The following is a 121,896-nucleotide window of genomic DNA, read 5'->3' on the forward strand; positions in this document are numbered from 1 at the left end:
AGAGGTGCGAATGTTGGGAGCATAGGAAGCAATACCCAAACCCCAATTTTGGCTGAAAATGGCGGCACCGTAAAATCCCCAAACCAAATAAAATAAACCCTTCTGTAGTAGACTCAAACAATCATCTGGGCTTTGTGTGTTCTACTTGTTTGTATTTCGAAACATCTGATTTCCTTGTGAATGGTTGAAAGTTGAAAGCAGTGATTAAGTACTTGCTTGCTGTGGTTGTGAAGATGGGGAACGGAAATAGGAGTGTTGTCGCAGATGGTACGGAGAAAGCCAAAGCAGCAGCAAAACAGTGCGATGTTGGGTTGGGTTTAAGGACGCAAAGCACCGAACCGTTCCCTAGTACCGGTATGAGGATGATGATGCCTCATTATTCTCAGAGTATGGGGGTTGTTGGTGCTGGTGTTGATGGTGGTGGTGCTGGTGCTGGTGGTCCCATTTATTGCAACCAGGTTCCATGCTTTACCGATTCCTACGATGTTTTCGGTTCTTCTAGTTCTTCTTTCAAATCCTCAGGTCAAGCTCCCTCTATCTCTCTCTCTCTCTCCGAATGTCAAATACTTATTTTTATCTACTGTTTGTTCATTTCAAGATTAGAGGATAGAGATTGAAGTACTCAGTATTAAGTATTTTTGAAGGATTGGTGGGTATTTGGTTGCAGGAGGGGACATGGCAGCAGCTGCTGCAAAAGTTACTTTTACAGAGACTCAGTGGCAAGAGCTTGTGAGGCAGACCACCATCTACAAGTACATGATGGCTTCTTTACCTGTTCCTCCACAGCTCCTCATTCCCACTCCCAAACCCCCATCTCCACTTTCTTCTGCTCCTCAATGTACTGTATTAGTAATTAGCTCTTCATCTCTTTTCTTTTCTTTTTTCTTTTTGGCTTTTTTTTGTTCAAACACTCAATCTATTATTACCTTGTTTCTGTTGTCTATTTTACCTCTTGCTTTTTGACCCATTGGTGTGTGCTTCTTCTTTAACTTCACCCATCTCTCTCACCCATCTTCTCTTTGGTCCAAAGGAAATTTTCCTGTCTCACCCCTCAAAGGGTTTGTTACCAGCTCTAACAAATTTCCAACTTTTTCCCAAAACCCCATAAATTTTAACCACTTTTACTTTATTGGGTTTCTGTTCTGAGCAACTCAACTTTAACACTCAAAACTCCGGACACAACTCCGTCGGTTGTTCGATACATATGGATCGAACAGCTTCCGAAAAAGTTAGTGTCTGAATTTGTGTTTGTAGACTTTTTTATTTTGATGTTTGTCTTGAATTTTATTATTATTATTTTTTGCTTTAGTGGTTAGAAAAGTGTGATATGATGTTACAGTAATGTCTTTCCAGTGTCTGGTTTCTCGAGAAACTCGGATCCAGAGCCATGGAGGTGTCGAAGGACAGATGGGAAGAAGTGGCGGTGCACGAGAGACGTGGCTCCAAACCAGAAGTACTGCGAGCGGCACTGCCACAAAACCAAACCCCGTTCAAGAAAGCCTGTGGAATTACCTTCCCAGTCCCACAACAATACCCACTCCCACACCACCACCACCACCACCAGCTCCAAAACCAACATCACAAACAACAACTTGAACACCCACGGATCACTTGCTAACACCACTGCCCAGAAGCCCACCTTCCACATTCCAACCATGGTGTCTGGCCCAACATATGCCCAGCCCAGGTATGTTTAGGGACACCAGTTTTCTATATTGAATCATATATTATTGAACCCAAGCTGTAAATACTCTTATCTGATAGTCCTTTACTCCTTATCTGATGTTATTTACTCTTTCCTTGTTCTTATCCTTATACGTGATGTGCATTTACTGCTGGTCCCATACAAGCCAACAAATTTGTTGTCACATTTGGTAAATGGAGGTAGCTTGTTATTGAATGAGAGTCGTTTAGCTACAAGAATATGGGAAAAATTTTCAGTGCCGGGTGGGTACCACGTGGTGCCCGCTCGGCGCATCCGAGTTGTCCATTGCGTTTTTGGACGGCTCGAATTTGGAGAGAGAGAAAAAAGAGAGAGAAAGTGTTGGGGTGAGAGGAGATAGAGTTTCAATCTGAATCGTCTAAAAGTGTATTGGATGGCCCGAATGTGCCAAGCGGGTACTCACCAGGAACTGAAAAATTTCTCCTAGAAAATGACATGACACAGGGACCACATTGGTTTGTTTAATGGTTCATGGGTGTATTTTTTTTTTCCTTTTAAGTGTGTGTGTGTGTGATTTTGATTTATGGCATTTGTGATCCATGAAGGTGCACAGAGTGGCTCATGAAAGGGGACTCCGTACCCGGGTCCACTTTGGACCAGCAATGGCAGCAGCAGTTGATACAATCATCCTCAAGAGAAGGATTGAAGAGGTACAATGAGGAGAATTACAGGAATTGGTCTGTTTTTCAACAACATTATGATGAACAACAACAATCAATTAACACGAACTTGAACTCGTATTTTGACTTGGACGATGGCCAAAGATCAAAAAATCATCAGCAGCGCAAAATGGCCTGTCTACAAGGAGGTTTTAATACTGACCAAACTCAGACGACTAGGCGTTTCATCGATGCTTGGTCATCGGAAGAGAGGGAGGCAATGGATGGAATAAGCAACAAGTTCTCTGTTTCTTCCAAGGGGAAGCTGCCGTTATCATCCGGCCTCAGTCTCTCAATGTCCCGCAACGATGGAATTGATGAAGAAAGTCGAAATGCTCATTTGGGTCTTGGGATGATGGATCCAGAAAGTGAAAGGGGTGGTGGGTGTTTCAAATCGCAATGGCTTGATCCTGTTTCGTGGATGGGTTCACCTCCGGGGGGACCATTGGGCGAGGCCTTGTGTCTCGGCATTGCTAGTACTACTTCAAAGGAGGCATATAACGTACCTTCTCCTCACTGCTATAGCAACAGCTCCACCACCAGCAGTTGCAGCAAAAGCTCGTGTGAAGATGCCGGCCATGGGCTGCTGCATTTTCACTAATGACAAGCACTATAGTTGAGCTCAGCTCCAGTTTTTTTTTCTTTCTTCAATTCCACAAACAAATGTTCCCTTAGATTTCTGGTTTATTTGGTTCATTTGCTACCTGAAGAGATGCTGTGGATATTGCTTTTCATTATTTAGCTACCTGGTTGTGCATATATGACATAAGACTGTCTGCATGGTAGGGGGACATGGAAGAACAAGTAGCCATAATATAAGATCCTTCTGCTGTGTTTGGAAGATAGGGAAAATGGGAGGAAAGAAAGAGGAAATAGAAGGAAAAGTCTACTATTCCCAAGACATAAAGTTATTTTCTTCTTTTTTGTCTCGCCGAACCAAACAATGAAGAGGAAAATTTGTTTTGTTTTTCTTTCCTTAGATTCCAAACAAAGCATAAAATTGGGTAGCCCTCGTATAATCTTGCAAGTGGTTTGAGTGGGTAGTTATGAAATTGGCTAGTAGTGCTATTAAATTCGTCACTGTGCTGTGAAATAGACCGTGGCCATCTACGACACTGACCGGTCATCAACACGCAGCAGCAGCATTTAACTCGTGAAGTATTTTTCCTTTTTCAAAGAAAAATTGGTGTACATAACATTGGGAGTGATGAAGAACAAAATGCGCCACCCAAGTTGTACCATTTAGGCTCCGTTTCGGAAACGAAAAAAAAATCCTTATTTTTTAAGAAGATAATTTCAAACTCAAAAATTATGGACTTATTGAAATTTAAAAATATGCAATATGGATCTTGTTTGAAAGATCTCGATATCTTTTATACGATGTAAAAAACATTGAAAATTTATTTTTCATTTATATTATTTTTGAGTTTGAAAATGTGAAGTACGCTGCTTATTTTTTTAAGAAGATTTCTGAAATGGAGCTTTAAGAGTTTCTACTATACACTTTGTGTCATGTCACGTCAGGTCCCGTTCCGTTAAGATTTTTATTTTATATAAATATGAGTACTTATTTTATGTTTTACGAGAAAAGTTATTCTTTCAAAATACATTACCTTTAATAAACTTGAAAAGGAAAAAATATATTTTCTTGCCCTTAATTGCACTTCAAAGCCTCCGTCCCATTTTTTTATGTCTGTTTTTTTTGGACGTTTCAAAAAATTATCTATATTTTATTATATACAGTAGAATGTTTTATATATTTAATATGGATCTTGTTTGATAGATCTCAATTAATTTTATTAAATAAAGTTTTTAAAATCGTAAAAAAAATATTATAAATTATGAGATATAAGCAATTTTCGTGACATGTCAAAAAGGAAGCAGATGCAACAAACTGGGACGGAGACTACAGTATTTGATAGAAGAAAAGAGTTCATATTGCAGAAAGTTTTTTCTTTTCCCTTGACCCAATGGCTAACATTGGAAACTCCAACTCCAGGCCAACCCAAATCAAAAACTACTCATCTTCCAAAAGAGAGATACTTATTTACGGTGTAGCCGAAAACAAGTGTTTTGCAACAGCTGAAAAACCCTAGCTCGTCTGGGTATATAAAGATTTGCTATTTTTCGAACTTTTTCAATATCACCAACAAATGATATATCAACCCAATCAATTATTGGAAAGCAATAAACATAAGAATACCAGATATACGTGAAAAATCCTAAACAGAAAAAACTACGGGAATGAATCAAAAACACTACATACAATGTGTAGTTACAAGCAAACTTACCAACGATTATGAATCCTCACCAATCGCCCTAAATTCTACTTGCCGAATCTTCGTTCACCACATCCAGTGCTTTGACCGCCACTGCCTTGAATCCACAAGCCTTCCGTTTGCATTCCGGAATCCACGAAGGACTTTGTACTGCCTAAAAATCCTCCTTAGGCTTCTCTGAAACTTGTAGTTGTTGATGAAATAACTCTTGGAGATATATTAATGCTCAATAATACATAAATCGTATCTGTACTCCAAGGACAATTGAAAAAACACTCTCTAATAACCCTAGACATGTTTCTAGGTCTTTTTCACCATAGGGAGAGGGAAAACGACGCCTCTAATATTCAAGAACTAACTTATGTGTATTTATAGAGATGCTGGAAATATTTTGTTTGAGCAAAATCCCTGCCTTTTAGATTTTGCTTGAGCGAAATGTACATCTTCAATTATTTTATTTCCTTACTCTCACTTTCCTTTTCTCCATGATTTTAGTCTTTCCAAATCACAATCTGTCCATGTTTCTTTCTAAATCATAATCTCTCCATATCTCCTTCCTAAACCAAAAAATTGCTTGACTAATGTCTACCGCACTCAAACGCAATACAAATCAAATTGATTCCTTTCCACAAACTAAACAGACTCTCTCAAAAGAGAAATAAAATAAATTACAACTCAATAACGGGATACATGAAACTATGTGTTTTGTCAATGGAATTGCCAACACAAAAAGCTCGGCTTTTTGGAGCTTACAACAGCAACCAATCGTGACCGTTTAAAAGTTTTTTGGATGGTCCGAATAACTTTTTCCGGGGAAAAGTTTAACTCTTCTTCGGAAAAGTTTCATTAATATCTGAACCGTTCAAAACACTTTTTGACGGCGGAGATTGGGTGCTGTAAATAACTCTTCATGGAACAGCCGCAAAAAAAGTTATTCTCTTTCCTCAGTCTATTAACCTAACCCAAGAACGTAAACACTTTTCACTAGAGGTTTTTAAAAAATAAGTACTTATTGTATTTGTAATTTTCAAGCTTAAAAATAAATTTACTAAAATAATTTTTGTACAATATGAATTTTGGTTGATAGATCTCATCGAAATCTTTTGAACGATACAAAAAAAATTAAAAATTTATTTTCATAACTATATTATTTTTAAGTTTGAAAATTACAAATAACTATAGTTATTTTTTTTTAAAACCTTTATAGCGAAACAGGGCAAACCCAACATGCTCCTCATCACGTGACTTTGAAGTAGATAAGGATCTCCATCTCCCAGGGGCGGTGCTTCGTCTAGTCCTTTCCGTGTCCACCCGCTAATTCGCGAATTCCTAAATCCTTACGAGCCAGCCAGCCGCCCCATCTTTAAATTCCTACTCATCTTCCATTTCATGACCCTAAAACACCCGCCCCCGTTCATCTCCGGCGTCAACCTCTGCTCGATCGGCTCTCTCTTTTGATTCCGACTCCGACTATAGGTAACTATCCTGAATCATCTCTCTCTTTCTCTCTTCACGTTGATTTCTGCTAATTACGCTTATCTACATACTTTCTGGTTATGCATGTCTTCTTCGTGAAGTACTCTAGCAATAAAATCTGTGGACAGAGCCCCTTAAATCTCAGGTTTGGCCTGCCCCTTTTTTTGTTAACACGGTAGTGGTACTTTTCTTTTGAAACTTCTTATCTGGTTCCTTACTCTGATACGAAGAAAACATGAAACAAAGTTTGAAAAGCCTTTTGACTTGCTTTAGCTCGACCAATTTATTCTACATGAGTTCATTTTCACAACATAATGTCTTGCCTAGTCACTCCTTGAAGTATGTATCTTGTTTTCTCATTAGTGTTCATCGTGGTATGCGAACTATACGGAATTTAAGGAAAGAATTACTGCGTTAGATATTGGGAAAAGCCTCCATAGGTTCGGACCACGTGTTCAAGCAATTACTAGATGTTGCAATTTGTGTCATGTTCTAAATTAACAGTTTCTAATTGTCATTAGTCTCTTGTTTCCCCAAGTTCTTGCACAAGCACATGTGATTGAGCAATAATGTTACTTTTCATGTCCATTTTGATTCAGTTTCACGGCTATAAATTTTGGAGATTTGGTGACGAGGTGTTGGCCCATGATGGACTCTCGAAAGATATGTACTGTTCGAAGTTCGTACTCCTACTAGACATCAAGCCACCTTCAGTTTGATGAGTGAAAGGATTTTATCAACGGATGAATTTCTCTGCTCTTCCCACCATTTCTCCTTTTCTTTGCTTGTTGTTTCAAGTTTTCAACACGGTTGTTGTCATGCTCTCCGTAGTTTCACCCTTGCTGTCTCTTCATTGGGGTCAACTAAGGTTGTGCAAAAAATTAGGTGAACCATGAAACCGGTCCGGACCGAACCGATCTGTATCTTTTGGATTTTATCCGTGGATTAATGGTCCGGACACTGATTGAAAATTAAAAAATCTTGACTCACGGTTCGGTCTACGAGATATTTATTCTATATAAATAATAAATAAAAAAATGTATATGTATATCTTAAATTTTTTTTTATTACCAATTTTAGTATTTTACCTTAATATTGGGATACGGTTGCCAGTTGTCGTGCCTTGCATTTTGATGGAAGATCTTCTTTTGTGCTTATTTGTTTTCCCATTTTGATGTTTACTGTGGTTTTTTTGTTTGGTTTTATATAATCCAATACTTTATCTGGTGGTGTTAGTTTTGATGTAATCAAATATTTTATTGTGCTTTAATGGAAGATATTTTTGTTCGGTGTTGTCCAACTGATTGTAAAGGATCAAACTTTTCAATCAAAACAATGGAGGTTGTCATAGTTTCTTGTGGTTTAAAGTCGAGTTTCGTGAAGGTACAGTGATTTTGAAATTAGTGGAGAGGAATGACAACAGACAAGGAGAAGGAGAATGGTGGAAAGAGTGGAGAAGTGCTTCCGAATGGTGGTGGTTACTTATGATTGCCAACAATAGCTTATTGCATTCATGTCATTACGGTCTCGGAGGACACTCTTTCCTTTTGGCTAGATGTAAATGGAGGTTAAGAAGCTTGAGGTATTCATGTTGTGCGGATTAACCCTTATTTGCTTTCATTTATGTGTATTTATTTATGCAGATATGGCTTCACATTTCTCCCTGCTTCGTTTATTGTTATCTTGTTTAACACTCAGACTTTTGTTCTCTTCACAACTTAAAAAGCATTTTTTAAAAAGTTTCCCTTAGATTCCCCCTATTTCTAACATTTCTCTCTCTATCTCTCTCCACTTATTACCCCTACTATTTTTCAAAAAAAATTTCAAATCTCAATCCAAACATAGATGATCTACTTTTTAGTCTTTTGGGTAGTGAACTCTTGGGGTTTACTCATCATTTGTTTAGCATTTTCCTAAAACAATTATTCGATCTTGTTATGCATGTGTTTTTGAAAGCTGCAACTTTCTACTTTCCCTTGTTAGCCTAAAATAATTTTAGATCTGGTTATGCGTATGCTCTTTTTGCGAATTCAAAGGAATGTATTATATGTTGTAATTTATCTGTTTAAAGTCTTTGTATTTAGATATTTATGGTATGAGGATCATGTTTGCTTACCGCCCTTCTAGTCATTAGGTAGCAAGCATTGTAGAAGAACTCTTCTATCCGCTTCTTTTCTGGGTCCTGGCCGTGTGGTCAGTAGTTAGCTTTGCAGAAGTATTTTATCGCCACGTTTTTTTTGGATCCTAACTTGGACTTGGGATCGGTGTCGGTAAACAAAAATTTGAAGATTTTTAGCTCCCCCAATTACTTTGACATGACTTCATTTTGTTACTACGTTGTGTTGGGCTCCCAAAGATTTATTCTCTTTCATAGTCAATTCTAGTATGTTTTCCAGTTTTTCTTATTATTGTTTCTCCCTGTTTGTGCATTAGAGGTGATTGGCGAAAACCTCAATAGATTCAAACTGAATGTTCAAGCAACAGTAGTGGTTTTCCTAATGAGTTTGGCTGCAACAGGCTTACAAACATTACGGATTAGACGAAAGCACATGACTTGGAAATCAACCTGGAAAATCCATTTTATTTCCTCGTTTGGTCAATAGATCCAGGTCTCACTTGCTAGTTGCTAGCACAAAAGGAAATAAATACAACAAAGAGATTTATAACTGCCATTGTCTCATACTCAATTATTCATACCTCTACCATTTTCTATTTTGCTGCTTATCTGAACCACCTCCTTAGATCGGTTGTTGAACATGGAGAAATTTCTCCACCTACGCTTTCGGTGTAGCAAGATGACAGATTGGACCCATGTTCGACCCCCAAAAATCCTGCTTGAACACTCTTGAAGCTAGGACTTCTTGAGTTCTGGCAGAAACCACTGCCACCAATCCCAACATTGCTGTATGGCTCAGGAACAGGGTATGATAACCTTTTCTTCACGGACCCACTTCGTTCCCTCTCCGGTGTTGAGGGCCTCTGCCTCGTTGCGCTTTGTGACCGAAATCGAGCTTTTGCAGACTCAGTAGCAGCCATGTAGTTGGGCATTGCATAATTCCAAGCACCTAATTCACTTCCATGGCGAGATACTAAGCATGGCGTATTAGCCATTGAGTAGCTTCTTTCTTCCTTGGGGCATCGGGGGCTTGCTGAACGCATGTGAAGTGGTCTCACTTTGGAGGGAGAGGGAGTCAAGGGAGGTTGAGGGTAGGATGCTCTATGGCGAGGAGAAGCAACAGAGCGTACACTTGATTGCCTCTGATTCTGATGTTGAGATTGTGACGTGCTGATACGATGAGTGGAATAACAGTAAGGTCTGGATGTGTCCATTTCAAGAGTTTTTGTGGTTTCTCTCATATCTGTGGAAGATCTGTCGGTCTCCCATTGCTTGGTTGCCATCCACCGGTCTAGCCAGTTTGTTCTTTCGTCTATCTCCTTTTCATCTCCGGTGGAAGCGTTCCTACCTGAATCCCATATCTTCAATTTGGGTGGGTGTCAACACATGAAAGATATATGAGATCGAAACTCCAAACGAATAAGAAATGAGTGAGACAGGGCAGAGAGAGATACCTGCTGAGAAAATGCATGTGCCAGGGTTTTTTCATGGTTCAAAGCGGCCGCCTCCTTTCGTGTCTGCAAAATAGCATCAAGTTCTTCGAGCGTGCGTGGACAGTCGTCCCAATTGTCTGCATTGTAACTACCAGCTCTGGAATGCTATACAAAATGGGAATCAAGCAATGACTTATTAGACTAAATGTATGGATATTGAGGAGATAGTGTTTCAGCCATCAAGTAGTACTCCAATTTGTAAAAGAAACATACGATTGATTTCCTCTCACGAACGTCTTGCATATATTTAGATTCCCACAAATTATTGCTTTCTGCAAACATTGATTTTCTGGTCACTTCGAGGGAGGGCCTCGCACGGTGGTCACGCACCCGAGCCTGAACTCGAAACAGGGCTTGCATGCATTTCAAAGTCATCTTTGTTTGCCTCCTAACATTCTGTCCTCTCACTAAAGCTTGGAGCTTCACAATCCCCTGAAGTGCTCGAAGAGCTCTCCTTGCCTTCAACCAACAAATGAACTTTTTAGATGCTGATAATGATGTATCAAACATCAATAATTCTTCTCCTGCTTCAAAGATAGATTTTTTTCCTGTCTTATGGTGTTACCATTTAAATCCAATAACTTCTGTTTTTGTTTTTGACATGAAGTTCTACAGATTGATTAGTATGTTACATTACAACGGAAGTGTTGACATTGCTTTATCAGCTTGAACAAGACCTCACTCTTTTGGGTCCAACCTACGGATAGTGATGCCGCTGGACTGCAAGGCTATTGGCATTTACTAGTAAGTGCTTTTCATTACTTTTTCAAATGGAAATGCCTCATTCATCTATCTAAACAAACATAATCTAGCAAACCGCCACTACATAGATGCTTTGCATGTTGTGATGAAGCTCATTATACCTCTCTATCCAGTTTTTGTAGAACTTCATGTCTTCGGATTTGTAATTTTTGGAGCCTAAAAATGATTTTGGGCTTCTCAATAACATAGGAACAAGCACCCCAACATATGCAGCAGATAGGAATGGCATGTATTTTAGGTTTTTGTTGCTTACCAAGTAGCCTTTGAAACAAGTCTGGATGACAATGGCAGCATTGTGTTCCCTAAGGCAAGTAGAAGAAGGTGTAGTCAATCGAATGATCTCAACAGCCGCCTGTGCCGTTGCAGCCGCGGCTTCAGCTGCCGCTACCGTGGCTGTTGCCACTGCAATCGCATGCCTTCGGTCTGCAGCCAAACATTGTGCATTCATGAGTGGAGCACTGTTATTTGTTGCTTCACGTTGGTGGTCATGAGTATTACTGGGAGCTCTCCTGAACAACCATCTTCGCTTCTCTCTCTTCTGCATCAATCCAAAATCATAAACACTCCAAAATGTAAAAAAAAGCGTCAAAACTAAGAGATTGGAGTTTTGGTAAAGCCTAGTTTATTAATTACCTGTTCTTCTTCTTCTTGCTCATTTTCTTCCCTCCTCCTCCTACTCTTTTTGTCCTCGTTCTTGGATGGAGACCTGAAAGCCCTCTTAACAACTGTCAACCAAGAGGTGCCTCCTTTCTTGCCCATGAACTATTGTAGGAAAAAACGTAGCACTTCTTCTCTATAAGAATTTCGAGAAAAACCAAGAGTAGCAGAGAGAAAGAGAGAGAGAGAGAGAGAGAGAGAGAGAGTGATGTATTCTTTGGGTTTGGGTAACGGTAAAGAAGAGAAATGAATGAGTATTAAAAGGGAAGGACATATGTGAGTTAGTAGTATGTTTATCTGTGCAGCATCTAATAGAGTACGAGCTCCAATATATCTGCAACGGGTGCAGGTGTTTTGTAGTGACATGAGTCAAATAATATATTGGTGTGTCGTCAGAGATGCCATTGAAGTTGCATATGGACATTACAAGATGCCATCATGTATTAGGGGAGGGAGAGAGAGAGAGAGAGTGTGTGTGTGAGCTCGAGAAAGAGAGAGTGATGCTGGCAGGGTTTAGTTTGGTTGGTTGTTGGTTAGTTCTACACACAATTGATCAGATTTGATTATTGGAATTTGGCTGTAAGAAATTAATATTTTGCGAATCTTAGTCTTGGTGTGGATAATTTATCTTTGACTAGATCGGGAAATGGATAAGTCGAAGAGCGTGGAAGTTGGCTTGAACACTTGTTATCATAAAAAAAAAAAAAAGGAGAGAGAATAATGTTGCAGAAGAATCCAAAGTCTATTAAAAACAGTGGGGCTTTATGGTGTGAGTGGTGCTTTTACTTACTTTTACTTTAAAAAACAGCTGACGGGCTCTTATGGCTTCACGTGGTATGTACAGCTGAAGGACATGAGAGAGAGAGAGAGAGGGGTATCATGCATATGGGTCTGTGGACTGCGAGATTAGGTCTGGGGCTTTTTTCCTTTTTGCATATTTTTTACTCACTGATAGAGAGTGAGACGTTGATGGAAGTAGTAACTGGCGAAGTGCACTCTCTTTCACTGTTATCTAGCTCCTCGAAGACTGCCAACCAACTAAAACCCACCAGAGATAGGAAGAAACATTTTTGGGTAATAGGGACTTGTGTGTGTGTTTCTGTGTGGGGGATTCAATTTCCTAGTGGACTGGTCAAAGGCTCAGAGGAAATGTACTTGTCCTCTGTTTTTCTTTCCATCACTGATTCCTCTAATAAAACCCATACACTAGATGGAAAAAAAGAGAGTACAGTAGGCCTCTAGCACTCTCATTATTCTAGTGCAAAAGATTATGAAACATAGTTGAATTTCATACTGATTCGTATAGTGTTATCATTATATCGTCGCCGTGGTACCTGTTTGGCACATTTGGGCCGTCCAATATACTTTTGAACGGCTTGAATTGAAATCCTCTCTCTTCTCTCACCCCAACACTCTCTCTCTCCGAATCCGAGCCATCCAAAAATGTAATGGACGGCTCGGATGCACCGAGCGGGTATCACGTGTTACCCACCCGGCACTGAAATTTTTTCCAAATTTAGGATACGAAGTTATTGACATGGCTCTTTCAAAGTTTGTGAATTGATTGAGGGGCTCTATTCTGAAGTTTAATTTGTACGTTTTGTATGAAAACTTAGGTACTTTTTCTACGGTTGAGCTAAACAAAAATTTCAATTTAAATTGTGATACGTGTTAGATTTTTTTTTGGAGGATTCCATCCTAAAACCAACTTAGGCACCTTTTCTAGTCTGTTTTTTGTGTTTGTCAAAAGGCACTGTAATGGGATTGCACAAGCATGTGCAGAAAGAGCTCTCGATAAGAGAAAGAATGGGCACTGGAGGGCTTGTTATGCCTCTGCCTTTTAGCTTTTCTCGACCAAAAAAATTTGTCTGTTGACAAATTGAAAATGGAATTAAAGGTCTAGGCCTTTTATTTTTGTGGGTGCTTTAACCAAAGTTCTCCTTGGCAAGGCCCTTAAATCCTGGACATTGGACTGGGCCAGCTTTTATGGGGAAAGCTTAATTTTGATGCACAACGTGAGTTTTGATGCATTATTGTCGTAGAGCTCGATGTTGTCCCGACACCAACTTCATGGGCACCTCCCACCTGTGGAAGTGTGTGGGTCAAATATATAGTACTATATATTTGGCGAAACCGAAGTAAGCTAGCGTTACGAAACCAAAGTCCTGAGGTATATGAGACCCCTACACGGTCATTGAGTAGAAATAATATCAGGAATGGAACTAAAATTGGTAAATTCTACAACCAAGCCGAGAGCTTCCTTAGCCAAACTATCTGCGCAAAAAATTGATTTGTAGAAAACATGTTTACTTGCGCTTAGGATCTTGACGCTAGCTCGTCTCTTTGTTTTTCATTGTTTATCCTTAGTTCGTTTGGGTTTGGTTGTAGCTCATTTTCTCTGTATTTTGATGGAAATCTTTGTAAGTGCCAGATGTCCTTTTTGTGAATACAATTCTTTGCTTCCGATTCAAAAATAAAAACATATTTAAAACGTCTGATGGAAATCTCTGTATGAGAAATATGCAATCAGAAATCAAGCTATTTAATGGGTGGACAGCAATACCATTCACTTGAATCAACTGAACAATGGTTATAGCATCAATTTCCACATGTAGATTTGAGGATATGAAATTGACAGACAGCTGCAACCTGTACCGTTAGGGCCCTTAATTCTGTTTCTAGAACCGATGCCATTCCAATATTGCACTGAAAGCCGCTATGCCCTTACCTCCAATAGAACCCTGAGCGTGTAATTTAAACCTGTAGGATTAGAGTGGACTTTCCAAACCCAAGACCAATTAGGGATTCCTGAAATCTTTGGCCCACAAGCGGTAGGCTTGACTTACTAGTAAATAAGCTGTTAGAAGAGTTCCAAACTTTCACATCCGATTGGTCATTGATCCATTGGAGAGTATGGGGGTGGGAAGGGTTCCTGAAATATTTGGCACATAAATGGTAGGCTGACTTACTAGTAAGTAAGCCGTTAAGAAGAATTCCAAACTTTCACATCCGGTTGGTCATTGGACCATTGTGGAGTATGACCATGAATAGCAGTTTTGATATCCGTGAGGGAACTCCGTGCCAGTGCAAGCCAACTCCCACATACCCATTGACCACACATCCGTAAGGGTCATGGTAGAAGCTAGGATAGTAAGAGATCCTTCAACAAAGTTACAAGGGGGCCAATACCTAACCAATTCTCAAACCAAAAGGGAGGTGCTCCTACCCCCTCTTAAGGAAATCCGAACACCCTGCTGGTACAAGTCAAGACCTTTTCTAAGGCAACGCAAAACAATGGAGGGTCTGTGTCTAGCACACGTGAACTCACCATACTTATTCTTTAAAACTGCAGCCCACAAGGAATCGATATTGACTCTCCATTTCAACTTAGCAAGGGCTACCTCATTTGCTATCCCAGAAGATCGTATCCGTAGCCCTCCTAAGTGTTTAGAACCCACAACATGAATTTTGTTTCCTTTCCGGAGTGGAGCCCCAAAGAAACTGACGGTTAATCTTGTCCAATCTGTTAGTGATGGATTTGGGTAACGCATTAGATTGGGCAATGTAAGAAAGAATCGCTGAGTTAATGGCCTCAATAAGAGTACTACCACCCGCCATGGATAAGCACTTAACTTTCCAACCAGCAACTTTACTCTGGGCCTTGTCCATGAGGCACTGAAATGTCTGTTTATTAAGTCTCTGATGGTGAATAGGGTAGCCTAAGTAGATAGCAAGGTCCTCTGAAATAGGGATATTAATAGACAAAGCCATTAGGTTCTTAAGGTCTGGATCCGTGTTGGCTGAGAAATGGATTTTGGACTTGGCAAAATTAAACCTTTGGCCTGAAACATCACAAAACTCATCAAGAATCCCAGCGATTGTACCACAATTAGCAATTTGGATTATCCAAAAGGCACACCCTGACACCCGTCTTGACGCATGTTTGGTTGTTATGTTTGCCCCTTTGTTTTTCCCCCTAGTCCAAATTGCTATTTCTGTATGAGAGTTGTAGGGCTGTTTAGAACAACGAACCTATGCAAACTGGACCAGACCAAACTGCTATGCAACGGCCAGTCATGATAGGGTTGGTTTTAGGTTTAGGATCGACTATGGAATAACTTAACCCATTTAACCGGACGCGGTTGGACTTGGGATTTATAGAACTGGTGCATGTGACTAGGGGGCCATCGGCGCTGGTTTTGTTAGTAGAATAGGCTTCCTAAAAGAATTGATGGCTATTTGAGCTAGCATTTACTTCCATTACTAAATGATCTACATCAATTGAAACCACAATTATTACTGTATAGAAAATGCACCTAACAGCTACTGCAGCATCAAGATGGAAGCCTTTGCCAGTCAACAATTTAATGAATTAGTACAATTTTCTCTTACATGAATTTCTATAGGAATGAATTGCAGTAAATTTGACAAGATTGTAACCATCAACTTTTTAGATCTTGTTGAGAACATTAGCTATGTTCAAAATCATATGAATAGTGTATTGATAGACATGATTTCAGAATTCTTTTATGGTTTTTTTTTTTTTTGAAAGGCAAATTCTTTTATGTTGAGAAAAATGAGTGTTGACACATTGCATCAGAATTCATTTATCGTAAAAAAAATAAATTCTAAAATCATATTTATCGATACACAAGCAACATGGTTTTGATATGATTAATATTCTTGGCGAGAGCCAAAAAGCAAATAATTCTAGTCATCGTTAAAAATCCAGGAAAGACTGAAAAAAGCCCCAACATGAGGGTGCAGTTCTTTCTCAAACGAGTCGAGTTGAGTCGAGTTGAGCTGAGCTTAGCTTGTTAAATTAACAAGCCTCAAATTTGAGCTCGGTTCGTCTGTAAACGAGCCGAGCCCTGTTTGTTTACTAAACGAGTCCACATAAACGAGTCAAGCCTATGCAAACATGCTCAGCTTTTTCAAGCCAAGCCGAGCTTTGGAATATTGAGCTCGGCTCGTTTACTCTACAAGTCTAAAACTTGGCTCGGTTACTAAACGGGTCAAGCCAAGCTTTAACCTACCAATTTGGAGCAGCTCGTGAGTAGTTCAGTTCGTTTTTTGCTGTCCTAGGTCCTTAGGAACCCCAAGAAAGTTATGTCGTTTTCAAAATCACATCAATTTGTTCATTGGGAATGTAATTCCTTTCTCATGCTTCGAAAGCGAGCAGTACATTTCAAATTAACCGTTATGTTTTCATCATTATATTGGCGCTCCATTTTGATTCACCCCACTTCTAGATGTTAATGTCTTGCCATCCCACTTTACCTAACAGGATTATTTGCTTTGGTGAGGAGTCTTTTTGGTAACCCCACCATAGAGGAAAGTTGTATGTCGCTGGGGAGAGGACAAATCGTAGAGATCTGTTTTACCATATGTTAAATGCATATTGGGGAGCCCCAAGAATTAGTCCGGTTAGTTGGTTGGTTTGCTTCTTATATAGTAATTGATTAGAGTTCGGTTCTTTAAATTATGTCGCAAGAAAGTAATTTTTTGTGAATTCTTTAATCACGATGTGAATGATCTGTCTTTGACCGGATCAGAGATGGGATTTGTTGAGCTGTGTGTAAGCTAGCCCAGAAAGAATACTTGGGAACCATAAACCACTGTGTCATGGTTAGGATGGATTAGGTTCGGATCCAACCCCGACACCCATGGTGGCTTGAACCATTTGTGTGAAGCAAGAGAAACCATATATGGTGTCGGTTCATTGGGTTATACCTCTTGGTTGGTGAATGGTAACCATTGAGTGTTTAATTGTTTATAGGTACGTTGTATGAAAACCAGCCCAATTCTTGCTGACGTATTGTTATTGTATTAAAAATGTCAAAAATCTACAACCCCGACGGGGCATCTATGGAAAGAAAGTTAAGTAAAACTTCAAGGGCATATGTAGAGGTGTCAAACGGGCCTCCGTGCTAATCATGCTTCGTGCCTTCCTGTGTCAGTCCGTTTACTTTATCATGCGGTATTGTGCTTTTCCGTGCCCATGTCAGTATAACTCCAAGTGAGTTTCGTTGGGAAGGAAAAAAAACTCTGAAAAGTGTATAATATTTATTAGCACAAATAGTGTAAAATGTTACTCCTACGGTATGAAATAAGGAAGTATTTTTTTTGGCATTAAAATTAGTATTTGGTGTGCCATGTCCTTTGGTGCCTGTGTTGTGCCCATCTAAGACCATGCCGTGCGCACTTTCGTGCCATGCCGTGTCACATTTAAACGTACCAAATCGTGTCAACCCGGTCCGTTTGACGCCTCTAAGCATATGAAATCAGAAAATGGGACAAAAAAGTCATTGTCAAGGATTTTGGCAGAATCATGAGACTTGAGAGCAAGGGAGAGAGACTCCAAAGCCATAGCTCGAACATCTATCTATTCTAATCTATAAAGGATAAGCACTAGTTTGGTGTCTTTCTTTCTGCCCTGTAATGTATTTTCATTTTCCATAAATGCCCTCCAAAGAAAAAAAAACGTAACTCAACATAATTAATTGTGGGGAAATAGCTGATGGGGTAGACTGTAAAAGTACTTCCCCCAACTGCCTACCCACGTTTCCCCTCTAACATGTGATAGAAAAGATAACTACCATGTAAATTAAGGTTACAAAGGTAAAAACCTTTTACTGATCAACTACCACCGACGTTCATTTTCTCAATTTCCACCCATCATCATCCATTCTCCTCCAAGTACACAGTTTTCTCATTTTCTCCACACTTTCTGCACTTGCAGTCTCCTAGACTTGTAATTCAAGCTATCTCTCTGCTCTCTTTGCTTTTTGTTTTCAATTTCTATTGGCTTTTCCTTTTTCACTGACCTTTTTAACTTTCCTTTATCATGCATGTTTTTGGTTTTGTCATTTAAGTAGGAGTAGTATCCAGTGCTTACCCCTTCGTTTATTTTTTTCATTTCTTTTTTTGCCTTCACAAATTACAATTGCTGCTGAGACGTTATTCAATGGGTGGGAATTTGAGATAGTGGTCGAGAGTGTTCCCCTGACTTTTGATCACAATTCAGAAATACTACATGTTTACGAAGCACGACAAGAGTTAAATTGTTGTTTATCTATCACAATAGGCTAATACTAGATGCCGAGGCACACGCGATGTGTGTTCAATTCGGATTTGTACAAAATTTGTGAAAATTGATCAAGCATTAAACAAAAATTAATTGTGCAAATTTTGACAAAATTCAACTTGCACACGCATTGCGTGTGCCCGACCTCTAGTCATTGATTATGGAGGCACATTTGTTTATGTGTGTCTCTCACGCGTAAAGGTGTAGAAAGTCTCTTGGGTTTGGTGATTCAAGCCCAAGGGCACTATCACGTAGGGATGACAACGGGTCGGGTTTGGATCGGAAGTGCTCCTTCTATACCAGATCCCCACACTTTATGTCTATGCTCACCTTTACATCCATATCATACCCAATTGGGAATACCAAAAAGTCACCAAACACATATCCATATGGATAGAGGGTAAAACAGGTATTACCCGATACCCAATCATACATTAAAAAAAGAGCTAGGTACATACACGGAAGAATTTTTAAAATTTAAGAGATAAAAAAGATATACGTAAATGCATAGTTTAATTAAATATATCACAACATTAACCTAAAACTTCTTACATATTAGTACTAAAGCATTAAAAAAAGAAAAGAATACCCAATAATAAACATGATAAAGCATTTTACATAACAAAGTTACAAAACTAACAAAGATGCAAGTTAGTGCTATAGAGATATAACAAAGTTACATAGATAAATAGCTAGCACACAATTAACAAAGAATTACAGTACTCCTCTGACAAACAAAGAAAAATATAATCGTGCGGGTATATAATGAGGAACGGATATGATGGGGCGGGTACGTCTATTTGGGTATGGGGTATAAAATCATACCCTCGATCTCCATAGCAGACACCGGGTATCATGTGATTATCCCCACACCCACTCCTATTGAGTGAAAAATCAGATAATATCCACCTTCAAATGACCAGATCGGGTATATATTTGCAGGGGCGGGGCCAGGATTTTTAATATGTGGGGTCTAAAATTTGAATCATATATGGTTCACTTTTCTTATTTGTTAATTGAAAGAAACGATTAGAGGTCACAAGGGGCCTTTGAGCATGTACGCCCTGCAAACCCATTCTTGGATATTAGGCTCATAATTTGTAATTGGAGGTCGCAACCCTGGATCCTCAGGAAAGCAGTTTCTATACAGTTTTGTTTCGACGGATAATTGTTACTTGTAGGAGTTGAAAATAAGTCTACAAGTTTTTTTTTTTTTTTTTAAATATCGCTTTATATGTGTGTGTGTGTGTGGAGAGAGAGTGTTTGGTCCACCTTCTACAAACAACTTCTTCTATGGATCCTCCATGGGCCATGGCGATTTTGGTACTAGAGAACAGAATCGGTGTATGAAACCCTTCAGTAGATGTTTGGGAATTTTTGTGGGGGATATTGTATTTTGGCCCGCCTTTTTTTTTTCCAAGTACCAAACCCTTACATGGGCTAGGGCATATTTGGCTTTTATAGTGGGATCAAATACGTAAAAATAAGGTGAAAACTATCCCTATTGCTATTGAATATTGGAAGGCAATGAGGTGTTCTCTCAATCCCTCCGCCCTTGTCTATGTGCGTGGGAATAATTGTCATATATTCCTACAAGTACCACCATCATAATTACTTGTTTCATCGCTTAAGTAAGACGTTCGCACATTGTTTCTTCTTGTGAGATGTTCTGGTTTGTATCTAGCAGTTAAGGTATATGCTCTTGATCGGATTTAGGGCGAGACATCAACTTTAATGGGGAATTGAATTCGCTTTTATAAATTTTGTAAACCAAGAGCCCAAAACTGAACCATTCCTAGCTAGGGGGAGAAGCCAGACTTAATTCTGTATGATCTGCTCAATTTAAAAACGTCATAATTTTTCTTTTACAGCCTGTGGGGCGATGATTTATCTCATGGTCGTGGACTTTCTTTTCTGGCTTCAGAAATGATGTAGCAATCAAGCAATTAGTTTGTCGATTTCGGAATTGAGAAGAGCAGTTGCTGTCAAAGATCTCATGCTTTTTTCTTAGAAAGAAACTTATTTACGGAGCCTCTGCGAGCAGAACGGCTCTTTTACGGAGCTGAGCGATATAATCTATTACCGTTAATAGATTATTTTTAATCTGGATCGTCCAAAACACTTTTAGACAACCGAGATTGAGCTCCGCAAACACTTGTTTACAGAGCTGCCCTGTAAACAAGATTTTCTCTTTTTCTTAACCTATGGCTCTGCGGTAGGTAGAATTTTGGCTTGCAATAGTCACTGTCCATGTTGTTTATAACCAACAACATTTGGGCCCTACCAAGCACGAATGTGAGAGTTAAACCTCCATACTAGTAGGGTGTGAAATAAGCCACTCCATCCCATGATCTGTCGGTAAAATCCTTGTCAAAGGCTACGCCCACCATTTCTAAGCACCGTTTTGTGACCCATTTTCTTGAATCTGGGACACTGGATTTGGTTGCGGTGATGGCGGTGAGAAAGTGAATCCGACCTTTGGGGAAAGGACACAGGCCCCAGTAGAAAGTGGACTAGGCTTAGCTATGAATTTGACAAAGATAACGATGTTCAGCTTGCTGCTTTCCCCTCCTTTAGTCTGGATATCCTTCTGTTTGTGACTACCCTCTTGTTTGTCTGCAAGCATCTTTTGTATCAAGCATTGCTATGTTTTACGGGAACATATTTCAGAAATCGGTAATAATTTGGTGACCACATCTTAGGCACCTGTCTACAAACCCATCTAATCGCATTGTCAACTCAATAGTTTAAAAGAGGCTCTGTAAACTCAAAAAGATGCTTTCAAGATGAAAGTGTTGTGTGCCGTCTTATCTATAATATTTATGCTTCCTCTGTTCCAAAGTGTCATCAATAGTTGTATTAGTTAAAAAAATTGTAGATACAATGAAAACATATTAACACTAGCTCATTGATGAATAAAAGCCTAGCACCTGCATATGCCAGGGACTAAGTGTGTGTATGTACATAGATATTCGATCATTCTTCATTTTCATCCATTGAGAAACAAAAATTATGTGCTAATTTTTGCCCATAATGCACACCCACACACCCACCAATCACACAGATCATAAAGAATATACGTGGTTCTTCAATTGGGTACATTCATGGGAGGATAGAAATTTCATTATATATTGTGCTGTAGATACAATCACTACAGTGGAGGAGGAGACACTTGAGTCACTCTACTCTACTCAACTCACCTCTCTTGCTCTCACCCTCAACGGAGGCCCGGCTCACTCGACTCCTCCCCTCCAGGAGGAGCCTCCCTTGCTCTCTTCTACACCCCTCAATTCTCTCTGACCACTTACTACACAAAAGAGGAGTGCATCAATTAAGAGGTCACCACAGGAGCAATTTGGCTTCTACGGAAACTTGATAAGGCACCCAATCCAATACCCACTTCAATGCCTGCTCTGTTGCGACTTTTGCCCAAGTTCTAGAAGACCTCATGGTACACGAGCCAAGCCAAGACAAATGGGGTGGACCCCACCCAATAGAACAAAATTTCATTCTTGCAGCTAGGGGTGTAAAAAGTTCGGCTATTTTTCCAAACCCGATTGGAAATTCCAGTTCGGACATTTTACAAACCAAACCAAATATAAATGGTTCGGTTCAACTCGGTTTGACCTATTTACTTCAATTTTCTGTTTGTTACTCATGCTGCATTTTATAACAAGAAAAGAATTGGAATTTGGATTACACGTAACTATCAAAAAAGCATTTTTCTACTAGTAAAATTTGTCCTCTGTCCACAAAACAACTCCATCATAGTCACGCCTCACACGTTGCGTTGATGACAAGTGAGCCCTCCTTTATTTCTTCAGCAAGCACTAAAATGTACAAATTTTTAACAAATTAAAAAAAATAAAAAAATAAAAAAACTAAAAGATGAAGTATCATAAAATCAAATAAAATAACTTAAGTGGAAAATTAAAATTTATTACCTTCTTCTAACTACATGAAGAGTTAAAACTAGACAGAAGTTTACAAGTAGTAGTAAATTTTAAGTATTACCTTAAGCTAAGTTCTAATCTTTTAGTCTTTTACAGTTGTGCATATTTACATAGCTATTTATGTATGCGGGGCGGTTCCGGAGACATCTAAAAAAACACCCCAATTCTTAATCTCATAGTTCCCGATCAAATTTTTATAATCCGAACCATTCAATGTGTGCAGAATGAGATTTTAAAGGCGCTTGCGAGAAATAAGCAAAAAATTTGACCGGGAAGTGCTTGTTTTGAGCAGTTTTTAATTGAATCATTCATCAAATTTGAGCTAAAAACTGTTCAGATCAAGTCCTTCCCGGTCATTTTTTTTGCTGATTTTTCGCAAATACTCTTAAAATCACGTTCGAATCACATTAAGCGGCTCGGATCATCAAAATATGATTGGAAACTATGAGATGTTTTTTAGATGTTTTTATAGATGTCCCCGGAACCGCCCCGTGTATGTATAAATCATTAATATATTTATAATATACATATACGTATATACATCCGGTTTAGTCCGGTTTGGGAGGTGACAAACTAGACTAAATAAATTTTTTGGTTTGGCTAAAAACCAAACCGATTCTCTCTAGAAACCAAATCAAGCCACTAGTTTGATCCAGCTTTAATTTTCGGATCAGTTTACCATTTTTTTTCTTTCTTTCACCCCTACTTAGCAGCTGCAATATATAAAGAGAAGGAAAATTCTACGGCCTCATGCATAGTTTAGACTAAAGAAACTCTTATCTGAACTCAAAATGAAAGGTCATAAATCAATTAAGTGTTTGTGGTTATAAATCTAAGTGATCATGCAATTGGAGTTTAGCTATGGGGAACTAGTATTTTTTATTTATAAAATCACGGGGTCTGGGCCATTTTGCGCGTACCTCAATGAATCCAGAGACACTAAAGTTAACGACCGAGTAAGCATCCAGTGGCCTTAATGGAGTTGAAAACGCACCTGAGAAGTTTTGAACTTCAAATTCTAAAAGGAAAATCCGGGGAGAAAATTTTCAGTTGTAATTCTGAGACAGTGGCCTTTCTGTGGAAGGAAATATTCGAAATCACATTCTGAACTATTTCATGTGAAAATTCTACTATGAATGACGATTGATGACTTTTTTTCTAGACTTATAATAGGGAGGTAGAGACAAACATTCAACAGTAGTTTTGTAATCTCGTGAAATTGTTTAGAATATCAAGTACCATAATTGTGTAAACGAATCTCAATTTATTTCAAAAAGGTGGCGGACTTTCTGCAATCTTTATTGGTACGTTGAGTTTGGTGGAACCCAAACCCAGCATCTCTCTCTCTCTCTCCCTCGTTTGGTGGAACCCAAACCCAGCATCTCTCTCTCTCTCTCTCAATTTGATTTGATCAATTGCACCGTGACTAGTGGACTAAGTACAGACATGACTCCTTTGGCCTTTCTGTCTTCATATTGGGACCGCCAACTAAAAGCTTTTTTGCAAAATTAATTCTAACCCCACATCGTCAATCATTATCTTAAAAACGACAACTAATAAATTTGTCTATAGCTAATTTTTCAAAAGAAAAGAAGAACGCTTATTAATCCGCCATAGAAATTAATGTAGATCCAATTTAGAAGTTTTATAAGTTATTTTTGGTAACTACAATTTAGAAATTTAAGTTAATTACTACGTAACCGATCAATCATAATACATCCAAATATTGTGGAAAATTTTCATTTCTAATTCTGAGACAGTGGCCTTTCTCTAGCGAGTATCTCCGTTTAGTGGTTCGTCTCTGTTCGTTTGGTGGTAGGGCGCGAGGGTGCATTGCTGCTCTCTGGGTTTCAATGCAGATCGGCTTGGTGGCTGCTGGTGGTGGGGACTTGTGTTTTGTAGGTGGGTCGCTGAAGGTTGATGGTTGTTGGATTGTTTGGGTTGCTGTGTTGAAGTCTGAGGAGATGGTGTTGTTGGCGTTTGGGGGTGGTGGGGCATTAGCTTTGATTTAAGGTTTTTTCTTACAGGTTTCTTCGGTGGCTTAGGGTCGTGGAGGCGGTTCTGTTTATGTGGCTTTTGTGGGCGGCTGTTTTGGGGGCGGATGCAAGGTGTTTCAGTGGTCTTCGGGTGCAAGGAGCACGGCGGGTTTCAGGTGGTCACAGCGGAGGGGCTTGACCGGTGGTGGTCACGAGTGGCTGTTTGGAGGTTGGGCTACGAGGTGCTTGCGGCTGACATCTCTCGGATTGGTTTTTGGGACCGACGACATACGGCAGGTTCACGGCAATCCTTGTGGCGGCGGCGGAAGCGCTTCGTATTCAGTCAAGTGTGGTGGCAGCAGTTAGGGTTATTTTTCGAGCTTGGAGGTATTTTTTTTGGGTTTTATTAGTCTTTGACCAATGTTTGGGTCTCAGGTACTTTTGAAAATTAAGTAATTTTAATTTTCTTGTGCCATGTCCTTTTAATCTTTGTAATTTTCGAATTCGGAGATTAATAAATTTTTTTGCTGATAAAATAAAAAACCCACATTTGAGTTATGTTTTTTTGTTTATATAGGTATTTGAGATATGTTACGTGTAGCATACTTAGGGGGTGTTTCCACTAACAAAAAATACTAAAAATTTAACATATTTTATTATTTCGTGTCTACTAATAAATTTTTTTAGTATTTTACCATTTCGGTTCTACTAACAAAAAAAGTTACCAACAAAAATTTTTTTTGCTCTATAATAATTCTACTCACAACCCATCAACAACTTATTCATTACTGAAAACACCCCCTTAGTTGGTTATTATCCCACAAATTTTTTGTTGGGTAACATTGTGAGATGTGGATGCTTAAGTGATTCTTAAGTTGTGGAATAAAATGGCCCTACTTTAACTCCATGTATCCAACCCTAAAACTTAAGGGTTTTTTTTCTTCTTGATAACTTAGTTTTTGTATCTTAAATATTGTTAGAATAGTTAGATTAGTATCTAGCTTGGAATAGAACTCCTGGCTCTCTTTATTCTAGCACCTTAATTGCATCTTTGCTACCGTTGGCCAAAGGCCTTTAGGCTTTTTGATAACTTGGATGTCTATGCTAGTTTATACTTACCTCTTCAATACCTAAGTTGCTAGGTGGGGAGGTCCCAATGTCATATTAAGAGATCACTCATTTCATAACTAACGAAACGATGGGACATTGTATTTCCAATAATTTGGAGTTAGAAGTAGCTTTCTAAAAAGGCAATTCAATTCATGTTAAACTTTTCACCTTAATTCAATTGAAAAGAGAAAAGGGAAGAGAAATCTCATAGGAGTTTAACGCATACACGGAAAACAATCTAAGATATCGAATAATTAAAAAGTGGACGGAATAAAATGGAACATGACAGAAAGAGTGTAATAATGCGAAGCACCATAATCTGCTGTTCCACTTTTGCAACATGTTAGATACATCATAGCAGGCACACGGGTTATCCTGGTTGATTGTTGGGTTTGCTCCTCACATTAATAACTAAGGTTTGGTTTTGGGGTTAAACCGCAAGAAAAGAATTTCTTGTGAACGCCCTAGTCCCAGTATGGGACGTGGCCTTTGTTCGGACTAGAGAGAGAATTAATCAGGTGCGTGTAAGCTGTCTCGGATACTTGTGACCGTCGAAAATATATATATATGTATATATATATATATATATATATATATATATATGTATACATGAGTGGATTCACAGCAGACGACAAAAACAGCATTGCTCTATAGATACTTGCAGGTACGTACAAAGAACACACGAGTATTATAAGAGATAACTAAATCTACAAGTGGAGAGTATTATTAATAGAGAAACAACAGACATGGCTATTGCTTATCCCACAAAAAAAAAAACAGACATGGCTATTAAAGTAGACGATCAAATGGTTGACAAATGCCAATCAACTCATATCTACAACCCTCTTCTTTTTTTCTTTTTCTTTTTTAATTTATTTTATGGACTATTATCATGCATGATATCTACTCACATAATTAATATTTGACTTTAGCAGATAGCTAGTACTACATTATCATCGCGATCCCTTCTTTTTTTTTTTTCCCGTATTTCTCTGTTATACCGACAGGTGTCCGAGCGGGTCGGACGACGATGACGATGGTGATCGCGTTACGAAGCTCCACAGATCGATCTCGCTGCCGTAAGCTTGTGAGGGCTGCGATCTATTCGAGCGCAGGTTCGATACTGGTACGTCTTCGTGATTGACGGAAAAACAGAAATCGTCGTCCGGGTACAAGTGCTTCGAAGTGTCGTCTTGGCCGTTGAGCTGGGAGGCCACAAGCCGGTCCAGAGCAACCCAGTCGCTGAGCCCGTCTCTCGGTTTCGTGTCGCGACAGCTGCCGCCACTGCCTTGTTCGGGGAAAGCAGTGCTGTTGTCCTGATTGAAGGGGGAACCATGGTTGCTTTCGAGCCTAGGGAGATGCGTAAACCGGTCTTGAAGCGTGTCGATGGTTGCGTTGATGGAGGGGAGGTAGAGCATGGCGGTGTCGATGTCGACGTTGGTGTTGATTGTTTGGGTGATTTCCTGCTTGCAGGAACGTCCCATGTAGTGAAGTATCTGGTCGAGTACCCCGTCGGTGGTCGACATGTGGCGGAGCTGGGTTCGTATGTCTGCGGAAGTTGATGAGCACTGGGGACTCTCTAGGGCCTTGTTGTAGTTTTTCTTTTTGAAAACACGGCAGACCACCCAGCCTTCTTCTGTTACCGAGTCTACTCCTGCTAGACTATTGGCCTGGAAACAAAATATTCACAGTGATAATTCATATCATACGTTCTGGAATTACAAGCTTAGGCTGCAAACATTAGGTAAGTAAATTTTTAAAATAATTTTACACCGCACGCACCGATTATATACAGTGATCTCGTATTTTGTGGATTGAAAAACAAAGCGTTTTGGTATGTTGCATGGGTTGGACCTCAAAGTCTATAATGATATACTATCAAGTAATTTTTTAGATTGGCGACACACGGCGGGTTTACGGCGCTTCGGATCCTGATCGATTGAGTTTTCAGGTGTTAAAGCGATAGCATGATTGTGGTTTTTCAGCGTTAAGTTCGGGTTTGGGATTGTGTTGGTTTTGTTGGTCCTTGACCAACGCTTGGATCTCGGGTAACTTTGAAGATTAAGTAATTTTAATTTTCATTTGCCCTTATTGTTTTAATCTTTGTAATTTTCAAATTCAGAAATTAATAAAATTATTTTGCTTATAAAAAACAAGGGCAAGCAAAACAATATATTTCTATAATAGAAGACAAAATGCTATTGACCGGTAAGAACCATATGGAGAAAAGATGGGAGAATGCTATTGAGTACACACAAATCATTTCCATGGAAGATGGATAAAGAAAAAAGTAATGCTATGATGACTACATTTAAGTACTAAATTTTGGGTATCATTTGATGTGTCACAAATATATTGTTACTCACATGGGATCACCAAAGTATTTTGATTAAAATAAAATTATTTTACTTAGTATTTTAATTTTTGACTGAAAAAATGAAATTAATCTAAAATTTGACCGGAATTGACCATTTTACACTGAAAAAGTGAAGTTGATTAAAATTTTGACCTAAATTGACCGGGGGCGGTTTCATTTCGGCAGTCCATTTTGTTTGGCTATTTTTTTTTTTCCCCTTTGGATCATTCTTATGCAAAACCAACTCAAAAAAGTGAGCTAAAATTAACTCAAAAAGAGTGGCCTTCGATCAACTCAGTTCATTGCTCATAATAGACATAGAAATTACAATATGGCGACCACATTTTTGCATCAACACCACATAATTTCAACAAGGCTGGTGCACAATGATTAAAATAAAATAAAATTCAATCGGTGAAATTCGCAATGATTCAAAATTGAGTGAGATATATAGCTTACGCATGTGTCATTGGTGGTTTCATCTAGTCTGTATTCATGCATGATCCAGTCCGATTTTTGGCCATGTGGGGCTCTTCCTTTGTAGAACACCAGAGTCTTCCTCATTCCAATTCTTCTGAAGCTGCTGTATATCACCTTATCACGCCCCGTAGCCTTCCAAAAGCCCGCTGCCGTTGCCCGGTTCGTGCGAGTCCCCGTCGGATACTTTTTATCCTTGTGACTGAAAAAGTACCAATCATTTTGCGGGGTGGATCCTATTTTGCATTTCTCTACAAAGACAAATTTAGTCAAACGAAAAATAAAAGCACCAATTAGCTAGTCAGACAAAATTAGTCTATTAGGTCGGATATCGAGTTATGTACACACACAAAAAAAAAAGAAAAAAAGAAAAAGAACCGATCGAATATATAGTGGTTAATTAATTTTACCTTGAATATCCCATGGTTCAAGCTTATTAAGATCAACGTCGCGAATTACGTCGAGGTCAATCTTCTCACTGGCCACTTTCTTCGTCAAATAGTAGTGCAGAAGCTCCTCTTCTGTAGGATGGAACCGAAAACCCGGAGGGACTCGAGACTGGCCATTTACAGATAGATTCATGTCCTCCGACATTCCTATTGAGATCGAGTTCGTATCGGATACGTATCAATCGTTTGGTGTGAGAGAGAGAGAGAGAGAGAGAGAGAGAGAGAGAGAGAGAGAGAGAGGTGTGCATAAAACGGGGAATGTGGAGATGATAATTTATAGGGGCCGGGTGGGGTTGGACACTAGCTAGCAGCTAGGTAATGAAGTCCAGAAATGCATGCAGGCATGGGAAAGCTTTTGATATGATCATGGGGCATTGATGTACTTGAGAGAGGGCCCAGTGGGTCTGAGGCTCTCATTAGAGAAGAGGGCTACATGTATCCGACAAACACCAACTCTATGTTCTAGAAAAGTGCTCTCGAAAATGTACTCTAAGCGAAATTCACGATTGAGATTCACTTTAATGTGTAAGGGTCCAAATATCTAAGTGAATTTGATCTATTGATTTCTTTTTTGGGAATATTTTCGAGGAAATATTTTGAGAATCCTACCATTGCTGATCCGACAAGATATTAAGCATTTTTGGCGCACCATCACCTATGTCGAAACCCTTTATCAACGTATGTCACACGGGCTCTACACACAAATTATGGGCCCTAAGTGAATGTGTAGTGGTGAAAGGCTGTGGATCGAACACTACGTCGCGGTGTTACAGGATCAATGAAGAAATCACTAATAGAGAAAGGGTAGCCTGTAAAGTTGGTCCCACAATGGGTAGCTTTTTATATGGCCCCACGAAAGGGCGTTAGAGCTAGGAAACCTCATATATACAAGTATGGCAGGGGACAAGCCTCCATCCAAACTACGACCTCCGACCTTAAAAAAATCTCCCAGAAAAAGCACCTCTGAAACCACCATTATCCCCAAGTTTGCCTTCTCTCTCTCTCTCTCTCTCTCTCTCTCTCTCTCTCTCTCTCTGCTTTTGTGGGGTGGTTGCAACAAGAAGCACGAGAAAAATGTAGAGAGGGAGAGAGAGAGAGAGAAGATGGGGTCGGAGGGATTGCGCTTTCATTTGGGGACGAAAGAAATGATGGTAACAAGAAAGGCTTTCTATACAAGATCAGTATGTATGTACTAGCTACTTCATGTCACCTTTTTCTTTTTATTGTCATTTCAATGGCCATTTACTTCGTCGAACCACAATCATGACACAATGCAAAAGGAAAAAAAAAAAACTATTCCTAAATGAGAGCTTATTCAAAGCTTCTACCAATGAAACTAAATGGCAAGTATTTCTATGTTGAACCAGGTACCCTATGATTTGAACGTCAAATATTTCAAGAATGGAGGCGAAGTACTAATTATTTGCATTTCTCATCCCTAATTTTCATAAGGAAATTAGTTGAGGTGTTCGCATGTTGACCTAAACATCTGGTTATCAAAAAAAAAATTCAGAAGGAAAAGCACATAATACGCATAATGTAAAACCTAGTGGACATAGGAAAAATTAAATCGAAGGGGTAGCCAGGGCACTGAATAGTCTCTCATGGATGTAGAGTGAACTTCACTTTCCCATAAAATGGCAAAAATTGTCTGGTTTTTACAAGGAGGTGATATACAAGGTTAGTTTAGTTCTTTTTCCTAACCCATAGAATTAAAAAACAACAATATTGTGGGTGCGGATAGCGTACTGATGGATGTGTGAGGCCCACTTCAGAGATCTACATAAATGATCCGAGCCGCCGTAACTTTAAGATAAAATTTTTGAGTGATCTCGAAGAATATCAACTTAGGTTCCGTTTGCTAAGGAAAATAAATACTTATTTTTTAGATATTTTTTAAATTAAAGTTGATATATTATGAGAGAAAGACCATCAACACACATCCATATATATAAGTATAGTGTTCATAGGTACACTTTTTCACCCATGACGAGATTCTATGATAAATTACGTAAATAACGATGGAAAAGAGCGTGGACGAAAAAGGGAAAAAAAAAAAAAAAAGGTGTGGAAAATTTTGAGAACTTATAAATTATTTGTTTTGTCTTTTTGTAGTAGCAAATTAAGGTTTGTCATATCATGTGCAACCAGAATAGGGAAAAATTGGAGATTACGGGAAACAATGTCGTTCTATATATAAAATAAAATAATAAAAGTATAAATAGGAACCACTTTGTCCTGAGTGATTGTAAGTTTTATCTTTCCTCAGGGTCAAGATTAATGATAACCCTTCCTAAAAATTCTACAAAATGATGATGCCTTCTTTCTACCCTTTCTCATAACAGAAAACTAATACTCCTATATTAGTACGTATAACAACACTAGAATATACATGCAGATATTATAGCTAAAGCGGAATTTTTCCTGGTTTTTATTAGACCCTGCACTAGTGGACGGCATATTTGATCTTGCGAATTAGTCGGTCTATGTATATGGGATGTACCGCTATCCAGGGCCGGCTAACTTGTGCGCATCTCGAACTAATTCTTACATTTCCTCCCATAGCCGTTTACACGCTTATGCATGGGATGAGGTGGCCCAAGAGTTATTGATAAGAAAAATCGAACCTGATTTTAAATCTAAGTTATTGTAGGAATACTATTACCATTTTTTGGTGCCTATTAAAAAAAAAAAAACCATTTTTTGGTTAATATTTTAGGAATACCTTAGTGGTCAACTACATGTTGGGACGTAGTTTTCTTCTTTATTTTACATACGAAGTTCGAGTGTTTTGGTGGGAGAACAAGAACTTCAATATATATATATATATATATATATATATATAGTCATTTTCAAATGAGGAGGTTCTTATTTTAGTTAAAATAAGGACCTCCCCATTTCTATCATTTTCCGTTCGAATTTTGATGATCCAAGTCGCTCAATGTGTTCAGAACGTGATTTTAAGAGTACTTGCGAGGAATCGGAAAAAAAAAGAGACTAGAAAGGGCTTCTTCCGAGTAGTTTTAATTTGAACCGTTTGATAAAAAACAAACAAAAACTGCTCGGATGAAGCCCTTCCCAGTCTTTTTTTTTTTCTGATTTCTCGCGGGTATCCTAAAAATCACGTTCTGAACACATTGAGCGGCTCGGATCATCGAAATTCGATCGGGAAAGGGAGGTCCTTATTTTATTAAGTTAAGGTGGTCCTTAGGAGAAAGGAACTCTATATATATATATATTACTACAACAAAATAAAACAAAAAAAGTAGATCAAAAAGAATCTTAACAATACATGGGAGTTAGGAGTTTAGGACAGTAGTTTATACATCTTCCAGAGTAGCCTCATGAATGCTTCAGAACCTTTAGATTCTTTCCAATGAAGATTGTCAAGAGAATTTCTGGTTGATCATCACTTTGAACCTACACTGTCATAGAAGATTGTTCTTGTCCATTGAGTTTACTCTGTCACTGAACCTCCACAGTCTTTGATCGAGGTTGCTCCTTGTTTTTTCTGGTCATGGGAAGACGTCTATGCCTTGTCAAGTAATTGCTCGATTGTGCTCATGCCATCACTGTTTGCCCAGCTCTATACGGATTGGGTCACAAGTACTGCAGCTAGCTCAGTTTTTCACTGATCTGTTCTGCTTTGTGCAATTTGAAGAAGTTTTGCTAGTAACCAGTTTTTACTTTTTAGCTTCTGAAGGGCTAGAGCAAGTAACCCAAGAAGGAAGCTTTGCAGCTCTGTGATGTAATATCTGTTTGTATTTTAGGATTTTTCATTTTGTGTTGATTTCTCGCCAACTTTTCCCCTCTCCTATTAGCAGGTGGCATGTGATTATCTTTAGCTTAGGTGCCAACATAGTTGGGATGTAAGTCTTCGGTTGTGATGCCGGTTCTCCATTTTCTTTTAATTTTTGTAACTAATTTGGTTCTAAGATTAATAAAATTTCTATTGCCGCCTTTAGATTCCTATTTTATCTGCGCCCCCCAAATTAGGAGACTTTTTTTTTTTTTTTTTAATTTAAACCTAGCTTGGTGTGCGCAGACAATTTTAACGAACCCCATTTACCACCAACTAGCATCGGCTACGTGGCCAATACTCCCCATATCAGTGTTGATGACTCCTCAAGACCAAAGTAATACCGACATTTATACTTTAGTCCACTTGCGTAGTGCATGCTAAATATCAACCAACCATAATCATTTGATTATCTGTCTCTCTCCCACATACAAAGAGTAACAAAGCATATTGTGTTTTCAAGTAACAGTATCTATCTGAACACGTAAAGGTAACAATATATGGCAGTATAATTAACGGTATTAGAAGTATCGAATGATACATTACAAGGGTTGTGACGGTCGTGAATTTTTTTAAATAAAAAATATTTACAGCGCCTAAATCACTCATAACAGTTGAATATCGGCCACTTGAACAGGTCCTTGAATCGGAAAGGGACCAATGTACTGGTAACCGGTCAAACACGCATGCAATTTTTCATCTCACAAGCGTATATCAAACTGTATCATGATAATGGAAGTATAAAAACTGCCAAAACTTGAAGAAAGATGGGATTCTAGCAGAAACAAGTCCAATTAAGAGCCTTTCAATTACAAGCCCGTTCTCTCATGAGCTGGTTCTTGGGAATGATTATAATGATAATTTTCTCCTAAATCCTAGAATCAGGAGAGTGGAGGAAGATGAAAGAGTGGAAGAGGCATTAGAAATCAATGGTCAGGATAAGGAAATGACCTCTCAACTCGAAGTTTCTCAAACTCAAGATTCCTTGAGAGCTTTTCAAGTGGAGGGAATTAATCTACTAGTAGATTTGAACCCAAAGGAAGGTAGTTGGCTCTGTGTCTGTTTGGCCCTTTGGCTTTTCGGCTGATTGATGATGGGGATCTTGTGTAGAGTCTGAGGTTCGATTAGGTTTTTGGCTATTTTTTGTTGGTTTATGTGATTTTTTTGGTGTTTAGTTGGCATCTTGTCTTCTTTTAGATATCGGGTGGTTTAGTGCCGGTGTGTCCTTGATTCTTTTAATTTTTGTAAAGATTAGTAAAAAGAATTTTCTTAGCAAAAAATAAAAGTATAGCGCAAATTTAGGAATGGCAATGGGGTGGGGTAGGTTTTTGCATACCCGACCCCGACCAAGTATTTTTTGGGTACCCTCGTTCCTGCCCCACCCCGCTCCGTAAAAAATTAAAAAAATGCCTAATCTAAAAGCAAAATAAAAGAAAATAAGTATAAATAAAGTGTTAGTTTAGCATAATGGTGAAAATATAAAGGTAAGAATATAAGGATTTTTTAGTATAATGATAATAATATTAGGGTAAAAATATAAAATTTGAAGTATTAATGATAATGAAATTGGGATAAAAGTATAATTTTATAAATAAATACATTACGGGGTGGGTAATAGCGTATATATCGGGGCGGGGTACTATCACCCCGAATCCGGCCGGGTTTGGGTATTTTTATCCCGACCTGATACCCGAAGAGGTGGTGGAAAACCCTCCCCGTTCGGGATAGGGCGGGTCCGATTGCCATCTTGTACAAAGCGCAATACGTACATAAGCAAATTCCGTTATGAGGTCACTCTTGTCCACAACCCTAATCATGAGTGTTACTCATCAAAATTCCATAACTAATCATGATATTAGCCAGCAATTGACAAAGCAACCACTCCTCACTGACCAGCACTCTGAAATATTAGTATCGAGATCTCCACATCACTTGTTGTTGGTTGTAGTTGAATTCTTATTTTTCTATCCATGCTTTCATTACTTATCCCATCTTATAGTAGTAGTGCCTTTTTCCTTCCTCCCTGTATACACAAATCAATATCTTCCATATCGTTCCACGGTTGCAAAATTTCTTTCAGATGACGTCATGTGACGCCACAACACATGCCATCCAAATTCAGAGAGAGAGAGAGAGAGAGCCAAATTCTCCGCTTCCAATTCGGAGAGAGAGAGAGAGAGAGAGAGAGAGAGAGAGAGAGAGAGAGAGAGAGAGAAGAGTACGTAGCATGAGAGTAATCTCCGGTATTGCTTTCGTCAAATAAAGTCGAGTCCTAAAGTAATAAGCATGTTAGCTCATGCCTACTTCTATGTTTTCTACGTACAAATGATCGAGAACAACAATTCCATGTCACATTTTTCTTTGTCTATTTTTTGGGTAGGTACTATCACGGAAAAGTGGGTTTATAGATTGATTGGTTCTGTTACGATGATCACCGTGTTGCTTCCCCTGTCTTTTTTCTTTTTTCTTGCGGACCAAAAAAAATATCACCAGGTGGAAAAGTGACCCTCGGACTTTCATGACCACAACCTCGAATTTCCTGTAATTTGAGTCTATATGCCATAAAACTTCTGTGCAGTCACCAAATTAAAGCCAAGAAAGTCGGGTAGGGGCTGAGGCCATCAGGCTAGGAAGATACGTACCTGGCACGCTCCAGATTAGTTACTTCCTTTGTCCCAAATTGTTTGTTTCCATGAAGAGTCATGAAATTTTTAAATAAAAAATAAAATATTCGTTTTAGAATTTCTTTGTTCCAAATTAAATAACTGATCATGAAGGGTAATTTTGTTCAAAGAAATTAATTACAAAAACTATGCACGAAAAATAGGGTTTTTTTTTTTGGGGTTTAAAAACATCTTCACGACGTTTTGTAGGGAGCCATCAATTCGGGATAGAGGGAATATAAATTACCATTCTGGATTTTGAAGTTGAAATACGATAAGTTTGGTATTCAATTCCTTCATTTTCTAAAAATTTGTTCATGTTTTTCACGACACGTTATCATATCAAGTAGTATTGGTGTCATAGTTACCAAACAAATGTATCAAGTAGTATTGGTGTCATAGTGTGAGTATATATATACCCCATTCCTCTAAGGGTGTCCTTTTTCTTTTTCTTTTTTTAAAACTGAACGTTGCATTAAAAAATTAAATAGCGTTTATAAGCCGAGGGTATACAACCCCTATCAAATCCGCATAAAGTAGATTAACAATACAATTAGGAATAAAAGGGTAGATATAAAAATCTCCCATCGAAATAGGTGCGTCACTTACCAATGCATTCGCACAATGGTTCGCTTCCCGATATATAGATGTGCCTGATCGACACCGCTTCAAGCTCCTCCACTCTAAGGGCATCCTTATTCTTCTAAAATGCAGACGTGTGATCCTAGCCGTTGGATTGCATTTTCAATGGTCCGATCATAAAGTTTTTGCAGATCTGGACCCTTGAAAACACAATCCAACGGCTCATGTTAAAAGTCCATTTGTGAATAGAGATCCTCACTCAGCCACTTATCACTAATATCGAGCTCCATTTCACTAAAGTTCTTATTTTTTAAGTATTTATTTTTCACTTTACGAGACAACGATCATTCTATCACAATATATTACATTTAATTCAAAAAAATAAGTACTTATTTCCTTTAGTGGAACGAGATGGTGGAACACAACACAAACACAAGGCCGCGTCATTATCCCAAATAAGAAAGCCAAGACGTTTGGCACGCTGAATTTACACGGAAAATGTAGTTACAACCAGAATGTTGTACGATAATCTGCTACTGATAGGGATTTCTTGCAAGAACATTGCTAAGCTCTACATGTGTTTATCAAGTGCAATTCTGGTATCACGTGGCGAACCTTCAACAAGAAAATCTGCTCTTGTTGCTTCCAATAATCTGCTACTGCTGGTGGTGATGCTATGCCTGAGTCAGCGCCGGCCCTTGGGCAACGCCAAAGAGGTCCGGGCCTAGGGCCTCAAGAAACAGCCCAAAAAAGAGGGGCCTCAGTTAGGAGTAGGTATATATATATTAGTATTTCGCAATATTAGTGTAGACATTGTAGTTGGTTCAGTGGACAAGAAACCTTTAGTCCACAGTGTGTGGCTAAGTTCAATTCCTTCCGCCAATGTATTTTTTGAGTGTATGTTTTGTCAAAAAGTAATGCTTTGGTGGAAATTTAGAGTTATCAAGTATCGAACCTGGGTCTTGGAGAACACAAACATAACAAAACCATTGAACCAGAGCAAGTTCTTAGTTCAATGTGGACAAAATTTATATATAAACAAATTATCCATTATTTAATGAAGCCATCGGCCCCACTTAATGATTTAGCCTAGGGTTCCCAAATACGTTGGGCCGGCCCTGGCTCGAGTCGTTCAAGATGCTCAGCACCCTTGAATGTGATGTTTTGGTGGATTCATATCCATTCCCTTCCATTTTAGCGGTGCTTTTTACTGTTGTAATTTTTAGTAAACTTTGGACTTGGTTTTGCTGGGGTTGGCTCCTCGCCAACTTTTCTCTTTCTTTGGTAGTGGGTAGCATATGATTGTTCTTAGTCTAGGTGTCAACATAGTTGGGATGTAGGTTTTTAGTTGTGATGTCGTTTCTTTCCCATTCCCGTTTAATCTTTGTAACTTTCGGTTCGGAGATTAATAAAATTCTTTTGCCGATAAAAAACAAAAACAAAAATGTTGTACACGTTCATACAATTAATCAAACGAAATCGATACTGTCCAAAACAAAGTATAGATGCCTTCAAAAATAAGGAGACACTCTTCACTCCCAACTCTTATATCACTAGTGTCGTTCTCCATATATACTTCAACTACTTCAATCACTTTTGAAAAGAAAAACAAAAAAAGAATACTTGAAGAAAAGAATATTTTTATAGAATAAAGGTATATTATAGAGTTTAATGCAGTGAACACTTCAATAAGTGAATTGCTAAAGTAGAAAACTAACTTTAATTTTATGTGAATTGCTAAAGTAACTGTACTAGTCTGTCAACCAAACTAACTTCTAATATCGATTTGTATTTATTTCCCGAAGGCTAGAAAAGGATTAATTATAGCCTGTTATCAACATCCACTCCATAATCAGCAGACTAAACTCTTTTTAAAACTTCATAGGTTCTATCAAATCTTGTGATCGATTACACCAGTCTATACGTACGCAAGGCGAATTAGTCAAGGTATGCATGCGTAAACTAGCCGAAGTGCCTTCTAGAATTTTAATTAAACAAACTGCAGATCGACAAAAGATCATGGCTGCATTTCTTCACTTTACTATTATATATATTCCCTACATTCATGACTTTGTTCTACTGAAAAAAGGAATTTTTACGGATCTAACTGTACATGAGGGCCGGGACATGTTTAATTCTGTACATCTCCTTTTGTTATTTGTGTCGGTGGCACAAGTACTCTTCGTTAATCAACAAGCTGGATGCTCTTTATTTCCTGAGTGAGGTCCCATGCATTGATGAACTTTTGGAGATTGATTAGAGGTGTGAACTAAGTGTATGCATGATTATATATGATAACGGCAACATCAACCTATTTTAGTTTGTTGAAAATTAGACCTAAGTTTCTGAGAAGAATCTTGATAAAGCAGCTTTACAATAAAGTAGTGTTCTTCTGATTAACATTCAATTAGCTGGTGTTGATTATAAGTCTTCGGGCCGGGGGCCATTCATACAGATCAATTGAGAAGACACACATGTGAATCGTGTTGGACTGTTTTTGGGTACCATCAATTTAATTATTTGCAAAGTTTAATGTTTTAGAAAAGAGTATGATAATGTGTTATTTTCAAGACACATGTACGTACCCGGGCTTTGCACCAAGAGATAACAAAACATGCAAGTGCAAGTAATATGCATATTCGGTAAGCGTTTAGACATTGGAATATTTACCACTTGTTCTGATACCATTTTTGATTGTGGCCACCAACTCGATCACCTGAAAATTTAAATTGTAAGAGAAAGAGTTGTCCCCTATTAGTAAGTTCATATATTCAGACACACAATTGGGAGACGACTTTTGATAAAAGCATGTTAATTTACAGAAAGTGTTCTTGATTGAATAACTATTATTGGTTGATAAATAATTTAGAATTAATTAGCTTTCCGGTGATTATATATATCAAGGGACCATTTATAAAGAAGAATTGGAGTACATATAGGAGTAGATGCCTTTCTATAAGCACCGTGTGTCTGGCTGTTCACAGTTGCCTTTACTCTCAGCACTTTTGCACAAGTTTTTTTTTTTTCCCTCAGCAAAAGAAATTTATTAATATTTGAAAAGGTTCTACAAAGATTAAACGGACCAATGACACAACGTCAAACGGCACTATCGGCACGAGTTTAATGTGCTAGTCAGCCACTGTGTGGAACCACAAATAACTTGCATGTATTTTTGTGCGTAAGTTGTGTGTGCACATAAAAAAATTTCGGTACCAAAGTATCAAAGGAAATTTAGTTAGTACGAATTTCATAGGCTTATAAGTGTGCTGCCACCTTCTAGTTGGACGCTTAAACGCAATACTACTTGCCAACATTTTCTATTGTTATTATATATTAATTTGGAGTTCACACGTTTGCTTTTTTGGATTATCATGTCCAAATTCGAATAAATAAATATTGTATTGCTGTAAATGATTTTTCATATTTTCTTACGTTGCACAAAAGATCTTAATTAATAGTGTAAAAAATTAAAAAGATATTAAGAGGAAAATATCCTATTTTTTTTAGGAAAATTCTAAAATCAGCCCATTGGACTAACAATATTAAGTGTGTGAATGTGTATTAAAGGGCGTAAAAAATACATAGAAATAAGTGTGTCCTTGTCTTCTAATGTGCTTATCGTCAGCCCAGTGAAATAATAATAGCAATACAATTTTTTTTTATCTGAATGTGGACATGCAGAACACACAGAGAAACTAATATTAGAGAGATAGACTTCCTAATTAGCAAGTTAAGAACATTTGTTAATGCTGAAAATGTCCTTGATGGGTATTAATTATCAAACACGTCCTTAGCCGTCATTTTCCCGATAATTAATACCCGTCAAGGATAAGTTAAAAACATTTTCTAATGCTGAAAATATCCTTTGCGGGTATGAATTATCAAAATACATCATTGACCGTCATTTTTCTAAAAAATATGAGTTGAAATTGCCACCTCTAATTTTGCCCGGAGGACTGAACTGTGTCTGTGCACGATTTTCTTCCCAGCCCAGCCCAGCCCAGCCCGTTATTCCTAATATATTTCGTTAGGTTTGGCAATGCACTTTCGAGCCCAGCCCACCTGAGTAAAATATATTTCAACTTTTTCTATATTTTTTTAACGTATTTAATCAAAAATTAGTTTCTTCAATTCGTAAAATTCTTATCCTCCCCGTAGTGGATCCAGAATACGCCCCTCCAAAATTTCATTTCTTTAATTTTTATTTATTGGTTTGACGGTCAGTGATGTCTTGGGCTAAGCTTATGTGTATTCCAATTAATACCATCTTCGGTTCGGCCAAAAACAAGTCATTCACGTTGGGATTAGGGGATTGATGAAAAATTACTTTCTCGTGGCATGACTCCTACAATATAATCTAACTGTACTGTTCTATAAGCAAATGTGTTTTACTTTCAAAAGCATCCAAACCCCAATCTTAAGTTTTTTTGATGTTTTATTTTATTTTTTTAAATTAAGGGGGGGGGGGGGGGGGGGGGGGGGGGGTTAATTGAGGGAGCGAGAAACATGGGAGGAATGTGTATATGGTGGAAAAATTATTCTATGCCGCCAGGGCACCAAATTCATTCTCCACCACACATCTCTTTGGGAAAATGACGGTCTTGGACGTGTTTTAATAATTAATACTCTATCCATCCCAAATTTTTGGTCTTCTACGGTTTTACATGTAATTTTCAATGGCCTATATCTCTCAATGTATATTATTTAAAATATACAATATAGATCTTGTTTGATAGATTTCAATTATTTCTATAAAATAATGTTTTCAAAATCATAAAAAATAATATACATTGAAAGATATAAGTAATTGAAAATTGCACGTAAAACCGTATAAGACCAAGAATTTGGGACGGAGGGAGTACCCACTAATAACATTTTCAGCATTAACAAATGTTCTTAACATGTCCTTGGCGGGTATTAATTATCAAAACATGTCATTGACCGTTATTTTTCCTATCTCTTTTTAGTGTAAAAAATAAGAACAATACTAACTTGTAGAGGTGGCAATCTCAACCCACATTTCTTAACCCGTCTAAATCCGCCCACTTATAATCCAACCCAACCCGCCCATATTGTATAATGGGTTGATATGGGTTGGACCCATATAAACCCATATTTACATGGATTTAGATGGGTTAAAAATGAGTTCAATATGGGTTAGACCTAAAATACCAATTCTTGCACAAAATCGCTTCCTGTACGGGACCAAATTCGGTTTGCTTTATTCACTTCAATTAGATTCCCTTGCAAATCCCCACTCTCTCTCTCTCTCTCTCTCTCTCTCTCTCTGACTTTTGGAAAGAACTAAACTTAAAATGGGTTTAGATTCCCTTGCAAGTTAAAATGGGTTAATTTTTTTTATTTGATAATTTTGTGCTAAACTTTTCAGTCATCCATTCGTGCAATTAATTTGCTGAGATTCATTTTCAATTATGACTGGTCACAATTAATTGTTACCGGTCATAATTGATTTTCAATTCGGATCATCCAAAAACACTTTGGACGTGCGCGATTGGTCTTCATAAAACTTTCTTTACGGAATGGTCTGCAAATAAGATTTTTTGTTAAAGGACAGAGAAGAAGACTTCAGGTGCGTTTGGATTGTTAAGTCAAAATGATTTTTCTTTTTTGTCTTTATTCAAAAAAAATTTGCATTTGTTAATTTTGCTTTAAATTTTTGTAACTTATTGATTCGTTTCGTCGAGAGGAATCAAAAAAATAAAATTTTTTTAATCGAAACTCAGTTTTTTTTTTACAAAAAAGATTATTTTTTTACTTATTTTGTCTTTATTCAAAAATTCATGAGTTTCAATTATAATTTTTTACTTTTTTGATTCCTCTCATTGAGACGAATTAATAAACTACAAAAGTTTAACGCAAAATAAACAAATACAAAAAAAAATTAAAAAAAAGAAGAAAAAAGTCACTCAATTTTTAATCCAAATGCACCCGAAGCCGGCGTTGGTATACCGGATATTTTAGCTTAGGGAGAAAAGGAAGTAGAATGGGTCGGGTCGGATGGGTTTGGATCATAATTTTTTAATTTTTCGATTCTTCTCTGAATAGAACTAATAATCGACAAAAAATTGACCCGGAACGTACAAATTGAGTTTTAATCATAAAATTTTACTTTTTTGAATCCTTTTATTGAGACAAATCAGAGAAAGGAGGGGGAAGAGAGGAGAAGGGGAAAAGGGGCACAAAAAAAAAAGGAAAACGGGTCGGGTCGGGCGGGTTTGGGTTTGGCCTGACCCATATTTAACCCGACCCGTTCCAACCCGTTTATTTTTTGACCCATATTCGATCCGCCCATATTTGACACATGACCCGTTTCAACCCGTCCAAACTCGCCCAGACCCGCCCGTTTGCCACCTCTACTAACTTGCATCGAATGAGGCTGAAAACTAGAAACACTAGATCAAGCCCAATTGTCACCAATCTAAGCCTGTGAGCCCAATTCCTTTTACTTGTCCAAGTCTGACTCGGAAACACGATGCTAAAAAGACCAAGTCTGACTCGGAAACACGATGCTAAAAAGACCACAAGGCCCGTGGCTACAATAACCATTGAATTTCATGAACACAGAAATAGTATTGGTTAAATATTAAGTAGTACCACAAAAACTAAACTATGTATATTAGAAATTGCAAATAGATGGAATATGCAACACAGCACGTCACTGACGAATTTAGCATGCAACAGAAAGACCGGGTTGAAACTGACAAAAACTAAAGAAATGAAAGGGCGCCGGCCTGACATATTTATGATCTCTTGAGCTCCAACAGAAGATCTTTCTTAGAGGAAGCATTCCTGCTGCTGGAAAGAGACCATTGATCCGAAAAACCCACGGTCGAAACCCCGATGTTACCGCATTTCGCGACGGTCCTCACACTTTCAATCAACTCCTGGGTTCGACCCTCTTGTGACAGTATCTCCAGTAACTGTCCCGGACTGATGACAAGCTTCACCTTCCATATCCCGCCGCCACCGTTGTACCTAGAGAAGGCTTCCGTGTACGATCTCTTGAGGATTCCCTGACCGTCGAACGACATCCTGTAGGGCGCGGCTTGGGATTGTGGCAAGCTGTTTGACCTTACGTGACCCACTTGGGCAATTTGGCCACCACCTATTCCCTTGCTGTTGAGCGGGAGGAGATTGTATGATTCCCCTGCTGCAAGTACTTCGTTGTGTGGCAATGGTTTCCAGAAAAGATCCTGGCTTCGAAAGATACCGTGGCCTGGGAACTCATCGGTAATGAACTCCACCGTTATCGGACCGTTGAACTCCATGATCCCGCCGTCGGATGTCACCACTTTGATTGCTTCGGTAGTTACCTCTCCCATGCCTCCGAATAGGCAATTGCCCATCTCTCTCTCTCTCTCTGCCAAAACACACACTCAAGTCTCGTTCTTGTTTTTGGAGGGTAATTAAAAGAGAGGGAAAGGCATAGAGAAGGAGCACGTCGGTGGGATTCTTTCTTTCTTTCTTTCTTTCTCAATCCCACTAGTCCAAGAAATGGAAAAAGGAAGGGAAATTAAAGGAAATATTTGTGGGGTAGTAAATATGATATTCATATATTACCACATTTGATACGATTTCTATATCGTGAAATGGTCCAACTTTCCTGCCAAAAAGAAATACAAAGGTTCCCCATTGATAAAACAAAAATAAAATTGGTGGAGCAATGAGATTGGATGGTTCTGTGGGGGGCCATTTATCAAACCCGGAAAATCCTAGCCAAGAGACAAGTCCATTTGGACTTTTTACTTTCTCTTTATTACATCTTGGTCCCATTCTATTAAAGTAAAGGTGTGGAGAGCAGTATCACCTACACTCCAGGTTTTCGGATTCCACCATTCACGCCTTTCCCATTCAATCTGAAGAGTTCCTAAAATCCATCAAAGGATATTGGCTATGGGTGTATGAGAAAGTAAGTGAAGGAATTGCTCCCAAGAGATCGCAAGTTTGGATTTCATGAAGGCTAAAGATTCCAAACCTTAGAGCCATTGGAAGTTTGTTTGATCGAAAACTTCAAGGTCTAGCTCGAAATTAGTCGAGTTGCGCACAAATTAGCTGACCTGGAATCCGGTTATTAAAACAAATCCATGAAAAGGACTAGTTACTTATTAGGATATTATAACTCGTGAGGTGAACTGTCCAGGTCATGCACATCAAACGCAGTATGTGATGCAACTATACCAAATTATTGCCCTGAAGATTAAAGTGAAAGTCTGATATACTTTGTGGGCCCAAAATCCTATTTGTGAAACTTATGATGGTACTAATTTGGTCAAGAAAGGCCAAAAAGAATTAAATTGGATGGTTAAGTGGGAGACCAGTATGGCTGGTGCATGCCTCATTGGAATGTGTGCATCAGCATTAGCGGCGGGGGCATTATGAGCATATATATTGGACCTTGTGTATGAAAGTTCCCACACACAAATTGCTTTGCTTAATACGGAGTAGAAATTACGCAACTCAACATTCTTGCATGGTATCCAAGTTAAAAAAAACCCATAAAGATACTCTCTCTCAAAGCATATTATTCCTTAGCTATGTTGGTCATTTCTTATCTCCAAAACAATCGAACGAGCTACGAGGATTGTTGATGTTTACTTTCGAGATAGAATGTTTAGATAATTATCTATTGATTTAAAGGAACATGTGAAAATGCGTGTGATATTCCTATAGCGTCCAACAACTACTCATTCTAGTTTTCCTAATTGATTGTAGACGATGTCTCGGGAGTATGACTGTATGACGCTTTTGCTTCTTTTTTTTGGGTTGTTTGTGTTGGGGTCCGTCTCTTGCTGCATGGTGATGTTGGTGTTTCGGGCTTTTAGTGCTTTTTTTTCCTTGTATTGGTGTTTTTGGCATTTTGGTGTCTTGGATTGACATCTTATCAATTTTGGGTGCAGACTTAGCAGAAGTGACGCAATGCATGTGTTTCCTTTATTTTGGACATATCTCTCTTGCCTTATTGTTTTCAATTAACTTCATCCTTTTATCTCATTACATCTTTTGCTTCGACTTAATAAAATTTCTTCTGCTGAGAAATAAAAATTACCGGTGCTGGAATATGAAGGTGATGCCAAGAATAGAACATTTTCTCTAAGAACTCTTCTCCTCCTTTTCTATACATGCGACATTTTCTCCAATTTCCTCCTCTTGTTGTGGTGGTGTTGTGATTTGTTGGCCGGTAACTAGTAGGTTGAATGCTAAAGTAATATTTGGAGCTTCGGTGTTGTTCTTTGCGGACTAATCACAAGAAGGAAAGCAGAAAAGAAAATTTCCTCACAATTAGCAGAATCTCTCTTGGAGAGGGTGAGACCTTATGTGCCAGATTCCAACAAATTACACCTCATAGTGGACCCTCGACTACAAGGGCAACATCAAAGTTTCCCCCCAACTTAAATGAAAAAAAGGTAAAATATTTAACCAAAATGCCTATCACATTGGGTGCTAACCCCAGAAGGGTATCTACTTGGAGCCCAGTTATTGAAAGGTTTGAGAAAAATAATTCTAATTGGAACAGGAAAAATATGACACTTGGGGGAAAGTTAACTCTGGTCAAATCTAATATTCTGGGAAATCTTCCTATGTACTACATGTCAGATCTTTAAAATGCCTATCACAGTTGCAAGAAAGTAAGAAGAAGACTACACTTGGTTGGATGGTAGAGAATGACAAAAAGTAAGAAGAGGGGTGACTTGGGGATTAAAAAGCTGTTGATTCAGAATGCTGCTTTGTTATGCAAATGGTGGTGGAGGTTGAAAAGGATTCCTTGTGGGTAAAAGCTATTAATGGCAAGTATGGAGTTTCTGGGTCCAAATGACTTCCTTCCCAGATTAATAATCCGAGCAGATTTTCTAGAGCATGGGGCGACATCTGCCGCATTGGGTGTGAAGGTTCGAATTTTGAGAAGATCATTGAGGAGGGTTTCTGGATTAAAGTAGGCTCAGGGGTGTCAACTTCTTTCTGGAATGACAAATGGTGTGGTAACCAACCGTTGAGATATGTTTTCCCTAGGTTGTATCTTAAATCAAATCAACAAAATGCTATGGTTGGTGAGATGTACAACACCTCTAACCTATCTTGGAATCTCACTTTTAAAAGACGATTACGTGGTTGGGAAGATGATGAACTGAATGAGTTGAAGCAGGGGCTGTCCTCTATTTCTCTGCAACCTAATGTGGGGGATTCACTGAGGTGGAAATGGGATAGTAAAACCACTTTATTCTCTGTGAAGTCATGTTATGAGAAGTGGTTTATACCCTTTTTGCAATCAGGAATTGGAGACTGTGGCTCATCTCTTTTTACACAGTCCTAAGGCTTGGAAGGTGTGGTCAAAAATCTTGGTGTGGTGGGGTACTACGTGGGTCTGTCAAGCTAATCTTTATGACCTCCTATGTTGGTGGTTTTCTAACAAGTACAAGTATATGGAGAGAGGCTGTTGGGAACTTTGTTTTTATGCAATCATCTGGTCCATTTGGATAGAAAGAAACCTTATTATTTTCAGAAAACAAAGAACTATGAGGAAGAGATTCTGGTGGATAGCATCAAGACAAAGATTGTTATGTGGCTGAAAGCATGCATGCTATGATCTTAAAGAGTATTCTGTGGAGGATATTAAGAGGTGTATTCATGGTATCAGAAAATTGAAGGTGTGTGAAATCCAAGTGGTGTAAAGTTTTGTGGGCTTTTAATTATGTGGTGTTTTGGTGAGTGATGGTGTTTGTTTGGAGAATGGTGTGCAATACTTCAGATTTATGTTTCTGCTTTCTGTAGTAGATGATGGGGTCTTGGATCTTTGATACTGCTTTTCTCGTGGCTGGAAAGATGCTCCTTGGTTAGCAGTAGATGATTGGGACTTTTGTTCTTTGATATTGCTTTCTCTTCCTATGTTTATCATGTTTGCCATCAAATGGTTCGGGCGTGATTGCTCTGCTGTCAATTCAGAGAATTGTTCTAATGTTGCTATAGAAGATTGGGTTTTCTTTTCCTAAGATTGGGATTAATTCTTGTCCTTTGATACTGCATCCTCTCTCTTTTTCTTCCCTTTTCAAGATAGCTATTGAACTTGGTTGCTCACATTTCTGGATGGTTTCTGCTCTATGGATATGGTTTCAATCAAGTCTCAGAAATCTATTGGTGGGTGCTGCTGTTTTAGGTGAAGTCTGATATGGTGAAATCTTGCTTCTTTTGCTACGTGGGTTCCAGTTGCTGGGTGGTGTTGCTTTGAAGATCATGAAGACATCAATGTGATCATGTTTACCATGCCAAGTTTCTGCCATTTGTATTTTTGGTTATGAATCTTTGTTTTTGGTTGGCCCCTCGCCAACTTTTCTTCCTTTGGTGGTGGGTGGCAGATGATTGTCCTTGATCTAGGTGCTAACATAGTTGAGATGTAGTTCGATGATTGTGATGCATTTTTTCCGTTTCCTGTTAATCTTTGTAACTTCGATTCATTGATTAATAAAAAAATTTTGCCGATCAAAAAAAAGGACTTGTATTGGCCTCCAAGTTGGTTGGTGCCTCCAATGACGTCACAAATAGCCATTTCTCGATTTAACGTTATGAATGACGACTACTGACTGCACTGCCAGCTGGTGCCATGTGACCAAAATGCTAACCAATACCATGTACCCGAACAGTGAACTCGGCACTTGTGTATGTGGCTCCACCTCACGTCACCATTTGTGACTTGACCCAACACCCCGCTCTACTTGTGACACAATAGGCCGAATGACCTATTCGCCATTCAGTTGTTTAGGGCTCTATTTGTTTTGAATTTTGAAGGAGATTTTTTTAGTATAATGAGTGGAGAGAAATAGAAAATTTAAGACCCTAAAACGAACAAGGCCGATGATAGAACTTTCTTTTCTTTCCCCAGATTCACCAATGTACACACCCATGGCCTGATGACGTTGGCTGCTTTCCTGGGCCTGCGGTCCTATTCCCACTGGCTGGAGTGTTTGCGCCAGCCGCCTCAATGCTTTGACTTACCAGTCCCTGTCGAAGATATTATTTAGTGCCCTTTGGTACCGTCTTAGTCACATAATTCTTCAAAATGATCTACACTTTCGATATCAATCATCAAACTCACGAATTCAAATCGTTTGGTGGAATTTTGAAAGACGTTTTCACGCACCTGCATTCGCATGTGCATTATGTGACATAGGGTACCGCTACAAAATTCCTCAAGTGGGGCCTGGTGCCTTAGGCACTGACTTATTTTTCTCATAATCCTATATTTTTAGGACTACCATGTTATGTTCTCTTGACGCTCATGTTAGAATTTTGCACAAACAACAAGCGTTAATTTCAAGGTTCAATCCATGGCATGTGAAATAAAATTAAACCTTAAGCTCATACCTATGAGAGATGAAGATGTCATGATCTTCAGTGCAACAGCAAGCCCTTTTCTTTTTGGCTGCGAGATTGATCGAACATGAGCACAAGACACTCACTTGTGAGGCACCGTCGTCTCCCCTTTCTAGAGTGAGAGATAGAGAGAGCTTGCTGCCCTCTTTTCCTGGTGTCTCAAAGATATGTGCTTTAGTGGGCCAAACACATATATATAGGATGAGAGCAAAATACTTCTCTTATGCTTAATAAAATGGGTCAGCCCATTATGGGTCCAAATTAACCATATAGCACGAGGCCCACACTTGACAAAATACATACTAATAAAATTAGGTGCATCAAAATAACTCATTACAAAATGGTGATCACTAACCAAATGGGTTTAAACAAATACTCCCATATATTTGATAGTCGAAGTAATCCGGAACCTTTTAACATAAATGAAATATGCTAATCCACAAAATTGGAATAAATCTAACAGCTCACTCATAATCTGGACAAGTTTCGAGTTACCAAAATTATTAGAGTTAATTATTTTGGAAAAAAAAAAAGAAGTTGTTAGGCGTTTGATGTGTAGGTTACTGCAACCAACCTGTTTTCTTTCATGGAGATGGAGGGGAAGATAAAAACCTGCATGCATCAAAACTCAAACATCATTGCTTCCACTCATAATCTCGTAAAGAGTTTGATAAGCTTTCGAGTTACCATAATTATTTGAGTTGATTATTTTCGAAAAAGATTTTTGGTTAGGCGTTCGATGTTGGTTATTCCAATCAAATTATTTTCTTTCATAGAAAGGATTAGAGAATAAATACCTACGTGCACATATGTTACGACGTACGCTTCATAATAAAAGCACCTACGTAATCTTTTTCCTCTTTCTTTCTTAACTCTAGGTAGGATTTGCCCTTTAATCCACTTATGACTTATCTGATTTCATTACGAAAAAAAGATAATTCTTTTTAAAGGAACCAAAGACAAAGAGCCCTATTTCTCTTACATTTTCATAGGTTTCCTCTTATTTATCCGGATTTATGATTTTGTTCTTTATCATATCCTATTCCTTCAGTTTTATTGTCGTATCAACCGAAAATTATTTCTCCCTCCGTCCGGATTTAATTGTCCTTAATTCTATTTTAACCGGCTAAAAAATGAGTTATATCTTTGAATCCGTAATGAATTTCATATCGAATATGGATTTTGTTTAATAGATCTCAATTAGTTCTATAATATAATGTTTTCGAAATCACGTAAAACATTATAAATTTGAATATATAATCAATTAAAAAATGACACGAATTCTAAAAAAGAATTATTAAATCCGGTCGGAGGAAGTACTTCTTGTTGAATCACCGAATGCTTCAAAATGCTCAAAAACCTTTATCACTACACATTAACGTGGAGTCTAAAAATGGTATGTGTGCACTACGTGAAGTGGTAGAGACTCGTGAAATATTATGTAACGGTGTTTCCAAAAGCATTCAATAATCACTTTATATCAACTTGAAAATTTAAAAAATTGCACGTCTTGCTCCAACAGCATCCAAGGGATCCCAAGTATATGGACCCGCAAATGTGTGATGGTGGAGGCTTGTCAAACAGAATCTGGGGATGTTGCTAAGTATTCCAGTGCCAAGCAGGTACTAAGCGGCATTCGGTTGTTCATTTTGGCACGGACGGCTCGGATTGAATTTGAACGCATACAGATCTGAACTATCTATTGCTCGGTCAAGATTTGAGCAGTTGATTGTCGAGATGAACGATCGAATCGGCCGCTCGGCACAGCTACCAAGTTGACAGCATCTCCCAATCCTGTCAAACAACTCCTTCAAATAGTGATGCTCCAGGAGTACGGAATAATCTCTATCATATTATGTGCTAATGAAAAATCATACTCCCTCTGTCCAAATTTAATATAGTCTTTTTTTGGAATTTGTGTCATTTTTCAATTGATTATATTTTCTAATTTATAATGTTTAACGTGATTTCGAAAATATTGTATTATAAAACTAATCGAGATTTATCAAACAAGTTCCATATTTGAAAATGAAATTCATTACAAATTCAAAAATATAATCTGTTTTTTAGTCGGTTAAAATTAGGGACAATTTAATCCGGATGGACGGAATAATTTATGTATGGGGTATATAATCACGAGAGGAACACAAAATTGAGAAGAAGAAAAAAAAACGAAGACAGGATCGTAGAATCTTGATGAAAGAGGTAAAATATTTCTCCTTCTATTTTCCTACTCTGGATCCATATCCAAGCGCCTGCAATCTAGGGTTCGTCAATCCCCTCCCCCCTCTCATTCTTCCAACTTCGACTCTATATCCCTCTCCCTGCATTCCTCTATCCCTCTCTTATCCCCCCTTGATTTCTCCGTTCCATTCTCCCTATCACTGGTTCGCCTAGTCCTTCAACTTCTTACTCCCACAGCTCCTACTGTCGATGTTTATTAGTTCTCCGTTATTGCCTATTTGACCTAATTGGGAGATACAGCATGCGATGCTCGTCTGATGTTTACACTGTTGTTTTCCTTACAGATTGTTGACGATCATGACGATGCTTGATTCAGATTATATGATGGAGAACGGAGCATCGGGAATACCGTTGGCACCGGAGGAGGAAAAAGGGATTGTGGAGGAATTGAGTAAACAAGCAGAGTCTAATTTGAAGGAAGGCAACTTGTATTACGTTGTTTCCAATAGGTAATCCAAACCGTCATCGTTTGAGTTATCAAGTATGGTAATTTACTTTTCTGCTGCGATTGTTATTAATCTTAGTCATGGATAACTGTTTTTTTTTTTTTTATTTCGTATGCAGACATTTGTTTAGTTTTAAAACTGAAGCAGTGAAAGTAGGACATTAGGATGGTAACACCATATGAAACATCACGATTTTTAAGGAACCCGTGGGATTCTTTCTGAAGGATTCTGTTTGAAGTGATAGAACTTTCTTTCAACAAAAATGATAGGGACACATCAAGGTGTACATCCTTTCTTACATCCTCTGTCACAAGTGATGGTGGGACCCACGACACTTTGACCAGGGTCCCACTATCACTTGTGAGCAGTGCTGGCCCAACATTTGGGTTGCCTAAGCCCAACTTCATGTTGTGTTGCCCACTTAATATTATGTCATACAAAATTAAAAAAATCATGCAAGTACCAAAAAAAAAAAAAAACCCAACAAAGTTACAATATTGTTCATTTAGCTTGAATAACATTAAAAAAAAAAAATTTCAACATCAAAATGTACCCCGGTTATAGTGCTTTATGATTAACACGATCCGATTCGAAGAAAATGACTTCTCCTTGCATTTTTTGTCAATTAAGTCATTGTACTTTACTTATCTAAGAACTCGGGGCTCATGCCGCTAACTTTTGATTATTTGGTTTTTTGGGCTTTTTAGTTGATGTATGTGACAATAATGCCTGTCTCGAAAAGCATAAAAAGCTTAAAAAGTCTCAAATGCCCAAAAATGCTCTTAGATGAACGGTGCCTCATTTTCAATTGAGTTCATAGTCAATCTATTTGATCTCTCTTGCGAAATGGTCTTTCGGAGGTAGAAACAATAACAACCATATAATTAGCTCGCTCTATTTATTTTAACCATGACTTTTCTTTTAATCAAATGTAACAACATATCACTTATACATTACTCCACTATTTTGTTTGTTAAATCGCAAATTTCCAACAAAGTAATTTAGTAATTTGATTTTTGTAATATTGTTGATTAGGTGGAAAAGAAAAAGAGGTAGAAAAAAATGAGTAATATTGAAAAGATGAGGTTGGGATTTGCGTTGGAATTGAACTTAGGTAGAACAAAAATGGAGTAACAAATAAAAGATCAGGCAGCTGCGGAGCGTGGGAATCGAACTTGGGTCGCCCAAAACATCTACAGCATCCAGTGGCCAGAGCACCAAGCTAATGCTTTGTGCTAGAAATGGGAAACTTTTTTATATTTATACCTAAGTTACAAATTTTTTTTTTGGTTGCCCCAGCATGGGGGTTGCCTGAGTCCGAGAACTTGCTGGGCTTACCTTGGGACTGGCCCTGCTTGTGAGGGAGGATGTAAAGTTAGATGTGTCCCTAGCATTGCTCATCTATCAAACACATACCGGATATCTTGGAAGAGAGAATCAAAGATCTTAGCGAACAATTATAGCCCCACGTTCGATGTTATTTTAGAAGAGCCGAGATTAAAAGGATTGCAAATTCACGTATTGAAGCGCTCTCCCACGGAGGCAGGGCAGTATTCTATTGCTGATTTCGGGCTATTGTGATAGTGGAGTAATAGTTTGTTGGAGCAGAAATATCTCTTTTAGCTACTCTCTCCGAGTTTTCTAGGATGCTGTGGTTAGTTAACTTAGTTTGGATGATTTGTAGTTGCCCTTGGTAGCAGTTTCATTCTCTTGAGGGATTCCCACAGTTATGAACTAATTGAAATAATAAGGTTTTATTCTCAAACTTTGTATCATTATCGTATAGGAGATTATTTTTAAGGGAGCTAATTCTTGGGGAGGCAGGTGTAACCAAATTTGGAACCGTTGTGTTTTATGGGATTCTTCAAGTTCCTTGCTATGAGGAAATTATGGTCTCTATGCACTGTAGGTAATCTAGGATGATTTGTCTGGGCCCCCTTGGTCATCAGAGTCACTCTGTTCTTGGTCCTTTTGGTGAACTTTTGCTAAAGGATTTTTTTCATTTCCTTTATAACAGTTCTCACAATGTTGTATTTTTTCTTTTCACCGTTTGTGCAGGTGGTACACAAGCTGGGAGAGATACACTAGGCAAGATGTTGACTATTATTTGTTTGACAAGGATACTGCTGATTCTCGGTCTTTGATTTCGCCGAAGCCAGTTGATAGACCTGGACCAATTGATAACTCCGATATACTTGTACATGGAATTGATACAGAAGGTAATGATCTGGATCTTCGTAGATCATTGCAAGAAGGATGTGATTACATTTTAGCTCCTCAACTGGTGTGGGAGAAGCTTTTTTGCTGGTAAATTTTAGACCTCAATTCCCTGTTTTTTTGTTTTTGTTTTGACAACTCCCTTCTTGTCAAGAACTTCCTTTTTTGTTATGTGGTTTGATAAGTAAGATCTTTCTAATCATGCTTAAAATATGCTCTCCTCAATGATGAATGTTTTTGAAAATCCTTGGAGATTCACTAGATTGATAACATGATGCTTATAAGGAGGCAGTGACTTAGGAGGATCGCAGGCTATTCTTCTCTGGTGGACCAAAAAATAATTTAAACAAACAAGAAAGTAGGGTTTGAGTGCGATTTTGTGGTTAGATCAAAGCATAGATGGTTCTTGTTCTCGGGTATATGCTTCCTACCCCTTGCTTCCAAAATAACATGGAATTAGCCAAAGTTACTGCTGAACTGACCTCTTAAATTTGAAGCATTAAAATGTTTTATGCAGACTTTGGAGAAATATTAGTGGTAATAGGATTCTGGCAAAGATATTTGCAACAAAAGAATCATACATGAAACCCAGAGCATTGATTTGTGGTTTGTAGTGTGCACGCTTTTTGGTCACTTCTGACTCTCTTATGTCATGCTATTTCTACCTTCAGTCCTTCACTTTTATGTTTCCCCCTTGCAAGAGTTGTGTATGACTCTTGTCATGCTGCTCGTATTTCCTATTCTTATCATTTTGGTTTTAGGTACAAGGGCGGACCAGCATTACCAAGGAATTTGATTTCACAGGGTGATTTTAACAAGCAGTTTAATGTGGAGGTTTTCCCCCTGTGTCTGAAGTTAATTGATTCCAGAGACAATAGGCAATTGATTATCAGGTTGAGTAAAAAGGTTTGTCTACTTTCTGTTCATCTTTCCTCCCTTGCTTCAGTTTAGGTTAGCAATCAATCACGTGAAGATTATCAAAAAAAAAAATCAATCACGTGAAGAAAGTGTTAGATGTTCTTTCCTTTTGTCATTGCGCTCTCTCTCTCTCTCTCTCTCTCTCTCTCTCTCTCTCTCTCTCTCTCTCTCTCTCTCACTTCTTCATGGGATGATAATATCACCACTGCCATGCTAGGTTCAACTTAAATTGACTAGCTGTGACATTTGTTGATGAAATCAGTTTACTTATGTCTACAAATTGGTACAATCGATGAACTTCAGTGATGCTCCATCATATATGTGATGCGATTTACTTTTGAGAATTTCTCTTGCTCTTGCCTTTCCAAATAAACAAAACCATGCGCAATTGTTCAAAAAGAAAAAGTGAAACAAGTGGTCATTATTTTGTTAAACAAAATAATCTAAACAAGAGTATAAGAACAGTGCCCAGTTAGTACCTGTTACCCAAATTATGCAACCTAGAGGGGGGGTGAATAGGATTGCTAGTAATAATTACCAATAAAAATTTATCTCTAACAATATATGCAAACAATAAGTATGCAATCAAAATAGAGAGATAGAGAGATAGAACCCGTTTATAGTGGTTCGGTCCGGATTTGTCCACGGTCCGGCCCTACTCCACTTCTCCTCAAGCAATTACTTGAAGGTTAGACTAATCTTTAAAAGATTACAACTTGTAAGTCTTGCGGGTGCTTACAAGAACCGAATGCCTCTAGCTTTCCCGAGGAGCTAGCACAACCGCAAGAATTTTCTCCGAAAACTTCTCAAAAACAATAACACCCAAATTCCAACCCGAATTTGGTCTTCTAAGCTTTCAAGTGTTTGACTCAAACACTCACTTAGGAAATACAAGTATGTGAAGAAGGTATGAAAATTATCGCTCACGACTTGTACAAATTTTCTCTCAAGAATAATATGAAAGTGGAAGAACAATGAGAATTTTTGGCTTTGATCTTTTGAGAATTTGCTCTTGCAATAATATGGAATGTTGTAGCTTGTGTATGTGTACTCATTAATGAGTTCTTGATGCCTTATATAGCCATCCATATGCTTCCTAGCCGTTGGAAACTAGCCGTTTGAAACTAGCCGTTGTAAACTAGCCGTTGGAAACTAGCCGTTGGAAATTAGCCGTTTGAAACTAGCCGTTGGAAACTAGCCGTTGGAAACTAGCCGTTTGAAACTAGCCGTTGGAAACTAGCCGTTTGATAGAGTGGTCATCCGGGTGGTCGTCCGGTTGTCACAGCTTTCTGTTCAGACAGCCGGCTTGTCAGCCGGTTCGTCAACCTGTGGCTCACAATTTCATCTAAATAAACCGTTAAAGCATGTATTGAGCTCAATAAAGTCTTTGTAAATATAAATCATGAATCCAAGAGACTTTATGCTATATTTCAAGGTCACGAAAATATTTAATTCGGGAATCGACTTTTCGATAATTTTGTATTTGCCGAATAAAAATATCATTGAATTAATCATCAAAATAATTAATAGAGATGCATATAAATTTTCACAAATTATAATGCATACATTTTTCAACAGTACCCATTAATCTATAATAGAGTGGGTTTATGTTCTATCCCTCATAACCTCTCTCTCTCTCTCTCTCTCTCAACTCCTTTTCCGTTTGATTTGTTCAGGCTTCTTTACAAGAGCTTTATCAGAGAGTGTGTGCACTTCGAGGGATAGAGCCAGAAAAGGTATGTTATATGCTCTCTCTCTCTCTCTCTCTCTCTCTCTCTCTCTCTCTCTCTCTCCATATATCATTGTTATACTGCTCAAGAAACTTATCCCCTTTCCTTTTACAAAATTGCAACAGGCACGAATCTGGGACTATTTCAATAAACAGAAACACGAAATTCTACAGGATTCACTGAAGACTCTTGAAAAAGCTGCACTGCAGATGGATCAAGATGTAAGTATCCTTGGTTATGAATTTAATTTGGAGCTGGTGAAAATGTTGAAGAAAAATTTACACTTGGTCCTGGTGACTAATTTTCTGCTGCAATGAGGGTGACCATGCACATGCACTTAAACCTATTTCTCATCGGAAAATCCTTGGTCCTAAGGTCTAACCATCTTACTATCGTCTCTATGGTATTTTGGCGAAATGTTGCACTGGATGCTTTTTATGACCTTGTACTCTGCTAACTCGCCTGTTGATATTATTACTTCCATTTTTCATGCAAAAAATGGTTTTGAAGTTCGTCTGTGTTGCACTTTGGTTGGCAGCAGGCAAAACTTAGAAACATGGTGCCTTCAAGTCCTGTAATCTTCAAAAAAGGTTATTTAGTATTCATGTAATGGCTAGTGCAGGAAAATCAAGATGTTGGTTTGTTTCAAACTATCTCTCAAATGCAAGATGATTTTGTTATCTAAAGTTAATTCCATAAGTCAAGTGTATGATATATTCTTTTTGCCCTGCTGTATTAAATATTTAAATGCATTTTGAAATTTCTGTAGGCATCCCTTCCTATTGTTATTTTTAATTTAACCAGCTCATATAATTAACCTCACAAGGTTCTGTTGGACGAAGAATCTTATAGTTATGCGTTTAGAATCTACTGGAATCTTAAGGACATGTTTGGGTGTTGCATCACATGTATTCCTGAACAAATATTTAAATCAAATCAATCTTGGCATTGATTTGCCGCTGACTTGTTCTTTCCATTTTAGTTCCACTAACATGTCCATTTTGGCATGTCACTTGTTTTGATATTTTGTGGCTTGTTTCTTGATGCATTTATTTTGCAGATACTTCTGGAGGTCCAAGAAGATGGATTTTGGCCCTCTTGTTTTAGCATGGATTCAACAGGAAATGAATTAGCTTTGGTTCCCATAGACCCGTCAAGATCATCTGGGACAATTGAAGGCAGCCCATCTTTGTCCAATGGACATTCTACAAGTTATGGTGGCAGTTTTAACCCACGAAGCACTTTAAGTTCAATTTTTGCGGATACGGAAGATAGTTATGATATTTCCAAGACTGTAACGAAGGCAGACAGGGGAGGTTTTGCAGGATTGCAGAATTTGGGAAACACTTGTTTTATGAACAGTGCGATTCAGTGTTTAGTTCATACGCCTCCCATTGTTGAGTATTTCTTGCAAGATTACTCTAATGAGATCAACGAACAGAATCCTCTAGGTTTACATGTACGGGCTGTTCTAATTAATTACGGAAAGTTCTTATTTTAGAACTTCTGTATAAAGCGTCTAATATTGTTGTAGTTGTGCAGGGTGAGCTTGCAGTTGCATTTGGTGAGTTACTGAGAAAGCTTTGGTCTTCAGGGAGGACAGCTATTGCCCCTCGTGCATTTAAGGGAAAACTTGGTAGATTTGCTCCCCAGTTTAGTGGGTTCAATCAGCATGATTCACAAGTTAGTATTGCGTGACATCTTGTTACTGCACTAACAGATCTTTCATGTATTTTTCAGTTGGCCATACTGTATCTGCAGAATATTTGCTTTCGTGATTATTTAGTGAAGCAAAGACTGAATAGCTGAAGAAATCTGTCTTTTTTGTTAAATGAAGAAAAGTCACTCGATGCTACTGATGATTTCTCTATAGCTAAAAATTATTTCCATTGGTGTATGTTTTTGTAATGCTCCTGTGACCATTTGAAATTGTAATAGTAAGTCATGTAGTAGTTGTAGCGGAATATGGAAAAGAAATGCAGTCATAGCTTGTCATATGGGTATGGTCCAATTGTTTGAAACTTGCTATGGGAGAGCTCACAGTTGCTGTTATTGATTCTGATATCCAACTGTATGAAACTCGGGCTATTGGTGCTTGCCGTGTAATAATATTCCTATTGGTGATGCCAACATTTATCACTTCACCCAAGGCATCCAAACATGCCAGTGGAGAAAATGAATCAGAAATGTGACTGATGCTGTGGGGTATGCTTTAGTACTGAACATGAGCGAACTTGTGGAAGATGAAACTTAGTGTGATGGGCTCATGGACATGCACTTAGATTTTGGTTCCATGCATCTGCATTTGATGTCATTCTGAAGTATTATTCGTCAACAAGAAGTGTTTTCTGCAGATGAAGTTGTTTAATTAACTGTGCCTACAAGCTTCTTATTGTGAACAGTTTGTTGATTGAACTGAGTATTGCTACAGTGATAATATAATTTTTGTCCGTCACCAAAATTTAGCGTATGCTTGCAGGAATACTTTGTACTGCAGCGGTGACTCTCAGAAGATAATCAAGATGTTGATGTTTAATTATCCTCTCTTTTTTTAATCAAAATGTTTTGTTGTTCATCCCTGTAGGATTTAATGTTAGTTTTTTCTGTAGAGCTGTTGGTGGGTAGTTAATTGCATATTACTAGGGATCCATTATCGGACTAATGAAATTGATATTATTATCTGGCCATTCTATTTGTGTTTGGTGTTTATTTTTTTGGTACCCTTTGAACAAATTATTTCAAAACTCATACAAGGTTTTCACTTGTTAATTTTTTTCCTTTCCTTGTCAATAACTTATTTACTTTAGGAACTCCTTGCCTTCTTGCTTGATGGGCTGCATGAAGATTTAAATCGAGTTAAGCAAAAGCCCTATTTTGAAATAAAGGATTCTGATGGTCGCCCTGATGAGGAAGTTGCGGATGAGTGTTGGAGACATCACAAGGCTCGGAATGACTCCATAATTGTTGATGTTTGTCAAGTGAGTACATTTTCTTGTGTACTCTCAATTTGCGTGTTTGCCTTTTCTTTTAACCTTTATTAATTTGGTAGGGAGGGGAATGCTTTAACAGTTTTAACGAATTGGTTAGTCTATTGTTATTAAATTATTACTTGTTCGGGAAAGTTCTAGGTTCTTTATTGGCTTGTTTGGCTGAGGGTATTTCTTTCATTTATACAAGCTCCTCATCTGTATCCGTGGTTGCAGTTTCAGCACACGTAGTTCATTACTGCAGCTTTTAGAATTATCACTTGGTTATTGTTGCTCTCGATCAGGTCGTGTTGTCGTACAGCTCGGATATTTGTTTGCAGTCACTTTTAAACTCGTCCCGACTTAAAGGATTTCTTCTTTAAGACATGTTGTATGATTACATTTTTTGCATGCCATAGGTCTTAAGAGCATCCGCAATGTAATAATCAAAATTGGATAACCAAAAGTTGCCACATCATCTTTTGATTATCCATTTAAGACATTGCTAAAGTTAGCAATGTAGAGGTCCACAATGTAATAATCAAAATTGGATAACCAAAACTTGCCACATCACCTTTTTCAACTATAAAATTCTAAAAACTAAATTTTTTGACAATAATTTGAATACTCTTTTTGGAAAAAAAACAACAGTTTTTTTTAAGAAAATAGTTTAGTGAAAAAAAAACAGTTTTTTTTTTTTTGAAAAACTGTTGGAATCCGTTTTTTTTTGTAAAAACTCTTATAATTTTTTTTTTAATTTTTTAAAAAGTTTCTGGAAAAAAAAAATAAGTTTTTAAAAATAATTTTCTAGAATCATTGTTGAGAGATAAGGTTTTTATGTAATGATGGGTGTACTTGGTTGAGAAAATGTGGGGACCATTAAATTTGATTATTGGCAAAAAGGTTGCTAGTTTTGATTATTCAAAAGCCAAAATTTGATGAGTTGCTAAGAGGTTGCTAAGTTTGGTTATTACAATGTGAGCACTTTTTTTGAGCAAATATTGCTAACTTTAGCAACCTTTTGGTTTTGATTATTACATTGTGGATGCTCTAAAGGTGCTGCTCCAGAGATTTGGTAACTTGACATTGTACTTTATCTTTCTTTGAATAACAGTCTTGTGTTCACAAAATCTTTAAAGGATTTCGTCCTTAAGACATGTTGTATGATTACATTTTTTGCATGCCATAGGTCGTAAAGGTGCTGCTCCTGAGATTTGGTAACTTGACATTGTACTTTATCTTTCTTTGAATAACAGTCTTGTGTTCACAAAATCTTCAGGGACAATATAAATCAACATTGGTTTGCCCAGTTTGCAACAAAATTTCGATAACATTTGACCCCTTCATGTACTTATCATTACCGCTACCTTCTACGGTCACTCGGACAATGACAGTAACTGTATTTTATAGTGACGGGAGTGTTCTTCCAATGCCATACACTGTTACTGTCTTACAGCATGGCTGCTGTAAAGATCTGAGTATGGCTTTGGGTACTGCATGCTGCTTAAGTAGTGATGAAAGTCTGTTGCTTGCTGAGGTAATACATCTCTTCTTGGCTTCTGTGGTTTATATACTAATGCTTTGCCTATTCTAATGGGTCTTCTGAAGCTTTGTAAACAATCTGCAGGTGTATGATTATCATATATGTCATTATTTTGATAGCCCTTTGGAACCGTTATCCTCTATAAAAGACGGAGAACATCTTGTAGCGTACAGATTTCCAAAAAAGTGGGAAGAATTAACAAGACTGGAGATATGTCATCGATACCTAGAAAAGTAAGTTCTTATTCCTTTTATTCTTGCTGTTACTTTCCTCTCGATGAAAATAAAAAAACTCGAGGTTTCATCCGTTCAAGCTAGCAACTACTGAATACTTGCTTGCCTTGTCTTGTCTCGTTCTTTATTTGGAAGACATGGGCTCTGTTATTGTAGGAAGGTTGGCTGTCTGTTGTGGTGGTGACAGTAACGATCAAAAGAAGCTACGTAAGCATCATACTAAATTACAAATATATGCTAAATCATGAAGCAGAAAAAAAAAAAAAAAGACTAATAAAATTGACTAAATTATGTGGGTATTAAAAGTATTGGAGATGTTGGAACTTTGCTTGAAAAGAAGTAAGATCGTAGTCCTACTCCGTTGATTTTTGCTAACAGTTGCTACTTGTTATGGTTATTTATGGGCATCTTTCTTCCTTTGATTAATTCTTGATGTGGGACAATCTCAATAAAAAAAAGAATTTCATTGATTTATTCGTTGTTTCTATGTTCATTCTGTGTATTCTGCAATATTGGAGTTACTGAACATATTTTATGATATATACTCCTCTTGTCTGTTTCTGTAGGTGGGGTGAAGTGTCTATATCCATGGTTTTGAGAAAAATTGCTTTTATCTCTCAGATGTTCCATAAATGTTTTTGTTTCGTTGGTCTGAAAACAATGGGCTACATTACAGGGGTAGCCTTTACGAAAACCCCCAAAGAGAAATGAAAATAGGGGGGGAAATGGGAATGTGACCCCTAGGTGAAGTCTGGCAGCTGTCTATGATACATGGTGCCCTTGCTCTTTATGATAATATTTGTTCATACACTACTCTTTTTATTTTTCCTTGCAACTAAAGCTTTGTTGCTTTCCAGATGTTCATCAGACAATTTGGAGGGCAGTCAAAGGAAGCTTTTCTTGACACCACTGGTTACATATCTTGAGAACCCACAAACTGGAACTGACATTGATCTTGCTGTTTATAGAGTTTTGTCTCCATTGAGACGAAAAACATATTTTGGTTCAGCTAAGATTAATGGTGGCATGGAGAATGGATCTTTTTCAGAAGCTAATGATGAATCAACAAATTGCCTGGCTACCCATAACGGACTTGGATACCAGTCGATGCAAAATGGAAAACTTGAAGGAACATCCTCCGAGAAGCTGAACTTTCAGCTCTGCATATCTAACGGCAGGGGTTTTAGCTGCTGGCCACTTTCAAAGAATTCCCCCATTAAACCTGGTCAACTGGTTCATGTTATGCTGGATTGGACTTATAAAGAACAAGAACTGTATGATTCTAGTTACTTAAAGGATCTTCCTGTGGTTCACAAGGTAGAACTTATTGCGAAGAAAACTCCGCAAGAAGCTGTCTCTTTGTTTTCGTGCTTGGATGCATTTTTGAAGGAGGAACCTTTAGGACCAGATGACATGTGGTAGAATACTTGGAACCTGTTCGTATTGCATAACTTAGTCTGCTTCACCTCAAGTATCATAGCATAGTCATTTGTTGGGTTAATTTTAATGTAGGTACTGCCCTAGTTGCAAGGAGCACAGGCAAGCCACCAAGAAGTTAGACTTATGGAGGTTGCCAGATGTACTAGTCTTTCACCTAAAACGGTTCTCATACAGCCGTTACCTGAAGAACAAACTCGATACTTTTGTGAATTTCCCGATTCATAATCTTGATTTAAGCAAATATGTGAGATCGAAGGATGCATTTGGGCAATCTCATGTCTACGAGCTCTATGCCATTAGCAACCACTATGGTGGCCTTGGTGGAGGGCATTACACTGCTTATGCTAAGGTATGTACAAACGGAGCTTTTTATGCGTTCTTCTCATTTTTTCCTCTTGGTAAAACTGTCCATCTCGCTGGTTCGTATGGAAATTAAAGAGTGATAAGTTGACTTGCTCTTTGTAACATTGGTTTCATCATCCAACTATCTCTCATGCACTAACTATTGCCATGCCACTGCCATTTCCAAAGTACTATTCCTTTAATTTCGGAATGAGTTGGACAGTCTGGATTAATGAAAGTTTGCTTTTTCAATTTGTAGTTAATTGAAGAGAACAGTTGGTATCATTTTGATGATGCCCGTGTATCGTCAGTTAGTGAAGCTGACATCAAGAGTTCTGCTGCTTATGTGTTGTTCTACCAAAGAGTTAAGGTTGAACCAAATGCTGGACCAGTAAAACCATCCCAGGATCAAGTGAATCCTTGAAATGTATTCTGGGTGTGCGGGCTTCATTTTTTTTTTGCCTATTATTTTTGGCTCTTGTGCCTCTGCGCTCCAGGTGACAATTTGGTCCAGTGGTAGAATAGTCTATCAACGTGATATATGATGTATAGGAAACCTGGTGCCGTCTGGTTTGAAGGCAAGAGAACAGGCTTGGTGTGGATAGTCATTCAGCAACGTGGTGCCAAGGTAAAGAGAGGCTCTGGTAAGCATGGCTGGAGTACTACTCTTCATCAAAATCATAGTTTTTGGATAGAAAATTTCGCCGGTTTTGGCTTTTGGTAGGATTTTAGATATTCTAATTATGAAGCTTCTTACTTAAAAGGTCATTTTTTCCATCGACATGTTCCGCAAATACTTGCAATGTGGAACTTGTTTTGCTCCTTTCTGACTTACAAAGTCAATTGGACTGAGAGGGGAAGTCAAATGCCATTTTTGTTGCTATTACTCTCTACTTATCTTCTTTGTGTTCACTTTCATGGGCTAATCTAGCGATTATGGTTTTTAACATGTATAGAAGTTATACGCATTTCTGTGGTGTTGGTGTATTGTCTATTTCTATTGGCTTACACGTGTTAGTCTTTAAATATGTAAGCTTCATTGAAAAGTTGAAATCTATGGTTGAGGATTTCTTGTGGAACCATTACACATTCCCAACTGCATATTCCCAACTGTTGTTAACAAAAGAAAAGAATAGTCCTCTTGTCAAGAGGTATTGAACGGCAAAGAAAATTTTCATTCAACGATCAAAAGTTAAAATGAAAGAAACTTATGGCCGGTGACAAGTTAATGAACGGTATATCTGTACTTTTGGGGAGTCTCTCAAAGAGATTCATTAACGACTCTAAAGTTCCGACTTGCATTTTAGCATGCGAACAATGTTTATCTAAAACGGGAATTAAGATTTCGTATCTTTCTAATCCTCCATTACAGTTGTGTTTGGCAACTTGAATTGAAATTATTGATTGCAAACCCCTTGTTTTTATGGTTCCAGCTGTAAATGTTGGCCAGCCATAATGAACAAAAGAACCAGCATAAACAGTCCTCCATGTTTGTACTCTGCAACCTTATTTCGCATTTTAAGTTTTCATCCAGTTCTTTACCATTAATTAAGTTGATCAAGCCCGTCTGTACTAGTTTTATTTCGCATTTTTGCAGTTGCTCATGCTCGTTTGGAGTTTGCTTCCCATTTGTTTTGTCCTGAACTGGTTTTGGATGCTAATCCTACTCTAGCTATTTCGGCGTGGAGAAAATCGAGTAATGATTCCCTTAAAATCAAGGATGCAGCTTTTAACTGTAATGGTTTTAATGCTACGGGGTGGTTATTCAAAATCACCGGGGGGAGATGGTGGATGATTCTTATAGAAGATTCAAGATGTCATCTGTCCTTCAAGGAGAACTCCTTGCGAGTAGGATGGCGTGTGTTATGGCCAGGTGTTAGCACCTTGATTTTCAAGGCTTGCTAAGCTTGGCTAGCGGTGGCACCTTGCACCCTAGCCAACCGATGGAAACTTAGGCATGAGGCAGACACGTCTTTCCAAGGTGACTCGATGGTGTCGGTTGGTGTCGGCACTGGTCCATTAGGCAAGTGGCAGTTGGGATGCACATGAAGGCCCGATGATTATTGGGGCATGGATGCTAAACAGGAAGCTAGCTTGTGGGATGACGCAATCAGAAAACGGCTAAGTATTTGGAGTTGGGTTGGATCACGAAATTGGCCAGGCAGCCTTGATTGGGATCAGGCAAAACGGTTATTGACGGTTACTGCATTCTGCACATGTTGCTTGCAGGCAGGGACATGTGTCCCCAGCAGAATCGGACAGTTATTAGCAGTTATTACCAGGCAGTTTTATTTTCCTATGTGCTGGCAGCTTGTGGCTGTGCCAGCACAACCCTAGGGCAGTTGGGGGTGTCAACTGCAGATCATGGGGCCATCCCATGATCCCATTTTACTTAGTGGCCACGTTTTATTGATTGTAGCCTTATATAGGCACTGCATTTTTTAGTCTAAGGCAGAGGGATGTTCTGTCTAATACTCTAAGTGTTTTCCTTGTATTATCGGTGCAATAAAAGGTTGGGACGGGTTCCTGTAAACGGTGTGCGTGCTAGACTTCATTCAAACTCGTGTGTGTGTGTGTGTGTGTGTGTGTGTGTGTGTTTTACTGTGTTGGCTAAGACCAAGTCTTGCTGGAAACTTGGTGCCATCACGGGCAGAATCTGTAGGCGAAATTCAGCCCCGTGATAGTTGGTATCAGAGCTCCGGGTTGGAGTTATGGTTGCGAATGCTGCTCTGGATGCAGTGCGGGAATGTGTTAAACAGTTGGAAGATCTTGTGGGTATTGATGATTCTGATGAGGGCGTCACCTTGGTTGACCGTTTGGATGTTATGTTGGCTTCGGTTCAATCTCAGAAAACTGAACACGAAGCACACATCGCTCAGATTGAAACCAAGTTTACAGAGGTGTTGAATGATATGGCTAAACTCTCAGATGTCATGAAGAAAAGAGTTTCCAACTTGGAGTCGGAATTGCTGGTGGTAAAAAGGGCCTTTCTTGGTCGCCCCGAAAGTTTCGATACTCGTGTTAGCATGAAAGTTCCTGAACCAAAGGCTTTCGGTGATGCCTGAAATGCCAAGGAGTTGGAGAACTTCCTCTGGGATATGGAGCAGTACTTCTCTGTTGCTCGTGTTCCAGTGGGAGATCGGGTGACGATAATTACTATGTATCTCGCTGGAGACGCTAAGCTCTGGTGGAGAACTCGATCTGAGGATGATGTCCGTCCAAAGATTGAGACGTGGGAGACGCTAAAGAAGGAATTGAAGGATCAGTTCCTGCCTTGCAATTCTTCGTGGCTTGCAAGGGAGTCGCTGAAACGGTTGAAGCACACTGGTATGGTGCGAGATTATGTGAAGGAATTCAGTTCGTTGATGCTTGACATCAAGAACATGTTGGAAGAGGACAAGCTGTTCAATTTTATGTCGGGTCTGCAGAATTGGGCGAAGTTGGAGCTTCGAAGGTTGGGAATCAAAGACTTGCCTATGGCTGTTGCTGCTGTCGACGGTTTGGCCGACTTCAAACTGATGGGTAAATCCAATGCCTCTGAATCTAGCAGTTCCAAATCGAAAACTAAGAACAAGAAGGCTGGTGAAAAGAAGGCTGGTGAAAAGAAATGGGAGAAGCCCCAGAAGTCCAAGCCGACGGGTAACAATAAATTGCAGGACAAGGGGAATTCCAATTCTGGTTGCTTTATTTGTAGCGGGCCACATCGGGCAAAGGATTGCCCAAAACGTGAGAAACTGAATGCTAGTTGCGTTGATGAAGCCAAGGGGGCAGATTCTGACTCGGATGGTCATGTTCGAGTCAACCCGTTGCAGTTACTGAATGTTATTCATGCAAACAAGGCCCCGGCCTCGCAGAGATCAGGTTTGATGTACGTTAAAGTGTTGCTTTGTAATATTGATGTGTTGGCAATGGTCGATACAGGAGCCACACATAATTTCATTTCAGAACGGTTGGTATATTCGCTCGGTCTTAAAGTTGTCAAGAGTTCCAGTCGGATTAAGACGGTCAATTCCACTGCACAATCTGTGCACGGATCAACCAGTGATGTTCAAATGAAGGTTGGTGACTGGAACGGGCGGGTGGACTTGATGGTAGTCCCACTTGATGACTTTGAACTTATTCTTGGGAATGATTTCTTTGTGGCTGCTAAAGTGGCTTTGATGCCACATCTCGGTGGGATATTTATTGCTGATGAGAAACAACCCTGCTTTGTGCCCCGGTGTTCCAAGGCAGAAAAGGCCAAGCGGGCAAAAGAAGATACGAGTGGTTGGCTATCGGCAATACAAGTACAGAATGGGCTGAAGAAGGGTGAAATGACTTACCTTGCAGCACCGGTTGAGCTTAAACCAGACGTGAAGGTAGAAGTCCCGGATGAGGTGGCAATTTTCCTGAAGGAGTTTGCTGATGTGATGCCTCCAGAATTGCCTAAGTCTCTCCCTCCTCGGCGGGCTACATATCATAAAATTGAGTTACTTCCAGGCGCTAAGCCTCCGACTAAGGCCCCTTATCGGATGTCTCCGTTAGAGCTTGCAGAATTGAGGAAGCAGTTAACGGAACTGCTTGATGCTGGCTTGGTTCAACCCTCAAAGGCTCCTTACGGTGCCTCGGTTCTGTTCTAAAAGAAGCAGGATGGTTCATTGCGGATGTGTGTTGACTATCGGGCACTAAACAAGGTTACAGTGAAGAACAAGTATCCAGTCCCGTTGGTGACCGATCTCTTTGATCAGCTATGCAAAGCCTCCTATTTCACGAAGTTGGATCTCAGATCGAGCTATTGGCAAGTCCGTGTTGCGGAAGGGGATGAGGCAAAGACCACATGCGTAACTCGGTATGGTTCTTTTGAATTTTTAGTTACGCCATTTGGTTTTACGAATGCTCCTGCGACGTTTTGTAACTTGATGAACGATGTTTTTTATGATTGTGTCGATGATTTCGTAGTTGTGTACTTAGATGACATTGTTATCTATAGTGAGTCCTTGGAGGACCATTTGTCCCATCTTACAGATGTGCTGTCCAGGCTTAGGAAGCACGAATTGTATGTAAAAATGGAGAAGTGTGAGTTCGCCCAACAGGAAATCAAATTCCTCGGGCATGTAATTAGCAAAGGCCATGTAAAAATGGATAGACGGAAGGTTCAGGCCATTTTGGACTGGCCGCCGCCTACCAAAGTGTCTGAATTACGATCTTTTCTTGGATTAGCTAACTATTACAGGAAGTTCATCCACAACAATTCAAAGATGACGGCCCCTTTGACAGAGTTGTTGAAGAAAAATCAGACTTGGCAGTGGGAAGCTGGCTGCCAAGAGGCCTTTGAAAAGCTCAAGGTTGCTGTGGCAAGCGAGCCGGTGCTGCGACTGCTCGACTTTGAGTTGCCTTTCGAAGTGCACACAGATGCCTCAGACAAAGCAATTGGCGGGGTACTTGTGCAAGAGGGCCATCCTGTTGCCTTTGAAAGCTGGAAGCTGAATGATGCAGAGAAGAGATATTCCGCTCACGAGAAGGAAATGATGGCTGTGGTGCATTGCCTTCAAACTTGGCGAGTTTACTTGCTGGGTACGAAGTTCTTGGTATTGACGAACAATGTGGCGAATACTTTCTTCAAAGTGCAGAAGAAGTTATCGCCAAGGCAGGCTCGCTGGCAAGAATACCTTGAAGAGTATGATTTTGAGTGGAAGCACAAACCTAGTCGTCATAACCAGGTTGCCGATGCTTTAAGCCGCAAGGAAGTGCTGGGGTACATTGTTGCTATCTCTCAAGTTGCATCAGGCTTTGTGGACAGGATCCGGGTAAATGCTGGAAATGATTTTGAGTATCAAAAGCTGGTACAACATGTAACAACTCCGATTTTTCGTTCAATAAAAATCTCGTTGTTATTTGAAATTTCTTAATTTCTCTTAATTGCTCGTTGATTTTCTTATTTGATTCCTTGTTGTTTGTATTTAAACAATCGATCGCCTTATCATCGTATTTCTCGACTAGAAACCCTAATTTCACTTTAGCCCTCGAGGATCGTTTCTTGACTTATATGCCCTACTTAGCAAGCCTAGTTAGCTTTTAACCGGCTTGATGGAGTAACCAAGCTAGGAAGTCACCTAGTTACTTATCCCTAACCAAAGATGGACCATTTTGCCCATCTTAAACCTTTTGAACCCTAGACTAGAAAGGATTTAATTGTTTTCTTTTATTGTTTTAGTTTTATTCTTTATCCATTGGACGATAAATGTTAGGGAAATTATTATCCATTGGATAATAGAAACCCATTTCTTTATATTAAAAGGATTTTTGAAAGATTTGAACAAGTACTTTGATCTTTTAAAGAAATGACATTTGAAAAGTACTTTTGATTATTTTTTCTAATAAAAGTACCCAAGTAACTTTGGACCATTGGATAATAACCGTTACGATAATCTTTACCCATTGGACAAAAGCCTTTTCTTTATTTTATTTGGTAAGTACATATATATATATATATATATATATATATATCACATGTGTATTTTCAAAAAGGACATGTAGTCTTTTTCAAAAACTTAATTTAGTATTTAAAGTACCCGTACCTTATTGTGGGCACGCGCCCCCGGAAATTTTGTTTGTAAAATTGGGTGCGGCCCTTTTTGTTGGGAAAAGCGCGGCGAAACGCCTCGATTCAGAGTCGCCACTCGGGTTTTAGCGGTAAGAACACCCAAGGAACCGAACTCGAAAAACGTTTGCCACGTTTGTTTGAGTTTGAAAAAGGCATAGACCGGTCCGTCGTCACCTTCGATATCTGAGGTTCGGGAGCCAGGTTACGAGAGGAGAAGGGTTTTATGGCACCCCTCTCGCCCAATCCGGAGATCGGTCTCTACTAGGGCATTTTGTAAAAGCGCTTGCATTTTTCTCTCATTTGATCATTTTTTAGCCAGTTAGGGCGGGGGAACAGTTAATGGGGATTAAAACTTTAACAAGTCGTGATTTATGACAAAAATGCTTATGAATGGCTTGATTGCAATGCTAAAATATAGATTGAGAACAAGCACTGAGCAAACTGGACAAATTGCAGTACGCTGCCTCGCAAGGGCGTGAGCAAGTTCTACCAGCATGCACTGGCCGAGCCACTGCATGTTGATATGACCTGCGCACGCCACAGGGCGACCGGCGTACTCCACTCATCTGGTTTCACAGTCCTTGTTTGCAATCCTCTGGGCTCTGGAAAAGGACCAGCGCACACCCAGGACAAATCATGCAGTTAAATAAGCAGGATATATACATTTACAGACAGATGAGATGGCTTGAAGCCATGAAAATAGACAAGAAACCCCCTAAACAATGTGGGGACAGAAAGGAGGCCAAGACTGAACTAAGATGCAAAGGCCAGCCACTGGATCCTAGCTTTAACTGCCGTACGCCAGTCATGGACTGTCGTACGCACGTTGGACCCTAATCCAGTGCTTGGCTTTTGCATCATCTGGGCTCTGGAGCATGACCAGAAGGATCCCAGGGGCCTTTTAAGCAGATAAGAAGCGAGTATTAATTACTACATCTAAACAGTTCTAAATATACAGAAAGCGATAAACTGGTTGTTTAGCATGCAAGGGTGACTAACAGGAAGATAAAGCGACAGAAATGGTAGTCCATGATCCCCACGCCAGTAGTGCTCGTTCTACCATGACTGGCGTACGGCATATGGTTACTGGCGTGCGCCATGTATCACCTCATACGTTTGTCATATTTTGCCAGTTTGAGGCCAGGACTAGTATTACTTACTAGCCTGGGCCTCACTGGTTCCCCTCAGGGGCCAAAAACATAAAGGGACGCAAAGGTGGTATACCTTTTGTTTGAGGATTGAGGGTGGTATTGAACTTTAAAGCTTGGAGATGGAAGCTTAGATGGTGACTGGATGTCAGCAGGGTGTGTGGAAGTGGGCTGTTTTCTTTTCTCTTTCAATGGAAGAAAAAGGGATAGAGAGCAAGAAAGGAGGAAGGAGAGAGTTTCTACTTCTTAATGAGGCCAACCCCATGCAAATGAATGCAAGGGGGGGAGGGTATTTATAGGGGGAGAGAGACTGAGATCAGTCTGGTGCTAATGCCTGTTTGGCTGGTTAAGACAAGGTTGGAGCCTCCCATGCATTAAATGCATGGGACTTGCCTTGATGGGGGGTGTAGGAGAGAGAGGGAACGTCTCTGCCGAAAGTAATCATCAGGGACGCTGTAGCCGACGTCAGGGTGGCACAAAAGTCCCGCCCAAGTTGCTGAATAAAGTTGATTTGACTGGGTTTGACTGGCGTGCGCCATTATTAACTGGCGTGCGCCAATAAAAGATGGGCCACTAGTCGATGACTGACACGTGGCAGATGACTGGCGTACGCCTTCAGGACGCTGGCGTATGCCAATTGGGTTTTGCTGGGGCTGTTTGGCTCTGGTTTGAAGGGTTTGAAAGGGGTTTTAAGAGAGGTTCGGGACGCTCAAAGCTCAACCACACCTTTGTCCTTAAACTGTTTTCGACTAAGATCATCATTGGGGAAATAAAAGATCGACAAATAATGCTATCTGGACAGTCCAGAATGGGGTGTCTACAGAAGCCCCCCTTTGACGGCACTTGATGCACCATTGATTGGAGACAAGTAACGTCAAAGGTTTCCTAGACACCCTCTTTCAAGGCTATCCAGAATGCAAGAACTTTGAAGAACCTGTTTGATTCGACGTAGGGGCGGATAGACCGCTGCTTCGCTGTCTTTGATAGACAGATCACAGAAATGTGGACTCTCCTGGGGAATGATCCTTTTGCAAGAGCACCGACTCTGTTGGGGAAAGCAGATTGTGGGACGGGTAGATCGTCTTTGATTTCAAAATAGATCATCGCTGATTTGACGAGTGGATCGTCGTTGATTTGAATTTGAACGGATAGATCGTCGTTGATTTGAAATTGGACGAGTGGATCGTCGTTGATTTGAGTTTGGACGGATAGATCGTCGTTGATATGAATTTGGACGGATAGATCGTCGTTGATTTGAGTTTGGACGGATAGATCGTCGTTGATTTGAAATTGGACGGATAGATCGTCGTTGATTTGAGTTTGGACGGATAGATCGTCGTTGATTTGAAATTGGACGGATAGATCGTCGTTGATTTGAATTTGGACGGATAGATCGTCGTTGATTTGAGTTTGGACGGGCCTCTGCTTGGGGACGAGTCAAAAACTTTCCAGAATGAGTTGGGCTTTTCTTTTGAGGATGAAATCTAGTACACAGTGAATTGGGCCTAAGGCCCAGGACTTACTGGCGTACGGTATCATAATACTGGCGTGCGCCACTTTTGCGAAAGATCCAAGCCCAGACCCGGCCCAGATCCGGCCCAATCGCTCCATACGTCGTATAAACTTCTGTATATGGCAGGAAACCGCCATTCCTTCGGTTTTTGAACTCCCAAAACTTCGAAAACATTGTCAAATCTTCATTCTCTCCCGCAATCTTTCATCCTTCTTGTAAACCCACTTACCCACGCTCATCCATGGCAGAATCCGGAGGCGGCAAAGGGGGCCACGGCAGTGATAGAGGTGGTGGTGATGAGGGTCGGTCGAGGGATGGAGCCGAGATCATGGGTGCTCGAATCGACGATCCATCGGCTACAGAGGCCTCGTCGGCCGTTGGTGCAGTGGTTACTGGCGAGTCTGGTGGTGGCGATGGCCATGCACCGGAGGTGGTTGGTGGCGACGGGCGGCGTACGCCAGGAGGGCTACGGCGTACGCCAGGCTCTGTTGTGATAGTGGGTCCACAGGTTCGTCGACTGGATCCAAGCAGTGGGGTAGAAGGTGTGGTGATTACCGGTTTGGGCTCGGCTGGAGGCGGCGGCAGCAGTAGGGGTAGTGGCGATGATGGTGATCGGCCGGGGACGCCGGTGAGAGATCCGGCGAGGGGCAAAGGTCCCGTGGTTGAGGAGGACGTATTCGGAGAGGCACCCGTGGAAGGGGCTGAGTTTCGGCCTGCAGTGGGGTCCTCGGTGCACGTACCCATCACTCGGGGAGATTTTGCCGAGTTTGTGTCTGAGGAAGAACTCGGCCGGTTGCTCCGGGAGAACCCGGGGGTGGTGGCTGCAGTGCTGGCAGCAAGGGAGGATAGAGCCCGGCAAGTTGAGAGAGCGCAGGAGGAGGAGCGCTTGAGGGAAGAGGCCGAGAGGGCCAGGGCCGAGGAGGAGGCCTTTGTGAGCGAGGCTGAGGCAGCCGAAGAGGCTCAGGGGGAGGTGTGGTCCTTTGAGCGGGCAGTGACGCTCGCAGAGTCCATACGGCTGGCACCCCGTGCTAAGTTTGACGCGGCCACCTATGCCTTGCCCGAGCCACACGTGTTCATTCCGTCTGGGGTTGATAGCCTGGCACCTTTGAGGGAGAGCTACGATGCAGAGCTTGTTCTGAGAGACCCTCAGAGACACCTGTCCGTGAACTGGGCGCAGGTATTCCTTTGAACTTTTTCTTTGATATGCATGTCTTGTCATTTGAATTCAAATGTAGCTTTGAACTGTCGTAGCGTAGCTCGCAATGCCTGTTGACCAGAACCTTGAACTGTAACTTGACTGGGAAAGTAGAACTTTGAATAGCATGCCTTGACTTCGAAACTTGGCTTAAATGATATAACACTTGAAGTAGTTGAATCGACTTGTAGAATGCCCACGACTTCGACAAAACTGTTAGTGCCAAATTCGAATCAATCGTAAGTGGCCTCGACTTGATAGGATTTATCCTTTGAACTTGAACTCGACTAGGTAGATTGTCATGACATGTCGAACGCCCGGATGGCGTGCCCAATAGCTTGAATCGGCCATATTGATAAACTGAAAACTCGTGCAATCGACTGAGAGATGTACCTTGAGAAAAGAGAGGCCCTCTAGCTCGGAACCTGACTAAGAAATACCTTTGAACTGATTCGACTGATAGCAGAACTTGATAGGTAATACAAGTGCCCGGTAACTTTGTTCGACCTTTATGGTACCTGTTTCGACTTGCAGAGTTACTCTTTGATATTCTGAATTCGACTAACCGTTTGGATTGCAATTACTGATGAAACTCTTTTCACTGCCTGTCTTTGTTGTGCAGAGGGGGGCGGCCAGCACTCGGGGCCACGGAGGTCCGGCGAGCTCGCTTGAGTTGTACAGGAGCTTGCCCGAGCGTGTCAGGGCCTTGGTTGACGCTGCAGGGTTCCGGCCGTTTATCCTCACTTTGACGGCCGTGAAGAGCGATCACGCTCTGCTGACAGCGTTGGCCGAGAGGTGGTGGGATTCCTCAAATACCTTCCACTTGCTGATTGGGGAGATGACGGTGACCCCGTCTGACTTTGCAGCGCTCACGGGCTTGAGGGTAGGTGGAGAGCCTATCCCGTTTGACTTAGAGATTTACAGGGATCCTGAGGCTCTGGCGTGGTTTTTAGGGCAGGCGCCGGCGGGTGAGGCGGAGACTGTCCATTATGACCAGTTTAAGCGGTATTTGCACGGGAGGGAGCCGGAGCAGATGGCGAGGGCCTACTTGTTGTACTTGTTCGGGGCTACCTTGTACCCGAACAAACGATCCACGGTGCACCTGTCCTACTTACCGGCCCTCCATGATTTAGGCGCAGCTTCGAGGTTTGACTAGGGAGGAGCAGCTCTGGGTGCCTGCTATAGTTTCATGGGAGAGTTCTCGCGCGGAAAGAAGGCGACGGCCGGCTACTGGAGAGTGTGGGAGGTAAGAAACAAAGCTTGTCATTTACTTCCCGCTTTTCTATTTCTTGCACTTGTCTTTAATTTGCCTATGAACTGAATTCTGACGCTTTGATTACCTGATCGTTTGCAGCTATGGGCCTATGAAGTGCTGAAGATGTACCCACCGGAGAACAAGTGCCCGAACCTGAGGATGCTCCCTCGTGCCATGATCTGGGGTCCTATGTATAGCGGCAAGAAGAAGTCGAGAGGGAGCCTCCTAGCCTTCCGGTCGTACCTGGACGAGCTGTCGGGTACTCAGGTATGTAACATGCCAAACTGATCATCCTGCCCTTTAGAATTGCTTTAATGCTGTCGCTGATGTTTTAAAATCTGCGCCATTGTCCTACAGGTGGATTGGAACCCGTGGAGTAGCGCCGAGCCTGAGCCTGAGTACCTAGCACAGAGCAGGGTGGTGACAGCAAGCCGGGTGTTGTTGGAGTCTGCTTTCGGGTGGCGGTGGTACCTGGGTGACCGGGTGACACGGCAGTCACTGGGCTCTCTTGAGTACCAGGTGCCTGGGCCACTGCCTCTTCACGCTTCTCATACGGACAGGTACACGCTGGCTGAGCTGAGGCGTTTCACTGTTCCGGCCGGGCTTGCTGCCTTCCTGAGGCCTGGGCGTGACTATGCTGTCTACCGGAGGCAGCGCTTGGCTAGGCCGCTTGGAGTGCTGGAGCATGTTGCCGTGCAGAGCGAGGCGCTTAAGGCTGGCGAGGAGAGGCGGAGCCGGGAGAGCAGGACAGCCCAGCCGAGAGAGAGGAGCGACTATGCTACAGCGACGGGGCTGCCTCGGCTTTCTTGGACCCTAGCTGTGCGGGACACGGCAGGAGAGGAGGCTGTAGTTCGGTTCGAGCCCGCCAGGACAGACCCAGCAGAGATCACAGGGCCGGTAAGACATTCCTTTACCCTTTTGTAGTTCCCGTATTTCGCTCTCAGTATGTACACTTGGCTTGCATTCTGATTCTGTCCCGAAATATGTCACAGGCTCCGATAGAATGGGTACGGGAGGCAGCTCGCCTGATGAAGGCCATGGAGAAGGAGTTCCACAGGATAGCCGGCGGCGCTTCCTTGCAGTTGGAGTACCCACCACCAGCTCCAACTCCCGTTGAGCAGCCTCAGGTATAACTTTTCCTTTTACTTTTGATCAGGATTGCTTATGACATTTCCTGCACTCAGCATTTCAATATATACAATATGCACAATGTATGTTAACTGAATTGAATGACTATGCAGGGACATGCTAGGGCGGCTCCTAGGAGGAAGAGCGTGCGGCCTCCCCCAGCAAAGAAAGCAGCTTCGAGCTCCTCCCGGCCAGCGGTAAGGGTGGAACGGGGAGTGCAAATTACTCCGGCCAGCGAGGAGCTCCAGTTCCGCCGGGAGCTAAGGAAGAGGCCTGCAGAGAAGAAGCCTGCCGAGGGACCCTCGCAAAAGAAAAGGAGAGAAGAAGAAGAGGCAGAGGAAGAAGAGGAAGAGGGGACGTCCCTCAGCAGCGGCTCTGACTCAGCGAGCGACCCCAGGTTCCGGATAGACCCTCGAGAGGTAGAGGACAGCGAGGACGACGACGACGAGGAAGACCCTTTTGACGACTGAGGGCTATCATCGAGCCTTAGTCTATTTTGCCGGTACTTTGATACTTGGAAACATTTGGATACTTTGGATGGGGCCTGCGTGCCTTTTGACCCTTGGGCGAGTGTGCCCTGATACATTTAGCTCTGCCCGGGCCGTTGCGCCGTTTGATACTTGATACATTTCCACCGTTTACATTTGGGCACAGTAGTATATAACACCTGCATTTTCTGTTTTATCGTTTCCCCCTTACTTTGGTGAGACTTGGTAAAGGAAAAGAACAAAACATCCGCTAATATCTAACATGCATTGACGAATGCTCTGAATCGACAAATGATACTTGTATATGCACATAATCGACTTAGCTCGAAGAAAAGATGGACAGAAAAGTCTTAGGATACGACACGTATCCCAGACACGCGGGGGATACGGGAGTTTTGGGCACCGGTAGGCCGAACTCCAAGATTCTCCCCGGGGAAAGAAACTGACCCTTTTGAAAGGTAACATAGATGTACAATGACTTGCACGAACCATTAAAACCGGTAAAATTGCCCCGGTGCAAGAGAAATACTAAGAAAAAGCTAAAAATGTCGCAAAAATGGACATAAGACGCCAAAGATGACTCGATATGGTCCCGGACTGAAACCGACACCCCCACACAGTCACACAAGGCCTATGTAACATGTATGGTATGACAAAACTTGGCAAGAGCCCCGGAAACGAGTTTTGACCATCCGTATCCTTGATTTTAGCTTGACACGGGCCACCGGGGGGTCCACAATCTTTATCGGGCATGGCTTTTAGAATCTGACGCGCTGCCATAGCCTTAAATGATGTTTGTGACTTGTATGAATCCTCAAATGGCAAAAACCAACCCCGGAATAAAAAACGAACATGCGGAGGCAGTAGCTGCTGCAAACTGGTTTCTGGTGAAACCTACTGGCGCACGCCAGAAGTTGAGGCCCGTACGCCAGTAAGTGGGGAACACGGACACGCCAGTTATAAACTGGCGTACGCCAGGTTCTTGAACGCCAGGTCCACTTGACTGACCAACTGTCCTTTTTCAGGGGCCACTTTGTTTTTTACTCCCACACGGTTTGCACACGGTTTCTGGGTTCTCAGGGGGCAGTGTCCTTTGCAGAGGGGAGGCTTGGAAGTTAGCATGATGCCTTGGTGGCTTATTGGTGATGAAAGAGCAAGGCTAAGGCCTATAAAGCAGAGGCATGAGTATTGTAGTTTTCAGGACTGCATTGCTTCCCCTTTTCCCCAGTATACTTCAACACCTTCCATGGATAACCCCCTCCCGACTTTACTTAGGCCTTGGTTGGCGCAATTTCTGAGCGTTGACTGGCTCAATTTTCAATATCACGGCCTTGCCTCGTTCCGTTTTCTGCGGCATGTGCCACTCCGCCCAGCGCTCCTGCAGGCTGCTCTCAGATTCTGGGATCCGGACGTCCATGTCTTTTGCTTTGGCGACGACGAGATGTGCCCCACTGTTGAGGAATTCCAAGCGTATCTTCGGACCTTCTCGTCCCCTACGCTTGTAGTTCCGCCCTACCAAGCGAGCATGCCTAAACTGTTGGCCATTTCACTTAACATTTCCCGGGCTTGGCGAATACTATCCTTGAGGGCGGCCAATTGAATACCATGCGGCTGATCGAAATGTACAGCCCGGACGGCGATTTGGATAGTGATGACGCTCAGGCGCGCCGCCGCTTCGCCTTGGTAATTTGCTTGCTGGCCGCCTATTTGCTCGTGCTGGCCCACGGGCAGGTCAGCCCTTCGCTTGTGCGCGTTGCTGCACAGATGGGGGCGCGAAGGAATGTGGTCCCTTTGGTCCTGGCCGAAACTCTCTTGGGTTTGGATTTGGTGTATACGGGCCAGTCGGCCGTTTTCGGCGGCAGCCCTCTTTTGCTTCAGGTGATCTCACTCAGCTCACCTTTTTCCGGTTTTTCACACGTTCTCATTTTACCTCGACACTCGGCTTAGGCTGCTCCCTAGTTCCTTACTTGTCTTTTCGCTCAGGTTTTATCTGGCTTCTTACTTGTCTTTTCCTCTCATGCAGTTGTGGCTGTCGGACAAATTGAAACTACTGCACCCTCCGGTGGCGGGTTGGAATCTCTTTCCGAAAAGGATTCATCAAAGGGAGATGCGCTACCCTGACATGGACACAGAAGGCTGGTACGAGTTCATGAGGCAAATGCAGCCCGACGAGATTGCCTGGAGGTGCCCCTGGCTGGATCTCCCGGACATGGCCATCCGCTCCGATGGGTTCGACAGGGTGGTGATCGCGGGCCTGTCGAGCTTCACTTTCTACATTCCCGGCCGTGTTCTTCGACAGCTGAGCGCTTCTCAAGAGAACCACCGCGTCAGCACTGGGGACTTCCGTGTCCCGAATTTCAACGCTCAAACACTCAACGGTTACCAACGGCGCTGGGGCCTTAGAGCCCTTCAGGCTGAGATGCCGGATTTTGCAACAGGGTTGAGGAGCCGCTATAGACAGTGGCTGAGAGCCGAGGTGAATGCAAGGGAAAATATTGACTGACTCCGGGCCACTTTGCTATGCTTAGAATAAACTGCGAGCCGTTAGGCTTCTTAAGCATTTTGTTCTGTTTTTCATGCTTCAACTGTTTTTAAGGCTTTTATGCTCAGCTTATGTATTAGAAGTAGTAATTTGCAATAAAGTTGAAAGACAACAGGTTTCCCCTTTCTGATTCGCTTCAGTGCTGCCTTTGACTTGTGCTCGACCTCCTCGAACTGCGATGTGGACCCAAAAATGTCAAACCTGGATCGAAATTTTGATGGAATGTGACCGAATCTCAAGGTGAGATTGCCTACGTATCCCTTTTTCAGGGAATCAGGTCAGAACGTAGTTCAGGCCAAGGTTCGCTCGTGTATTTTACCTCTCCTTTTACGCTCTAACTTTTGCCTAGTACCGCCTTTTCAGGTTTTCGGTCTAGCGAGCTTTCGACTTTTGCCTATTTATTTTTGCCTAGAACCGCCTCCTTAGGTTTCCGGTCTAGCAGGCTGCTCTAACTTTTGCTTGGAATCGCCCACCCTTGTGGTTTTCGATCCAACGAGCATCTCTCATGGAAAATAACGTTTGAGCTGATCCAGGTTGACCAGGGTGTTGAATTCATTGCCGTCAAGGTCGATGAGCTTAGCAGCACCCCCGGATAGGATGGTCTTGATGATGTATGGCCCGGATCGCTTCGGCCTGAATTTCCCGCGGGGATCAAACACTGGAGCCCGGATCTCCTTTGTGACCATGTCTCCATTATCTTTGTTGCCTCGACGCCGTTGACACAGAGCTTGTGCATTCCGCAGTGCGACCTTCGATACAGCTTCCCCCCACAGATGATGTACTGAGAAGCCAACCTCTGCAAAGCAATCCGATCCTTTTTCGTAGCCTTAGTAGGAAACTCCCCACGCTCCACAAAGTTCCAAATGTCATGGTACCATGGTAGGCCATCATCGACATCATCAATGGCATTGATATACTCGTAAGCGGGCAGGTCCCTCTGTTCAATCACGATCGGCCGTAACTTAACACCTATTGGAAGTTCGATCATTGAAGCCAAAGTCGCCAAAGCATCGGCGAACTGATTCTTCAAGCGTGGGACATGGGTGAAAGTCACCTTATTGAAGCGAGGAATCAGTTCTTCCAAATCTTGGTGATAAGGCTTCAGCTTTTCTTCACGAACCTTCCAATCTCCATTGGCTTGGGAAACTACCAAGTTCGAATCGCCAATTACTTCTAACTTCTCGACTCCTAAAGCGATAGCAGCTTCCATTCCGACGATGCAAGCCTCATACTCGGCTTGATTGTTGGTGACATCGAAATTCAGCTTGAAGGCGAGCGGAATGTGAGCACCGGCGGGCGTGATCAACAACACTCCAATCCCAAACCCCCTCTGGTTAGCAGCCCCGTCAAAATAGAGCGTCCATACTTCCTCGACCACTGTTAGAACCTCTTCGTCGGGAAATGTGAAATCCACGTCCTCCGGGCCGTCGATCGGGTGATCGGCTAGAAATTCAGCCACAGCGCGCCCCTTTACAGATTTCCTCGTGACATGTTGGAGTTCGAACTCAGCCAGCAGAAGCAACCAACGTGCTAGCTTATGGGTGAGTGCAGGCTTCTCGAACAGATACTTGATAGGATCCATCCGAGAAATCAGTTTCACCGAATAGGCTAGCATGTAGTGTCTAAGCTTTCTGGTAGCCCAAACTAGCGCCCAACACGTCTTTTCCAGAGGGGTATAGCGCTCCTCAGATCCGACCATCTTCTTGCTCAGGTAGTACACAGCCTTCTCAACCCCATTGCTTCCTTCCTGTGCTAGCAGACATCCCATGGCTGTTGAAGAAACGGACAGATAGAGAATCAAAGGCCGACCCGGCGTTGGCGGCATCAGTACCGGTGGGCTCTGCAAATATCTCTGAATAGACTCGAAAGCGGTCTGGCATTTCTCCGTCCATTCGAATGGGACCCCCTTTTTGAGCAAATGGAATAACGGCCCGCAGGTTAGAGTCAACTTGGAGATAAACCTGCTGATAAACTGGACCTTCCCTAGAAAACTTCGCACACCTTTTTCCGACTTGGGCGGCTCCATCTCAAGAATTGCTTTGATCTTGGAAGGATCCACTTCAATTCCCCTCGCGGTGATCAGAAACCCCAACATTTTGCCTGACGTGACCCAAACGTGCACTTTTGTGGGTTCAGGCGCACATTGTACTTGCGGAGCCTTTCGAGAAATTGCCTGAGTGTCGGGAGATAGTCTTTTTCCTCCTTTGCCTTCACGATCATGTCATCGACGTAGATCTCGACGGTCTTATGGATAAAATCGTGAAACAAGGTCGTTTGAGCCCGTTGAAAAGTGCACCCGGCGTTCTTCAGTCCAAACGGCATTTTTACATAGCAGTAAGTGCCCCATTCCGTGACAAACGTTGTTTTCTCTTGATCCTCGGGTGCCACAGAGATCTGGTTGTATCCGGAGAATCCGTCGACAAAAGAGAGCAAGGCATGCCCCGCCGTGTTGTCCACAAGCACGTCAATGTGTGGCAAGGGAAAACTGTCTTTGGGGCTTGCCTTGTTTAAGTCCCGGAAGTCGACACAGACTCGGATCTTTCCATCCTTCTTAGGAACGGGCACGATATTGGCCACCCATTTGGGGTATTCTGCAACCCTTATGAACCCTGCATCAATCTGCTTGGTGACCTCTTCCTTAATCTTTTGAACCCAATCCGGCCTCATCCTGCAGAGCTTCTGTTTGACGGGGACAGCCCCAGGCTCCAACGGGATTCGATGCTGCACTATTTCGGGATCGATGCCGGGCATATCCTTGTGAGACCACGCGAAAACCTCGGGAAATTCCTTGAGGAGCTCGATCGTTCCGGCATGATTTTCCAGGGATAGATTTGCACCGATTTGCATCATGCGGGGGTCATCCTCGTCTTTCAAATTTACAAAAATTACTTCTTCTTTTAGAGGCTGAGCACGCCTTTCGTCTTCCTTTTCCATGAGGGAACGCAACTCAGCCGGGATGTCCCCGTCGAAGTCTGTTCCTTCATCGTCAGGGTCGACACAGTTTATATAGAAGTTAGCAAAGTAGTCAGAAGTAGAATCATGCATTTCATAAAACCCCACAGGGTTGCCAAGTACAACAGACTCGAACTCGAAGTAAAAGCTACGACGTGGAGGGCCAAGAGGCACAAACTCCGACTCTGAGCTAGACTTAGACTTGACAGACTCTGTGTCAGACTCAGACTCATCGTCAATGCATGTTAGACGCGGAGTGAAAATGCAGTTATTGAGACTTCCCTGCGCCTTCACGATGAGAGCGGTAGGATCCTTGAGAGCATCTGAGGAGTCGGGCCCGAGCATCAGCACTTCAGCTTCTTCGCCCTTGCCAACCAAACCTACTTGGGAGAACAGCATCTCCAGATCCCCTTGATCAAAAGCCTTCAGCCAGTCAAACTCTCCCTTGGTCTGACCCAGCTGCTTCTCGAACACTTGTTTGGCCAGTTTTTCTTCGGCCGTCTCCTCATCGGACCAGGTGTCCGCAGCAAATATTTCAAATCCCGGCAGCCAAGTGGAAGTCTCCGGATCCCAAAATGGCTCTATCTGTCCCGAATAAGCAGAGCCTCCTCCCTCTCGCACGAAGTAGCTGTCGGGGTTACCAAAAAGGGTTCGAGGTTTTCCCGTGTCTTTCCTCCTTTCGGCGTCTTTGGCCGGTGAAGTGTAACCGAGACCAAAGCGACCTTTGTTGGAAGGAAAGACAGGGAACTCAGCGATCCCTTGTTGGTTGACCCCGAGTCCTAGGCCCGGCATGAATGACATCTTCCTCATCATTTCGAGGACAGTTGAGCTTATGGTGAAGTCATCATCCATGGCAATGGCGAGGACTGAGCCAGATGTGTCGAAAGAGAAACCCCCGAAGTCCGAGTCTTCTTCCCCGTGCATAATGCCCAAAACAGGTGTGCCGTCATCCGTGAGCGGGCGGATCCCAGAGTCCGCGCAGATTGTTAAGGTTCCGGTAGGCAGCCCCAGCATGACTTTCTGGTGCAGGGTTGAAGGTACAGCCATAATGTCGGCCCTATGAAGCCAAGGCCTGCCCAGCAGCAGGTTAAAGGTGGCGGAGACGTCGACCACGTGGAACTTTACATCCATTTTGAAGCCCTCAGCATCCAGTTTCAGCATCAGAGTTCCTTCCACCATGCGGCGAGTGCTGTCGTATGCCTTGACGGCCAGATTGGATGGCGTTAGGTCACTCTTTGAGAATCCCAAACGGTAGGCAACCCTCATCGGGCAAACGTTGATGGCCGAGCCGTTGTCAATTAGCACGGTTAGCACCCAATGTCCCCGGCACTTGACGGTGATGTGCAGCGGGCGGTTGTGAGCAGTTCCTTCAACGGGCAGATCCCTTTCGGTGAAAGTGACGGAGTGCTTGGAGAGGAGTGGCAGCACGAGGGCAATCATGGCCTCGGGAGTGATGTCGATCGGTACCGTGAGCCAGGCCAACGCGGAGGATAGCTTCTCTCGATGCTCCTTTGATGACGAAATTAGGCCCCAGATAGAGACAGCGGCCGGAATCAGTTCGAGCTGTTTCAAAATGGCGTCTTCTTCTAGAACCCCATTTGGAAAGAGCGGATCAGTTCTCTGAGCAGCGGGAACAGTGGCTTTCTGACCGGGTGGATTGGACGAGCTCCCAGCCTGGAGGTTGGATGGCTGAAACACTCGGCCGCTCCTAGTGACGTTGGCCACATCCCACCAAGATGATGAGTCAATAGAATCCCACAGATCGGCCGGTACTTCTTCCAGCTTGCGCTTCCCTCTGTCCGTTGATGCGACCGTTGCAGCCGAGTTTGTCCCCAGAGCGGTGTCCCATTCCAAGTCTTCCATCACTAGACCCTCCCAAAAGGCGGGATCCTGTGCAGCCTCTTCTTCAAATGGCACTCCCGGGTTAGTGATGAACGGAACGTCCCAAAATCCTCCATCGACGAGAGCAGCATTGACGGTCCACACTTCGTTCCCCATGTTTAGGTCGACAATGTTGTCGACGTCCCAAATATCAGCTGGCGGTGAGGTCTTAACGGTTTCTTCCGCATCCCAGAGGTCGGCCGGAAGCGCATCTAGAACCATGATTGAGCAGTCGTCCCCAAGAGCAGAAACAATAGGGCAAGGCTGTTCCACAGAGACGAAGTCGAGAGTAGGATCGAATTCATGGATGCGTCGGTCGAGCGTGTCAGCAATAGCATTTACCAAGGGTAACATGGCGCCTAGTGGGCGACGAATGTCGGGCGCCATCTCCCCCTCTTGGAACTGGTCCCAGTACTTCTCATCGAAGTCGTTTTGGTCCACATCAGTCTCGAGACCTTGACCCAATTGCCATCCACCAGGCTGTGGATCCCACACGTATTCCTCGGCTTCCGCTTCGACTGGGTTTAATTCAGGCTGGTAAAAGAGCGCGAACAAAAAGAGACCATCCAGAGGGTCAGCCTGTGCCGCGTTCCATTCTACCTGCCACTGGTCTAGCCATATTTGATTGACCTGAGGGTGCGCGGGGAACCCCATGTTATACTGTTCAGTCCAATCACTGCAAAGCTCTTCCCATTCCTTGGCTCTGTCTTCCATGGCCCAACCGGTCGCCATCATGTTAATGCTTGGTTCGGAGGGAAAGGGTACAACTGGTCTTGGGTTGAAGGTTGAGGTAATATGGTCGGTGGGGTTGAATATGGTGGGGCTGAGGTTTATCTGGTTCACTTGAGGGTTAGGGTCATGTTTGGGTAAGGAATTGGAGATGACATTGGGCTTTGTGGGTGGAGTCGGAAGGGTGCCATTGTCCACCAAATCCTGTATCGCATGACGAAGGCGATAGCAGGAATCGGTGTAATGGCCAGGCATTTGGTGATACGCACAGAAAGCGTTGGGGTTATGGCTAGGGGGTGGATTTTGAGGAAGTGGAGTTGGGGCTACAGGTCTGAGGTGCCCGGTTTTGATTAGCTTTTTCAACACCGAGGAGAGAGGCGCCTCGAAGTTGGTGAAGTTACGGGGTTGATTGCGATTTCGGGGTCTTTGAGGGGTTTGAACTTGGTTAATGTCGGCAATGTGGTTAGAGTTTTGGGTAGAGGGGTTGTTGGCAGAGTTCGCGTTGGCGTAGCTGTTGCCACCGAACAAAGCAGTGCTGTTCCCGGTGTATGCACGGGGCTTTGATTTTGAGGCTGAGGTGGAGGAGGAATTGTCACTCCTAGGCAGAACGCCGGTTTGAAGGGCTTCTTCGATGGCCAGCCCGGAGTCATAGAAGGTTTCGAAATTTGCGCCCTGAACCAACACGAGGTTTTTAGCGAAGTCGGGCTGCAGATTACGGGAGATGATGCGGATCTGATCCTTCTCGCTTGGGCGATCGGGCATGAGAGCGGCCTTGGCTCTCCATCTTTGGATAAAGTCTGCAAAGGACTCCTTTGCAGTCATCTTGGTGGATTCCAACTCCCGAGTGGTCATTTTGAGTTGGGCGTTGTAGCTATACTGAGCATTGAAGGCCGTGCTGATATCCTCCCATGTCCGTCTCTTGGAGATGTCGAGCGACAGGAACCATTGGAAGGCGGGACCGGCAAGAGTTTGCGGAAATAGCTGAGCCATGGCATCCTCCTCGACGCCATGCAATTTCATGGCTCCATGATAGGCCAACAAGTGAGTTTTCGGGTCTCCAGTACCGTCGAACTTTGCAAAGTTGGGCATTTTGAAACGGTCGGGCAGCCGGGCATTCAGAAATGGGCAGAGGCGGTCCATGTCTAGTACTCCCGACCCTTTTCTTTCAGATTTGGCGACGGCTTCTTCCAACTTGGCCATTTTGGCGACCAAAGCTGCCACTTCTGGGCTTGGAGCGGGATTCTCAACCAGCGGTTCCTCCTGGCCGGCGGGTCCTTGTTCACGCCTTTCACCTCCATCCCCTCCTGCTACCAGGGGAAGTCCCTCCTCGATTAGGGTTTGAAGATTGGCCATAGAGGCGTCGGCCTGGTCGGCTCTCTGTTGCATGACGGCCAGGTTGCGCTGTAGATCGGCTAGGACGGTTGCAAGATTCGGAGGTGGGACATCCGCCATGGTTAGTACTTCTGTTTTAACAAGCTTGGGAGATGCTGGCGGAGATGGAGTAGACGGAGGGGACTCGTGCGGAGTAGTCGGTGGTGAGTCCTCTCGTGACACAGTGCAGGCCAGAGCTTCCGCTGCGGTCGACTGAAAGACGAACCCCAAATCAGATCCTCAAACAGACTCGACGGACGGTCCCAAGTAGGTTTGGCTCTTGATTTCGGAATTCTGCTTTGACATCGGCATGACTAGACGGCAAAGTATAAGAGCTCAGTGACAGCCTGCAGTCATTTTATTTGAAAGAATAGACGGGAATTGAAAAATGAGCATGCCAACGTCGTCGGTGTCCTCCTAGACTCTAGAACTAGGGGGAGTCTGCTTCACGCCACTCGGACGGTTGCCATGGAATCCTCGAATTTTCTTTTCGACGGTGTATCCTTGATTGAATCGAATGTTACTAAGGGATGCCAAAACAGCCTAAGTCTTTGACTTCCTCCCTTCTCGAGGTTTCAAAGTTGGATTTTGGAACAACTCGGTGTAGATGGCATGATACCGTAACCGAAATGGCATAAGCAGCCCTGTGCCGGAGCCTGGTGTAAGTGATTAGCACTTTTAACCCGAGTGGTGTAAGCATCATGCCATTCTCTCCGTTGTTCCTAGTTTTCGGTTTGAAACCTCGATGGGGTTTTAGACAAGGACTTAGGAAGTATCGATTTCCCGAAGTCTCATTGATTAAGGATTTGAAAAATCTGGTAACGTGCAACATCGAGATGCACGACTCGTCATCGGTCCAAGGCAAACGCCGAGTGGGCGCAAGACAAACTCGACAAAAGACATCCTAAAAGCCGCCCTAGCATGCTCCTACGCAAAACGATCATGGATGTATGTGCAAGCATGCGATAGGAAAAGCGGTAACACATAAACAGGACATGGGGTTAGAAACAAGTAATCCTACCCTGCGGGTTCCTGTCTTATGTTGAAAGGTTCTAATGCATTGTACACGCTGTAGAGGCCGATTTTGGCTTAAAGGGGTTCCTCTGACTAGAGCCGCGATATACCTCTCATTGCAACGCGTAGAGCAAAGCAATGGTCGAACGGCAGTACGACTCATCATCGTCCAAGGTTGTTGGGCGTTCGAGGACCCCAGGCTCCAGTAAACTGTGCCGGTTACCCAAAACACCTCAACGGGGCTGACCAACCATCGATACGAACGGAGAATGCCGAAGAATGACCAAATGAGAGAGAAATGCAACGCTTTTGAAAACGAATGCCTTTTGAAGCTTGGCCCACTTTTGTTAATTGATACTTGTAGAAAACTACACAAGAGAACAATAGTAAAAGCCCCAGTTCGGATTGGTCGGATGCTGAGATCCTGTTACGTTACCATTCCGTTCTTTAGCAGCGCGAAGCGTGCTGTTTTGACAAGCTTTTGAGAATTGTTCCATTATGTATTAATCGGCAAATATCAATCAACGCAACATCCCCAGCAGAGTCGCCACTGTGGGCACGCACCCCCGGAAATTTTGTTTGTAAAATTGGGTGCGGCCCTTTTTGTTGGGAAAAGCGCGGCGAAACGCCTCGATTCAGAGTCGCCACTCGGGTTTTAGCGGTAAGAACACCCAAGGAACCGAACTCGAAAAACGTTTGCCACGTTTGTTTGAGTTTGAAAAAGGCATAGACCGGTCCGTCGTCACCTTCGATATCTGAGGTTCGGGAGCCAGGTTACGAGAGGGGAAGGGTTTTATGGCACCCCTCTCGCCCAATCCGGAGATCGGTCTCTACTCGGGCATTTTGTAAAAGCGCTTGCATTTTTCTCTCATTTGATCATTTTTTAGCCAGTTAGGGCGGGGGAACAGTTAATGGGGATTAAAACTTTAACAAGTCATGATTTATGACAAAAATGCTTATGAATGGCTTGATTGCAATGCTAAAATATAGATTGAGAACAAGCACTGAGCAAACTGGACAAATTGCAGTACGCTGCCTCGCAAGGGCGTGAGCAAGTTCTACCAGCATGCACTGGCCGAGCCACTGCATGTTGATATGACCTGCGCACGCCACAGGGCGACCGGCGTACTCCACTCATCTGGTTTCACAGTCCTTGTTTGCAACCCTCTGGGCTCTGGAAAAGGACCAGCGCACACCCAGGACAAACCATGCAGTTAAATAAGCAGGATATATACATTTACAGACAGATGAGATGGCTTGAAGCCATGAAAATAGACAAGAAACCCCCTAAACAATGTGGGGACAGAAAGGAGGCCAAGACTGAACTAAGATGCAAAGGCCAGCCACTGGATCCTAGCTTTAACTGCCGTACGCCAGTCATGGACTGTCGTACGCACGTTGGACCCTAATCCAGTGCTTGGCTTTTGCATCATCTGGGCTCTGGAGCATGACCAGAAGGATCCCAGGGGCCTTTTAAGCAGATAAGAAGCGAGTATTAATTACTACATCTAAACAGTTCTAAATATACAGAAAGCGATAAACTGGTTGTTTAGCATGCAAGGGTGACTAACAGGAAGATAAAGCGACAGAAATGGTAGTCCATGATCCCCACGCCAGTAGTGCTCGTTCTACCATGACTGGCGTACGGCATATGGTTACTGGCGTGCGCCATGTATCACCTCATACGTTTGTCGTATTTTGCCAGTTTGAGGCCAGGACTAGTATTACTTACTAGCCTGGGCCTCACTGGTTCCCCTCAGGGGCCAAAAACAGAAAGGGACGCAAAGGTGGTATACCTTTTGTTTGAGGATTGAGGGTGATATTGAACTTTAAAGCTTGGAGATGGAAGCTTAGATGGTGACTGGATGTCAGCAGGGTGTGTGGAAGTGGGCTGTTTTCTTTTCTCTTTCAATGGAAGAAAAAGGGATAGAGAGCAAGAAAGGAGGAAGGAGAGAGTTTCTACTTCTTAATGAGGCCAACCCCTTGCAAATGAATGCAAGGGGGGGTATTTATAGGGGGAGAGAGACTGAGATCAGTCTGGTGCTAAGGCCTGTTTGGCTGGTTAAGACAAGGTTGGAGCCTCCCATGCATTAAATGCATGGGACTTGCCTTGATGGGGGGTGTAGGAGAGAGAGGGAACGTCTCTGCCGAAAGTAATCATCAGGGACGCTGTAGCCGACGTCAGGGTGGCACAAAAGTCCCGCCCAAGTTGCTGAATAAAGTTGATTTGACTGGGTTTGACTGGCGTGCGCCATTATTAACTGGCGTGCGCCAATAAAAGATGGGCCACTGGTCGATGACTGACACGTGGCAGATGACTGGCGTACGCCTTCAGGACGCTGGCGTATGCCAATTGGGTTTTGCTGGGGCTGTTTGGCTCTGGTTTGAAGGGTTTGAAAGGGGTTTTAAGAGAGGTTCGGGACGCTCAAAGCTCAACCACACCTTTGTCCTTAAACTGTTTTCGACTAAGATCATCATTGGGGAAATAAAAGATCGACAAATAATGCTATCTGGACAGTCCAGAATGGGGTGTCTACACTTATTATCCTTTGGATAATAACCGTTAGGGATTCTATTAACCATTGGGTAATAGGCTCATCTTTCAAACAAAGTACTTATCCCATTAAACTAATGTTTTGTTAAGATTCCCGGGAGTACAAAAGTACATTATTTTATTAATTAAAGTACTCATACTTTATAATTGTTTATTGGGGAAATCTTGACCCTTTAAGACTAAATTGCCCTTAGTACCAAAAGTACCTATTGTTTATTTATATTCTTACATGTTTTTACATGCTTATACATATATATATAGCTAGGACATGGAAGAGAGAGAGAGAGGAGAGGGGAGAGAGAGAGAGTCGTGAGGGAGAGAGAGGAGAGAGGCCGAGAGAGAGGGAAAGGGAGAGAGAGAGAGAGAGAGAGAAGAGGAAGAAAGAAGGAAGAAGAAGAAAGATGTGACTTGTACTTGGTGATTCTTCATCTTTTCAAAAAAATTGAAGATGTATATCTTCCATATCTTCCTCCATTGTCCTCCTTTGTACCAATTTCATTTGTTTAAACCAAGAATCTTGTACCCATGTCTCCTCCATTGCAACATATCTTCCAAGAATCCCATCCAAGGACTAACATAGCCATGCAAGCCTACCATTTAGCCATTGATCTTCCAACCAAGCCTTAACTTCACCCATCAAGCTTTCAATCAAGCTTGACAAGTGAAAGAAATCAAATTTGTAGAGAGAGAGAGAGAGATTCGGTTGAGAGAGGGAGAGGAGAAGCCCTTGCCTATAAATAGAAGCTCATTCCAAGCTTAAACTCACACCTTCAACCATTGCTCTCACTTCTCTCTAGAAATTCCAAAAGTTCTTGCTTTCAAAATTCTAGTTTTCTAGTGTTCTTGAGTGTTCTTGAGAGAAACCACCAAACCACCTCCCAAAACCACCGTTAGATATTTAAAAGTAGCTTAGTTAGTTATAAAGTTGTTTCTAGGAAGAGAAAGTACAACTCTCTTCCTTTCGAAGCAAACCGACGCCGTTACGCCGCCGAAATCCAAAACCGACGACCGAATCTTCTTAGCCGACTACTACCGCCAAGAAGCAAGGTAGAATATTCTTATCGTCCACCCCAAATATAGTGTAGGAATTCCTTATCCCTATTCCTAAGTATAAAGTAGTTTTGTATCATAACTCTAAATAAGTTCATTTGAAAGTAACTTTGATCACTAAGCTTATGTAGATAAGGTTATCTTTGTTTAAGAATGTATGAAATGCATGTTGTTTGTTATTAAGTGATTCAAGCATGTCACGTAGTTTGAAATGTATGATGTTGTTAGATTGAATAATACAAGGAATGATATCGTATGTGAAAAGTCCCACCGCGGAGTCTATGCATGAGAAACGAGACACGGAAATCAAGGAAGTAGAAACATGACACTTAGGTTGTGGTTTATGAAAAGGGCGTGTTTTGAAAGGTGTGAAATGTTTTGGGAACCACAATGTGGCCGGAAGTTGTAGCCCTTTGTGTGGTGTGTGTTTTGTGTGCCAATGGGAGACCGGGACGGCGGAACCATTGTGAGGATACTCGGGAGTCCGGAACGGCGGAACCGAGGTTGGGTGTGTGCTTGGTTATCCGCGTTACGGAGCCAATGCAATGTGTGCCAATGGGAGCCCGGGACGGCGGAACCATTATGAGGATACTCGGGAGTCCGGAACGGCGGAACCGAGGTTGGGTGTGTTAAAAACTGAGTTTTTGAAAAGGTGATACGTTTATGAAATGTGGAAAATGTTGACACGGTCTACGAGAAGTCACGTAGGAGAAACTCACAAATCTTGGACACCAACGTTGATGGTTTATCGTATACAAATGTGTTGTTGTTAGATGAGTATGCTATGTGGAAATCTTTGACTATATGTTATATTGTTATAAGTTAAGGGTTAGAGGGTTTGGTTTATTCTATTGAGCGTTTAAGCTCACGGTGTTGCCTTTTTGGTAACCTTGACTTATTATATTGGTGGCGACGCCGGTATAATATGTCAGACCTCATAGATGAACAGGGTGAACTTTACACCTTGGAGGCATTTGGAGCCGAAGAGCTAGCCCGGATGGAAGAACAAGCGGAGCAGTAGTTAGGAACCTTAGTTCCCTCCCGTTTGTAATAAAAGTACTTCTTTTAAGTTTTTGTTGTAATAAAAGAGCCAGACTCAGTTTTTATTTCAATAAAATGTTTTATTTAACGTACCCAAAATTCGGGGCGTTACACAACAGGTCAAAGACGGAACTGTTCGTAGGTATTGGTTGGAAGACAATCTACTCCATGCCAAAAGAGACAGATTATATGTCCCTGTTCTTGGGGGCTTGAGGCAGGAGTTGCTTAGAGAAACCCACGATCCACAGTGGGCTGGCCATCCAGGAAGGCAGCGCATGTTGGCTTTGTTGTCACGCTCTTATTATTGGCCAAAGATGGAGGACGACGTGGAAGCCTTTGTCAAAACCTGCTTGGTTTGCTAACAGGATAAGACGGAGCGGAGGAAAGAGGCAGGGTTGTTGCAGCCCTTATCCATTCCAGAAAGCCTTGGGTTTGTATATCTATGGACTTCATTTCTGGGTTACCAAAAGTTGATGGTATGCATTCAATTATGGTTGTTGTTGATCGTTTCTCTAAGTATGCTGTTTTTATCCCTGCACCACAAAAATGTCCCGCTGAAGTTGCTGCTGACTTGTTTTATAAGTATGTGGTGAAATACTTTGGGTTGCCCGAAGACATTGTCAGTGATAGGGATACTCGGTTCATGGGTCGATTCTGGACAGTGTTGTTCAACTTGATGGGTTCAGAGTTGAAATTCTCCACAGCAAATCATCCGCAGACAGATGGCCAAACTGAAAGGATAAATTCGTTGTTGGAGGAGTACTTGAGGCACTATGTCACAGCAAGTCAATAGAATTGGGTGGAGTTGCTGGATAGTGCACAGTTTTGTTACAACCTGCACAGATCGTCATCGACGGGTGCTAGTCCGTTTGAGTTGGCTTCGGGCCAACAGCCCCTTACTCCTCACGAGGTGGCTAGGACCAGCACAGGAGGTCGGTGTCCTGCTGCTTACAAATTTGCTCGTGCAAAGCAAGAGTTGCTTGAGGAAGCCCAAGACAGTTTATCAAAGGCAGCGAAGCGAATGAAGAAGTATGCAGACAAAGGAAGGCGGCCACTGGAATTTCAAGTTGGGGATAAGGTTATGCTCAAACTTACTCCCCAAATCTGGAAGAAAATCAATAGCAAGAAGGTGCATCGCGGGTTGATTGCAAGCTATGATGGTCCTTTTGAAGTTGTAAAGCAAGTGGGGAATGTTGCTTATCGTTTGAAATTGCCGGACAGGTTGAAGATTCATCCCACATTTCACGTCAGTTTTCTAAAGCAATTCCATCCAGACTTGGTAAATGTGGGAAGAAAACAGGCTCAACGGGCTCCTCCTGTGATTCGGATGCAATTTGACAAAGAGGTGGACAGAATTCTGGATCATAAAATGGAAGGACAGAGCAAGAAAAATAGGAGAACCTCCTATTTGGTGAAGTGGAAGAGTAGGCCCGATTCGGAGGCTTCGTGGGAAAAGGATGTGACTTTGTGGCAGTTCGAAAAGCAAGTTCAGGAATACCTACAAACCTTACCGATGAGGACGTCGGCCTCCTTTAGTGGAGGTGGTTTGTTAGCACCTTGATTTTCAAGGCTTGCTAAGCTTGGCTAGCGGTGGCACCTTGCACCCTAGCCAACCGGTGGAAACTTAGGCATGAGGCAGGCATGTCTTTCCAAGGTGACTCGATGGTGTCGGTTGGTGTTGGCACTGGTCCATTAGGCAAGTGGCAGCTGGGATGGACGTGAAGGCCTGATGATTATTGGGGCATAGATGCTAAACGGGAAGCTAGCTTGTGGGACAACGCAATCAGAAAACGGCTAAGTATTTGGAGTTGGGTTGGATCACGAAATTAGCCAGACAGCCTTGATTGGGATCAGGCAAAACGGTTATTGACGGTTACTGCATTCTGCACATGTTGCTGGCAGGCAGGGACAGATGTCCCCAACAGAATCAGGCAGTTATTGCCAGACAGTTTTATTTTCCTATGTGCTGGCAGCTTGTGGCTGTGCCAACACAACCCTAGGGCAGTTGAGAGTGTCAACTGCAGGTCATGAGGCCATCCCATGATCCCATTTTACTTAGTGGCCACGTTTTATTGATTGTAGCCTTATATAGGCACTGCATTTTTTAGTCTAAGGCAGAGAGATGTTTTGTCTAGTACTCTAAGTGTTTTCTTTGTATTGTCGGTGCAATAAAAGGTTGGGACGGGTTCCTGTAAACGGTGTGCGTGCTAGACTTCATTCAAACTCGTGTGTGTGTGTTTTATTGTGTTGGCTGAGACCAAGTCTTGCTGGAAACTTGGTGCCATCACGGGTAGAATCTAGGCGAAATTCAGCCCCGTGACACCAGGGATATGGGGCTTTCTAATGTGGCGATTGAGTCGGATAGCTAGCAAGCCATTAACTTGAGCGTGTTTGAATTGGTTCCCCCGAAAGCTCTAGTGTTGGTGATGGATATCCGGAAGTTGGCTCGTGATGTTAGTCTCCATTTCTCCTGGGTTCGTAGGTCCGCCCAGTTTACGTAGTATGCTTTTTTCAGATTGCATTTCCCTTTGGATAATGATAATGCCAAAATAATTTTGTTGGTGCCAAAACTCCAATGCAAGAAAGACTTGTATACTGAATATGGTACAAGCCCATTATGCATTGGAGTTTTAGCACCACCAAAAACAATTTTAACATTATCATTTCCCTTCCCTTTTTGTAGCCTTTTGGCATGCTTATCAGATCAAAAAAAACAAAAGATGTAGCCCGTTAAAAATCGCTAGAGGCTAAATGCCTAACTGTTTGGCCAAGCTTCAATAGTGACTTTTATTATTCCGTCAAAATCGCAAGAGGCCAAATACCTAACTACTTGGCCAAGCCTAGCTGATGCATCAATGTCATTGCCAGAGCAATAGGGACTTTTATTCAAAGCTATGAAGCTATCCGACAGAACAGTACGTTGACATGGGTTTGAGCAAGAGGGCACGAGAAAGCGTCAAGTATTTGTTCTCTATGAGGTCGAATGTTCGAATCTTAAAAAGGTAAAACATTCCGAACTTTGGGGTCATTAGAGGGTTTGTACCATCGTTAACTTCAGGATTTCGGAATCAGTCGAGGTGCGCGCAAACAGGTCTGAACATCTGATTATGAAAAAAAAAAAATGAAGCAAGTTGATTGACACTGTACAATAAGATCTCTAACATCAAGTTTCCTACACTTGACACATGGGATACAAGGAAACATACTCCGTAGATAAATTGAAATGTCATCCAAATTTCTCACACAAAAGTAAGAATTTTTACTAACACGGGAGGGATCAGCTGGTAGCTTTCCATCTAATATTACAAAAGTTTACACAATCTTAATCTCCATCCTGCAAAACAATGGAAATAAAGAATAGAAAGTAACACATCAGTGCCCTACAATGGAGAAAAAAAGTAGTACCCTCAAAACGTTTTTCCATAGTGCACCAACCAAACGCCCCCTTTAGCAAGTGGGCCCGTTTGATCTAGGAAGAAGTGAAAGCTGGTAGGAGAGGAAGGGGGCCAAAGTCCAACTCCATCCGGTGCTTTTACGGGCAATTTTTAATGCAATCCAGATACAAAGAAGGATGATTGCTGGAACCAAAGAATATCAGTAATGGCGTACAAGGAAAGAAGGAAAAAGATGGGGGAAAATTACCTTTACCTAATTCCCAAGCTCCCTGTTATTCCATGATTTTCACACCATAGCAATCTAGCTAACCCGTTTGAATGTGATGCAACTTTTAAACTCAGAAATATGTCAAGAAGGCAACTGATGATATTATCCCCACAAGGCACAAAAAGAACCAACTGATGGCAAAATGTAATTTCCCCTGAAATGAAAGAGGACACCAAACCAATAATTAGGTATCATAGTATTTACAGAGCAAATAAGAGACTAAAATTTCGGAATTTATCGAAAGAAAAATGCACACTTCACATCTATCATAGCTTTTAAACAAAACCCAATACCCTGAGCTCCCCATAGTGTGTCTTGTAATGCGGCATCCAAGCGTCCATCTTGGCAATCAATAGTTCAGATATGTTGTTAATTCTTACCGATAAAAGTTAACTTTAACCCGTAAGAGTGCTTCAGTGAATCTGAATTATCGATTGCGGAAACGGACGATCGGATGACGCAGTAACGGGTGCAGTACAGGGAGCTCACTATAGGCTCCCCGAGTCCTGAGGTTTCAGCAAACTTCTTAACCGATAAATGGACATAAATAATGTTGGCTTTATCTTAAGTGGGAATGTTTCCCATAATCAATGAGAATGTCCCGTCCACAAAATCAACTGCTGCTACAAAAATGAATACCTTGCCCTCTCGAAAAAAAAAAAATTAGAGATAATTTTTTCACGAGCAATCCTAAGATAACAATTTAAAACACAACTCTTTACACAGCTGTGGCAAAAGCCGTTTGATACGCATCGACTCTCGTACACTGAACGGCTCCGAACAAAGTTGTGTTAGGTGTTTTATATTTTCATACTAATATATTGTGCACATTTGTTTAAATGCACCAACTTTTAAAAATCTCAAATAACTCTTTAAATTAATTTTGAAGTTTTTAAAACATTACACGCAAGAAGGTTTATATATTTTCATCGGAAAATAGCACTACCAGAAAATGATACGACAAATAATTGGACTGTCGTTTTCTTTCCGTTAGCCGAAAGGTGTCCGACTCTCCGTCACTAGTTACGATATTTAGCAAATGTCCCAATCGATGAGTATACTTCTAAACACAAAACAAATCTGAACGGAGTAAAAAAGTGAAGTGCTAAACTGCGCAGCATAAAAAACACAACTGAAACCTGCACCCCGCGCACGTTAGAAAAGCAACAACAAGAGTGTTCATTCAGTTCGCTCACCGAAGCTGACGAGATAGACAAGTAACCCGACGACGATCCCTGCGGCGGCAACGGCGTCAGCGGCGCCGTACCACCTGTATTGGTGTTCGAGCCTCCACCGCTCGTATTGGTCGCAACAGCAGTACTTCCGTTCAACCCCAGCAAATACGCAGGCGTTCCGTCCGGCTTAAACAAGCCGTAATTCCTCTCCGACGTCGGCCCGGGCTTCATGTTCTCGTTAAACAACGCGAACACGAACACGTTCAGCTCACAGTTCGGCTTCAACGGCGTCCCCTTCTTCTGCGCAATCAGCTTCAAAAGATTTCCATTATACTTCTTCGCGTTCTCCACCGTCGCTCCCGCTTCGTCCGAGTCTCCCTTCGACGGCCATCCGGTCTCCGAGATCTGCACGGACAGCTTGTTCTTGTAACCAACCGAGGCCAGAGCGTAGTACACGGCGTCGATCTGAGCGAACAGCATGTTGTCGTAGTGGAAGTTCGTGGCGGGATCTACTATCCCCGAGTTAGGCTGGAACAGGACGAAGTCGATCGGGATTTGCTTCGGATTGGACTTGTAAGCGAAGTAAGGATACGCATTGATGAGGAAAGAAGAACTGGTTTTGACATGGAAATCCAAGATCTGTGTAATACATCCCTTCAGATCCCGACGGAAGCTTCCAGATGACGGCGGATACGACGTCTCGAGGACGCCTAACTGGTGAGCGGTGGTTACGGTAACTTGTTTGTCCAAATTGAGGCTAACTAGCGCGGCGTGGACGCTGTTCATGGCGGGGAGTAGGTTGCCGGTCAGGGACGAGTCGTTGAAGGTTAGGACTTCGTTTCCGACGGCGATGCAGGTGATTTTAGTGGCGGGGAGGTAGGCTTGGACGTTGGTTTTGACCCAGGACAAGGCGGAGGCGGGGTCTTTGACCTTGGATAAGTACTCGTTGCCGAGTCCGACGATGAACTCGACGTTGGTGTTGGCAAATGCCTTGAGGACGCGCGGATCTGCGTCGTAGAGCTTGACTCTGCTTGCGCCGATGGATTTGACGAGGGGGACTACGTTTTCGGGGGACGGGAGGTTGTTCGCTATCTGGCCGTAGTTGATGCCCATTGCAGCCACCATTGCCGGAAACAGGATCCCTTTAAAAAAAATGCTAGTACATTTCAGCTAATTTTAAACATTAATTAATAGAAGTGCACGTAAATTAAACCGAACATCGTAAGTTGTAAGAAAAATAAGGAAAGAAATAGCAATGGAGAGTGTACCTGAGATGAAGAGAAGGATGGAAGGAGGAGAGTGGAGTCTGTTGGAGTACTCCATGGGAGAAATGGAAGGGTGAGAAGTGAGTGGAGATGGTTGGGGATCGAGAGAGAGAGAGAGAGAGAGAGAGATGTGAGAGAGGAGGAGGGGAGTAGGAGTGGGATATTGTGTTACTAGTTACTAGTGACAGTGTACTGTGATGGGGACAAAAGGATTAGGTGGCCTGGCCGGTGAGAAGATATCTGTACTGTTGGGTTGGGTGGCTAATGAATATGAATGTCGACGACAGTTTTACTTCTTCACTTCACTTCACTCACTCACTCACTCACTCACTCATGAAATGGAGTTGGAGATTTGGAGGTATCTGTATTCTGTGAATCTGTAGTAGTGTAGATTGTATGAAGAGTTGGATTGGATCCATGGACGGATGCGCCGTTATACTTAACGTCACCGCCCAACCAAACTTTTGGAAAAAAGTCATCAAATTGAATATGGTTTCTTTGACTCTACTACTGATCTGTTTGACAACTGTTACTATAGTTTTTAAATGGATTTGTCGTTTCAGTTACCCGTAAAACACCTCACTGTAGCTTGTTTTTACGTGGATAGTATGAAGAGCTGGATTGGATCCATGGACGGATGCGCCGTTATACTTGTCGTTTCATGAGATATTTTTAAATTCGTAATGAATTTCATATCCAATATAGATATCGTTTAATAGATCTCGATTAATTCTATAATACAATATTTTTAAAATCACAAAAAATATTATAAATTATAAAATATAATTAATTGAAAAGTGATACAGACTTTCAAAAAGAATAATTAAATTGGGATGGAGGGAGAATAGTAGCAGTTTCTAGAGACAAGGTAAATTCTCCAATTTTGTGTCCCAATTATTTTTAATCACTCTCCTTTCCTAGTTTTTGAGCTGGAAAATCTACATTTTTAGCTACCACCATTCTCCATATCGTTTGTATGCTCATGTTATCGCTACCAATGATCGAGTCTACACAATTAAGAGTCCTCATAATAAAAACAAGTTATTTTGGATATCATAAAGGACTTGATTAATGATATTTCTCTAAAAAAAAAGTGGTAGAGACAAATTTAATGAATTGATCAAGTAAATACCGTTCTTTTATAGGAATCCTAAAATTAATGTTTTAAATAAATTGAGCTGTTCTAATAAGGAGTATTATTAGTGTGGGATTAATTCTGGAATGAGACTCACACAATCTAGTGTACGTTTTGGTGTATGGCGTACCCATAGTTGTGCTCTCTTTTAATATTTAGCTCCGAAGAAAAGATAGCTGAGTGACTTGGGTCCAAATTTCTCCAAAAATGTCTTTGCGCATAGTTTCGCTCTCAGTACTATAACTTAAAATACCATCTTGCAATTTGGATAAAATTGCATCTAAAAATGTCTAATGCACGTGGGTCGCATGTAACATTTAGTAACAATGAGAGACGTATATATGTATCCAACAATATCTAAGTTAATTCCCGGGACAAAGGGAGAAAAAAAAAAGATCCAGAAAAGAGGTGAACGTGGACTGTGGAGGACAAGAAGTGGTCCATGATGAACTCATAGTTGTTTTGTGACTCTGTGAGAGAGATGGAGATTTGTTCCGACAGGGTGATCACATGGCCACCATTTCCATCCAGGTTGGATGGCATTATTGTATTGGGTATCTATATCTCCTTTTTTTTGTGATCTACAGTATCACGTTTCTAGCAAATGCGATTTACTAATCTATTTGATTACCCCATTACGTAGTACTAATGTTCTAGCTTAGCTACCCAATTCCCTTTTGATTAACAATTAATATCCGATGCTTAATTCCAATGAATTTGACAGAAGATCGAAGACAGGGATGGAAGGACCCTTGGCATGCATAGTGCATATATATATGGAATAATTTGATGCCAAGGCCTTTTGGTGACTTCCTAATCAAGTCTGGTTTGTCTGTCAAGGAATCTTAATTAGTTGGGATGGGATGGGATGGGACAGATAAAACCTAGCTACTTGAGATCGCGCGAGAGATCGAGCAAAGTTCCAAAACTTATTAATAGCAAGTAAGTAGTTAGTTATCATCTTTGATACTCCATATATCAAAGACCGAATCAGGATTTCTCTTTGAAGAGCCAAACATGTAGGTTGTGTATATTTACCAATTGACATAAAGAATCGGATTTTTGCAAGTTAAATACTTAGTTATCAGGATATACTGCAATTTTATACAGCTTAATTGTTTACAAGTACATACTAGCGTAACTAGATACTAGTATTTGTTTGACCTAACCCAAAAAATGGAAGAACGCTAAAATTCAAAAAATAGAAAAATGCTTCGTAATCCATTCTAAATCAATCGTTCATGGAACTGCAATTTGCAAGCTGGCAAATCATTCTACATTTGTTTTGTTTGACACAAAATGTTAAGCAGAGTGTACGTACAAGTTTTTACCCCTCTTAGTGACTTTAAGGGCACTAGTTAATCATTTTCTTTCGAAATCCTAGTATAATAATTTTGGGTCCTATAGAAATGTGCGTTGAACTAGTTACAAACAAATTACTTAATACGTATGTATTGGCTGGGTAGTGAAAAAATAAATAAATTACGCATTCGCAGAATCTTTTAATTGAATAATCCTCCTATTTTAATTGAATCGTAACAATTGATCATTCCAGTGCTTACTTTATTCATCACATATCTATAACTTCTATTAGTCCCAGTTTAGGACTTTGGAATGCTGGGGGGGGAGAGAAAATGAGTTTTCCGGGGAACCATTAAACGGTGAGTCCGCGAAATTGGGACCTCCATTCTCCACCACACGATTTGCAAACCCGTGCATAACAGTTATTAATTGAAATTTCTTTTTTTTTTCTTAACAGCAAAAGAAATTTTATTAATATTTAAATTTGTTACAAAATCTAAAAGGGTAAGGAGACGGCAAAAAAATGCCCAATACGAGACCTAATCTCTTGATTGGCAAAAAGCCAACCAAAGAAACACCCAAATGGATCGACATGCCCATAAATATATGGGACGCAGTCCAAACACCTAAAAGCCTAAAAGCTCAGATATAAAGGATAAACCCAAACAATTAAGCCCAAACACCTAAATGGTCTAAGAACCCAGATTATGGGTGAAGTCCAAACAATAAGTCCAAAACACCCAATCTCCACCCTAACCCTAGCCAACCCAGCCCGCCACAACCCACACATGCTGTCACCCCCGCTGCACCCCACAGCCAACCCAAAACGCAACACCGCCAACCAACACCAAAGCAGCCAGCCGAAAGAGGGTTGATTTGAGAACTGATTGTTATTTGCAAAAAACAATGAAAAGAAGTTGCGAAAGCTTTAAGCGTCTACTTCGCTAACTAATTTACTTGTCATCCAAAATCAAGAGTTAATGACCTACGACCTTAATAACGAGATTCATTTCAAATGATTCGTTGTAATCATTTTGGTGCATTTGTTAATAATTTTGTTGGCCACAACCATACTACTACTAGTATTTTTGAAGAAGTATACCACTTTGAGAAAGAGTATGCAAAGGGAACTTTGTCCAAAATGGGTGGGGGAGGATGGTGTGGTCGGTAGCCCCCAGTGTATACCTTTATGTCCTTTTTCTTTGGTCGACATGATTTTCATTTTCTAGTCGGGGCCACACCTAGCGGAGGACTTAACATGCATCGGAGCAAAGCCTCGTATAGACTAGTCCTAAAAGAGTTGATTCATTATTTAGAAAACTTCGAATTTGAGACCAAGCAGAGATTAAACTACTAGTTTTCAAGTCTTGATCATTACCAAGCCAACCACTAAGCCAAACCACTCTGCAAAGTGTATGATCACTTTCTCTACAGAGTGCAAAATATCAAACAAAAGAAGCTCATTTTGGAGAGCAATCTTGGATTTTCTCCTGTCCATTAGAGGACGAGTTTGAGTCATTTTTGGGGACTTTGCGGATTTAATAGAAGCGGTTTACTTTTAGAACTCATTAAGAACATAAATTATCTCAAAAATCACATTGATCAAATATCGTCTAATACAATTTCAGATTTATCTTGAAACAAAATTGCAACACTGGACCAATGCCCATTTATCCCATTTATGTTTAGTTTAATCTGTTTCGATATTAAATGATTGATATTTGATCAACTAATTTTTCACATAATTCATGTTTGCCATGAAACTTAAAAATATGAACTTGAATGATATCGGCCCAACACGCATGCTGAGGGACAGCAAGCACCCCCAATTCACCCAAAATGGCTTGCATCGCAGAGAATCCAACTACAATTTTTAATCTTCATACAGTAAAATAAATTAATGCTTGTAGGGGATTCAGATGTTTAGGCAAATTTAAGCATCCACAGTGGAATAATCAAAACTTGTCACATCATCTTTTAATTATTCATTTAAGGAGTTGTTAAGGTTAGTAATATAGAGGTCCACAATATATGGTACAATCAAAATTGAATAACTAAAACTTGTCATATCAACTTTTCAACTTAATAAAAATCTAGAAATTATGACATAGAAAATAATTTTCAAACTAATAAAAATAGGTTATTAGAAAAAGAGAAAATAGTTTTTTGAAAACTTTGCTTTAAAAAAAAACAGTTTTCAAGAAAAAGTAAAAAAAAAACGGTTTTTGAATAAAAAAAAGTTTTTTTTTTCAAAAGAAGAATTTTAAAAAAAAAACTGTTTTTAAAAGTATTTTTCTTTAAAAACATGTTGAAAATGGAAGAGAGAGAATATTTTTGTGTAATTATGGTGTACTTAATTGAGGAAATATGGGAACAACTAAATTTGATTATTGGCAAAATGTTGATAGTTTTGATTATCTAAGCATCAGCAGTAGAATAAGCAAATGTGAATAATCAAAACATGCCACATCAAATTTTGATTATCCATTTAGAGGTTGCTAAAGTTAGCAATGATAAATCCCACATTGGTTATTTTTTGCCATAATCAAAACCAATGTGTCCTCCAAAATTTTTCCCTTCATTTCACGCATATTTTTTGAAAAAGCGGTTTTTGAAGGGGAAAAAAAACAGTTTGTTAGAAACAGTTAAAAAAAGTTTTTTGAAACAAAAAATAGTTTTTCAAAAAACACACTTTGTTCACTTAAAAACTGTAAATACAATTTTGAGAAATTTTGAAAGAATTATATTTACACAAATAGTTTTTGAAATTTTAAAAACTATAAATACAGTTTTTTAAAAACAGATTTTGTGTAAAAAACAGTTTTCTATAAAAGAGTTTTGAAATTTCAAAAACAGATTTTTGAAAAACACACTTTATTTACTTATAGTTATTTAAAAAATTTGAAAAAATTATTTTTTGTAAAAAAAAAAGTTTTTGAAAAAAACAGAAAAAAAATCTGAAAGTTACAGTTTTTTAAAATTATTTTTTGAAAACATTGTTGAGAGAGAGAGAGAATGGAAGAGAGAATGTTTTTGTGTAATGTTGGTGTATTTGATTGAGAGATAAAATTTGATTATTGACAAAATATTGCTAGCTTTGATTATTGAACCGCCAAAATTTGATGAGTTGTTAAGAGGTTGCTAGGTTTGGTTATTTTAATGTGAGCATTTTTTTTATCCAACATTGATAACTTTAACAATTTTTTGTTTTGCTTATTCCACTGTGGTTGCTCAAATGGCCAAAATTTAATGAATCATTAAGAGGTTGCTAAGTTTAATTATTCCAATGTCAGCTTTTTTTTTTTTTTTAGCAACCTACCTTTAGATTTTGATTATATCACTGTAGATGCTGTTAGCGATTGCATACTACTACTTAGATTTCCGGATCCTATCAGAATTCTGATTATAAATAACCATATCCGAATTACCGCCTACTAACTAAAATTTATTTAGTATCTTGGGCTTCACACATTTTTGTGAAGCCACAAAAATGTGTAAACTAGCACCGCCAAAGTATGCAGCAGAAAAAAAGTCCGGAACATCATATGACCGTGGGTGCCTAGAACACTGAATAATCTCTATTTGCCTATATAAAACGCGTCGTTAGGTTTAGATGTTGTGGAAACCCTAGGCATTACTGAAGGAAACCAAAGCGTCAACCTTTCCTTTGCACAGAGAAGCGTCTGCATGTATTTATTTGATTCTTTCTCTCTGTTTTTCTCTCTGTTTTTCCCATTGATCACTGTTATTGTATCTACCGATTAAACCAATACTAATTTTCTTTTCTTTTTTTGTTCGTTTGACATAGTTCCTCTAAAACAATGTCGGTTGGAGAGCTCGCTTGCACTTACGCTTGTTTGGCCCTTCACGATGATAACATTCCCATCACCGTATCCTTTTTCTTTTCATCTTTATCTGTATGTATATGTTCCACCTATGCACTCATGTTTATGCGTACTTTAGCGAGGATTTCCTATTTCAGTGTCGAGAAAGTATTTTGCATGGTTCACTTTTTAGCGAGGGTTTTCTTATTTCAATGTCAAGAACGTGTTGTGGAATTTGGATAGTTCATGGATTGTTTGGTGGAAAAAGGGTTTTCTTTGATTAGTGTAAACCAGCCAGAGAAGATTGCTGCCATGGTGAAGGCTGCAAACGTGACCATTGAATCATACTGGCCTAGTCTGTTTGCTAAGCTTGTGGAGAAGAAGAACATTGAGGATCTCATCATGAACGTTGGTTCTGGCGGTGGCGCTGCTGCTCCGGTTGCCGTGGTTGCATCCGCTGCCCCTGCTGCACCTGCTGCTGAGGAGGAGAAGGTGAAACCCATATTTATTGTTTTGAAAATGTCGAGATATGTATGCACTGTGTTATTTAATTGAGATAGAAGAAATAATACTATCGCTGATCAATACTTGTTTAATTTTGCAGGAAGAGGCAAAGGAAGAGAGTGATGAGGAAGGCTTGGGATTCAGCTTATTTGATGATTAGGAGCTCCTTTCATCATGGATTATGTTTTTAATTAGTAAATTTAGATAGAACACGTGATACTGTTTCGCCTGGTACATGTTTCCTTCAGTTGTTTGATGCTACAGTTTTAGATGAGTCTAGGCGCTTTACTAATGGTTTGTGGTTACTTTTGATAGATTTGATTTGGTTTTATCGGATGGTTGTTAGCTTGTTTGTTCAAGCAAGATCCTTCACCGTGAAAACTGTCTTTTTTTGGTGGTGGGACAATCAGAGCTGTCGATGTTAGTTTATGCGCCCTTTGACTTATTCTCTCTCCGGTGCGGTCGAATCCTCGCCGGCACTAGAGAATTCGCAAGTAATTACTTTCTTGTAGCCTGGTTTCAAGAGTCATACCTTAAGCAATTTTATGAATAGCACACTCACCAACCACTCGGACTAACCCTGCTGTGAAGTATTGTCAAATGTCAAGCAATGGTTTCGCAGGCAGGATAATATTATATATTGTTGGCTTTATTTTGAGCTGGGTTGTTTTCCTTGTTTACAGATTCCAGACAATCAATATTCAATAAATAACACATGCAGACGAAGTTATTGTCATTTAGTGCTCTATGAATTATTGCTTGTGTTATCACTTATCAGCAGGCATTGTTTCTTACAAAAGATGGGAACGCATAAAAGTGCACATAAATAAAAAAAAAAATTACTGTCGTTGAGATTTAAAATGAAGTAGTGGGACCATAAAGAAAGAGAATCTATACTGCATATTAACTTCTATCTGCAATTTCATATGTATCTTTTCTTATTAAAATAGGAGTACGAATGTAGCATTTCTCTATAGGTCTTTATTTTTATGTCCTAGTGTCCTACTGTTTGCCCTTTTGGATGTTCGCCTGCCATATAGAGTTTATCATATCTCTTTAGAAATTAAATGAAAAATTCTACCATCACACACAAATACACAACGCATGCAGGCTGCATTGTGTACAGGTCTCACCTCTCTTGTGAGTGTGTATGTATGTGTTTGTGTGTGGTGGAAGCAAAATTGTTAGAAAATACAATAGACACCAACACTTGCACTAATCATTGTACAAACTCTCTCACATGGGATATGTGTGGAATCCTAAAATTGTTGGTGTAATTGGGGTTTCTAACAACCCTGTACCTCCTTATTAACCCATGCGGGTTTCACAATCAGCTTAGTAAAGCAATGGGAAATTCTACTTTTCTGTGTTTGTTTTGCAGAGCATGCATTGGTTTTTACACAGAGGGAGCCTTAAGGTAGCAAGTAGGCCATGATAAGCATTGATCAATTATCAATGCAAAAGTTTAATGATGTCGGGAGAGTCTTCGACTCTTTGGCTAACTGATTTCATTCCAGAAGATTAAGTCTTGGTAACTAGCTTGTTCTTCTAAAAAAGCCATTGGCTTTCCCGCCAAAAATGAGCCAAATAAACCCACATAAAAACAAAAATAAGCCAATAAGTTACTTTTTTCTTCTTTATTCAAAAAATATTGGATTTCGATCAAAATTTTATACTTTTTAGATTTCTCTCGTCATAAAGATGCAATAATCCCCAAAAAAAATGAGGATAAGCCAAGTGATACGAAAAAAATTTGAATAAGGACAAAAAATAAGCCACTTTGGCTTATTTGTCCGAACACCCACTAATTGATGTACTCGAAATCTTGATGTATTCGTATGGCCTGTCTTCCATAGAATCCGTACGGCACCACAAGTTAGACACACTTAAAATGGGCTATAAATGGGGACCGAAGAGTGGGATTTAATCACGACGAGAAATTAGAAAACTGCAAACTCTAATATTGGGGTCACCTTTGGTTGCATTACTGATGCGGAGGTCTATACGTTTATGAATGCCATGAGAAAGGACATTGCACTCAATGCATTTGAGATGTTTGTGCTGGGTACTGCATTACAAAACTGTTCTGATCCTGGAATGCATTAACACGGTAGGTTTCAATCACTGATCCTGTAAATTTCCACTATAACTTGGAATGGTCGCGATTCATGCGAGTTTCTGTTGTTGAACAGAGTAACAGACTATGGTGTGCCTTTGTTCAAACCTTCAAATTCTGTAGTGAAAAATCCCATGTGTTTCAATAAAAAGGTTATTTTGAAGATTCAACATTTGAACCCTTAGACCTTGTGGAACGCATGCACCAATTGAAAACACCATCTGGTATGACATGCAATCCATTAGCCGGAGAAGAAAAGCTCTTAACAAGAAGCATTTATTGACTGTATTACTTTGTACATGACGCCTACGCATACGATATTTGTTAGACAAAAGGAATCATTTGTTAGATACACATATGTTAGTCCAAGCCCAAGACCAGGCTTTACAATACCACCTACCTTCAGAATACTCCAAATTCCCGTGATTCCTTTTTACCCCAGAAATCATGGTGGCCACTAGAAACTGAGAGAATTCAGAACACCTACTGGTTTGGGGAGTTTTTCCATAGGTAGTTCAATTGTTGCATCAGTTCACATACATGACCACCACTTGAAAGTTGCAAAAATGGTGCTTATGGAGTGGCAACGTTCTCCTTGGCTTGCGGAGCAATCTCCTCCCCATCAATGCCAGGTTCACTGCCAGCTACCTCCAATCCCAACAGCAATTCCTCCCATTTCTTGGCTGGTCCCTGCATTGAATGGAACACATCATCCATCAATCCCCATGGATTGTTCCAAAAAACTAAGGAAAAAAAACAGATTACAACAACTTGATGTCCAACATTTTCCCATATTGCAGTGTTTAGTTTGTGTAATCAAAACCATAATCGTGCTCAGATACTACTAATCACCTTCCATGAGAGATCCTGCGCCATGCAATTTTGGATCATCTCTATCAGTGCAGGGGTACTGTAGGTAGCAAGGGCTCTTTTCACAGTAGTTGCTATTGCAGCTACATCAGCTGGATCAACTACTTCGCACTGAATGCAACCAAAGGGCACAATTTTTCGGCATTTCCATAGTTAGTAACTTAGTAGCACTCAATGAGAAGAAATAGGTGTTGGACACTGCAGAATAAACTTGCCATGTGAGAGGGGCGGTTAAGTACTTACATCAACATTGAAAGCTCCCATCTGAAATCCAGTGTAACCTTCTTTGACAGTGTCAACCAACCCACCCGTTGAGGAAACAATAGGCACCTAATCCAATGTAATTGTCTTAAGTACCATAGAAGAAAAACTTCATAGAAGAATGATCAATTTGAGCAAACATTTTGCATTGTTCCTAAGAATCAAAGCAGCAGGCAAAACAGGAAAAAAGGCTTTACCGTTCCATATCGCATGGCCTGGAACTGAATGAGACCACAGGGTTCAAATCTACTTGGGATCATCATAAAATCTGCCCCCGCAATAATCATGTGGGCTAAGGGAACATTAAATTTCGCTACTCCTCTGGCATTGTCGGGATACATTATCTCAAGCATTTCTAGCTGCTTCTCCATATACTTTTTGCCAGTTCCCTGATGCAAAGAGCAGATTCATCATGATAATTTGTTTCTCTTCACATTGTTGGAGCAGCCAAAAAAAGAGAAAAGAACTATAGCTTGTTTTTGGTTCATATTCCACTTACAAGAACTACAATCTGAACATTCCCTTTGATGAATTCAGGAATGGCCTCTGCAAGGATATCCGAGCCTTTTTGCTCTTCTAGTCTACCAATGAATCCTATCAAAGGGATACTTGCATCGACAGGCAACCCCACTTCCGCTTGAAGAGCTTCCTTCAGAAGGCGCTTTGCAGCCATGACCTAAAAAACATAACACCAATAAGCGAAGGCTGTAAGCCGCAAAAATACTAGAAGACTAACATTAATTGAACTAGGAAAGAGATTTGAAAGAATCTTACAGTGGTGGCATTATATTTGACATTGATGTATTTATCTTCGGATGGATTCCACTCTTGGATGTCCATGCCATTCACAATACCAGTTATACCAGTCTTACGGAGGATGTTATCCAACTCCACACCTTTGTCTTCGCCAGAAACAAGCTCCTGGGCGTAGTGTGGGCTCACTGTTATGACCCTATCTGATTCCAATATTCCAGCTTTCATCCAGTTAATTTTCTTTCCCTTGACAGGCTTGTCATTCCTGCAACATTTGAAGACTTGTCGTAACTCGGCAAAAGATAGTTTCCGAAACCATTGGAATCGGAAGATTGCACGATATGGAGTATCTAGCAATATAACTTTCAAAAACTCAATCATTCCTACCCATCAAAGAAATCAAAAGAGCTCTTAAATTGATCTGGCAGATTGAGAAGTGAGAAATCTGAAAAAACAAATCTTCCTTGGTAGGCAATGTTGTGTATGCAGAAAGCAACCTGCCATCATTTGGCACACAGTGTTATATCCTAGCAAATAGCCCTAGTCATTTGTCCAAACTTCTTAAGGATGTAGTTGAGCAACTCTAACTGAGATCTTACTTTGGCAGTCTTGTACAGCCCCCTAGATTTGTACATGGTCTTCAGATAACAAGGAAGAAGAGCAGTGTGCCAATCATTGGCAATGAAGACAACATTGTCCCCTGCATCGAAGAAAATAGACGTTCTAATCCATTTCTAATGAACTGAAAGAAGAAGGTATGAAATCTGGAAATGGGCCATACCATAAGGTCCAGGGAAATATTCATTGCTATTCAGATCCAAAATTCTTGGTGCCTCCAGAGCAGCCTAAGAACAACATAAACGAATAAGAGCTAAGAGTGCAGAGCTGAGTATACCATTACGCGTAGGGTTATAAAATACCTCAGTAGGCGATTAAAGAATATACAACAGGATACAACATGAATTATCACTTCATGAAAAGTAGAAAAAAATTAGCCAGTGGATGATTTGCTCTTGTGCAGAATAAAAAGCCGTGCAACTTTGCAGCACAGGGCAGACTTTTGCCTTAATGGCTAATGGCTCTATGACTGATTACTTCTCCAATTTATCATATAGCGGGCAGTTATAATGCACCTACAAGTTATCATTTTCTGCTGTCTAGAAAAGGAAAATCATTCATCCGATTAACTAAAATTGTAGGCTAAGTAAAATAACTTACTTGGCAAAACAAACTGAATCTAAATTGGTTGTCCTTGTAATCGTCCCCTGTCTTAGGCCCGTAGATCTTAGAGCCAGTTTTACCCCAAACCTTTGGAAGTTCAGAAATTCAAGAGTAGTCAGAACTAGGATCGATCCAACCATTACCGGGTCTATAGATACTCCAAAAGAAGTTATAGTTAGCTGACTAAGGAGTAAGGACAGAAATAAACCTTTTCCAGGAACATTGGGTGATCCACGAAAACACGATCAACACCCCGTTTGTAGCAGTGGAAGTAACGAACTGTCTCAATTCTATCTGCAACTTTTATCTGCAGTGCAGAAACTCTTACTATTTAGAGAAACTAATCCCAAGAGTTACACCCTTGAGTCAAACCTGCATCGGAAAGACAGAATTTCTGAATAGAATGTACCTCAATCACTACTTTAGTATCCCATGCGTCTTGGTACTGGTCATGGCGGGGGGACACTGTCATAACACGGTGCCCATTGGCCTAGACAATGTTTAGGCACAGAGAAAGGTTAAGTATTCGTTGTTATTCTAAACAACTTGGTTGATTACCACGAGAAACAAAGAAGACGATTGAATTACACTTGCAAATGAAAGAAACAATGGAGCAGGAGATGTATGCTTACCGCCATGGCTGGTGGCAATCCTCCAAGAACGTCGCCAAGTCCTCCAGTTTTGCTCCATGGACCCACCTCGGTTCCGACGAAAACAATATTCATCCCACTTTGGCATCTGATGCCGCTTGACGGTCTGTGACAATTAGTTCTGTGTCCAGTTTTCCCCCGGTATTGAATCGGATTTGCTTTTGCATTGCTTCTGAATTGTAGCAAATCCAACTTGTTCATAGATTTTAACGAACTGTGAGCAGTGGTTTGGTTCCTGATCAGGCCCATCTGTGCCAAGTTTGTAAAACTTTTTGATGTAAAAGACCCTCCGGTGTTGACATTTGAGCTTCTCGACAAAAAACATGACGCATTCACACTTGCCATTTCTAATTTCCTTGCTCTGACAAAAGAACAAAAAACAAACAGTAGTTCAGAGTTCAGACATCAAAGAGTATTCACCAAGCACAGGGCTTTGTTACGTAAATCAAAATTCATATCAATCTTAACAAAATAAGCGAGATCGTCAAATGATCATCGTATATGGTGCACGATCACATTCAGACTAAAAGCTAGTTGTAGAACTGCAGTCTACAAGAAACATAATTGAAGTTATTAATGAAAAGGAGTTAAGGAGAGATAATTACAAGTAATTAAGCTGCGAGCTAGTAAACTAAAGCTAGGGACAACAGCTAGCAGTTCGTTCGTGTGTCTAGCTAGTGCAGAAGGATGAGAACACAAACAAAGGAGGGTGATGCAGCAAGCAGCATGGGATTTGAGATCAAGTAGCACCAGGAAGAAAAAAAAAAAAGGCCGAGAAAATATCTCTAGTTCATTAGTGATTATCTAGTGTGAGAGAATATCGGAGAAGAGAAGTGGCAGCAGTCACACAATATGGAGAGAGAGAGAGAGAGAGAGAGAGAGAGAGAGGTCACTAATAAGCGCAGTCTGTTGGAGGCTTTGGTGAAATGCGGCAGTAGGTGAGAATGAAGAAGCTTTCTAGTACTTATCGTTTCCATTTGTAGTGGGAGTTTGAGTGCCTTGAAGTTGGTGTTGCGGACTCCGTTCATGGCACGTGGCATGGAGTTCCCAATCAAAATGATACTCCACTCTACTAGCACCTGAAGATATTTATTTCGCGCGTTGTTCAAAAAGTTCACGTGTGGTGATGTGATTGGGGACTCGGGATGGCCAATTTTTCCCTACTTACTCCACGCAAATAAAAAATCAGTGCAGGTGGATTATTGATCTTTGTCTCTCATCTCCTAACAAAAGTGAATGAAATGTTTCTGCCGTGAAATTTATCGGTACGTAAATTGTTGGGAGTATCACATTGGCAACACCACATAGGGAGAAATTTTTAGTGCCGGGTGGGTACCACGTGGTGCCCACTCAGTATATTTGGGCCGTCCATTTCGATTTTGGATGGCTCGGATTTGGAGAGAGATAGAGAAGAGAAAGGGTTTAAATCTGAACTGTCTAACACACTTTTGAACGGCCTAGATGTGCTAGCTTCAGGCACCACGTGAACACGGCCACATCCTGATACCGAAAAATTTCTCCCAGGTAGGATGTGAGTGTTGAATAGCTGAGGCCACCATATGGGACGTGGGGTCGGAGTGGCATCATCTTGATCTAAATGGGGAATATGCGATGGATTTGTGCGGCTGAAGTCCACCGTGGTAGGAAACGATGCCCCCAAGACCCCACCCCCACGCCCTTTGGTCCCCTCCAAGTTCCAACTGCTAGAGGCCAATCCCTCTTATGTTAGGCCGAAATGCAATGCCTTAAATGATCGATCTTCTGTGCAACTAGCTAGATTCAACCTGATTTCATGACCCCATTGACCCCATCGAAATTTGATATTAAGTTTTATACATGGAGGACTTTAAGAGATATTTTGATGGAATTCGAAAGTTGAAACTGTAATTCAGGTTTAGGTGTGTTTACATCCAACCATCTATTGGATGTTTGTTTTTTTTTTTTTCCTTTTCCATTCGAGTAAGTTTCTATGCTTATCTCGTTTTTCCCTCGATGTATCCTTTTCGAGTTTATAAAAATTTCGTTTGCAGAGCAAAAAATAAAAATTCTATTGGCCGGGCGGACTGTAGAATATGTAATTATCACAAGGTTAATAATATGAGGTAGTGTGTAAGATTGACCGTCTAGCTAGTAGATATTTCATGCATCCATTGGTTCTGCTAAATTATTTCCTCAATTGTTGTGTTTCAATTATATAGTAGATGACCTCCCACGAGATTCGCAAGTTAATCTTATGTCCGCGGGGCTGAATGGTTTTACTGTGGTTGAACACAGCCCTACAGCAATTTTTCTTCCTTCTCATTCATCGTGAATAAATTACACTACTCCGAATTTTCTCCCCAGCACTAGAACCTATTGGGGATTAAAATTTTCCGGAAGGAATAGAATTAGACTATGTAAAAATCACTCTGGCTTAGTTTATTTTGGACTAGTGTTTCCGTGCCTCTATATATGTCATTTCCTCCAGCTTACGCCACAACCTCGCCTTCAAATATAAGGTTGGAAACCCCAAGCGTAGGGGCTAGATCGTCGATAGCATAATAACCGGAAAGTTCGGAATCGTACCCACAGATAATCAAAAATAACTTAATCGGATTATAGATTTTATACGGTGGATTTCGGCGTTTAAGACGGCCAACTTTGGTGTTGCTTTGAAAGTGGAAATGCTAAGGAAAAGAGACTAGAAATAAGGTTTGAAACTAATGAAAACAGGCAGTGAGGTCTAGGGGATCAAACTGCCCAATGACTTAGTTGATTTAACCATTTCTTTCTAACAACTCTAAGCTAAGACATAGACAATCTTAACTCGAAGCACTCAACATTAAAAGTCAAGCATAATCATGGTATTAGCTCGGAAATGACTTAATCTCATTTGGAAGACATTTAACTCAAACGCCGGGAGCGTTAAAAGCCCCAAGCCCTGTGTGTAAAACGAAGGTTAAAACTCCGGACAACACACAGTCAAAGAAGGTATTAGCCCTTTGGTTTGGCCGAAAATTAGAGATTAAGCCTTCTCCTTGCTAAGGTCATGATCAAGTTATAGAAAAGCCATTAAAACAACTACGCCATGGGAAAGATATCACCCCATGACCAAGCCTAAGTGACTACTCACAAAGTTAAAAAGCAAGGCATGAAGCTAAAAAAAGACATGAGAATTAACAAATAAAAAATGATAATAAACTTGATTTTATAGAAGATCCAACAAGTAGCTACAACATTAACAAATGAGAAAATAACATATGACAATTATCTTAAGGAGTTCTTGAAGGAAATACACTCAAAAGCTTGAAAGACTAATAATGGAGTTCCTAGAAAGCAAAAGAAAGACTTAGGCCTAAAAAAGACTAGAAATGACCACCTTTTCCATAAATGGAATACAAGCTTATTTATAAGGCTTGCAAAATATCTCTTACAAAAGACTAAAAGGTCCCTAAAATATCCCAAAAATATTTCACAAATGGAAACTTTCCAAAAATGGAATGTTGAAAAAGTTAACAAAAATCTGCAGATTTTTCCATACAGTACCGGTACTGGAAATCCCTCAGTACCGGTACCAGGCTTCAACGGGCTGGGAAAACTGCTAACCTCAAACGGCTAACCTCACCGACTCTCGTCTCCTTTGAATTTTCAACCTTTCCCGGAAAAGAGCTGCAACTAACAAGAATACTAACAAGCACCCAATAATGCATATTCTTGGTGCTTAAATCCTCCAGTATGTTGTGTTTGTACATATATGTTGTCATTTTTATGCGATATTGCATGCAAGGTAGGTTTTTGTGTATCTTAGGTAATTCGTATAAATAAGGCACGTTTGAACGCCAAGGAATGCTCCGGATGCAACCAAGTACTCAAGGCCACGTGCCACCCTATTGTGGTGCTCAAAAAGATGGTTTAGAGGTTGTTTGGGACACCCAAGAGTCAAGGGAATTGAAGGACATGTATGGATTTTACCAAAGCTATTCATTTTCCGACTAGCTGAGGGTAGAACCATCATATCTTTTGATGTACAAATTATCTTGGATCCAAACCACTTGAGTTAGAAAGTAGACTCGACAAGCTTTCCAATTGTCCAAAGAACACCCAAATTCGAGTTCGGGAGTGTCCGGAGCGAGCCTGCAAAGTTTTCAAAAATCTGTCAAGCAAAGCCGGTACCGGTACTGAGGAATTTCCAGTACCGATACCCACTGTCTAGACAGCAAAAAATCCAGCCCATTGATGCTTGGTACCGGTACTAAGGAATTTCCAGTACCAGTACTGTCTAGGAAAAATCTGCAGATTTTTATAACTTTTTCAACCTTCCATTTATGAAATGTTTTCATATATGGAATGTTTTTGGGATATTTTGGTGAACTTTTTGGGCCTTTGTAACTGAACTTTAGAACCATATATAGATTTGTATGCCTTTTATGGAAAGGAGGGTCATAGTTAGCTTTAAGCCTAAGTTTCTTTCTTGCTTTCTAGGATTTCTATTTTGTCTTCTGTAGGTTTGGAACCTGCGATGAGTTGCTTACGTGTAGATCTCGCGTGAGCGGGAGAGGTGAGATTAGTTGATGGTTAGTAAGAGGAAAGGAGGAGTAATCTTGTGGGGTGAGGGAAGGAGCAAGAGGTACAGAAGAGACAAAGGCAACGTGTCCCTTGTTTCCTTCTGCGGGGCTAACGTGGCTTTTTCTAGATTGAATGAGTGAGGTCACCTTTTCTCTGGGGAAGAATGTTCTCCTTCCTCAAATTCAATGCTCACACACTCTTTCTGGAAAAAGTCAACTCTGGCAAATCAGGGGTTTTTTATAGGGTACCTGGGCCTAGGTCAGACTCAGGACGATGCTCCTATGGAACCCCAACATGTGTCCCTCATGTACCTCTGGATCTTGGAGAAACTCGTCCTCCCGCGGACTCTTTTCTGCGAGAGAGCTCGATTCTCCGCGACAGAACCTCTATCCCAAGCCACCAAGCCGCAAGAAACTCCCCTATTCCCGCTGAAGCAAGGTCGCGACCTGCGGCGATTGTGCTCCTATCACGGAGCTCCTCTCGGACCCTGCCCTTGCTGCCAGGATGAAACTCTAGGGACTCTTTAATTGTTAAACATCAGCGACTTGCGGAGCTTTACCCATAGCCCTCCATTGCTAAAGCTGTCTTGAGGCCCAATTTCCTCTTCCCGCGTAGCTGGCGGACTTCCGCAGGGATTACTCCTTCCGCAGAAGTACTTCGAGGGTGCTTCCTTCAAGCTTTACACACGTGTCTCCCTTCGATTGATCGGTCAACTATTCTTTCTTAGGTTAAGGTTTGATCGAGGCTTCTCTTCCGCGCGGACCCTATTGCCACGTGTCTGCAGCTAATTGGAGGGTTAAATAGTCTCCTCTGGTGAAGGGTTAATGATTTTGACCGCACCTACATGTTCTTAGTCTTTCAAGCTTTCAATCTTCAAGAACTCAAGTAAGTTTATGTGTTTTGATATTTTCTCATGTATTAATGTTGTAGCTACTTGTTAGATCTTTGTTAATATCAAGTTTATTTTTGTTTATATCGGTTAAATCTTATGTCTTCAATTACCACCATGCGTAGTTCTTATGTCATGTATGAGTAGTCGATTAGACTTGACCCTGGGGTGAATAACACTTTGTGATTTAGGTTAATTTTGCTCTTCTCAACTTAAGACTTGAGGTTTAGTTTGTAAATGTGTGTGGTTCGCCTTTTATATAACAAAATTTGTCAATGTTAATGATTTCGGAGCGATGTCTCGGCTTGTGTTTGCAAAAGAACTTTAGAACTTGCTCGCTTTTCAAACTACACTTCTAGTTTTTTATTGGTTTCACAGCTAAATCCTTCGGTTGATAGCCTATGTCATGCGATTCAATCGTGCTTTTATTGAGAAAAGTTGATTGGTTTAAGTTACGGGTGTTAAGAACTTTTATGCCTTACCGCTTGTTAAATCTAGTAAAAACTCATTTCTAGTCTTTTTCATAAGAGTATTTCCACCTTTCAAAGCAAACCCAAAAGTTGATTGTGTAAACGCCCCAAACTCTTACACCTACAATCCGAACAAGCTATATAGAATTTCTCTGTGGGTACGATCTTAGACTTTTCGGTTATTATGCTGACAATGACCTAGCCCTATGCTTGGGATAATTCAAGCTATTTCAACGGTTATGTTGTGGCGAAGCAAATACCATCCAGCTAGTCTTTTGCCTCTTTAGTTTCCCTCCCCATACAGGAATTGCGCTTGGGTAGATTGATTGATAAATCCACTGAGCTAGTACTGTAAGCCTTTCCACCAACCAAAGGAATGCAATTCTTCACCCTCCAGCCAACAACAACGCAAACCAGAACAAGGCATGCTTTATAGCCCGGCCCACCTACCACAGATGAGCAACGTACTACTCTAAAACGCATGGAAGCATTGGAGGTAGCTAGCTGTGTTTGTTGCTAATAATTCCAACCACAAACATTACCAAGAAGCCTGAAAGGTGGACCGCGCGGTAAAAATGTGCAAGATGCACAACGTGTACGCTTCCCATTTCTGGCTCATTGCATAGCTTAACTTGAGACTCTGAGAGCAAAAGTGTATGCTTCCCATTTGGCAATTGCCATAAAAAAAGATGCTTTTAACCAATAAATACTCCAATGGGGATCACATTTACAGGCCATTTATTAGTGCAAGTCTGTTGACACAGACAGAGGGTGCACAGATCATGCACAGATTTCAATGTGGGGTCCATTACGGGTCCCACACAAAAATCTAAGACATTCATTAAATTTAAAGTATTTTTTCAAAGGCTTCAATGAAAAATCAATTCAATCCGATACCTATAAGTATTTAATCTAATCACATAAGTTTTCATTAAGGTTCAAAGCTGAATGAAAAGTTAAATGATTAAATCTAGTACTTCTAGGTATCGGATTGAGCTAATTTTTTTGCGGGAGCTCTTGAAAAAATGTTTCAAATTTAGTGAACGACTTGAATCATTTGTGTGGAACCCTTAGTAGGCCCCACATCGAGATCTGTGCACCCTTTCTCTGTGTGAATAGCATCTCTCCATTTATTAACCCATTTGTAAGTGCACCAGCTCACTTGATGGCCCTCAAATAACACGTGTCATGTTCATATGGGATTTTTTGGGTTTGCTGAAATGGGAAAACAGGTCTGGGAGCAACCCGACCAATCTTGTTCACAGAAAAGGGGACTAACAAGGACAAATAATGAGAAGTAGAACTGGGTAACCAAGAATATGAATTGGTCAAATACACTCCCTTCCACCACTATTGTGGGGGCTCTCTCATTGAATTACAACCACAAATAAATAAAGAGTGCTTGAAATTGACGATCCAAGAACCAGTACGGGTTTTTGACAGAAGCTAGAAGGAAAAAGAAAACGTGACCCTCGTGCCCATTGATTAAGACCCGGGCCGCGAAAATGACGCAAATCAATAACCACCAATCAAATGCTCTGTGCGGTGTTTCCCTCCTCACCGGTGGGCTGTCACCAACGTTTCAATGAACCTCAAACCGTCGAATCTTGGCGCGAATTTCTCTTTGTTTGATGATGACGTGTGTAAACCGGTAACATCACTTTGCACCGATGATGGTGACGACAAGGAAGAAGAAGAAATCCAACTCTGAAAATATAAGATTATGCAACGAGCATTAAGAACATCATCATTCTTGAAAAAAAGTCATCAGCAAAGAAATGTCAAAAGCCATAGGAAGATTTAATTTGAATTTTACTAGATTGTGCTTGTAACAGATATTCAAACAATTATCTCAATCCAGAAATCTTGAAGATGGAAAATCCCAAATATAACAGAGGATGGCGTTAGCCCTTACATCATCTGACTCGAAAAGTTTTGAGATTCTTGGGACTCGAAATTTAAAAGTAACAGCCCCTTTGATCGAGGGATTTGATAACCAAAGAAAAGAAAGGATTAGAGTTTGTTGCCAAATCGCTCATTCAGATTGTGAGTAACTTGGCCAGGAACAGAGAGAGAATAGCAAAGATGATATCTTTTTGATTGGCTCTTTCGATTTCTCGTCAAATCTCATCAATTGGGGTTGGGGAGAAGGCTTACCTTTCTCATAATCCAATTTAACATTTTCGCGAAAATAATAAGCACAATGAGAAGATAAAATACGCACTACCTTAGGAGGAGAAGGGTTGGAAGCGTGATGATGGTGGCAAGCGGTGGAGGAGGATGCGAGCGCCACGGTGGATGCAGCGAGCGCCGACGCAACGAGAGTGCAGGAGCCCTTCATATCTCCGCCGTCCGGTTAGCCTAGTCTGGATCTATTCGATACTCCCTCAGGGAAAAAGCAACAGCAAAATGGACGAAATCCGACGAGTTTCGCCGGATCCCGACCACCACCTCCACCTCTATCTCTCTCTCTCTCTCTCTCTCTCTTGTCCCTTCTGAAAGTACTACTACGTCGGATTCCCTTTTGCCAGGTTTTATAGACTGGTGGTTAATGGCTAATGGCAAAAATCGCACGCTCCCCCCTACTTTGTGTTTGTGAGTAATAGTACTCCTAGTCCTAGATTGTAGCTTTATTTTTGTAGTTTCGCCTGCACATCGGAAGTCCTCCTTCGTCACGTTTGGAGTATTGCGGCGTAACAGATATACCGGTCCAATTAGATAACGCCACGCGTCCTCTCGGGGCCACCATTAGCGAATCTTTATCGTGCAGGCAAGCAAGCCAACCGCGTAAATTCAACAAGGAAATGGATCCTCCACCGTCTAAGTTTTGGACCGGAGGAGACAATCTTGATCGAAATTATTTATTTGGTGCAATCAATGGCTTAGTCGTTTGGATGTATTTTAACAAATGTATTGATAAGTGGATATTCTTACTGGTATAAGTGTACAAGAAAATTTGAACCATTATATTTACCAATGGACGGTCTCGATCTGGACTGGAAAGGAGCCGGCTTCATTTAGCAAGTTATACTCTCTTCTTCTCTTTTTCTTTTTTAACTAGAGTTTATATATCTATTCATTACAAAATTTTAGAATAAAGTATTCCAAAAAAGTATTAGAAGGAAAGTTTATAAGCATTGGTGACTTGTGGGGGAGTGACACCTCTGTAGTCGAAAATAAAATCCTATGAATTGTGCCTTTCATTGTTGGAATATTGCAAATTAGTATGTTTTTAAAATTCAACTGTTTAGTATATAATTTATGTCGTGGCTAGCCACAGGGCAGAATTGATCTGTTGATGCTTTTAGTTTGGACTTTGGAAGCTAATAATTGTTGGTTTGCAAGTACCTATTGATAGAATAAAAATACTAGAGCAACTTCATTCAAAACAATTTGTTTTTATAAGTGTGTTCAAGTACTTAAAGTATTTTTCAAATTAAATATGATGTATTATGAGGGAGTGACATGTCTTGTAAATTGAGAATAAAGTACTTAAAAAATAAGAATATTAGCGGAACGGGACCTTAACTCATAAAATTGATAAGCTCGTGCCACAATGCCAAATAAAAATTCTAAACTCGTGTAATTTCCCGAATTTAAAAAAAATTATCAACTTTTTCCGAATTAAAATTCGTCCCGAAGAAATTGGGATAAGTACTGGGAACTAGCCTTGTTTGTCAGGAGTGCTTTAAAGAAAATTTCCAAATTGGTCGAACAGGAAGATGGGAAACACTAACAGACTTGCTTAACACGTTTTTTTTTTGGAATCCTAAACCTATTAGTACTAGAAAATTGGCATTCCTCCAGGATTGGACAGCATATATAGTAGTTCTTCTCTATATAAATGCCAAGGGCCCATGCCCTCTTCGCAGTAAATACTATCTCTCTCTTTTTTATCTGCGCAGTTAAAACTATCTCAAATTCTCAATTAGTAATTGCTTTCGCCGTCGGTGTATTTCAAATCTCAAAGCTTCGTTTGCGGTTGTGTTATAATGGCAGCTTTAGGCTCACCAGATGTTGTCTGTGCTGATAACGTGGGGGATGAATTAGGAATGTCTCTGCCTTGTGTCAATGCTGAGAAGATGAATATCAAAAACAGAGTTATTTCCAAACCACTTGAATCGCAGAAATCAATTGTCTCCACATCAGCCGTATTGATGGAATTTCGCAAGCAAATTGCTTTGGCGTTCTCATCCACATTCGAGGGACTTCAGCCTTTCGAGACTGTTCTCTTCGACTGATTAGCTTACTTTATAGTAGTTCATAAAATTTTGTGTTTTAGTTCTGGTAAATTTTGAGACTCAATTGTCTAAGTTCTTTGAGTTGATTAATTTGAAAGTTCGAACCCACATCTATCTTCATAGATTTAACTCTTGTTTACCTATTATTGCCCTAGAGAGCCATGTTAGCATTGTCCTAATTTTTTGCAATTCCATAATGTAAAAGAATAATAAGTAAATTGGCCAAAAAAAAAAAAAACTTTGCAAAAGTCTTCTGCAGAACACTTAACCTGAATGGATATGATAGTATCATTTCAGTTGACTTTTTGCAGACTACTTTTGTTCAAATAGACTTGTACAAACTAGTTTATAGTACAAATAACTACGACGGAGAGGCTTTTGAAAGAAAAAAAAACAACTACGATAGACCGGCAGAAGAACTCTTATCAGCCTTGCTTTCTTAGAGAGATCAAAATCTATGAATTTTTACGTTTGGTTATATTACAGTAAGAGTCATCTGGTTTAAACTTAAGGAATAGAATTGGACTATTTGAGCTTTTGTGTAAATGGTCATAGATTATGATTTACATAATTTACGTTCTAACAAAATAGTTTATGGTACGACTTGCTACAATAATAAAAAAAGACATGGAAGTGTTGGATTCTCCAACAACTCTCTGTGCTGTGACGCTTTAGATTTGAGTTAACAGGATAGTATCAATATTGCTACAATGTAACCAACTAACTCACAAACATCCAAACAACAAGAGGAAAAAAAGACCACTAGCTAGGTCGGTGCTCCATAGCTCAAGCCAAAAAATTCCGAATTGAATTAAGTCCAGAGGTCTTTTGCCCCCTAAAAGTAAAGCCCAGCACCCAGAATTCATGGGTTTATATAGGAGATTGAGATGAATGAGCTTGGGTCGAATTTTATGTTTTGCTGGGATAGAAGGGTGGGAAGGACGACCAATGTAGCAGCCATCGTTGAACGTGATCATAAGGTTTCCACCCGCGCGCTGTGGAATATTCGGTTGTAGGGTGTTCTTAGGCTCCGTTCCGAAAACCTTCTTAAAAAATAAGTACTTATTTTGAAACTTTTCATTCAAAAATAAGAAGGGTCATTCCACAAAACCCAAATAAAAAGTTCCTTTCACATTTTCAAACTCATAAATAATGTAAATGAAAAAAAAAATTCAAATTTTTTTGCACCGTATTAAAGATCTCAATAAGATCTATCAAACAAGATCCATAGTGATAAGAAAATTATTTGCGTAAACACATGATTTTTGAGCTTAAAGTTGTCTTATACAAAAAATAAGACTGTTGCTATGAGAATGGGCGCCGGCGGAGGGAAATCGTACCGACGGCCGCGCCGGGCCATCTCCGGCTACCGGACGGCCGATCCGAGCTGTCCAAAAATTCTATAAAAAAAAACCAAGGGGGCCTACGCGGGAATTAGCAGCATCCGAGGTGTGTAAGATACTTGATCCGAGCACCCCTTTTTTGTGTATATGATTTCACACGAGAAAGGGGTGCTCGGATCAAGCACCCTACACACCTCGGATGCTATTAATTCCCATGTTAGCCTCCTTGGCTTTTTTTTATAGAATTTTTGGACGGCTCGGATCGGCCGTCCGGTGGCCGGAGATGGCCCGGCGCCGCCGTGGGTACAATTTCCCTCTCCGGCCGATCGGTACCTATATAAATTCTTCCAAAATAAGTACCAACCTTCTTATTTTTCGGAACAAGGCTTCTTAGGCCCCGTTCCAGAAACCTTCTTAAAAAATAAGCAGCTTATTTCATATTTTTAAACTCAAAAATAAAGTAAACAAAAAATAATTTTTCAATTTTTTTTTTGCATCGTATTAAAGATCTCAATGAGATCTTTCAAAACAGATCCATATTGCATATTTTTAAATTTCAATAAGTCCATAATATTTGAGCTTAAAATTGCCTTCTTAAAAAATAAGGGCTTTTTCTTGGTTCCGGAACGGAGCCTTATTAGACAAAAAATAAGTTCTTATTTCGGTTCTGGAACGGGCCCTTACGAGGTAGCCACTGTCCATGATGAGCACTCCATCGCCACTGTCCATGAGAGAGAATTTCGCCCCGTACTTTTGCTACAATCTGAAGAAAAAGATCATATGGGCTGATTCTGCAATTCCATGTGTGGGATTGAAGGAAAGAGCAAAAAGAACACCTCCATCGCCACTGTCCATGAGAGAGAATTTCGCCCCGTACTTTTGCTACAATCTGAAGAAAAAGATCATATGGGCTGATTCTGCAATTCCATGTGTGGGATTGAAGGAAAGAGCAAAAAGAACACCCCCCCCCCCCCCCCAACCCCCAAAAAAAAAGAGAGTAATTCTACTTCCACACCCAAAACACACACCTATATACACACCCACACACACAAGTGTGTGGGCTCCACACACACTAGAGTGTCTAGTGTGTGTGGAGCCCACACACTTGTGTGTGTGGGAGTGTATATGGGTGTTTGTTTTGGGTG

At 40.9% G+C, this 121,896-nt stretch overlaps 9 protein-coding genes and 2 long non-coding RNA genes across 24 annotated transcripts in view; 5 read left to right on the top strand and 6 right to left on the bottom strand.

Moving 5' to 3' along the window:
• Positions 1-3,143, top strand: part of LOC131316601 (growth-regulating factor 8-like) — a 3,249-nt gene extending 106 nt beyond the window's left edge. Inside the window, exons 1-4 of the mRNA XM_058346024.1 lie at positions 1-522; positions 668-838; positions 1,354-1,687; positions 2,269-3,143. The exon at positions 1-522 is cut by the window's left edge and continues 106 nt beyond it. Of these exons, the coding sequence (XP_058202007.1) occupies positions 234-522; positions 668-838; positions 1,354-1,687; positions 2,269-2,983 (1,509 nt within the window). The 5' untranslated portion in view covers positions 1-233 and the 3' untranslated portion in view covers positions 2,984-3,143. The remainder of the gene's footprint in view (positions 523-667; positions 839-1,353; positions 1,688-2,268) is intronic.
• A 2,803-nt stretch (positions 3,144-5,946) lies between these two features.
• LOC131316064 (uncharacterized) lies at positions 5,947-11,398 on the top strand. 5 transcript variants are annotated; one of them, XR_009196995.1, is made up of 5 exons: positions 5,947-6,137; positions 6,239-6,282; positions 6,737-7,841; positions 7,983-10,490; positions 10,698-11,398. It is a non-coding gene; the product is annotated as an uncharacterized LOC131316064 (long non-coding RNA). The 5 variants fall into 5 exon arrangements; XR_009196993.1 differs by lacking the exon at positions 6,239-6,282 and having other exon boundaries at positions 7,983-8,271; positions 8,339-10,490; XR_009196994.1 differs by lacking the exon at positions 6,239-6,282 and having other exon boundaries at positions 10,622-11,398.
• A 14,594-nt stretch (positions 11,399-25,992) lies between these two features.
• On the bottom strand, positions 25,993-28,885 carry LOC131316001 (NAC domain-containing protein 43-like). Its single transcript, XM_058345266.1, has 3 exons — positions 28,535-28,885; positions 28,107-28,375; positions 25,993-26,961 (listed from the first exon to the last, which is right to left on the bottom strand). The coding sequence occupies exons 1-3, from the start codon at positions 28,716-28,718 to the stop codon at positions 26,287-26,289; spliced, it is 1,128 nt and encodes a 375-aa protein (XP_058201249.1). The 5' UTR covers positions 28,719-28,885; the 3' UTR covers positions 25,993-26,286.
• Positions 28,886-42,229: 13,344 nt separating this feature from the next.
• Positions 42,230-43,214, bottom strand: LOC131315871 (uncharacterized). Its single transcript, XM_058345088.1, has one exon. It carries the CDS (start codon positions 42,982-42,984, stop codon positions 42,379-42,381), a length of 606 nt encoding a protein of 201 aa, XP_058201071.1. The 5' UTR covers positions 42,985-43,214; the 3' UTR covers positions 42,230-42,378.
• A 6,928-nt stretch (positions 43,215-50,142) lies between these two features.
• On the top strand, positions 50,143-62,966 carry LOC131317625 (ubiquitin carboxyl-terminal hydrolase 9-like). 3 transcript variants are annotated; one of them, XM_058347156.1, is made up of 14 exons: positions 50,143-50,206; positions 50,530-50,694; positions 52,750-52,998; positions 53,670-53,814; positions 55,503-55,562; positions 55,682-55,777; positions 56,617-57,015; positions 57,099-57,239; positions 58,364-58,534; positions 59,802-60,059; positions 60,150-60,298; positions 61,156-61,716; positions 61,811-62,087; positions 62,340-62,966. In XM_058347156.1, exons 2-14 carry the CDS (start codon positions 50,543-50,545, stop codon positions 62,502-62,504), a joined length of 2,823 nt encoding a protein of 940 aa, XP_058203139.1. In that variant the 5' UTR covers positions 50,143-50,206; positions 50,530-50,542; the 3' UTR covers positions 62,505-62,966. The 3 variants fall into 3 exon arrangements, with proteins under 3 accessions (XP_058203139.1, XP_058203137.1, XP_058203138.1); XM_058347154.1 differs by having other exon boundaries at positions 50,171-50,268; XM_058347155.1 differs by lacking the exon at positions 50,143-50,206 and adding an exon at positions 50,225-50,388.
• LOC131317628 (uncharacterized) lies at positions 54,000-55,594 on the bottom strand. Its single transcript, XR_009197357.1, has 2 exons — positions 55,408-55,594; positions 54,000-54,305 (listed from the first exon to the last, which is right to left on the bottom strand). It is a non-coding gene; the product is annotated as an uncharacterized LOC131317628 (long non-coding RNA).
• Positions 62,967-63,088: 122 nt separating the features above from the next.
• LOC131317627 (uncharacterized) lies at positions 63,089-93,472 on the top strand. The gene is made up of 3 exons (XM_058347159.1): positions 63,089-63,569; positions 63,678-63,953; positions 92,851-93,472. Exons 1-3 carry the CDS (start codon positions 63,536-63,538, stop codon positions 92,907-92,909), a joined length of 369 nt encoding a protein of 122 aa, XP_058203142.1. The 5' UTR covers positions 63,089-63,535; the 3' UTR covers positions 92,910-93,472.
• Positions 93,473-93,602: 130 nt separating this feature from the next.
• Positions 93,603-97,028, bottom strand: LOC131317626 (glucan endo-1,3-beta-glucosidase 11-like). 6 transcript variants are annotated; one of them, XR_009197353.1, is made up of 4 exons: positions 96,631-97,028; positions 95,384-96,504; positions 94,167-94,341; positions 93,603-93,858 (listed from the first exon to the last, which is right to left on the bottom strand). XR_009197353.1 is itself a non-coding variant. In XM_058347158.1 (3 exons), exons 1-3 carry the CDS (start codon positions 96,683-96,685, stop codon positions 94,258-94,260), a joined length of 1,260 nt encoding a protein of 419 aa, XP_058203141.1. In that variant the 5' UTR covers positions 96,686-96,924; the 3' UTR covers positions 93,716-94,257. The 6 variants fall into 6 exon arrangements, 2 of the variants coding, with proteins under 2 accessions (XP_058203141.1, XP_058203140.1); XR_009197354.1 differs by having other exon boundaries at positions 93,716-93,858; positions 94,173-94,341; positions 96,631-96,924; XR_009197355.1 differs by having other exon boundaries at positions 93,716-94,102; positions 94,173-94,341; positions 96,631-96,924.
• Positions 97,029-102,608: 5,580 nt separating this feature from the next.
• On the top strand, positions 102,609-103,755 carry LOC131316130 (large ribosomal subunit protein P1-like). The gene is made up of 4 exons (XM_058345407.1): positions 102,609-102,753; positions 102,873-102,954; positions 103,183-103,380; positions 103,493-103,755. The coding sequence occupies exons 2-4, from the start codon at positions 102,886-102,888 to the stop codon at positions 103,550-103,552; spliced, it is 327 nt and encodes a 108-aa protein (XP_058201390.1). The 5' UTR covers positions 102,609-102,753; positions 102,873-102,885; the 3' UTR covers positions 103,553-103,755.
• Positions 103,756-105,770: 2,015 nt separating this feature from the next.
• On the bottom strand, positions 105,771-110,303 carry LOC131316490 (granule-bound starch synthase 1, chloroplastic/amyloplastic-like). Of its 2 annotated transcripts, none has more exons than XM_058345877.1 (14): positions 110,157-110,303; positions 109,246-109,624; positions 109,023-109,103; positions 108,822-108,920; positions 108,611-108,700; positions 108,174-108,237; positions 107,992-108,092; positions 107,780-107,889; positions 107,414-107,657; positions 107,139-107,315; positions 106,837-107,028; positions 106,622-106,708; positions 106,361-106,489; positions 105,771-106,198 (listed from the first exon to the last, which is right to left on the bottom strand). In XM_058345877.1, exons 2-14 carry the CDS (start codon positions 109,606-109,608, stop codon positions 106,082-106,084), a joined length of 1,854 nt encoding a protein of 617 aa, XP_058201860.1. In that variant the 5' UTR covers positions 109,609-109,624; positions 110,157-110,303; the 3' UTR covers positions 105,771-106,081. The 2 variants fall into 2 exon arrangements, with proteins under 2 accessions (XP_058201860.1, XP_058201861.1); XM_058345878.1 differs by having other exon boundaries at positions 109,246-109,610; positions 110,157-110,301.
• Positions 110,304-116,455: 6,152 nt separating this feature from the next.
• On the bottom strand, positions 116,456-117,981 carry LOC131315845 (uncharacterized). Of its 2 annotated transcripts, none has more exons than XM_058345056.1 (2): positions 117,395-117,981; positions 116,456-116,874 (listed from the first exon to the last, which is right to left on the bottom strand). In XM_058345056.1, the coding sequence occupies exons 1-2, from the start codon at positions 117,506-117,508 to the stop codon at positions 116,725-116,727; spliced, it is 264 nt and encodes an 87-aa protein (XP_058201039.1). In that variant the 5' UTR covers positions 117,509-117,981; the 3' UTR covers positions 116,456-116,724. The 2 variants fall into 2 exon arrangements, with proteins under 2 accessions (XP_058201039.1, XP_058201038.1); XM_058345055.1 differs by having other exon boundaries at positions 117,392-117,771.
• Positions 117,982-121,896: the final 3,915 nt, after the last annotated feature.

This window comes from Rhododendron vialii, chromosome 2a, assembly GCF_030253575.1.
Source record: "Rhododendron vialii isolate Sample 1 chromosome 2a, ASM3025357v1".
Lineage (NCBI taxonomy): Eukaryota > Viridiplantae > Streptophyta > Magnoliopsida > Ericales > Ericaceae > Rhododendron > Rhododendron vialii.

Coding starts and splice junctions, on each gene's coding strand:
- LOC131315871 (XM_058345088.1), bottom strand. CDS start 42,984: ATGGGCAATTGCCTATTCGGAGGCATGGGAGAGGTAACTACCGAAGCA.
- LOC131316001 (XM_058345266.1), bottom strand. CDS start 28,718: ATGTCGGAGGACATGAATCTATCTGTAAATGGCCAGTCTCGAGTCCCT. Junction 28,376..28,534: donor TGAACCATGGGATATTCAAG/GTAAAATTAATT, acceptor TTGTCTTTGTAG/AGAAATGCAAAATAGGATCC. Junction 26,962..28,106: donor AAACCACCAATGACACATGC/GTAAGCTATATA, acceptor TTTTGTTTCCAG/GCCAATAGTCTAGCAGGAGT.
- LOC131317627 (XM_058347159.1), top strand. CDS start 63,536: ATGAACAAAAGAACCAGCATAAACAGTCCTCCAT. Junction 63,570..63,677: donor CAGCATAAACAGTCCTCCAT/GTTTGTACTCTG, acceptor GCATTTTTGCAG/TTGCTCATGCTCGTTTGGAG. Junction 63,954..92,850: donor ATGGCGTGTGTTATGGCCAG/GTGTTAGCACCT, acceptor CCGTGACACCAG/GGATATGGGGCTTTCTAATG.
- LOC131317626 (XM_058347157.1), bottom strand. CDS start 96,685: ATGGAGTACTCCAACAGACTCCACTCTCCTCCTTCCATCCTTCTCTTC. Junction 96,505..96,630: donor CATCCTTCTCTTCATCTCAG/GTACACTCTCCA, acceptor TTTTTTTTAAAG/GGATCCTGTTTCCGGCAATG.
- LOC131315845 (XM_058345055.1), bottom strand. CDS start 117,508: ATGAAGGGCTCCTGCACTCTCGTTGCGTCGGCGCTCGCTGCATCCACC. Junction 116,875..117,391: donor ACCCTTCTCCTCCTAAGGTA/GTGCGTATTTTA, acceptor TTATATTTTCAG/AGTTGGATTTCTTCTTCTTC.
- LOC131316490 (XM_058345877.1), bottom strand. CDS start 109,608: ATGGCAAGTGTGAATGCGTCATGTTTTTTGTCGAGAAGCTCAAATGTC. Junction 107,658..107,779: donor TCTTTTGATTTCTTTGATGG/GTAGGAATGATT, acceptor CAAATGTTGCAG/GAATGACAAGCCTGTCAAGG. Junction 107,029..107,138: donor ATGTTCAGATTGTAGTTCTT/GTAAGTGGAATA, acceptor TCTTTGCATCAG/GGAACTGGCAAAAAGTATAT.
- LOC131317625 (XM_058347154.1), top strand. CDS start 50,198: ATGAAAGAGGTAAAATATTTCTCCTTCTATTTTCCTACTCTGGATCCA. Junction 52,999..53,669: donor TGGGAGAAGCTTTTTTGCTG/GTAAATTTTAGA, acceptor TTTTGGTTTTAG/GTACAAGGGCGGACCAGCAT. Junction 57,240..58,363: donor TCAATCAGCATGATTCACAA/GTTAGTATTGCG, acceptor TATTTACTTTAG/GAACTCCTTGCCTTCTTGCT.
- LOC131316130 (XM_058345407.1), top strand. CDS start 102,886: ATGTCGGTTGGAGAGCTCGCTTGCACTTACGCTTGTTTGGCCCTTCAC. Junction 102,955..103,182: donor ATGATAACATTCCCATCACC/GTATCCTTTTTC, acceptor AGTGTAAACCAG/CCAGAGAAGATTGCTGCCAT. Junction 103,381..103,492: donor CTGCTGCTGAGGAGGAGAAG/GTGAAACCCATA, acceptor TTAATTTTGCAG/GAAGAGGCAAAGGAAGAGAG.